General features: G+C 42.8%; 5 protein-coding genes, 2 non-coding genes and 2 pseudogenes across 14 annotated transcripts; 5 read left to right on the forward strand and 4 right to left on the reverse strand.

The window, feature by feature from the left end:
* The first annotated feature begins 8332 nt into the window (after positions 1–8332).
* LOC138419898 (U6 spliceosomal RNA) lies at positions 8333–8439 on the forward strand. Its single transcript, XR_011249147.1, has one exon. It is a non-coding gene; the product is annotated as a U6 spliceosomal RNA (small nuclear RNA).
* Positions 8440–14244: 5805 nt separating this feature from the next.
* LOC138419658 (zinc finger and SCAN domain-containing protein 4-like) lies at positions 14245–16495 on the forward strand. Its single transcript, XM_069552501.1, has 3 exons — positions 14245–14640; positions 15537–15693; positions 15786–16495. Exons 1-3 carry the CDS (start codon positions 14245–14247, stop codon positions 16493–16495), a joined length of 1263 nt encoding a protein of 420 aa, XP_069408602.1.
* A 6518-nt stretch (positions 16496–23013) lies between these two features.
* Positions 23014–27774, forward strand: LOC138418319 (zinc finger protein 416-like; annotated as a pseudogene).
* Positions 27775–35228: 7454 nt separating this feature from the next.
* On the forward strand, positions 35229–46130 carry ZNF134 (zinc finger protein 134). Of its 3 annotated transcripts, none has more exons than XM_069549511.1 (2): positions 35229–36639; positions 44198–46130. In XM_069549511.1, the coding sequence occupies exon 2, from the start codon at positions 44299–44301 to the stop codon at positions 45436–45438; it is 1140 nt and encodes a 379-aa protein (XP_069405612.1). In that variant the 5' UTR covers positions 35229–36639; positions 44198–44298; the 3' UTR covers positions 45439–46130. The 3 variants fall into 3 exon arrangements, with proteins under 3 accessions (XP_069405612.1, XP_069405613.1, XP_069405614.1); XM_069549512.1 differs by having other exon boundaries at positions 36377–36902; XM_069549513.1 differs by lacking the exon at positions 35229–36639 and adding an exon at positions 43227–43550.
* A 16836-nt stretch (positions 46131–62966) lies between these two features.
* On the forward strand, positions 62967–66927 carry VN1R1 (vomeronasal 1 receptor 1). The gene has a single exon (XM_069549510.1). The coding sequence runs from the start codon at positions 64941–64943 to the stop codon at positions 65883–65885; it is 945 nt and encodes a 314-aa protein (XP_069405611.1). The 5' UTR covers positions 62967–64940; the 3' UTR covers positions 65886–66927.
* A 4833-nt stretch (positions 66928–71760) lies between these two features.
* Positions 71761–78658, reverse strand: LOC138418323 (zinc finger protein 211-like; annotated as a pseudogene).
* A 6651-nt stretch (positions 78659–85309) lies between these two features.
* On the reverse strand, positions 85310–117513 carry LOC138418320 (zinc finger protein 211-like). Of its 5 annotated transcripts, XM_069549516.1 has the most exons (5): positions 117252–117507; positions 116003–116129; positions 107120–107163; positions 100879–100997; positions 85310–89339 (listed from the first exon to the last, which is right to left on the reverse strand). In XM_069549516.1, exon 5 carries the CDS (start codon positions 89218–89220, stop codon positions 87607–87609), a length of 1614 nt encoding a protein of 537 aa, XP_069405617.1. In that variant the 5' UTR covers positions 89221–89339; positions 100879–100997; positions 107120–107163; positions 116003–116129; positions 117252–117507; the 3' UTR covers positions 85310–87606. The 5 variants fall into 5 exon arrangements, with proteins under 5 accessions (XP_069405617.1, XP_069405616.1, XP_069405618.1 ...); XM_069549515.1 differs by lacking the exon at positions 100879–100997; XM_069549517.1 differs by lacking the exon at positions 107120–107163 and having other exon boundaries at positions 117252–117471.
* On the reverse strand, positions 108270–108343 carry TRNAC-ACA (transfer RNA cysteine (anticodon ACA)). The gene has a single exon. It is a non-coding gene; the product is annotated as a tRNA-Cys (tRNA).
* Positions 117514–120522: 3009 nt separating the features above from the next.
* On the reverse strand, positions 120523–130027 carry LOC138418322 (zinc finger protein 211-like). 2 transcript variants are annotated; one of them, XM_069549520.1, is made up of 3 exons: positions 129840–130027; positions 128221–128347; positions 120523–124710 (listed from the first exon to the last, which is right to left on the reverse strand). In XM_069549520.1, exons 2-3 carry the CDS (start codon positions 128252–128254, stop codon positions 123242–123244), a joined length of 1503 nt encoding a protein of 500 aa, XP_069405621.1. In that variant the 5' UTR covers positions 128255–128347; positions 129840–130027; the 3' UTR covers positions 120523–123241. The 2 variants fall into 2 exon arrangements, with proteins under 2 accessions (XP_069405621.1, XP_069405620.1); XM_069549519.1 differs by having other exon boundaries at positions 129494–129979.
* Positions 130028–144179: the final 14152 nt, after the last annotated feature.

Raw genomic sequence — 144179 nt, forward strand, 5'->3', positions numbered from 1 at the left:
ATGATTTAAAGTTTGAAGTTTGTAAAGAATGGACTTGGCCTCCATGGTGATCCAGGGGTTAAGAGTCTGAGCTTCCAGCACAGGGAGGACAGGCTCAGACATTGGGAAATGTCTCAGATGCTAGACAGTGCAGCAAAAAATATATTAAAATTTTTTAGTTTAAAAACTGTAAAAATGTTAAACTGTATAATTTGAAAATTGCAAACAAATTTTACTATTTTCTATGCTGTAAATTTCAAAGCTCCATATTCTCCTGCTGCCTGAACATTCCCACAGACAGGGTGTGAACACCCCACCATAGTGCCCAGGGGCACCAGTGTGAAAGCTGGCCACTGCCACCAGTGCCCCTTCTTGCCCTGCCCTCCTGTGACCGCAGAGCATTCAAACCTTCCAGTGAGATCCCGTCTTTCACCCTGTGCTGTGTGCTCTCCCTTGAACTCCAGTAAAAGCACCGGCCCACAGGCCCAACCCCCCCCCCTCCTCCCCACCTATTTGGTTGTGCCCTCTCCCTGGGTGACCTCTCCATTTGTGGCCTCCTCTTGCCACCAGTGACTGTCTCTCTAGGACCTGTGAGTATAATAAGCTCTTTTTCCCTGGACCTCTCCCACGTTCCTTCCTGTATCTTCATCTGATGGAATGTATCAAAGCATACAAAGCAAGAACAAATTTAAATTTAAAAATTCATTTAGCATGCTGAACACATAAAATTCTATACATTTTATCAATATAAAATTCTACATATTTATAAAATTTGTTTTTTCATCTTGTCTCCAAAATGTGCAGTTTAGGATTGAGTGAATTAAATGCTGTGTAAAATACATTTCAGTCATATTTCAGTAACTGAAATAAAGAAAACATTTTGTATTAAAGTGTGAGGACATGCCTCAGTAAACAAACTACAATTCTAGTGATGAAAAAATCTGGCCAGGTGGAGGGATGAGTAGGACATGAACACATCTCATTATTGATGTCCATTCACATCCCTTGGACATGATTAGTATGTTTTATAAGAGATACAGAAGATGAATCACTCTGCCATAAGTCAGCAGATGTGGTTTAAAAGAAATCTTCCCCACTGAATATAAATATTCACTAAGTGAAGCAGGGCTACTTATCTGAGGTAAGAAGGTGGAAGGGAGAAGGGTAGGCGGTGTCAGACTGAATATTCACCTTAAATTTATGCACATCTTGACTTGCGAAAATTTTCATAATAAAATTTGTAGTTTTACAATTAAAATTTTATCATTTAGAAAATATTTAAGACTGAAAGGAGGAAATTTGGCTATAACTAATGGAATAAAAATATGTAATAACATTAGGACAGTGAAGTAAATCATGAGAAAGGCAAAGATTTGAGAATCTTTAGGAAGAGACGTCAAAAAATTGAATATAACATGGGTAGGAAGAACTTACGGCTGATTCATGTTGTTGTATGCCAGAAATCAACACAATATTTGAAGTAATTATCCTCCAGTTAAAAAGAAACACATTTTTAAAAAACAAATAAGAAGATAGAACATGCCAGTTAATAAAAACTTGTTTACATAGAAAAACCAGGATTCCATAAATCTGGAATTGGCTGTGGTTCTTAATCATTCCAGCTATTAAAAACTTCAGCAATACATGCCCGTAAAGGATCATGGTATTTCCTTAATTACAAGGTTTTGAGTAACAAAGGAGGCCCTAAATAAAGTGACTCCCCTTCTCCTGGAGAAGGATTTGAAAACGACCATCAAACAAATTCTCTAGTCAGAATTTTATTTGATTAGTTTATCATTTAAAATCAATAAACATACATTTAGACAGAGCAAAGGTTAATCAGAGAAGGTGAATAGCGAGGCACTTAACACCTGGTTACATTATATACCATGATAATATGATGATCTTCAGGTATTGAAGTCTTTGATTATTCTTTTTTTTCCAAACCCCACAAAAATTAAGCATATTTGGTTTTTTTTAATAAACATTTTATCTTCTTAAAAGGAGAATGACAAGACTTTCAGTTTTCTAAACAGAGATAAATGTTAACACGTTGATGACTGAAATTGTAGAATTATATTATTAAAGACACTGTTTAGCACCACAGGCTAACAAGAAGATACAACAAAACCCAACATGCGTTCCAGCCTCTCACTCAGGCCTAAGGTAACTCATCACTCAGAGCTGCGAGATCAGCATCATTATCTAGCTGCTGGGCACTTGCCTGCAGTGCGAAGTCTTTAGAGTGAATGCTGTGAGGTTCAGCACCTTTACTCAAAGAAACATGAGGAAGATTTCATAGAAGCTGAAAATGAGAGGAAAGAGGAGAGACGGCAGACAGCAGAGGAGTGGGCGGAGGGGGAGGAATGCGTCAAGTGTGTGCAGGAAGCATCAGTCTTCACTGTGTACAAAGGTATATTTGTGTTCCAATCCCAGGAAACACGAGAGAGAGAACTTGATGCATATTGGTGTTTTAAACGGAATTATCTGTAATATAATTATCTTGTGAATCTGACACTTACCTAAAATATAGACCCTTATGAAATACCATTGGCAGTCAGGACTGTGTGTTCCCAGACAGCGTCTGTGCAGGTGTGGAAAGGGGCAACTGAACCTAAGATAAAGGTTTGGAATACCGTGATGTCATCTCCTTATTGGGGAGTGATTATCCTGTCACCTGTCATTTCAGTGGCAATACTTTCAGAGGGAGTTGAGATTATCTTGAAAAAAATATTTGTGCATTGTTCAAATCACTGAAAGCAATTACTACTGATGATAATGTTTTCTATTGAAAATTACAGAAACGGCTTGGGAACAATTTGCTTGTGAAGTATTTAAGAAGTCTCAGGGAACACCAGTGCGGTCAACCAGGCAGGCAAGTGTATAACCTGGAAAGTCTTAAGACCCACCGGAGTGGCTGTGGTTCCAACCACTGGCCATTTTTTAACTTGTGTTGCCACCTGATGCAAAGAGTCCCCTCATTGGAAAAGACCCTGATGCTGGGAAAGATTGAAGGCAGAAGGAAAAAGGGGCAACAGAGGATGAGAAGTTTTGATAACATCACCGGCTCAGTGGACATGAATTTGAACAAACTCCGGGAGACGGTGAAGGACAGGGAAGCCTAGCGTGCTGCAGTCCATGGGGTCACAAAGACATGACTTAGCGACCATACAACAGCAAAACCAGGTCATCAGGTCCACACAGCTGTTTGAAAGAGTCTAAATTTTAAGAATTACAAAAATTATAGCTGAAACCATATGCAGGCAAGCAAATGATGTCCTTGATATAGGTGAAGTATGTGATCTCTCCCTTCCTGCTCTTGGTAATGAATAATCGTGCAGTATACTAAGGCAATAATCTAATGTACAATATATATTTTCTAAAAAAAACTCAGACATAGTAATTTTTTCCTTTCTTCTTTTTTTTTTGGTATGCTATGATTATATCTTCAGTAGCAGTTTAAAATTGTGTAGAAAGCTAATCGCAGTGCTGGAAACCACAACTTAAGCATTAAATGTCTGGCATACTCAATCGAAAAGACAAAATATTACCATGAATATATTTATGGGCATTCATGAATTCAGTTTTAATACTGGTATATAATTCAGTTGTATATATATTCTAGAGTAAATTATTTTCTATTCATATTAATGAGTTTAGACTATACACAAATGCAAGTTTGTTTTTTTTTTTAATGTTTTGGCCATAACATGGATCTTAGTTCCTCAACCTGGGATTAAACCCATGTCCCTTGCAGTGGAAGCATGGAATTTTAACTACTGGATCACTAGGGAAGTCTCAAATGCAAATTTTTTAAACATACAGATTTTCTCTCTAGAGAGAATATTATCTTTGAAAATATGAGGAAAAACACCTCATGAAAATGTGTTCAACCATAAAATTAAGTAAATACGTGGAAACATTGGAAAAACCAAAGAACTTCAAAGCAGATCTAAATAAAGATAAAATATAGTCGTTTGTGGGAAACTTGAATATAATAAAAATTCAATCAGCTAGAATGGTATGATTTGTACAGTGTAAATGCTAACATTTCTAAGCATCTGATAAAAAGAAGACAAATAGGAATTCCCTGGCAGTCCAGCGGTTAGGAGCCAGCACTTTCACTGGAGTGGTCCAGGTTCAGTTGCTGGGTGAACCCCCAGCTTAATATCCCCACAAGCTGCATGACACAGACAAAAAAAACAAGAAGTCAAATAAATAAAATCGTATTTAATGGGAGATACAGTTCTACTATATTTTTTAAAATTTCAAATGCAATGTATTTAGTAGAGAATCATATATTAAAGTCAGTAATATTGAATACGTGAAAGTGAAGTCGCTCAGTCATGTCCAACTCTTTGCAACCCCATGGACTGTAGCCTAACAGGCTTCTGTATTCGAGAGTAAATATCACAAAGTATTTGCGTGTGTAGTGAAGGCAAGAGAGACAGAGAACTGAAGATACTGAGACATAAGTAGGAAATTAGTTAGATGTATCATATGCAAACTATTAGGAATTTAACGGTTGAGTGAAAATGAATTTAAAAAATATGAACGCTATTGGAAAAAGAGAACTAAAACTCTACTTCATGTCATTAGGGTAAATACATATATTTATGTGCTTGTATATAGACACAAAAATTAAAACCTATTAGATTTAATATATAAAAGTACTGGCTTTTAAAACACGGAACATGGCACAGACCTATTAACAATAAAAAAAAGGGAATGATTCAATGTTTTAAGTGGATTTACAGTTTGCAAAGTTGTTTAAGTCATAGGTGGTGCTTTAGAGAACAAAAGAATAAAACCGTAGGAGAAAACAGTCAACATCTGGTAATTACTGAAATATTTTAAATGTTATGGAATCTACCAAACATCTGAAAAATTGAAAAGGATGGAGTAACTGTGTGAATCCATCACAACCATCAACAGAACCCATTCACAGAGAAACTCATTTTATGTATAATCCTACCCTGTCACCCTTGCAAACCTTCCCCTGTGAAAGCTAATCCCAGAAGCTGCACCACTGCATCCCTAAATACTCCAGTGACTATCTCTGGAAGACAAAGACGCTTTAAAAACGTATGTATATTTTTGGTTCCACTGGGTCTTTGTTACTGCGCAGGCTTTCTCTAGCTGTGGCCAGTTGGGGCTATTCTTCGTTGCGGTGAGTAGGAAGTGAGAGAAGCCACCGGAATGAGAAGCCCCACCGGATCCCCGCACTGCGACTAGAGAAAGCACCTGGGCAGCAACGGAAGTCCCAGCACAGCCAAAAATAAATAAATAAATCAGTTCAGTTCAGTCGCTCAGTCGTGTCTGACTCTTTGCGACCCCATGGACTGCGGCACACCAGGCTTCCCTGTCCATCACCAACTCCCCGAGCTTGCTCAAACTCATGTCCATTGAGTCGGTGATGCCATCCACCCATCTCATCCTCTGTTGTCCCCTTCTCCTCCCACCTTCAATCTTTCCCAGCATCAGGGTCTCTTCAAATGAGTCAGCTCTGCATCAGGTGGCCGAAGTATTGGAGTTTCAGCCTCAGCATCAGTCCTTCCAATGAATATTCAGGACTGATTTCCTTTAGGATGGACTGGTTGGATCTTCTTGCAGTCCAAGGGACTCTCAAAAGTCTTCTCCAAAACCACAGTTCAAAAGCGTCCATTCTTCTGTGCCCAGCTTTCTTTATGGTCCAACTCACATCCATGCATGACTACTGGAAATGCCACAGCTTTGACTAGATGGACCTTTGTCGTCAAAGAGATGTCTCTGCTTTTTAATATGCTCTCTAGGTTGGTTATAGCTTTTCTTCCAAGGAGCAAGCGTCTTTTAATTTCATGGTTGCAGTCACCATCTGCAGTGGTTTTGGAGACCAAGAAAATGAAGTCTGTCACTATTTCCATTGTTTTCCCATCTAGATTTACTAGAAGTTGCCGAACCTACCCTGAGTGGGTGTCAGCGATGGCTCTGATTCTCTTTCTCAATGATTATCTGAGATTACTTAGCCTTTAAAGAAGAAAAAAGAAGAAGAAGAAAATGTGTTCAGGCAGATGGGAAGGAGGGGTGGGGTGGGATGGGGGTGGCAGGTCCTTTCCCTCCCAGTTTGGGAAGTTCTGCTAAGTCCAGGTGGAGCCGCACCAGGACAAGAGGACTGAAGAACAGGCTCCCTCTAGTAGCCACTTTAAGAATAGACTGAAGCCTGGCAAAAAGAGGAGAGGCCAGTCGGGAGTTGACTTCAGCAAGCCAAGAGACAGAGGATGGGCTGATGACATAAAATTTATATTTGAAGGTAAGACAAGGCAACTTACGCATAAAATTCTCTGTGTGTTTGTTTGGGCCTTGCCTCTCCCCTTTTTGTGAGCATCTGTGTTATACATTAACCAGATTCCCTCATAGGAGGGAATTCCTGGTGAACCATAAAAATAATTTTTTTTTCTTTCTTCTGACACTAGCTACGTAATCTTTTTTTGCTTTGGCCATGCAGCCTATGGGATCTTAGATCCCTGACCAGAGATCAAACTCATGCCCTCTGCAGTGGAGGCACCGTGTCTTAACCACCAGATGGCCCAGGAAGTTGCACAATGTAACTTCTTTTAAAATATATATATTTTTTTATTTATTTGGTTGTGCTGAGTTTTAGTTGTGGCATGTGGGATCTAGTTCCCTGACCAGGAATTGAACCCAGGCCCCCCTGCGTTTGGAGCATAAAGTCCCAGTCACTGGACCAGCAGGGAAGTCCCCACAGTTCTTTCTTAAACATCCGTCCACAACCTTTCTGGCACCAGGGACAAGTTGTTGTTGTTTTTAATTTTTTTGGCTACGTTGCACAACATATGGGATCTTAATTCTCCAGCCAAGGACTGAACCTGGGCCCCCTGCATAGGGAGCACAGTCTTAGCCACTGTAATACCGGGGAAGTCCACCAGGGACAAGTTTAGTGGAAAAGAATTTTTCCATGGAATGGGGTACAGGGGGTGGTTGCAAGATGATTCAAGTACATTACATTTATTGTGCACTTTATTTCTATTATTATTACATCAGCTCCGCCTCAGATCACCAAGCATTAGATCCTGGAGCCTGGGGACTCCTGTCTTAAAGGGTCAGCGTCGTTTCCCAACTCTGTAGGAGTCTTAGGGACTTGTTGCTTGCCTTGTACACGTGCTGATCTGGACCCTGTAGCAGTGAAGTTTATGGAAAATGTTTGTATGTCACCTTGATGTACGGTCATTTGTCTCAAAAACGTATATGACTGTGCCTTCGACTTCTATCAAGTGCAACAGTTCTCAGAGATGCTGAAAGCCTGTCTTCTGGGTTATCACCTTCAGTTTCACCTGAATAAAAGTTTCCACTTTCTTCTTGATTGTTAATTGAATTTTAGGTGACAGGACTGAGGGTTCTGGCAGTGGAAGGGTGAAAAGTAGTTTGATCCTGGATCCAACTGAAAGAAGAGAACAGATAATGACCAGGCTGCTGCACTGGTCCCTTTCTTGTCAAATACAATCCTTTCGTTTTGTTTTCCATACTCTTACTCTCCCTCATCTTACATGGGGTGGTCACTCACGCCACATGAGTTGGGAAATGGAGGTGGGGCATTCCAAAGAATCTCCTCCTGTTGCCTTTCTTTTCTTTCTTTTTTTAAGGCTATTTATTTGGCTGATCAGGTCTTGGTCATGTCACATGAGATCTCCAGTCTTCACTGAGGTACATGGGCTCTTTAGTTGCAGCACGAGAACTCTTGGTTGAAGCATCTGGGGGAGCCCTTTCTTCCTACTCAGTACACGACCCTGCCAACAGCCAATTTTTAAACCAGGAGCCTTAGAACATTAAAACTCCAACTTCACACTCAGTCCTCACATTTAGTCTCTTAAATGATGTACTTTGTCAATGTAAAATAATCAACACTCTCTCTCTTCCCACTGAAATGATCTTAGTTTCAGCCCCTGCAACTTTGCTGGACTAGGAACCTCTCCTGTTGGGTCCTGGGACAACCTTCTGACCCACAAGCCCCAGACTAGCACAGGAGGAAAGAATATTAACCTTGTTCTCTGGCTTGCTCGTGATCCACAAGCTCTGGAAAATTAGCAAGTGGTACCAAAGGGGTTTCCCTGGTGGTACCGTGGGTAGTGCACCTGCCAATGCTGGAGACACCAGTTTGCTCCCTGGTCCGGGAAGATCCCATGTGCCATGGAGCAACTAAGCCCATGTCCTGCAAGTACTGTGGTCTGTGGAGCACAGGAGAAGCCATCACAATGAGAAGCCAGGGCATCCAATAAAGACCCAGCACAGCCAAAAATAAATAAATGCATTTTTTTTTTAAGTTTCTATTACACTCACTTAAAACAAAACCTGATCAGTACTCACTGAGGCAACACAGGTACTAAAATTGGAATGATACAGAGATGGTTAGCATGGCCCCTGAGTAAGGACTACAGGCATATTTATGAAATATTCTATATTAAAAAAGGAAAACTTGATCAGAACATGAGACTAAGCTTTATGCCTCCAATTAGTCTGCGTGTTGTTACACTTCACTGCAGAAATATAGTTGGTTTAACTACAGAAAGCTGGAGCTGGATGAAAATTGCCCAGATTGCATCAACAGGCACGTTTTATCCAATCATGTCTTTGAATGCATTACTGTCCCAGGCCCTATAAAAGGGAGGAGCTTTGGGAGGGCAGACCAGATGAGCCCAATTCAGAGAGCAAGTCACACCGTGAAGAGCCCTCAGCTGTCAGCCCAGGATCACCCAGCTTGAGGTTCAGTCTTCTGGAGGAGGTGAGTGTCCTGGACAAAGGGAAAACTTTAAACTTGGTACTCGAGCCAAAGCTCAGTGCATTCATATGTGGGGAAAATTCACAGGTACCGGCTTTTCCAGGCTTTCAGGTACAGGCACTCAGTCGTGTACAACTCTTTGTGACCCCATGGACTGTAGCCAGGTTCTCCTGACCGTGGGATTTTCCAGGCAAGAATACTGGAGTGGGTTGCCATTTCCTCCTCCAGGGGATCTTCCTCACCCAGGGATGGGACCTGCATTTCCTGTAGCTCCTGCATTGGCCAGCAGATTCTTTGAGCCACACGGGAAGCCCTTTTTCCAAGCTTAGAGCATTTTTTTTTTTTTTTTTTGACAACTTCTCTGGCCCCAGAGAGTTTGATGTTATGAACTCTGTTCAAAGACCTAGCCTGACTGAAGGCACTTCTTTCTTCCTTGTCTTCCCTTCCCCGCTCAGGCACACTTTGTTGCATGCAGGATCTTACTTCCCGGAGCAGGGATTGATCCTGTGTCCCCTTCATTGCAAGGCAGATTCTTAACTGGACCGCCAGAGAAGTCCCAGATTCCAAGGTCTTAGCCTCAATGCCCCGCAGTGTCCCTGTGGGGTTGAGTGCATGTCTGCAAGTGTGACCAGATGGTCCGTGTGTGCCTGGGGTTGTCGTGAAAGAACTTGTGGGGAGGCCCAGATGGAGAAACCATGGGATCTACATAAAAATAATAAAAGGCCAGTGTACTTGGATATGGAGGGTCATATCCAAGTGGGGGTCAGATGCATGCGGGGCCCTTGGAAGTAAAAGCATGGAGTCCTAACCGCTGAACTTTCAGGGAATTCCCCATTTGAAACTAATATAATGTCATATATCAATTATACATGCTCCAGCTAGGCCCTGTGCTGCTGGGAAGGACTTGAGATTTTTCCCTGGGGGAAAAGAATGCTAAAACGGGGTGTCCTTAGAAGTTTAGCATTATATAGGGCCACCTGCCAGTACGTAATACATGCATTAAGAAAAGGAAAGTAGGTATTAAATTTTCTCCTATGGGGTCCTCCTGGATTTATCTTTGCTTTTTTATTGATAAGATCAAGGCAGTTGATCTGATCAGACTGCTTGATGGGGTTAACACCAAATGTGAAATGTCATCAACTAACTGAAACCACGGCTTCCCAGGTGGCATTAGTGGCAAAAAATCTGCCTGCCAGTGCAGGAGATTAAGAGACGTGATCCCTGGGTGGGGAAGGTGCCCTGGAGGAGAAAATGGCAACCCTTTCCATTATTCTCACCTGGAAAATCCCATGGACAGAGGAGCCTATCGGGCTACAATCTACGGGGTCAAAAAAGGTTGGAGACAAAACGGCTTAGCATGCAGATACGCAACAGAAAACAATTTGTCTTCTGTGTGCCTATCATACTCCCACCAAGCCCTTTTGTTTTATGGTATAAAATTGAAAAAAACATATGTATATATGAATCCTCGAATTACTAACCATATAGAAAATTGAAAAGGACACAAAAATAGGCAAATTATATACAAGACAGACTTAATCATTTTTTAGTGAGGTCTAACTGATATATGACATTATATTAGTTTCAAATGGGGAATTCCCTGGAAGTTCAGTGGTTAGGACTCCATGCTTTTACTTCCAAGGGCCCCGCAGTGAGGAAAAAAAAAAAAAAAAACCAAGCAAAACAGCAAACAAATTTTCAGATGTACAATATAATGATTTGATATTTATAATATTGTGAAATAATCACTAAAATCAGTTCAGTTCAGTTGCTCAGCTGTGTCCTACTCTGCAACCCGTAGACTATAGGACGCCAGACTTCTCTGTCCATCACCAACTCCAAGAGTTTGCTCAAACTCAGGTCCATCAAGTCAGTGATGCCATCCAACCATCTCATCCTCTGTCATCCCCTTCTCCTCCTGCCTTCAACATTTCCCAGCATCAGGGTCTTTTCAATAAGTCAGTTCACATCAAGTGGCCGAAGTATTGAAGCTTCAGCTTCACCATCAGTCCTTCCAATGAATATTCAGAATTGATTTCCTTTAGGATTGGTTGGATCTCCTTGCAGTCCAAGGGACTCTCCAAGAGTCTTCTCCAACACCACAGTTCAAAAGCATCAATTATTTGACGCTCAGCTTTTTTTATGGTCCAACTCTCAAATCCATATGTGGCTACTGGAAAAACCATAGCCTTGACTAGATGGACCTTTATTGGCAAAGTAATGTCTCTGTTTTTTAATATGCTGTCTAGGTTGGTCATAGCTTTTCTTCCAAGGGGCAAGCATCTTTTTTTTTTTTTTTTTTTCCACCAGGCTCCTCTGTCCACGGGATTTTCCAGGCAAGAATACTGGAGTGGGTTGCCATTGCCTTCTCCAGGGCAAGCATCTTTTAATTTCATGACTTTTTAAATAAAAAGCTTATTTTCATGGCTAATTAAAATCACTAAAATAAGTCATTAATATCATCACCATATATAGTTGTGAAAATTTTTCTTATGATGAGAACATTTAAGATTTACTTTCAAAAATTAAAGATATTTACTCTCTTAGCAACTTTCAAATATGTAATTCTGTATTATTAACTATAGTGCCATCTGCACTTCCTTCCACACACCAGTGGGAAAGGGTAGGGATTAGAACCACAGATAAACCATAATAAAGCTGTAACTTTGATAAACACTGTGAAGCAGAGACAAATGTTGTTCACAAGGAAGAGTAACTTTGGAGGGAAAAACAAAACAGGAAATGTGATGAGGGAAATTTTCCTAAGTGATGTATCATTGAGTTGTGTTGCAGTGATGTAGCTGGGGTAGCCAGACAGATGTCTGTGCCTGATGAAGTTTTCAGCACAGAGAAATCAAGTGTATGGATTCCATCCTACTGCTTTTATTTGGTTCACTTTGCTCTATTTTTTCTAATATTTTACTTTCCTACAGTAATTAAAAGAACATACTTTATACAGTTCAGTTCAGTTCAGCCGCTCAGTTGTGTCCGACTCTTTGCGACCCCATGAATCGCAGCACGCCAGGCCTCCCTGTCCATCACCATCTCCCGGAGTTCACTCAGACTCACGTCCGTCGAGTCAGTGATGCCATCCAGCCATCTCATCCTCTGTCGTCCCCTTCTCCTCCTGCCCCCAATCCCTCCCAGCATCAGAGTCTTTTCCAATGAGTCAACTCTTCGCATGAGGTGGCCAAAGTACTGGAGTTTCAGCTTTAGCATCATTCCTTCCAAAGAATCCCAGGGCTGATCCCTTTCAGAATGGACAGGTTGGATCTCCTTGCAGTCCAAGGGACTCTCAAGAGTCTTCTCCAACACCACAGTTCAAAAGCGTCAATTCTTCGGCGCTCAGCTTTCTTCACAGTCCAACTCTCACATCCATACATGACCACTGGAAAAACCATAGCCTTGACTAGACGGACCTTAGTCAGCACAGATCGTTGCCTTTTTTAACTGGTGGCTTCCCTGGTAGCTAGGACAGTAAAGAATCTGCGTACAATGCAGGAGACCAGTTTCAATCCTCCGGGAAGATCCCCTGGACAGGGAAATGGCTACCCACTCTAGTGTTCTTGCCTGGAGAATTCCATGGACAGAGGAGCCTGACTAGTTACAGTCCATGGGGTTGCAAAGTTAGATAGGATTGAGCAACTAACACTTTAATTATATTGAGCTGGTCTTAGGTCTTCCATAAATCAAGTGACTGAATATATGTCACTCTGTATTGGGACACTATTCTGTTATGTTGCTCTATTTTCTATTTTTGTGGCATTATGACACCATCTTAATTATTATAATTTCAATAGCATTTTACTATCCGATTTTGTAAATCCTCCAAGCTTATTTTTTAATATTTATTTTTATTTATTGTTTGTTTGTTTGGCTGCACTGGGTCTTATTTGCAGCATGTGGGATCTAAGTTTCCTGACCAGGGATTGAACCCAGGCCCCCTACATTGGGAGCTCAAGAGTCTTGGCCACTGGACCACCAGGGAAATCTCCCTCCAAATTTATTCTTCAGAAATACCCTATTTTTTTGGCCTTTCACTACATGTCATTTAGAATTGCTCTGTCAATTTGCTCTCTCTCTCAGACACACACATCTTCTGAATTTTCCTTGAAAATGCATTGACTATACAATCCATCCAGAGAGAACTTCCATTTCCAATAATATTGAGCCTTTCAATCAATTCATAAACATGGCTTTTCTCTTCATACATTTATTATCTTGTAGATAACTTGCATATCTTACATTAGATTTGTTCATAGTTATTTAATGTTGGAAATTATGATAAAGTTATTACTTTAATTTTGTTTCTCTTATAAAAATTGCTTTTGGAATATTGACCTTGTAAAAGGCACCTTGTTAAATTCATCTAGTCTAATATTTGTAGATATTTAGGGGTTTTTCTCAAACAAAATCCGGCCATCTATAAATAATAGTTGATACATTTTCTTTTTTACATTTTAAAAATTTTAAACTGTTTTCGGCCCTGCCATGCAGCATACGCAATCTTAGCTCTCCGACCAGGGATGGAGTCCATGTCCCTGCAGTGAAAGCACAGAGTCCTAACCAGTGGACCACCAGGGAAGTCCTTGATACATTTTCTGATCTTACTTAACCGGCTGGGTACCAGTCATATGTTGTATAGAGTTGACAGTGGACTTCCATCTCTCAATCCCAAGAATAAAACTTTTAAGAACAATTTTTGTTGTACTTTTAAGAGTAATTTTTGTTGCAGTTCTTTTGTAATTATTTTACCACAGTGAAAGTTTCCTTTTATTCCTAGCTTAGCAAGAGTCTTTCTTAGGATTGAGTACTGACTTTTATTAAACATATTCAATGTATCTGCTTATATGGTAGTATGTTCTTTCAGTTCTATTAATGTAAGAAATTATGTGGCTTTTGGAAATTTAACTCAAAATGCATGCAGAACATAGAATTCATCTACACATAATATACTTTCTTTACACGTGACTTGGTTTCATTTGCAGATATTTAGTTGAGGATTTGTACATCTATACTCATATGAATTACTAGACAGTAGTTGTCCTTACTTTACTGCATTTGTAAAGTTTCATGATCAGGAAGGTTCATTAATTAAAATAGGAAAGTCTCCTCTTTCCCTATGCTCTGTGAGAATTTGTGTATTATTAGTTATTACTTTCTTAAGTTTCTCAAAATTTACCTATGAAGTTATCTGAGCCTGAAATGTATGCTCTCTCTTTCTTTTTAAATTATACTGGTGATATATATATTTAGATACAAATCCCCTGTTTCTATTGTATGATCGTTAAGCATCCAACACTATCAGCGTATGCAGCATTTAGGCAACATTTGATTGTTACCTAAATAGTGAGATACAAAAATAAGAAATAAGAAAACTTATAAAATATTATTTATAAATGCCCTGATGTTGTTTTAAAGCAGATCTCCAGAAACAAAAGACCTCAAGAACTAAATCCTTGCAGTTGAATCTGTAAGAAACATTGCCAAGAATGGATTTAGGTTTTAGAGCATCATTTCAGCGTGAACCATTCAAGGATGACCCAAAGTCAGCAAATACAGACTTTATCCCAAGTCGAGGACCCACTCTGCAAACAGCAGAGGATATCTCTAAGTTGCAGAACACTCAGCCTGGCTTATTGCAAAATGGCAATAACTCACGTGCGAGGCAGGAACTGCAAAGACTCTATAAGTCATTTCATTTATGGCTGCAGCCAGAAAAACACAGCAAGGATGAAATTGTTTTTCAACTTGCCCTGGAACAATTTATGAGCAATCAGCACTACAGTGAAAAGTCTACTTTGAAAGAGAAATGGGAAGCTAGTGGTGGAGACCTGGAGAAATTCGCAGAAGACCTGCATGATGACTGCATAAAGCTACCTGACTTGGTAAGTAGAGCATTCTGACCTCTGGGATGAGGGGCAGAAAAGAGTAAGGAATAAATAATACATTCAGTTGTTGATGCCTGGAAGAAGAGAAAGAAGGGTTACTGTAGACCAAGTTATTAGTCAGATCACTCTTCCTCACCCAGACAATATTTACTGTCCCAAGTAAGCAAGAATCAACATTTTATGTGTTTATTCAGTGAGGCATATAGGAACGAACATAGTAATTAGTGTAATTGATTTTCATAGGTGAAGTGCTAAGAGGACCCCACTGAGAAAATGTCAATTGCGCAGAAACCTTAGGATTAGAAATGCCTTGACAAGATCTGGTTCTTCCCTCAGAAAGCCTTGTTGCTGTTCACTCAGTTGTGTCCGACTCTTCGTGACCCCATGTGCTGCAGCACGCCAGGCTTCCCTCCCTCCACTATCTCCTGGAGTTTGCTCAAATCCATGTCCACTGAGCCGGTGATGCCATCCAACCATCTCATCCTCTGTCACCCCCTTTTCCTTTTGCCCTAAATCTTCTCCAGCATCAAGGTCTTTCCTAATGAGTTAGTTCTTCGCATCAAGTGGCCAAAGTACTGGAGTTTCAGCTTCAGCTTTAATCCTTCCAATGAATATTCAGGGTTGATTTCCTTTAGGATTGACTAATTTGATCTCCTTTCTCCTTGAAGTCCAAGGGACTCGCAGTATTCGTTTTTTTTCCATCATGGAAGACACACTAAAAAAGAAATTACCATGAAATTTGATACAAGCAGAAATGAGGGCAGGACAAAGAGGTATGGGAGCCCACAGTACAAAGATATTGGGAAAGTCTGACTGAGGTGGGTTTTCCAAAACTGGTTTTATCACACAGTAGATCCATGTGTGAATAATCATGCCTTTTTTTTTTAAAATAGGTCCGTGTCCGCATGCAGGGGCAGGAAGCCCTCTTTTCAGAAAATATGCCCTTAAAAGAAGTCATCTTTCATCTAACCAATCAGTTGTCAACAGGAGGGATGAACATGGGAACTCCGTCCTGGACTGTGCAAGATACGTCCCTGGAAACAGGACAAAGTGAGTGGGCAGAGCCCAGGTCCCAGAGGGGTGGCCCATGTGGGCTCTTTCTTGGGTATAACTTCACTGAGTCACTTTTTCGACTCCTACAGGAAATGAAGATAAAGAAAATGATGGCAACATTTCTGTTAAAACTCATCAAGTAAATGACAGTATTATTAGTCCAAGCAATCAAATACCTTTCCTAATCATTGTCCAAGAAGAGAAACATCCGAGGCTGGAAGAAGGAGGTGTTTCTCTAGAGAATACACGAAGCTCCAGAAGAGGAGCAGGTCCAGGCCCCTCCAGGCCCCAGGACGGATCCCTGAAAGGACCCTCCTCTCAAGATGTCCTCATGGAAGTGGAACCAGACCAGGTCTCCCCTGAGCCTGTTTCCACCCGCCAGAGCTCTGAGGGGACTTCTGCATGTGGGGAACACCAGGAAAGATCCTGTAGAGCCCCAGAAGTATACAGATGTGAGAGATGTCCCAAGACCTTCAGGCATTCCTCTCGGTTCAGAATTCACCAGAAAAGACACAACAATGAGAGAACATATATTTGTGCCGAGTGTGGCAAAGGCTTCTTCCAGGCATCCGACCTCCATGTGCATCAGAGGATTCACACAGGAGAGAAGCCCTTTGTGTGCAGCACATGTGAAATGGCCTTCACCCACAAAACCAACCTTCGGGCTCATGAGAGAACCCACACGGGAGAGAAGCCCTATGAGTGTTCCCTCTGCCAGAGACGCTTCCGCCAGTCCTCCACCTACCACCGCCATCTTAGGTTTCACCAGAAAACGACCCTCAAAAGTGCTGCACACTAAATTAAGCTTCCTTGGCTACAGCCCCAATGTAATGGATATAAATATGTATGTGAATATGTATATTTCCACAGTATTTCTCCATTGAGAATATACTTTATAATTTCCTCATGTTATTCTCATTGTCTCACACCACTCGAATGTAAGTTTAAGGAAGACAAGTAGTTTCTCAGCTTTTTTCACTAACGTATCCCATGTGCTTTGAAATAGCTGACACATTTCAAGCAACCAGTAAATATCTGTTTAGTACATGAATTTATCTTTAATATTAGTGTTATTTTTAAAATTTAGCCCCACATGAGAAGACGATGAGTTCCCATGCCAACACACACTATCACTGAGCTCATAGTGGCCCACTGAGGCTTTTGCTGCCTGCTACCCTGTTCCCTGTCCACACCCTTTATCTTGTGGGCGTCAGCTTTTCAGCAACTGTGAATCTGGGGAGATCTGGGTCCCGCTGAGGACATCATATCTTATTGTCCTCCCAGGCCTCGACCTTCCCCTCAAGCTCAATAAAATGGCTTTGTTACCAACCAGGGTTCTTGGCCTCCTTTCTTAATCAACAAAAATTGATCAGAGGCCAGAAAAGAAATTAAGGCAAGGCTTTTTTGAGGTCCCTGCTGCAGCAGAGGGGAGCGATAACAAACAATAGGTTCACTTGTATTTTTACTCCCCAAGGTGGGGCTCAGCACCCTACTTTTGCTCCTGACCCTCTGCTTTTGCTCCAGTTTCTTCAAAAGTGGCAATTGGGGACTTCTCTGGTGGTTCAGTGGTGGAAAATGAGCCTGCCAATGCAGGAATTACAGGTTGAATTCCTGATGCAGGAAGATCCCACATGCTGCAGGGCAACAAAGTCCCCGTGCCACAAATATTCAGCCTGTACTATAAGCCCTGGAACTGCAACTACTGAACTGGTGTGCTGAAACTACCAAAGCCTGAATGCTCTAGAGGCTATGCTCCACAGCAGGAGAGGCCATCACAATTAGAAATCCATGCACCACAGCTAGAGAGTGGCCCCCACTCACTGCAACTACAGAAAAAGCCCATGAAGCGATGAAGATTCAGCACAGTCAAATTAGCAAAAAAATAAGTAAAAAATCCAAATACAAACGAATGAAACTGGACCCTCAACCTAACACCAGGTACAAAAATTAACTTGAAATGGATCAAAGACCTAAATGTAAGAGCTTAACTCTAAAACTCTTAAAAGAAAATAAATAAATGTTCATGACCTTGGATAGGTCATGGTATTTTAGATAAGACACCAAAAGCAGAAACAACAATAGAAAAAATAACCTGGACTTCATAAAAAAATTTTTTTAAGTGGCAGTTGGGTTTTTTGGAGTGGAGAGAATTCCCGGCCTGTGCAACCTTGAGTGACTTACCCCGGGTGACACGAACTGTGGTCCATAGCTCTGGACGTTCCTCTGCTCCAAACAGCCTCATCCCTTGAGTGGCTGGCACCTGTCAGGGAGAATCCCTCCCAGTTCCCTGGAGCAAAATGAAAACTCCCTGGAGCAATTTCTGGGAATTTGGGAAGGCGCTCTCCCTGGCCAGGATCAATCTGCTGTGGGCATAGAGGTCCTATCTGGGGTGCCATAAATTGTTACCAACATCGCAAGTCCGTGTGCCTGACACAGAGTGAGGCCCATCAATACTAAACATTAGAGTCTGAAACAGAGAAAGGTTTATTACAGATTCATACAGAGATGGGTGGCTCATGCCCTAAGAACCCCAAAGTTACTAAAAGCTCTCAGCAAGTCCCTTTAAAAGCAAGAAGTGAGGGATGGGCATGGTTGGCTGTTGCAGACTTCTCAGGGTCAGATCCTTTGTTCTTGAGGTCCGGTCACGGTCAGGTAATGATGTTCCTGTAAGTCTCTACCAAATGGATGTTATTATCTGTCCTGACAAGAAAGGGCAAAGTCCCAAGGCACAACTTTCACCCTCCAAGGCCCCAGTCCTAGCTAAGAGGAGGCAGATCTCAGTTGGCAGCTCCTTCAGGGCCAGGTTTCCATATCCTGCCCAGCTGTCATCCCTGAGGAAGCCAGGCATCCAACCCAACTGGCCCTCTGTCTCCTCAGGCCGCCCAAAGTGGAAGACCAGGTCTCACAGACCACAACTCACACAGACAGCCACTGCTATTAGGTCACAGAGAAAGGGATGGGGGAGAGGTTCACCGCTGCCTCAAGGCCTGGGCCACGGCTAGTGGAGGGCCTTAGTAAGGGCTCTGATGCTCTCTGGATGTAGACCTCAGTCTGTTCCCTGGGCTCTCCAGCTCACCCACTGGCCCAAGGTGGGTGAGATGGAGGGCCTCCAGAAGAAGGTCTGAATCTGCTTCTTACCTCACTCTCCACTTAATGACCACCGCATCATGGACCTTTGACTGAATCGTTTCCCCCATGGTCCCTCATTGACAATTACCTGTCAGCAGGGCCCATTGAGGTGCTGACCAATAGCTGAGCAGGACAACTACCAGGTTGTTCATTGAGAGTTAGTTGCTTGTGGGCGGGGCCCACTGAGGCACTGGGCAATGGCTGAGCAAGACCTGTTGCCTAGTAACAGGGTGCAGAGTAATGAAGCACAACAGTGGCTACCTGCTAAGGGCTGGGCCCTTCCTGCTCTGTGAGGCTCACCCTACCTGTGCAGGCAAGCATTTATTTTTAGTCCCAAACAGAAGTAGCTGCACTTGATGGAGGCTGAAGTAATTTCTTTCTCAACATTCTGGTGATCTACAGACAAGATTCCCAGAAATCAGCCTTTGGCCTCTTTTAAAAGGAGTGAAGTTCTTCCTCCTAAAGGAGATCAGTCCTGGGTGTTCATTGGAAGGACTGATGCTGAAGCTGAAACTCCAATACTTTGGCCACCTCATGCGAAGAGTTGACTCATTGGAAAAGACCCTGATGCTGGGAGGGATTGAGGGCAGGAAGAGAAGGGGACAACAGAGGATGAGATGGCTGGATGGCATCACTGACGTGATGGACGTGAGTTTGAGTGAACTCCAGGAGTTGGTGATGGACAGGGAGGCCTGGCGTGCTGTGATTCATGGGATCGTAGACAGTCGGACACGACTGAGTGACTGAACTGAACTGAAGTTCTTCCTCTGCTCCCGGAAGTTGGCAGCGCCACTTCCCATTGTCACTGTTGTCATCGCTCAGTGGTATCTGACTCTTTGCATCCCCACGGACTGCAGCACGCCAGGTTTCCGTGTCCTTCACTGTCTCCCGGAATTTCTCAAACTCATGCCCATTGTCCCTAGTGGGGCCGGTTTACACTTGTTCCCTGTGACTGACGCAGCACGCCCCTTGCCAAAGCTCATAGAGCAGAGGGAACTCTGGGTAACGCGGAGTGTCTGGACCACAGGGTTGGGGCAGAACGCCCGGCATCACGCAGATGGCGGTCTTTGTCTGCTCCTGGATCTGTACACTCCAACACAGCTTCAAGAATGTGGTGTCTGGCCCCAGGAAGGTTCGAACACAAATGTCACCCCCACCCCCAACTTCACAGCGATATGTCTGAAGGTCGACGATGGTGAATAACAAATGTGCTTGGATCCTGTACTTCTCCTCCCCTTAGGGATCCCACTCAATGCACACCTGGGATGGCAGTCACCGTGTTGAGCGATCCTCTTCATGTAATTCAGGGTTCTCCATGTCCTCCCCCTACCTCACCCCCATCTGTGTCCTAAGAATAAGAGGCGCCTAATCAGGTCACTTCTTTCTGGCCACAAAGACATTCTTGATCACCGTCTTGAGTCTGCACTGGGAAAAGGCTTTACAAGTCTAGCAGATGTAAGGAAGCTTTTACAGCAAGTGCTCAGGTGTTCAGCTCTGGGCAGTACACACTGGGAAAGACCTTATTTGTAGGGTAGTGAATAGGGTAAATCTGTTAGCCAAACTCCCATCTCAGTGACCACTTGGGGGTTCACACTGGAGAAAGGCTTTATGGCTGTGTGGGATGTGGCAAAACCTTTATGTAAATACCAAACTACAGTAGAGCTTGAAAATCAGTAGATACTCATTGAACATTTAATTTTTTATTAAGCGTTTACTTCTTTATTAAAGAATCGAATGAACATGATCCCAGATTCCTATCCGTCTTAGGTTTTTACTGTTTAAAGGCTATTTAAAGGCTTCCCTGGTGGCTCAGAGGTTAACGCGTCTGTCTGGAATGCAGGAGACCTGGGTTCGATCCCTGGGTGACGAAGATCCCCTGGAGAAGGAAATGGCAATCCACTCCAGTACTTTTGCCTGGAGAATCCCATGGAGGGAGGAGCCTGGTAGGCTGCAGTCCATGGGGTCACAAAGAGTCGGACACGACTGAGCAACTTCACTTCACTTTTCAAAGGTCTTAAAACTGTACTTCAAAGTATTAATGTTTTAAAGAATGAAAAACTAATCAAATTTCTAAGACAAAATTCTGAGTGGCCAAAATTTCCACATAGCCACTACTCAGATAACTGTCTATTCTCAGACTCACGTGTCCTGTTCAGTTTTCTTTGAGATCTTAACATTTGTTTTTAATCCTCTGTAGATATGTTGCCAGAGCTATCCAGCCACTATTTTTGAAAAAACTACATTAACAGCTTTCAGTGACTTGCATTTCACAACGTTTTCTGTAATCATCTCCACTCCCCACGCAGATGCAATCTTTGCAATAACAGTAGGAATGATAATTGTGTTGATCCAAGGACGAAAGAGCAGATAAAACCAAGGAGGGTCTTGGAATGGAGGAATGGAAAAACCAGACCCTTATCATCCCTCCCTCCCCCATGTTGTAACTATTAACGGAACAGTATAACCTGTCTCCCCTCTTACCCCATAAGGAGAAGGTATTTGCCCTACTCTCCCCCCACATATACAAGCCTACCCAATCAGCAAATGACCTGCAAGACCCCTATCCCACTCCTTGTACCCTGGACATAAAAGTGGACTAAGAACCCCTGTTCAACGTCAGTTTTCCCTTGAGCTGGCCAGCTGTTGTAAGAGTCTCCCATTCTAATAAACTTTATTTCCCTCTCATTCTGTCTCATGTTTGGAAATTGTTTTCCAACCCACACCCAGACCATGACAATAATCACTTCTCATCAAAGAGATCAGATTCTGATGACCCCCCCCCTTTTTTTTTTGTCTTTCCACACTTTTATTTATTTAAGTTGAATGGGTTTAAATCCTTGAGGTGTGTAGTATCACACAGATTCTATGTCCACTGGTGTTAGAAAGAAGGTTGCTTAGTGTTGCTGCTGCTAAGTCACTTCAGTCGTGTCCGACTCTGTGCGACCCCATAGATGGCAGCCCACCAGGCTCCCCCATCCCTGGGATTCTCCAGGCAAGAACACTGGAGTGGGTTGCCATCTCCTCCAATGCATGCAAGTGAAGTCGCTTAGTCGTGTCTGACTCCTAGTGACCCCAAGGACTACAGCCTACCAGGCTCCTCCGTCCATGGGATTTTCCAGGCAAGAGTACTGGAGTGGGGTGCCATGTGGAGTCCAAAATGGCAGTGGCTAAAAGACAGGAAGGGAAAAGCCTGAGAAAATAGAACAAAAGAAGGTCCGAGGACCAGAGTGAAGGCTTCAGGTAGAACAAACGGCACTCCTGGCTAAGCCCAATTTGCACAGGGCAGGCCCACGTGGAGGAAAAAACATATAAAAGGAGGAGCCAAAGCGCTTTCTCTCTCTCTTTCTCTCCGGCATGCGTGCGCTCTTCCTCTCTCTCTCTCCTTCCCCCCCACACTCCTCCACTCTCTTCCCTCCAAGTCTTTGGGTTGGCATGCCCTCACACTTCGAGGATGGATTCTCCTGCTATCTTCTAAATAAGACAGAGCTGTAACACTGACTTGCCTAAGAGGTATAACATGGTTTGTCCAAGACCCGAGAGCTGTGACACGCTGAGAGCTTTAATGTCCATCGCTCCAAATCTTTGTTGTGACGAGACAAAGAACTGAGGAACATACACTTGCGTGACACTTAGGAATTTGGAACAAATCATACCACTGTCTCTGTGAACGTGAGATATTTTCCCCCAGATTACTCTGGTTTTGTTCTGTTTTCCATCAGGTGTTGCATTGTTGTTCTTTGCTCTGTACACATGAGCACATCTTTTGCCTAGATATTTAGAATTCATTTCGAGCACACATTTTTAAGAAGAGCTGTGTGTTCCCTCTGGTTCCGGAGGCTGGGTTTATTTATATTCACCAAAAACGGCCTTGGATCACAGGCTTCCAGATATATGTGTCCTTTCAGAAGTCTTTTTCCCAGCAGGACTCCACTGCTTCACGACTGTTTCAAGAGAAAGGCTGATGTCCCAAACCTTTATCTCAGGGTTCCAGAATCTTCTTTGCACTTATGGCCCTCACCCTGAGAGTTTACCTGGAGGTCCTGGTAAACTGCGCTCCTAGCGCAGGCATAGAGCCCGGAGAACTACATTACCCAGAGCATTCTCCCCCGATCGCCTTCGGCGTTAAGCCAATCAGAACTCAGGAGAAGTGCACTTCCTATGTGAGCTCGCGTGGGGGCGGGACTTCCGGCACTCTCCTGGTGGCGGTCGTTTTGTCGGCTCTTGGGTGCTATCGCCCAGTCTCAGGTTCCGGAGCGACGAGTGCAGATCGAGACAGTCCGAAGGCAGACTTCGACCCGAGGGTGGCGGGGCGAGGTGGCGCGGGTCTTCCACCCCAGGCCCAGGAGAGGAACCGCTCTTCTCGCGTCCCTCCGCCTCTCCTGCCGCTCCTGGCCCCGCTCCGCCCACAGAGTCCGATGGCGGCGGCGGCGCTGAGGGACCCGCCTCAGGTAAACGCTGGTACTCAGGGCCCGCGCCGCCCTCATCCCACCAGACACTAAAGCCCCGAGTGTTCACGTGCCGGCAGCCCAGGCGCCGGGGTCCAGAACTGTGAGGTGGCTGTGGGTGGGATCTTGTGACTGACTGGTGGCTCCTGGGAGAAGGTGACAGGTGGAGGGACCCCATCTGTTAGTGGGAAGTTTGGAGTTAAAATACTTTCATTTCTGGAAGCTGAGAAGTCCCTGCATGCCAGGCCCAGAGCTTAGGGATCATCTGCCTGCCCACCCACCTGTTGCTGTGGGTGGACAAAGTAATCAAAGGGACCATGAGAAGAATATGCACATCAGAGCCACCAGGCCTGGTATCTCCTCTGAGATGGGGAAATAGGGAGGTGGGTGAGCAGGGTTTGATTGGTGGGTGGATGAACTTGGGATCCTGTGAAAGAAGCTGATCATGGAACGAATTGTCCCCATCATGGCAGGCCTGTGTGACCTTTGAAGATGTGGCCATTTACTTCTTCCAGGATGAGTTGGAGGCTCCTTAATGAGACACAGAGGTTCCTGTATTGTGATGTGATGCTGGAGAACTTTGCACTTATAACGTCCCTGGGTAAGGCCTTCATATTCCTCCCAGTGTCCTCAACTGACCTCTGTCTTTTCCCATCTTTTCCTCTCTCCAGGAGACAGCTCTGTCCATTCCACAGCTGGACCATGGTCTCTGCTACCTTCCCCCCTTCCTGGCATATGTGCTGTGGGTGCCAGTGCTGAGCTGTGTGCACTGCCCGGAGCACTGTGCTCCTGAAGCAGCCCCAACATCTGCTACCCTGAGGCATGGAGGGAAGTGTCTGGGAGTCAGTCTGGCAGTCAGCCTAATAGAGCTCGCATTTCCTGCCCTCTACTTGGCTAGATGACTGTCCATATCTATGACACCCTGTGACCCAGATTCTTCTCTTTTTCTCTCTCTCTCTCTCTCTTTTTTTTTTTTTTTTTTATAAATTAAGGTATAACTGACATAGGACATACTAGTTTCAGGTATATGACATAAAGATTTGATGTTTGTATATACTGCAGAATGCTCACAACAGCAAGTCTGGTTAACATCCACCACCATACAGATTTGCATCTTTTCTTTTTCCCCCTTGTGGTGAGAACTTTTAATTTTAAGACTTCCTTGTGACTGTCTATATCAGGAATTCTAGACCTTGTCATGGTCACTATCTATATGGAGGTTTTTCTTGAAAGACCCTGTTTTGAGATTTTGTTGTAATACTCTTTCCTCTCCTGTGGTCTCTTGTTTCCTGAGTTGCTCTGGACCAGTGCTGACATTTCCTATCTTTCCCTAAGGACGTGTTTCATTCAGGTCTCATGTAGTTACAGAAATGGGGGGTGTTGGGGGAGCCCTGATTGCTTTACAGTATGAACAGGGCAAGATGATCTCAAAGAAGGCCTGGCCCTAGTGAGTGTCAAAGGAGGTGAGGGCATGAAAATGAGATTGTGTTTAAATCATACTAGGAACCTACAGTGTGTCCACCAGTGTTTTGTTGCAAGTGACACTGGACACAGATCATCTCAACACTTTCTTCTGCATACTTGACACTTTCTTGATTTGTCATTTCAGTTTCTGACTGTCCCTGCCTTTCTGACCTGCGTGCATCACTTTCGTCTCCACTGCACCCTCTCTAGTTCTCCCACAGTGACTTACACTTAATAGACATACTTCAGAGATATTGTGGATTCGTTTCCAGATCACTGCAATGAAGTGAATCACACATTGTTTTTTGTTTCCCTTTGCATATAGAAGTTATACCATCCTTTAGTATATTGTATGCAATAAAATTATGTCTAAAAAACAGTATAGCTACCTTAATTAAAAAGTACTTTTTTGCCAAAAAATCCTAACCGTTGTTTGAGCCTTCAGTGACTCATAGTTGTCACATCAAAGATCATTGATTCACAGAGCACCATAACAACTATAATAATATTGAAATAGTTTGAAAGATTGTGAGAATTACCAGAATGTGACACAGAGACACAAAGTGAGCAAATGCTATAGGGAAATTGGCACCCACAGACTTGCTGAACTTTGCATTGCTACAGACCTCCAATTGGTAGAAAATGTGGTATTTACAAAGGGCAATAGAGCAAAGTGCGGTGATAATGAGGTATGTCTGTAAAATGAGGTGTGTGCATATTCTTAAATAGTCCTTGAACCCAGTTGCTCAGTTCCAGTTGTATTTCCGTGAGCCTGGACACTGCCATCCTTCTGCGTAGAATGGACATGTTCTCAGCTGACAAGATCTTGCTGAAGGTTGTTGGCAGAGGAGTGAGTCATTGATCCTGCCTCTCCTCCTCATATGGCATTCATATTTGTGCCCTTTGTTCTGGAAAGTCTCCCTTCTGTAATCTTTAGAGGCATGTCACTGCAGAGCAGCCCTCCCTTCAAATCAGTACCTCATCCTGAACTTGAATGTATGTGTGTGACATGCCTTTTTGTGGGACTTCAATTTCCCACTAAAGCTCACATGCACATTATTAGTGTTTCTCTGCTTTCAGATTGTTGGTGTGAAATGGACGAGGATGAGGTGATACCTTCTGAGCAGAGCCTTTCTGTAGGAGAGTCACAGGTCAGGACTTCTCAGTCAGGTCCATCCACCCAGAAGATTCATCTCTGTGAGAAATGTGTCCCAGTCTTAAAAGATATTTTGCAGCTGACCGAACTTCAGGCAGCATATCCTGGGCAGACACCATACTTTGGTGGGTGTGCCAGAGGCTTCTGGTTGAACCCAAACCTTCACCAGTACCAAGAGCATGGCAGTGGAGATAAAGTCTTTAAAATGGACATGAACAGGGCCTCGATTGTGATGAGCTGCATATTCTATGTGTCAGGGAAGCCCCTCCCTAGTGAGGAGACTGGAAAGGACTTCCTAGCTACCTTGGGCCTTCCTCAGCACCAGGCCACTCTCAACGGTGAGAAGCCACCCAGCAGCATTGAGTGTGAGGAGGCCTTGAACAATGGAGAAAGTCATCTGAAGTGGATTCTGGCAACACTCATACACTGCACCACCAGAGAGTTTGCACTGGAGAGGGTCTTGATGAGTGTGAGAAATGCAGATACAGATTTGTTCAGCACCAGCAAACTCACATTGGAGAGAGGCCCGATGAGTGTAGTGAGTGTGGAAAGCTCTCCAGCCATAAAACCCACCTCATTTGACACTGGAGAGTTCACACTGGAGCAAAGCCTTATGAGTGCAGTGACTGTGGGAGATCATTTGGCCAGAAATCCGATCTCATTCAACACCAAAGAGTTCATACTGGAGAAAGGCCTTAGGAGTGCAGTGAATGTGGGAAATCTTTTATCCAGAAATCCATCCTCATTAAACACCAGAGAGTTTTCACTAATGAAAGGCCTTATAAATGCAGTGAATGTGGGAAGATGTAGTTCCTGCCTCCTTCAACACAAAAGGGCTCACACTGGAGCAAGGCCTTATGAGTGTGGTGAATGTGGGAAATCATTTATCTGTAAAACCCATCTCATTTGACACTGGAGAGTTCACACTGGTTAGACCTTATGAATGACTTGAATGTGGAAAATCTTTTAGTGAGAAATCTCTCCTTGTTCAACACCAAAGAGTTCACACTGGAGAAAAGCCTTATGAGTGCAGTGGATGTGGGAAATCCTTTAGTCAGAAATCTGTCCTCATTCAACATCAAAGGGTTCACACTGGAGAAAAGCCTTATGAATGCAGTGAATGTGGAAAATCCTTTAGCTGCAAAACCCATCTCATTCGACACTGAACAGTGCACACTGGAGCAAGGCCTTATAAGTGCAATGAATGTAGGAAATCTTTTACTCAGCACTGTAGTCTCCTTCGACACAGGAGAGCTCGTGTGCAGTGAATGTTGGAAATCCTTTAGCTGCAAATCTAATGTCAGTCAACACCAAAGAATTCACACTGGGAAAAGGCCTTGTATACACATTGAATGTATGCTTTTTCCTTAGTATAGTTGTGGTGGAGGTAAGTATCTGTGAGGAAACATCCACCTAAGTTAAATCTTGTATTGGGATGTCCACAGACTGGAGATTGATTCACTGTAAATTTCACAGTTGTGTGGGAAGCACGTGTAACCTGCCAGGTTCACTGCCACTTTCTTTGCCAGAAACCATCTCACCTCTAGCATCTGGCATGTCCTGATGGTTGGCATCACTCACTATCCTGGTGTGTTCAGAGCAACTGGCCTCTGTACACTCCATCGTGTTGGAGGAAATTATGACTATCGTCAGCCCTTAATTAGTCTTCATCCCCTTTTTTTCTGACAAGTTAGGACCTGGACCTGGCCATGTGTTGGCTCAAAGACTCTACCTGAGTCCTTGCAAAGAACTAGCTTTTATAGGGACACAGTTTTCTCAGGTTGTGCTCGTGATGGAGTTTTCCAGCTTTCAAGTCACTGAACCAGAAATTGCCTATTGCATGCTACTCTGATTTGTATAATAATAAAGGCCTTATTGTTTAAACACCTTAGTCTTGGAAATGCTCTTCACTGTGTGGAATAGTTTGAAAGCACAATAGGACTGTCAACCTGAGGGGTAAATTATTTTTGTATTGGAGATCCAAACTTCAGGTGCCTGAGATGGCCGAACATGGCAGTTTGTAACAGTTTGCATTGCTGCCAAGGCCTCCTAGGAAAGACTACTTTGTATTATAATTTTCTGCCTGGATGCCAGAGGTCTATGGATTCTATTACTGGAGACAACATGAATTTGTTTTTCCTTGCTTAAAGGGGATAATGCACAATGTCTAGCTATACTGAGGGGAATCTTAACCACAGTTCTCCTCCAAAGGAGCCATGTACCCTGATACCAAGAATTCTGTAGGCTAGTGTCCGTGGTTGTAAGACTGCAGGGGCAGGGGAGACCACAGTTTGTATGGAAACATTGGTTACTGGAGAGGGGAGGAGACTGCAGCAAGCTGTGTGGAAGAAGGTACCTCTTCTGAAGATACAGCCACAAATGTTCTACTGAGTGACTACAGGATGAGTATGTCCAGAAATCTCAGGACCTCCAGGTATGTTTATGTTGTGAAGTCATTGGCAGACAAAATAAGGGGTTGGGGGGATTCTTCTAGCCTTTCTGAGCTGTCCACCTCAAGACCATTGCTATACAGGCAACAAAAGCAGTGTGGAGAGATACTGTGTCCAGACATGTCGTTTGTGATCCAGTCAGCAGTCCTCTTGACTCAGTGGGAGATGGCCTTCATTGTTTGCCAATATTTCCTGTCACTGGGAAGAGACAGCACCTCAAGTCTTAAGGATTGAGATAGTGGAGTCATTTTCTGAAGAATCGGGCATTTAGATTTTTATTTGGATTTTTATTATGGAACCAGTTTTTAAACCTCTGTGAAGGTATGGAATAACTTGTACATATTCAAAGTGTACAGTTTGAGAAGTTTTTACCTGTATGCACTTGTGAGACCATTATTATGATAATGAGTATACCTGTCACCTGCATATTTTCCTTATGGTTTATAGTCTCCTGACTCGCCCTGGCTGTACAGACAACCATTTATGTACATTCCTTTACAATGGATTGTGTTTTTAGAATTTTATGATTGATCATGAAATGTTCACATCTTTTTCTGATTTCATTGATTCTATTTTGTTACTTTGTGATTCATTAATCGTTCATTAAATGTTCATTTAATGAGTTGTTCATTAAATGTAAATTAATTGTTCATTAATTCATTAAATGTTCCTTACAGGAACATTCTTATTTTTCAGTACTTTTCTCTTCCATGTATAATTGACTGTTCATCCATTCATCTATTTATGGATATTTGAGTTATTTCTAGTGTTTTCTTGTACAGTCACTCAGTCATGTCCAAATCTTTGCGACCCCATGGACTGCAATGCCAGGCTTCCCTGTCCTTCACCATCTCCTGAAGCTTGCTCAAACTTATGTCCATGGAGTCAGTGATGGCATCCAACCATCTCATCCTCTGTCGTCCCTTTCTCCTGCCTTCTATCTTTCCCAGCATCAGTGTCTTTTCCAATGAGTAGGCTTTTCACATCAGGTGTCCAGAGTATTGGTACTTCAGCTTCAGCAACAGCCTTTGCAATGAATAGTCAGGGTTGATTTCCTTTAGGATTGACTGCTTTGATTTTCCAGTCCAAGGGATTCTCAAGAGAATTCTCCAACACCACAATTCAAAAGCATCCATTCTTCAGCTCTCAGCCTTCTTTGTGATCCAACTCACATCCATACGTGACTTGGAAAAACCATAGCTTTGACTATATGGACCTTTGTTGGCAAAATACTGTCTTTGTTTTTTAATATGCTGTCTAGGTTTGTCATAGCTTTTCCTCCAGGGAGCAAGGGTCTTTTAATTTCATGGCTGCAGTTCCTGCCTGCAGTGTTTTTGGAGCCCAAGAAAGTAAAATCTTTCACTGTTTCCATTGTTTCCCCATCTATTTGCCATGAAATAATGGGACTGGATGCCATGATCTTAGTTTTTTTAATGTTGAGCTTTAAGCCAGCTTTTTCACTCTCCTCTTTCACTTTCATCAAGAGGCTCTTCAGTTCCTCTTTAGTCCAAGGAACCTGCTCATGCGCCCACAGCCCAGGAAATGGGGTCCAGGACGGTTAGGTGGTCGTGTGTGGACTAACGGACTGTGAGGCTTGGGATGGACTGATGGACTGTGTCTGACGGACTGTGTGATGGCGAGTGGGAAAGGGACCCACAGGCGCAGAGGCTTGGAGGTTGGACTGTGGTGGGAGATTTCGAAAAAAACTGGGATCTGTCTTGTATCTGCCTAGAGCAGAGAGTGTGAGGTGGAGTCTCGCCTAGACTGTCAAGCTGAGAGTTTTGTGGGCTCAGACAGTAAAGAATCCGCCTGCAATGTGGGAGACCTGGGTTCAATGCCTGGGTGGGAAAGATTCATCAGAGAAGGGAATGGCAACCCACTCTAGTATTCTTGCCTGGAGAATTCCATGGATGGGGGAGTCTGGCAGGCTACAGTCTGTGGGGTCACAAAGAGTCGTACAGGACTGAGCAGTTAACAATTTCACTTTCACTTCTGAGAACCCATTGAGCCATGGAGAGTTGTGAAGAGAAGAAAGACACAGTCTGATTTAGGATTTTCTAAGAGCTACTCAGAGAACAGACTGAAATGGGAGTGATGCGAGCACTGAGGTGCAGGGAGGGTGAGTCCTTGTCCAGCATAGCTGCAAAGAGGCAGCTCTGCTGACTGAAGCACAGAGTTTAGTCTTTTAACCCGAGGTTATCTGGTCTCCAGGGTTGGTGAGAGGTACAGGGGAGGTTTGAACCCCTGGGAATGCACCTCTATTGCTTGCTTCTACTCACAGATCCCCATGGCTAAAGAATCACTTAATGGAACCTACATAGAGAAGTGGAGGGTGTCCCAGGCCCTCGCTGGTTTGGATCTCATTCATAGAACCTGAGATTGTGGTGTCCTAGGGTCTGGGGACCTGGGAGAAATCATCTAGACTCATTCTGAGTTCAGGCCAAAGGATTTTCTGGAGGAATTGCTCTTTCTGCCACCAATGAGAAAAGGTGTAGATTATCTTAGGAACACCTACCAGCATGTGCAAGTCCTTGGTTGGGTGGCCGCACCTGGGAACAGGGCGCACACAGACCTTTCTTTTAGGAACAGAGAGCAGGGGGAGAGGAGTCGGTCTTGTAATGTGGTTGCCTGTGAAGCTGGGCATCTGCTGTGGAAGTAACGCAGATTTGGAACAGAGCAGGGAGATAACCTTACTTCCAGGCTTCATCTGATTACAGAGTGGAAAACAGACTTCGGGGGGAGGAAGGCTGACCAGGGAGGAGGCTACTGCAGAAGTCCTGATGCATGGTCACGGACCGGAGTAGTGGCTGTGGAGGTGGAAGAAGTGGTTGGATTCTGGATTCATTATTTGAGATAGGCTGCCCAGATTTTCTGATTTTGCGGGTGAGGGAGAAAGCTAAGAGTCAGGGTTGATGGTAAAGCTTTGGTCTTGCAACTGAAAGCCTGGAAGCTTCACTAACTTCGAGATGAGATGTTCAGTAGTAAGAGTGATTTTCCTTGGAGATACAGGAGTTTTTGTTTTTGACTGGGTTTCCATTCTGAGATTTTTTTTTCGGAGAACAAATGAGTGGTGGCATCAGGTAGGCAGCTGGCAGAGAAGTCTGGGACTCTGGTGTGCGGTTCAGCATGTGTGTGTGAACTCAATTGCTTCTGACTCTTTGCAACCCCTTGAACTGTAGCTCTCCAGGTTCCTCTGTCCATGGAATTTTCCAGGCAGGTGTACTGGGGCAGTTGCTATTTTCTACTCCAGGGTCTCTTCAACGAGGGATTGAACCAGTGTCTCGTGCTTGGCTGGTGGGTTCTTTACCACTGAGCAACCTGGTAAGCCTGGTAGAGAGTTTAGTTCAGTTCAGTTCAGTCACTCAGTCGTGTCCAACTCTGTGACCCCATGAAACACAGCATGCCAGGCCTCCCTGTCCATCACCAACTCCTGGAGTTCACTCAAACTCATGTCCATCAAGTCGGTGATGCCATCCAGCCATCTCATCCTCTGTCCCCTTTTCCTCCTGCCCTCAATCCCTCTCAGCATCAGAGTCATTTCCAGCGAGTCAACTCTTCCCATGAGGTGGCCAAATTACTGGAGTTTCAGCTTTAGCATCATTCCTTCCAATGATCATCAGTCCTTCAGGACTGATCTCCTTTAGAATGGACTGGTTGGATCTCCTTGCACTCCAAGGGACTCTCAAGAATCTTCTCCAACACCACAGTTCAAAAGCATCAATTCTTCGGCTCTCAGCTTTCTTCACAGTCCAACTCTCACATCCATACATGACCATAGGAAAAACCATAGCCTTGACTAGACGGACCTTAGTCGGCAAAGTAATGTCTCTGCTTTTGAATATACTATCTAGGTAGAGAGTTATAGGTATCTAAAATTCACATATGATTCAGTATGACTAATGTTAAAGCGACAGTTAGGGACAGGTAAGAGATTTTCAAATGGTGTTGGGATCCATGAGAGGTCATGGGTAGAACTGGATACTGTTTTGTTTTGCCCTGTTCTCTGGGGTGAGTCCAAGGAGATGACTGTGGTGTGGGACAAGGAGTTGGCAGAGGCTGCAAAGACGCAGCTGTGGGGTCTGGAGATGTGAGAGAGCTACATGTGGAGGTAGCATGAATTGATGGCTCTTGGGCCCTGGTATAGGATATATAAGGGTAACGGGTGTTGTGAGGCGTGAACTGGAAGATCCCATGGGAATTGCCTGGCAGGAAGGGATGTTTAGTTGCTCAGTCATGTCTGACTCTTTGCAACCCCATGGTCTGTAGCCTGCCAGGCTCCTCTGTCCATGGGATTTTCCAGGCAAGAATATTGGAGAGGGTTACCATTTCCCTCTCTAGGGAATCTTCCCGACCCAGGGATCAAACTGGGGTCTCCTGCATTGTTGGGGGATTCTTTGCCGGCTGAGCCACCAGGGAAGCCCTGGCAGGAACGGATTGTGTCCTGCAATTCTGTCCCTGAGCATCTCTCTGATGACATCTCTTTGCCTCCCTGTGTGTAGTTGTTGAGGGCGGGGCACCATGATGAGTGGAACCATGAGTGGAGAGCAGTACTGGTGGCTTCAGGTTCTGGTATCTCATCTGAAGTCGAGAGTCCAAGAGAAACCTGGGTGTGCGGTAGATGTGTGCAGGATGGATTGTGGATCATCAGAGAGAGGACCGACGGTTTCATCTGTCCCCATCATGACAGGGCAACATGACTGGAGGACATGGCTCTGTATTTTCCTGGGAGGAATGGAGCCTCCTTAATGAGGCTGAGAGGCGCCAGTACCGTGACGTGATGCTGCAGGTCTTTGCACTTATATCCTCCCTGGGTAAGGCCTGCACAATCACCCACTGTGACCTGGGCTAGACTTTGCCTTTCTGCTTTTCCTTAGGGGCTGCTCTGTCCTTCCTGCATTCAAACCATGGGGATTAATTTTTTCCCTAGTTCCTTGGGTGGATACTATTGTTGCCAGGGCTGAGTTGTTTGCTCTACCCTTTTCTGTCCTTGGAGTGTCAATACCTGCTCTTCTGAAGCCTAGTAGGAAGCTGAATGGATCCCATCTTGCTTGTCCTTTCCGTGGTTGGATCACTTTGCAGACCCATGATTGCTTGGTTTGGCTCCCTTCTCACAGTTCTTTCACACTTGCCTGTGCTGAGAATTGCCATCACTGAGGTGGGCACTACTTAGGTGCTCAATGAGCTATTTTCCTGATACCCTCATCTGAGGTTCTTTTGTAACACTTAGTTTTCTTTTCTGTGATCGGTCATGTGATAAGTTTCTCTGGGCTGGTACTGGCCATTTACCTGTCTTGCCTTTCCCTCAGGACTTTAGCTTTCTAGGTTCCATGTAGTTGCTCAGAATGGGTTGCAGGGGAGACCTGGATGTCTCACAGAATGGATATCAGTCCTACCATGGCAAGATGGAATACAGAGGCCTGGGCTAGGTGAGATGAGAACATGACGTCAGAGTTCACATCTTACCAGGAACCTGTTTAGTGTTTTGGAGCCATTGCTGGGTACCACACCTCGTTTACATCTTTTCCCTCATTCTTTATACTTGGCCAACTTGTCATTTTAACTCTGACCTTTAGTTCCTGGCTTCACCCAACTTTTCTGCCTCCACCTGTTCCCCCTTCCTCTCTACTGCTGCCTCTGTAGACAGACAGACATCTGTCTTCTCTGAGGATGCTGTGGTGACTGACACACTATGAGGACCTGTCTGGTGGCAAAGGTGAGATGACTTCTGCCGTAAAACCTGGCAGTGACTTAATTATGGCAAGGGTCCTGAGCAGGTAAAATATGAAACACAGCTCCTGAAGACTTCTCACATATCTGAAACCCATGGCAGATGGCTCCTCATAGAGGCTCTCTAGTGCTATCACACTGAGCAGAGAGCACATTTCTTGAAGGTGAAAGGCCATTACCTCATGTACATTTTGTCATGCAGAAAGCTTGGTTTTTTTCCCACATAAGTAGAATTCTCAAAACTTGAGGTCTTAATTGAGATTTTGGTGTTCAGTCAGAGCAGATCGTTAACTGAAGGCTTTCTCATGTTGGCTGTACTCTTGAGGCCTTCATCTAGTGTGAAATTTACGGTGCTGAATGAGGTTGTACTTTTGGCTAAATGATTTTCCACATTCAACTGCATTGATAAGGTTTTTCTCTAGTGTGAATTCTCCGATGTAGAGTGAGTCTGAATCTTTTTCTAAAGGATTTCCCATATTCCATGCACTCATAAGGCCTTGCTCCTGCATGAACTCTTTGGTGTTGAATGAGGCTGGAGCTTTGGTTAAAAGATTTCTCACATTTGGAGAAGTGGAAGAAAGTCACATAATTTTTTGATCTCCCAGCTAAAATAAAAGTTATGTTTATACTGTAGCCTATTGTGTGCAATAGCACTATAATCCAAAAAAAAGGACTACTTTATTTATTTAAAGTATAGGCGTACTTTTTATTTAAAAGATACTTTATTAAAAAAGAAAAAACCCTAACCATCATCTGAGCCTTCAGTGATAAGTCTCTCTTATCCCTAACACAGCTGAAACTCACAAAAACCTTAAGTCTTCCATCTGTAAGTGTTTTTGAATAAAGGAAATGAGTGGAGTGTGACTGGACTCAGGGTGACATTTGCCTGGATCATCAAAAAAGCAAGAGAGTTCCAGAGAAACATCTATTTCTGCTTTATTGATTATGCCAAAGACTTTGACTGTGTGGATCATAATAAACTGTGGAAAATTCTGAAAGAGATGGGAATACCAGACCACCTGACCTGCCTCTTGAGAAATCTGTATGCAGGTCAGGAAGCAACAGTTAGAACTGGACATGGAACAACAGACTGGTTCCAAATAGGAAAAGGAGTACATCAAGGCTGTATATCGTCACCCTGCTTATTTCACTTCTATGCAGAGTACATCATGATAAGCGCTGGACTGGAAGAAACACAAGCTGGAATCAAGATTGCCAGGAGAAATATCAGTAACCTCAGACACGCAGATGATACCACCCTTACGGCAGAAAGTGAAGAGGAACACAAAAGCCTCTTGATGAAAGTGAAAGTGGAGAGTGAAAAAGTTGGCTTAAAGCTCAACATTCAGAAAACAAAGATCTTGGCATCTGGTCCCATCACTTCATGGTAAATAGATGGGGAAACAGTGTCAGACTTTATTTTTGGGGGCTCCAAAATCACTGCAGATGGTGATTGCAGTGAAATTATAAGACACTTACTCCTTTCCTTGGAAGGAAAGTTATGACCAACCTAGATAACATTAAAAACAACAGTCTGTTGTTCCATCTACTCAAGGCTATGGTTTTTCCAGTGGTCATGTATGGATGTGAGAGTTGGACTGTGAAGAAAGCTGAGAGCCGAAGAATGGATACTTTTGAACTGTGGTGTTGGAGAAGACTCTTGAGAGTCCCTTGGACTGCAAGGAGATCCAACCAGTCCATTCTAAAGGAGATCATTCCTGGGTGTTCATTGGAAGGACTGATGCTAAAGCTGAAACTCCAATAGTTTGGCCATCTCATGCGAAGAGCTGACTCACTGGAAAACACTCTGATGCTGGGAGTGATTGGGGGCAGGAGGAGAAGGGGAAGACAGATGATGAGCTGGTTGGATGGCATCACCAACTGGATGGACATGAGTTTGAGTGAACTCGGGGAGTTGGTGGTGATGGACAGGGAGGCCTGGCGTGCTGTGATTCATGGGGTCGCAAAGAGTCGGACACGACCGAGCGACTGAACTGAACTGAACTTAGGTCTTGGAGCTTTGGGGAATATCTGAGAGGACATTTCTAAGCGTTTCTTCCATCCCTACAGATGGTAGGTATCCCTACATGGTAGCTGTGTGCGGGCTTCTTGAGAGTGAAGCCCCGCCCCATCCTCGGAGCCGCGATGCCCCAGCTCCGCATGTGATAACAATCGGCGTTAACAAGGCCGCAAGGGCGTCTGCGAATCGCCGCCACGGTTGTCTCAGCGGAAACTACATTAACCAGAAGCCTCTGCACCACAGAGCGGCGTCACTGTACGTGCGAGGTCGTCTGGGAGGGACTTCCGGCATCTTTCTCGAGGCGGACATCTTAGCGGTCCTTGGTCGACCTGTCTGAGTAGAACCTCGGGATCTGTGGTCCAGTTCAGAGGTGACAGAAAGCGAGAAGGCGCGGGAGGAGACGCTATTCTCGCTACAAAGAGGCTGGGTGGTGGCAGCTCTCGCGCGGATTCCGCCACAATGCCAATCGACAGCGGTGCGCAGGTCCGACGTGAGATCCCTCCGGACTCTGTGGTCCTGACGGATGGCGGCGGCAGCAGTGGACCCGCCTAGGTGGGTGCTGCGTTCCCCGGATCTTTGCGCGTTGCGACCCCCACCTCAGAGTCGTAGGACCCTGAATGAGTGGTTTTTATCGAGGTCTTTGTGATCTAGGGTCCGGGGCGTTTGTGGATGGAGCCACCATTTCTGACGGCTTTTTTGTTGGGGCGTGGAAGTGTTACCCGCTCAGGGACTAGCAGGAGCAAAGGCTTAGGACTGCGACTGAGCCGGGAGCTTTCGGGAAACGTGTGTGTTCACATCCTCGGGGAGCAGAGGGGGTGAGTAGTAGTCGTTCCTGGAATGGCAGGGTGAGGCGAGTGCAAGTAGAACGTCCTCAACCATGCAGGGATATGATCTGATCAGACATTTTTTAAAGTATGCCAAAACTTGGGGGAAGACAAACTAGGGTGGGGTGGAGGTGATGAGGATGGAGGCGGGCACACCAGTAAGGAGACTATAAACTCCAGGAATGTTGTGGGGGCTGTTCCAGAACAGTGGCAGGAAGGGTTGGGAGTGGATAAGTCATTAAATTCTGGAGAGATTTTAAAGATAGAACTAAGACATTTCTGCTGCGTCAAATACGACTAAGTGAAAAAAGAGTGTGAATGACTACCCAAGTTTTGTTTTGTTTTTCTCCTGAACATCTGAAAGAATCAAAGTGGGTAGATTAGAACAGGGAATACCTTTCTTGGGGGGAGATCAGAACATGGCAGGGGCATGGACATGATAAATCCAGTGTCTCACAGCGGAGGCGTCATAGGGGCATCTGGTTATGCTGGTCCAGAGTTATGCAGAGCAAGCTAGGCTGGAGACCTCTGAGGAATGAGGCCTCAGGTCAAAGCCTGGCGATGAGATTTAGGGGGGAATGTTAAGGATGTTACTTTCTGTGGTCCCTGAGGTGAGAGATTAGAGTGCAGGGAAGAAGAGGGGTGCATCCCTGAGATTTCCTCCAGAAAGGAGAAGTCTTGAAACGGGTTCTGGCTGGTATCAGCAGAAGGAGAGGGCCATAGGGTGTTAGGACCTGACCCGAGTTGGAGAGCAAGGTGTGAGGTGCTGTAAATTTGCCACCCTGTGGACTCAGCATGCCCCTCCGTGGCACAGAGGAGGAGTCAGCCAGGCTAGTGGATCAGCCTCACCCTATTCCAGGGCACTGCTACATCAGTTCCCCAACTCCTCAGGTGAGAAGAGGTGAAGAGCCAACAGCATGCTCACCTACAGAGAGAGAGATACCTGGCAGATTGGTTTGGTGAGAGGACTTAGTGTATACTTGGCAAGTGTACATAAGTAGACAGTTATAAATTAAAGGCTTTAAAAGCTCAGAACCTATTACTTCATTTGCACTGAAAATATGCAAAACTGTTAAGCATATGCAGTAAAAGTGAATTCCAAGGTTGATGTCTACTAAATTGATGTGTACTAACACATCTAATAGAGTTTTGTCAAGAACATGCACTGGTCATAGCAAACACCCTCTTCAAACAACCCAAGAGAAGACCACATATGGACATCACCAGATGGTCAACACCGAAATCAGATTGATTATATTCTTTGTAGCCAAAGATGGAGAAGCTCTATACAGTCAACAAAAACAAGACCGGGAGCTGACTGTGGCTCAGATCATGAACTCCTTATTACCAAATTCAGACTGAAATTGAAGAAAGCAGGGAAAACCACTAGACCATTCAGGTATGACCTAAATCAAATCCCTTATGATTATACAGTGGAAGTGAGAAATAGATTTAAGGGCCTAGATCTGATAGACAGAGTCCCTGATGAACTATGGAATGAGGTTCATGACGTTGTACTGGAGACAAGGATCAAGACCATCCCCATGGAAAAAAAATGGAAAAAAGCAAAATGGCTGTCCAGGGAGGCCTTACAAATAGCTGTGAAAAGAAAATCGAAAAGCAAAGGAGAAGAGGAAAGATATAAGCATCTGAATGCAGAGTTCCAAAGAATAACAAGAAGAGATAAAGCCTTCTTCAGTGATCAATGTAAAGAAATAGAGGAAAAGAACAGAATGGGAAAGAATAGAGATCTCTTCAAGAAAATTAGAGATACCAGGGGAACATTTCATGCAAAGATGGGCTCAATAAAGAACAGAAATGGTATGGACCTAACAGAAGCAGAAGATATTAAGAAGAGGTAGCAAGAATACACAGAAGAACTGTACAAAAAAGATCTTCACAACCCAGATAATCATGATGGTGTGATCACTCATCTAGAGCCAGACATCCTAGAATGTGAAGTCAAGTGGACCTTAGAAAGCACCACTACAAACAAAGCTAGTGGAGGTGATGGCATTCCAGTTGAGCTGTTTCAAATCCTGAAAGATGATGCGGTGAAAGTGCTGCACTCAATATGCCAGCAAATTTGGGAAACTCAGCAGTGGCCACAGGACTGGAAAAGGTCAGTTTTCATTCCAATCCCAAAGAAAGGCAATGGCAAAGAATGCTCAAACTACCGCACAGTTGCACTCATCTCACATGCTAGTAAAGTAATGCTCAAAATTCTCCAAGCCAGGCTTCAGCAATACATGAACCGTGAACTTGCTGATGTTCAAGCTGGTTTTAGAAAAGGCAGAGGAACCACAGATCAAATTGCCAACATCCGCTGGATCATGGAAAAAGCAAGAGAGTTCCAGAAAAACATCTATTTCTGCTTTATTGACTATGCCAAAGCCTTAGACTGTGTGGATCATAATAAACTGGAAAATTCTGAGAGAGATGGGAATACCAGACCACCTGACCTGCCTCTTGAGAAATCTGTGTGCAGGTCAGGAAGCAACAGTTAGAACTGGACATGGAACAACAGACTGGTTCCAAATAGGAAAAGGAGTATGTCAAGGCTGTATATTGTCACCCTGCTTATTTAACTTATATGCAGAGTACATCATGAGAAACACTGGACTGGAAGAAACACAAGTTGGAATGAAGATTGCTGGGAGAAATATCAGTAACCTCAGATATGCAGATGACACCACCCTTATGGCAGAAAGTGAAGAGGAACTGAAAAGCCTCTTGATGAAAGTGAAAGAGGAAAGTGAAAAAGTTGGCTTAAAGCTCAACATTCAGAAAACGAAGCTCATGGCATCTGGTCCCATCACTTCATGGGAAATAGATGGGGAAACAGTGGAAACAGTGTCAGACTTTATTTTTGGGGGCTCCAAAATCACTGCAGATGGTGACTGCAGCCATGGAATTAAAAGACGCTTAGTCCTTGGAAGAAAAGTTGTGACCAACCTAGATAGTATATTCAAAAGTAGAGACATTATTTTGCTGACTAAGGTCCGTCTAGTCAAGGCTATGGTTTTTCCAGTAGTCATGTATGGATGTGAGAGTTGGACTGTGAAGAAGGCTGAGCGCCGAAGAATTGATGCTTTTGAACTGTGGTGTTGGAAAAGACTCTTGAGAGTCCCTTGGACTGCAAGAAGATCCAACCAGTCCATTCTGAAGGAGATCAGTCCTGGGATTTCTTTGGAAGGAATGATGCTAAAGCTGAAGCTCCAGTACTTTGGCCACCTCATGCGAAGAGTTGACTCATTGGAAAAGACTTTGATGCTGGGAGTGATTGGGGGCAGGAGGAGAAGGGGACGACAGAGGATAAGATGGCTGGATGGCATCACGGACTCGATGGATGTGAATCTGAGTGAACTCCAGGAGATGGTGATGGACAGGGAGGCCTGGCGTGCTGTGATTCGTGGGGTTGCAAAGGGTCGAACGCGACTGAGCGACTGAACTGAACTGAAGTGAACACATCTGATACAAACAGCCCTGTTAGGTGGATATCATCATTATCGCTGCTTTATACATGAGAATACAGAGAGCTTGGGTTATGGTCACATAGCTGGTAGGATGCAGCACTAAGGTCTGAGTATCTAAAGTTAGACAACCTGAAATCATTCTCACCAAAGGGCAGAGCAGGGATGAGGTGAACAGTTAAGTTTGTGAGACTCCACTGGGATAACCTAGCATTTCCAGATCCTTCTTCCTACCAGGTTGCTGTAGTGACAGAAGAGATTATTATCCCTGCATAAATGAGTGCAAATGTGCCAGTCCTGTCAGCCTAGCCCCCCCCTCAGCCTAGCCCACCCCTCCATGTTCTTGGTGACCTATATGGCAAATAGTGGGGTCTTGGGAATGTTAACCTGCCTGCCATTGGGCTTGGACACCCTTGTGTCCCCAAAGGTCCTGTGCTCTGAAAACTGGTCTGGAATTATGTGAAAGGGTTTCCATTTCCAGCAAGCAATGGCCTGAAGTGTGGAACGGTGTCCTAGGTATGGGAACCAGCCTATGCAGATACATCACTTAAGACTGAACAGATTATGTTCAGGGAACTTAAGGTCTCCGTTATGTTTGGTGGTCAGAGAGCAGGGGACAGGATTCAGCCCTGGAATGGGAACCTTTGGAGCTGGGCTTCTACTTTGAAAGTGGTGAGAGCTATGAAAAGTTTGGAGCAGAGAAGGGAGTGATCTGGTTTTGTCCTTAATAGGATATCTCTGGCTGTACAGTGAAGAAAAGACTATTGGGGGTATAGGAAAGAGGACTGTTGATGATGGCTGGGCCAGAGTGGTGACTACAGAGATGAGAGACAAGTGCTTGATTCTGGTGGGTTTTGTTTTGTTTCTTAAAGTAGAACCAACCAGATTTTCTGATGTGGAGGGTGTGAGAAAGAAGGGGAAGAGTCACAGATGACTCCACAGTTTTTTTTGCCTGAGAAGATGTAAGGGGGAAAAAAAGGCTCAACTGGATTTGTGAAGTTGCTGGTGAGGGTAACTTTCAAGGGTAGTATCGGGAGTTAGGTTTTCATCATGTTGAATCTGAGATGTTCCAAAGACATCTGAATTGAGGTATCAAGTGGACAGCTGGACCCATGGGTATGGAATTCAGAGGTGGGATTCAAGTTGGAGACATTCACAAGATGACAGCCAGTAACTGACTAGGGTAGAGTCGTGTATCAGGTTTAGAGAGAGAACCTTTATGTCATGGGGGTCTGGAAAGGAGGTGGGGACAGTGGAGTGAAAGTAAGAGTTACCTTCAAGGCAAGAAAAGGGAGATTAGTGTCCATGGTGAGTAAGGAAAATAGGATGTGGCGGTTGATGAAGTCTTCTAGGGAGAAAGTGGACATGAGATGAATGCTGGGGTAAAGCAGTAAAGGAGATGAGGCAAAAGTGAGACCATAGTCAGTGCTTATTCCCCTGTCCCTGTGCTTCTCAGGTTCTTGTGACCTTTGTGGGCACTGGCAAGTTTCAGCCAAGCTGATTGGTTAGTTCAGGGCTAAACTGGGTCAGCTGACAGAGCCTCTGTCCTTGGGGTGGAAGGCCAGCGGGTGTGGGCTCTGAATGAGAACTTAGGGTAAGTGTGAACCCTGTGGCTAATGAGGGTATAGTAGCCCCCACGTGCTGTAGCAAAGTGGGAAAGGGCTGGCTTTATCTGATAATCTGCACATGGTTCTGAACTGCTGAAGGTGAATTTAGGAAGGAAGGATTTAAAAGCTGTGTTTGGATATACCTATGGCAGTGGGGGCCAGAGATGATCCTGGATGCTGTGGACAGGTTTACGTCTGGGAGGTACTTGTGTTGTAAGCCTTCTTAGGTAACATGGAAGTGTGGTCTAAAGAGTGACATGCCCTTTGAGGTGCAATCTGAAGTCGTGGTCTGCGGGCTTTGGTACTGAGGGCTCTAGAAGGAATGCAAAGCTCAAATTTGTGTATGAGGGGCATCATCTCTGGATCCCATGGCAACTAGCTGGCAGTGAAGGGTTGGTCCCTTCTTGCCAGGCCCAGACTATACAGTGCCTGTCTGCTTACTTGCTCCAGGCTGGACAAGGTGGTTGATGGGAAATGAGAGAGGAGGTGTCAGTCACACGAGGCCCTGCTGTCTTGTTTTGAGTTGGGGAGCCTGGGAGGAAAGTGAATGGCAGATAGGCCAGGAACCCTGGGGAGAGAGGCTGGCTTTTTACTCAGTTGTCCACTTCATGCAGGAACACGTGACCTTTGAGGATCTGTGTATTTTTCCTGAGAGCAATGGGGGCTTCTTGATAAGGCTCTGAGACACTCGTATCACAGTGCAGTGCCTTCTGTGCTTTGCTCTTAGGGTTTTCCTGGGTAAGGAACGCCCAGTGTTACATGTTCTCCCCTTCCCCCTTTTCCCCTAGAAGTTGTGATTTCCTTCCTGTAACTGGACCAGGGCCACTCCCTCACATAGATCCTCTGGGTGCCAGGGCTCGACTGTGTATACTGCCTTCTGCATTCCCTGTGCTAACCTGCACCCACTGGCACTGAAACTGTGGACTTCTAACCACTTGACCACCAGGGAATTCCCTATTGCTTCCCAGCTTCTGTTGCCCCAAAATTGCCGGGAAAGTTGAGGGTCTTGTGGTCAACCTAGTGGATACGACCCCACCTGGCCTCTTCCTGGGTGGGTGGCTCTGTTTTCATTTAGAGCACCTCTGTGCTTCCCTGGTGGCTCAGCTAGTGAAGAATCCACCTGCAGTATGGGAGTCCTGGGTTTGGTCTCTGGGTGGGGAAGATCCCCTGGAGAAGGGAACAGCTATCCATTTCACTACTCCAGCTTGGATAATTCCATGGATTGTATAGTCCATGGGGTTGCAGAGAGTTGGACGTGATTGAGTGACTTTCACGTTCACGTGCTCCAGATTATGTTCACTTCCTTTCATTGTCATTCCTTTGGGCATACCTCTGTCATGAAGTACAGTCACAGTCACTGGTCGTGGGGCCCACTGGATTGTTCAGTTTCCTTTTGCTCGCCGAGGGTGGACTCCCCTGGCCAGTGCTTTCCTTCTCACTTGCCCTGTCTTTCCTCTGTGACTTGTGTGTTCTAGATCCTCTATAGCACTGAGAGTTTGTGACTCAACTCTGAGAGGTCGTGACTCGAGTCACAACAGAAGGAGCTTGGACGGGTCCTGGTGAGTGGGAGCCTGGAAAGAATGTAACTTCAAGGATGGGTTCAAATAGCACTAGAAACCTGTCCTGGGCCCACACTGTTTGGCGCCTAGGCTGCAGGCCATGCCTTATTTCTTTTTTCCTCCCCATTCTGGACACTTTGTCATTTCTATTCTGATCTGTGGCCCAGGGCTGCCCACCCCACTCACAAGTGTTCTCTACTGCTTCCTCGGTGGTGCTTTTCTCTTTTGGACAGTGTTCATGTGTCTTAAGACAAAAGCATATCCTTAAAATAGTTTTTGAATACCAATTACTTATTTTAAGTCAGATTTTCTGGGCCTGGACATACATTCCTGGACAGTGGTCCCTTCTCAGTTGTGCCAAGGCTCTTCTGAAAGTCATTTTCTTGTTGTGAGTTGGAGATCTTGCCTGCCTCATCTCCCTGAGCCACACCCCATCCCTATGTCTTTGCTGTTGTGAAGCGTTCCCTATCCTGTGACCCACAGAGTCCAGTACTGCACAGCAGCTTTCTTTAACCTGATCCTAAATCTATTGTCCTGGCAACAGCCCTGTGGACTCAGTCCTGGCTATGCTGGGGACACATTTGTGACGAGGGTGTCCACCCCCACTGAAGTCAGCATGCTGTTCAGTGACATTTTTCTGCTTTCAGGTCGTTGGCGTGGAGTGGGCGAGGAAGAGGCAGCTTCTGAGCAGAGTGTTTCTGTAGCAGTGTCGCGCATTCTTACTTCCAAGGCAGATTCGCTGACTCAGATGGCTCATCCTTGTGACTTCTGTGGCCCAGTCTTGAAAGATGTCTTGCACCTGGACGAACACAAAGAAAGACGCCATGGGCTGAAACCTTACACATGTGGGGCGTGTGGGAGGCAGTTCTGGTTCAGTGCAAACTTTGACCAGCATCAGAAGCTGTACAATGTAGAGAAACTCCTAAGAGGTGACAAAGGCAAGACATCATTTGTTACTAACTATAGAGCTTGTGAAGAACCTCTGCTGTCAGAGAAGCCCTTTGCATGTAAGGAGGAGCAGAAGAACTTCCAGGTCAGTTTGGGCAGTCACCAGCAAAAGGCAACCCACAGCAAGAGGAAGACACAGAGTCCTGAGAGTGGGCTGGCTTTGCACATTGGACAGATGCATTACAAGTGCAATGAATGTGGGAAAGCTTTCAGCCGCAAGGACACGCTTGTCCAGCACCAGAGAATCCACACTGGAGAAAAGCCTTATGAGTGCAGTGAATGTGGGAAAGCTTTCAGCCGCAAAGCCACACTTGTCCAGCACCAGAGAATCCACACAGGAGAAAAGCCTTACGAGTGCAGTGAATGTGGAAAAGCCTTTAGCCGTAAAGACAACCTTACTCAGCACAAAAGAGTTCACACCGGAGAGATGCCTTATAAGTGTGGTGAGTGTGGCAAATACTTTAGCCATCACTCCAACCTAATTGTACACCAGAGAGTTCACAATGGAGCAAGGCCTTACAAGTGCAATGACTGTGGGAAAGTCTTCAGACACAAATCCACACTTGTTCAGCATGAGAGTATCCATACTGGAGAAAACCCTTATGTTTGCAGTGACTGTGGAAAGTCCTTTGGCCACAAATACACCCTCATTAAACACCAGAGAATTCATACTGAGGCAAGGCCTTTCAAGTGCGCTGAATGTGGGAAATTCTTTAGTCGAAGCTCTGACTTTATTGCACACCAGAGAGTTCACACAGGTGAAAGGCCTTTTGTGTGCAGCAAATGTGGGAAAGATTTCATCAGAACCTCCCACCTTGTTCGGCACCAAAAAGTTCACACTGGAGAGAGGCCATATGAATGCAGTGTTTGTGGGAAATCATATAGCTTAAGCTCCCACCTCATTAGGCACCAGAAAGTTCATGTTGCAGGAAGGCTTTAGGAGTGCTTTTAACACAGCAGGACTCATGGGAAGAGCTCTGTGACTTCCTGTAGAGAGAGAGACATCAAATCGTGTGTTGAACCATGTATATCTAGACATTGACAGTTGAGAGAGAGTCTATGAATGCCATGTATAGGGGAAGCTTTCAGAAGCGATGTTGCACTTTCAGACCTGCTTGGGTTCCTTGCCGAATTTTTTAGTATCAATGCCTGTGGCTGAAAACATCTCAACTCTACCCTAATATCCTCATGGGGAGGCAAAACTTTGTAGTCTGTCTCTAGTCCCTGGAGGGAATTATAAGAAACCGGAGTTCCAGAATTCCCTGGTGGTCCAATGGTTAGAACTCTGTGCTCCTTCTGAAGACCCAGGTTCAATCACTTGTTGAGGAAAAAATCCCACAAGCCATGTGGCCATAAATAAGTAAGTGGAAACCTGAGTTAAATGGGGGTCCTCGTTTGCTCCCTTCTGACTGGCAAAGGTGTATGGGCATGACCCATCTTTAGCCAAGAAGAACTGAGCTGTGTTTTGGTAACGGAAAAGGTTTTCTTTCTTCATGGACATTGTTGGTTTCACTCTCATGTGATACTTGTAACATTTTTCCAGCTCCAAGTCACCCAACCTGGATAATTATTTGCCTCATGTTACTCTGGTTTGTGTGATAATAAATACCTTATTATTTAAACCACCTTTAATCATGGAGGTTCTTTTTATTGGAGTGGTTTGGAAACTATTAGGCTCTGCCAAACTGAGGAGATAAACTGTGTTTGTAGGGGCTTTCAACTTTGGGTGCCTCAAGTGGAACAGCAGGTTGGCAGAGAACACTTCTTATTGCTGACAAAAGCTTAATAGTTGAGAATTCAGGGCTTTGTGGGCCTGATTTTATCTGGATTTCAGAGTTATTAGAAGGTCCAGACATTAACTTGAGGAGGGTGCTTTTGTTGGAACAACCTGCAACCTGTATTTTGGAGTAGCATGGCTTGAGTGCTTTGCTTCCACCATCTCCCCTAATGGCTCCACACCCTCTACCTACACCCAACTCTCCTGCAGAATCAAGGGTTCTGACCCCTCTCCCCTGGTTGCCAAGATTACTTCTCACACCCACTACTCTGCCTTGGGCCCCACCTGGCATCTTCCTGCTTCTGCAGGCCCCTATGCCCAAGTCTCAAGTGCCTCAAATCCTGGCCCTGCTGCCAAGTCACTCCATCATCCCGTGTCATAGAGGAAACACTGAAATAAGTGTAGCTATATTAAGTCTAGAGTGAGAGAAGGTAGTCCAGTTGAACCTAGAATTTGTGGACATCCATAGGTGGTGATATGTGGGGGTGTTTGTGAGAGACAGGTGTGTGTGGTACCAATGTATACCTAATTCAGGGTGAATTCTAAGGAAGGCATTTTTTTTCTGGGCATTTTGAATGATTCCCTAGGAACAAGAGGCCCATACTTGGGCAAATGCTGAAGTTTTCTCATCAGAATAAAAGATCTGATGTGACAGTTTGTGACAGTTTCATTCTCTGGCTTTCCTTCTCTCCCCCCCCCCACCCCCCACCCCCACCCCTTGCACTCTGGCAAAGACCCTTGTTTATTTGTTTCCTGTTTTCTGGCCAGTTTTTTTGGTCTTTGTTCCCAACCGTTCAGGGAGTCAGGAAAATCAGAAGTAGCTCCTGGGACACTTGACTTTCCGGAAGGGAAACAGGAGTAGAGCACTGTGATTTTGTCCATTTAGAGACACAGCTCAGGGTACATGAGGCCAATGTGACTAGAATTCAGGTGGCATAGTAAGGAGAGGAGGGAGCTAGAGATGAGGGGTACAGAGAAAGGGGAGGAGCAAAGAACTGAAAAAAGACTATGGTGATTCCTTGGTCGTCAGTGGTTAGGATTCCAGGCTTTCACTGCAGTCCCTGGTGGAACTGACATCCCGCATGCTGCAGGGCACAGCCAGAAAAGAGAAAAATGCTGTGTAATATGAAAAGCAGATGAGATAATACGGAAGGGAAAAAAATCAGTGAATTTAAAGATACAGAAATTATGCAAAATAAATCACATAGCGAAAAAAATAACAGCAGTAGTGACCTGTAGGAAAATACTACATGATCTAACATACATGTGTTTGGAAGGCCAGAAGCAAGAGCATAACAAGAAAGAAAAAAAAGAAGGAAGGGAGAAGAGCTGAGACATTTCCCTATTTGTTTAAAAAGGAGACAGCAACCACCAGAAGATAGGAAGGTCAAGGAATCTTCTCTAGAGCAGAAGAAACATGGCCTTACTAATATCTTGATTTCAGCCCTCTAGCTTCCACAATTGTGAGAGCATAAAATAGTGTTTAAGCCACTCAGTTTGTGGGAACTAATGTAGCTACCACCTTTTGCCTTATTAACATTTAGAGAACTTTAAGGGCCACAAAGAATTTTCACAAAAAGAAAATATTCTAGGCCATAAAAATATCAATAAATATAAAATTAAAATCATTAAGATACATACTCTAAGCACAGGAGAATTAAAGTAGAATTCATGAAAGAACACTGCTAAAAAACCCTAGTTTAACATATTTGGAAGTTAAAACAATTTTTTTCCTTTTTTTTTTTTTTGGGCTATGCCATGTACCATGCAGGATTTTAGTTCCCTGATCAGGGATTGAACCTATGCCCTCTTGCATTGGGAATGCAGGATCTTAACTACTGGACCATCAGGGAAGACCCTGAGAAATTACATAATATTTGGAACCAAGTGGAATGAAACCTAATATATCAAGATTTGTTATTGCTGAGATTAGAAAAAAAAGTATAGATCTAAGTATTTTGAAAGTAAGGGAAGAACTAAAACATTTAATGTCCAAGTTAAGACACTATTAGAAATAAACATAATTAAAACCAAAGTAGGCAAAAGGAAAGAATAAAGAACAGAAATTAATAAAATAATTAAAATATAGAAAATCAGTGAACTCTGAAGCTGTCTTTTAACTGGATCAATATAATTGATGGATCTCTAGGTAGATTGGTCAGGAAAAAAAAAATTACCAATATAAGGAATGAAAGGATAGCACTAGATGCGGTAAAAACATTCAAAGAATTACAGAGATTTCCCACGCTGCTGCTGCTGCCAAGTCGCTTCAGTCGTGTTTGACTCTGTGTGACCCCATAGACGGCAGCCCACCAGGTTCCGCCATCCCTGGGATTCTCTAGGCAAGAACATGAGTGGGTTGCCATTTCCTTCTCCAATGCATGAAAGTGAAAAGTGAAAGTGAAGTCGCTCAGTCGTGTCCGACTCTTAGCGACCCCATGGACTGCAGCCCACCAGGCTTCTCCGCCCATGGGGTTTTCCAGGCAAGAGTACTGGAGTGGGTTGCCATTGCCTTCTTCGCCCATGCTGCATGGTGTGGCCAAAAAAAGAATTAAATGTGATTTTTGGCTGCCCCGTGTGAAATCTTAGTTCCTTGACCAGGGATTGAACCCATGTCCCTTGCACTGGAAGTGCAGAATCTTAACCAATGGACTACCTGCGAAGTCCAGGTTATATGTGATATTTCAGTTTTTATTTAAAATGAAACAAAACCTTGATTTATATAGCAGCTGCGCCACTCCAGTCATCTCACAGCAGTGGGTTTCCTCTCTCTCAGGGTTGGCCCAATAAAAAGTTGGGCAAAACAAACTGTATTTGGGTTGAGAAAGAAATCACAACAAAGATTAGTTAATTTTGGTGTGGGCTTGCCATGCAGCACACAAGACCTTAATTCCCTGACCAGGGATGAACAGTGGCCTACCTTAGGCCAGTGTTGGTAACTCAGAAAAGTGAGTCCACAAGATACAGGAAAGAAGGGTAGAGCCTCTGCTGCCCTTTGACACGTCCCCTCTGGCCCCTTGTGCCCTGAGCCCTGACCTCAAATCTGCTATAGGAGCTGAGTCCTCAGCTGAGTTCTAGCAGGGAAGACAGTTCCCAGGCAGGGCTCCAGGGAGTACACGATATTTTTAGCAACTCTTTCCAACAACTCTACAAAAACTAGAAACTGACCAAAAAATTTATTGAAATACTCCAACAACTCTGGTTCACTGAGGAAGAAATGAGTACTCTGAAGTGGCCTCTATTACAGACACTAACTTGGCAGTTTAAAGTTTTCCCATTATGATTTTGTGCCAAGATGACTTCACTAGTGAATTCTTCTAGACATTTAAGGAAGAAGTAATTCCAATTCTACTCAAATCATTTTTTTTTTAAGGATGGAACTCTTCTCAACTAGTTTTAGGAGATTAACTTGATACCAAAATTAACTTGATACCAAAATCAAGCAGTACTATTAGAACTGAAGACCAACACCCACATGAACATGGACACAGAATATCCTAAACAAAATTTTAGGAAATTTAAAACCCTGTCATTATTTGAAATAGAGATGAAGATCCCCTTTTTTAGGGAGTGTGGGGGATGTCGCGCTATGCGACATTGGATCTTCCCCAACCAGGGATCGAACCGGGGCCCCTGCATTGGGAGCGTGGAGTCTCATTTAACCTTAACCACTGGACCGCCAGAGAAGTCCCCTCAGTATATAATATAATCTTACACGTGAAGATGTGAGATGGGAACGTAGTTAATGTAAGGCCCAGCGACGCAGGGAGAATCCACTCAAGCGGGAAACTTAGTTTCCAGGCAGAAACGGATTCCGGGAGCCGCAGGCCCTACCCCACCCCATCTCAAGCCAGGTTCCGTGGTGGGAGGACCCACATCCTCCGAGAGACCTTGTCATCTCGCCACACAAGCCGTCGCGGAGCGCGTCGTTTCCTGTATCAGCGGCGCGTGCAGACGGTAGTTGTCGTATTGTCCTGTTCTCTTTCTCATTCCTGGGAATTTAACGCTAAGTGCGTTGTAAGTACGTGAACAAGGGCGTTTGCACAAGAAAGTTCACCGGAAAGCCTTTGTATCCGTGAATTCTGGATGTGGTCACGGATATGCGGAGATGGGCTGGGGCCTGACGCTTCCTTTGCATATTTAAGATTTTTACAGGATATGATGTCAGCAGGATCTGACAGGCATTTGCTGCGTCAGGGAAATCTGTCAAGAATTTCTTTCTCCTGCAAACTCCAAGCATATTGGCAATTCCGGGGTGGGAAGGGGAGAGAGCTGTCTTAAGCCCTAGTCTTGCTTGCTGACTCCAATAAACGTTTTCCAAGGTTCGGGAATTAAGGTCGGACAGGTTGCCGCACCGAGTGTTGCAGAAGACGTGGATATTCAGGGGTCTTGCCGTTACTGATGGTGTGATAATTAGTAAAACCCCTCTGGAAGATTCATTCCCACCTCAGATTGTTCTAAAAAGAAGCTCGTGTACAAGATGACATGTACAGCAATGTTCACAGCCACCGGCCCCTCCTCCCCCCCGCCCCCCCACCCCACACACACACCACGAAGGGCGTCTTGGGAAGCCTGAGGGCTGGTTGAGTCCTGGGTGCTTGGCTCCCTCGGTGGTGACAGCGGGGCAGGATCTGGGTACTTTGTCATCAGGGAGCCACCAGCTGTGATCTGCCTCCTCTTAGCCGGACTGGGACCTCGGAGGGTGAAATTGTGCCTTGGAACCTTGCCCTTTCTTGTCAGAACAGAGAATAACGTTCGTTTGGTAGAGATTTACAGGAAAATTGTTTCCTGACCATGACCTAACCTCAGAAACAAAGGAGCTGAGGCCAAGAAGTTTGTACCAACTAACCACGCCCCTCCATCACCCTTCCTAGGAGAGGGCTTTGCTGAGAGCTTTTGGGGTTTTAAGGCATGAGCCACCCATCTCCTTGCATGGCTCTGCAGTAAACCTTCCTCTGTTCCATAGTCCAAAGTTTTGATATTATTTGGCTTCACTGTGTGGCAAGCACACAGACTTGCATTTCAGCAATTTCAGATGCAGTGAGGAAATCAGAGAAGCATCACAATTTATGCTGCAGAATTTCCCCTTTCCAAGATTTGGACCTGTTCTGCATGGCAAACAGTAGGTTATCAATGTGACTGAGCACCAGTTTTCCAGGTGGAAACACACTCACTAATGCATGGTGGGTGATTTACCAACACGCTGGCTTTAGCCTCAGCTGTGCACAGAACTTTTTATCCACACTGTCCTTTCAAACCAGTTCAGGAAATAATCACCCCAGCCCTCACCTTCTTTGGATAAAATTAATGAAACACACTTGGTTTTTCTGTTATCTGTTTGCAAACAAAATTTCATCATGTGGATTTCAGTCACCAAACCTATTCAACTTGTAAAATTTAAAAATATGTGAGTTCTTTTACACTGAGGCATAATTCATGTAATATTATTTTTGTTTCCGGTGTACACGATTCTGTTTTTGTATGTGTTGCACAGTGATCACCGTGTGGCTAGTTAACATCTATCACTGTACATAGTTACAGCTTTTTTCTTGTGATGAAAATTTTAAGATCTACTTAACAACTTTCATATATACAACACAGTATTATGTTATATTCTTTCTTTGGCTTATGTCACTTAGCATAGTGCCCTCAAGGTTCCCGTTGAAAGTGGCCAGATTTTCATCTTTTTATGACTAATATTCCATTTATAGGTATATATGCACTTCCTTTTCTTTAATACTCATCTAGATGGACATTCTGGTTGCTTTCTTGACTGTTGTAAATAATACCACAGTGAGCATGGAGGTGCATATCTTTTTGAGTTAAATGTTTTGTTTCCTTAAGATAAATACCCAGAAGTGGAATTGCTGCATCAAAATTTTGTTTTTGTGGTAGATGTTTAGCTCAAATGGGTCCCCTATCAAATGAGTAGCTGGTGAGTCCATGTGATAATCTATGGATAAAGGGTCTCAGGATTGTATGCACCCAGTCTTGCCTCCAGCCCATGTCGAATGGGGGCAGGATCAAAAACTTATCAGAGACATAATTAAAGAGCCTCATGGACTTGAAGGTGAGACACACCTCCCTTTAAATGTAGGAAAAGACAATGGAAAAATTGCTAAAGTTGCTGAGAGGTGTAAGCCACCCGAAGGGCCTGGAGCAAAGTAGAGACTCTCAGAAGTGTGTTTGGTAGACTAGAATTGTAAAAGGGGTTGCTTGAAGAGACCACTAAGTCGGTAAGTTAAAACAGCTGTTTGTGATCTACAGGAACATGAGAGTTTTATTGATGTCTTTCCCAAGAGCCCGCATTGTGTTATTGTGCGAGGTGAAATGTGTGTACTGGTTACTATCAATGACGTCTGTAACTCCAAAACATATAAGGCGTATTATGGCAAGGCTTAGTATATGTAGAGACATGAGTGGGTTTTTGTTTATGCCACACTGTGCAGCTTGTGGGATCTTAATTCCCTGACCAGGAATCAAACCTGCACCCAGAGCAGAACTGCCAGGGAATTCCTCATGAGTGAGTTTTTGATGTATGTATGCTTGGATGTGTGTGAGTCAGGAGATTCCCAGAGTCCTTTACCTCGAAGGGGAAAATTTTTTGTGATGATGTGAAGATGCGCCAGGGCACCCAGTGCTGAGATGACTGCCTCAAGTGTGGTCGGCTGTACTCACCTTTTTGTTTCATCCTTTATCAGGGGCATCCTGGCTAGGGGATGGAGAACAGTGGCCATCCACTGATGGTCAGCAGTGCCACTGACACAGTCTAGGAATTGTCTATCACTTAGTAAATCCCAAGGGTCTCTCTCTCCAGTAGCCTTGGGTCTAGAGAACGTGGTGACCTCCTCCAGCACCAAAGTTCCGGGAAGAGACTGAGGACAGGGTAAACCACTCCTCCTGCAGGGGTAGTAATAGTTTGCTAGGGGCCCCAGGCTTGTCTTCACCCCGTTTTATGGAGGCCTAGGTAGCCATTCTGAGCAGGCGGGGTGCTATTTCCTTGACTAAAAGCATAATGGGTACTGCGGTATGGAGGGTCACGAACTCAGGGTTTATGAGAGCCTCTATTTTCAAGATCATGATTTCTGTAACCAGTCATTCAGTCAGTTCAGTTCAGTCACTCAGGCATACGTGACTGCAACCCCATGGACTGCAGCACACCAGGCCTCCCTGTCCATCACCAACTACTGGAGCTTGCTCCAACCCATGTCTATTGAGTTGGTGATGCCATCCAACCATCTCATCCTCTGTTGTCCCTTCTCCTCCCACCTTCAATCTTTCCCAGCATCAGGGTCTTTTCCAATGAGTCCGTTCTTTGCATCAGGTGGCCAAAGTATTAGAGTTTCAGCTTCAGCGTCGGTCCTTCCAATGAATATTCAGGACTGATTTCCTTTAGGATGGACTGGTTGGATCTCCTTGCAGTCCAAGGGATTTCCAGAGTCTCCTCCAACACCACAGTTCAAATGGATCAATCATTAGTCATCAACCAGTCATTAGTTGTTTGTCTTTCTTTCTTTCTTTTTTTAATGGTGTGAAGCATGGAAACAAGAGGGGGCAGGTCCTTGCATTAGAAGCCTTTGAGCAACTTGTAGTCATCACGAGTTGTTCAGAAATTTCCAGGATATGTGAGAAGAGGTTGCCAAAACTTTTACAGTGAAGGAATTGCTGAGGGTGCTAACAGTGGGCACCAGCTGATTTTCATTTGAAAGTAAAATTTGCAAATGAGGAGTAAGTTGCCACCAGAACCAGAAGTGTACTAAAAGCAATGTTGTACCTGTGCTCCTGGAGAAAGGTGGATACAGAGAAGGTCATGTCTAAGATTATGTGTGATGGCAGAGCTGTTGAGGTATTCTGTGAGTGTTTTTTTTAATGTTTACTTATTCATTTGGCTTTGTCAAGCCTTCATAGTGGCATGAGAGATCGTCAACCTTTGTTGCAGCATGCGAGATGTTTAGTTCAGATATAAAACATAAGGATTCAGTGTTTGTATATATTACAAGATGATCACCATCAGCTAGTTACCATCTGTCACATACAAGGGTGTTGCAGTATTATTGACTGCATTCCATATTTTGTGTATTACATCCCCGTGACTTACTTATGTTAAAACTGGAAGTATGTTCCTCTTAGTCCCCTTTACCTATTTTGCCCATCCCTGCCATTCTCCTTTTTGGTTAAACTTATTGCTATGTGTTTTATTCTTTTTGAAGCTATTGTAAGTGGAGTTGTTTTTATAATTTCTTTTTCAGATTTCCAGTGTCTGGAAATATAGTATTTGTGCATTGGTCCTATATCCCACAATTCCATTAACTCATTTATTGTTCTAATTATGTGTGTGTATATTCTCTGACCTTGTACGCCTGTAAGATTCTGTCATCTGCAAAGAGGGTTTTGTTTCTCCCTGTACAGTCTGGTTGCCTTTTATTTCTTTTTCTTGCTTAAGGAATTGCTCCAGTTAGACGTTTCAGTACAATGTGGAATAGAAGCGGTGAAAGGTTTAGGCTTCTTCTTGTAGTATTCTTGGTTAAGGGGGAAATCTTTTAGTCTTTCATCACTGAATATGGTTATCTGTGAGGTTTTCATAATGCCCTTTATGAGGTAATCCTAGCATGCTGAGTATTTTTATCATTATGAAAGGATGTTGAATCTATCAAAACTTTTCTGCATCAATTGCTTTTTTTCCCCCCTCCATTCTATCAGCATGTGTTATGTTGATTGATTTCTGTAAGTTAAACCACACTGATGGATTTGGTTTATTAGCATTTTGTATTTTTATTCATAAAGGATATTGTTCTGAAGTATTCTTTTCTTGTGATGTCTTTGTTTTTGGTATAAGGTATTACTGGCCTTGTAGAATGAGTTATGAAGTGTCCTATCCATCTCTTTTCTTTTTATTTGAACAATTTGAGAGAGATTAGTGTTATTTCCTCTTCAAATATTTGTTAGAATTCACCAGAGAAGCCATTTGACCCTGGGATTTTCTTTGTTAGTAGATTTTGTGTTACTATTTTAGTGTCTTTGTTACAGATTTATTCAGATTTTCTACTTCTTGAGTTGGTTTTGATATTTTATGTGTTTCTAGAAATCTGTTCATTTAATCTGTGTTGTCTAATTCGTTGGAGTGTACTTATTCATAGTGTTGCCTTCTGATCCTGATTATTTCTGCCAGATCAGAAATAACAACCTTCTTTCATCTGTGATTTTAATAATTTGAGCCTGCACTCTTTTTTTCCTAATCAGTCTCAATTCAGTAGCTCAGTTGTGTCTGACTCTTTGGGAAACCATGGACTGCAGCATGCCAGGCCTCCCTGTCCATCACCAACTCCCAGAGCTTACTCAAACTCATGTCCACTGAGTCGGTGGTACCATCCAACCATGTCATCCTCTGTCATCCCCTTCTCCTCCTGCCTTCAATCTTTCCCAGCGTCAGGGTCTTTCCAAATGAGTTAGTTCTCCACATCAGGTGGCCAAAGTATTGGAGTTTCAGCTTCAGCATCAGTCCTTGCAATCAATATTCAGGACTAATTTCCTTTAGGATGGACTGGTTGGATCTCCTTGCTGTTCAAGGGACTCTCAAGAGTCTTCTCCACCACTACAGTTCAAAAGCATCAATTCTTTGGCGCTCAGCTTTCTTTATAGTCCAACTCACATCCATACATGACTGCTGGAAAAACCAAAGCTTTTACTAGATGGACCTCTGTTGGCAAAGTAATGTCTCTGCTTTTGAATATGCTATCTAGGTTGGTCATAACTTTCTTTCCAAACAGTAAGCATCTTTTAATTCCATGGCTGCAGTCACCATCTGCAGTGATTTTGGAGCCCAGAAAAATAAAGTCAGCCACTGTTTCCATTGTTTCCCCATCTATTTGCCATGAAGTGATGGGACCAGATGCCATTATCTTTCTAGTCTGAGGCTTATCAATTTTGTTATCTTTTCAAAGAAACAACTGAGATATTTGTCTTTAGTGCTTTTGACTGATGTCCCTCAGAAAGCCAATGCAGCTCTGGGAACTAATGTGAGGTGGACAGAACAGAGACAGGCCCCTTAGCTGATCGCCCGTGCCAGCATCAGACATGCTAAAGCTCAAGACTGTAAGTCTCTGAGAATAAGGTCCATAAGGCCCACTAACACACCAGCAAGCCCATGAGGTGCTAGGGGAGTTGGGGACGGTAGGCATGTAAGTTAACAGGCTACAATATTGTCCAAAATTTGGCAACTTCTTTGTTCATTTAATACTCCCCTGATGATTGTAAGTTTTTAAATTAGATTTCAGATTCCTAAAAAAGCTGATTCTGAGAGTTTTCATAGGCGTAATCTTTGCTTAAGTGGCAGCATAGAGATTTCAAATTCTCGACTCCACCGTTTTCACTAAGGTCACTTTTGTTGGTGAGTTTTTGTTTGCTAAGTATAAAGATTTAAAACCAGCATCATATGAAAGATATGGACTCCTTTCCTCGTGGTAAATCTGGAAAGAATTGAATTGATAAAAATGAAAAAAAACACTGTTGTAATAAAGCATAAGTTAGGGCACAAAAACTCATAGGTATTATGTGAACTTTAATAAAAATTAGATTAATGGTTCACAAAATAATTCCTTGGACTGGTGTCATAGTATCCTCTGTAAATTTTGTTAGAAATGTAAATTCTTCTGTACTCAGTCAGAAACACTAGAGTTGGGGGCCCAGAATATGGGTTTCATAGACATTCACAAACTTTTCTTCCTGATACATGTTCAATTTTGAAGACCACAGTGATTTAATAAAAAATTATGATAGCTCTGTATTAAGGAGAGGACTTAAGCTCACAGTGTTGGTATCAAAGATTATAGGTTGTGTATTTCCAGGAAATAAAATTCAAGACATTATGTAACTAATTTAAAAACACTTATATGAGACATCTGATCTATCATGAAAATGACACAGGCATTTTGTTTTTTACATCAGTTCAGTTCAGTTCATTTCAGTCACTCAGTCGTGTCCGACTCTTTGCGACCCCATGAATCGCAGCACACCAGGCCTCCCTGTCCATCACCAACTCCCGGAGTTCACTCAGACTCACGTCCATCGAGTCCGTGATGCCATCCAGCCATCTCATCCTCTTTCGTCCCCTTCTCCTCCTGCCCCCAACCCCTCCCAGCATCAGAGTCTTTTCCAATGAGTCAACTCTTCGCATGAGGTGGCCAAAGTACTGGAGCTTCAGCTTTAGCATCATTCCTTCCAAAGAAATCCCAGGGCTGATCTCCTTCAGAATGGACTGGTTGGATCTCCTTGCAGTCCAAGGGACTCCCAAGAGTCTTCTCCAACACCACAGTTCAAAAGCATCAATTCTTCGGCACTCAGCCTTCTTCACAGTCCAACTCTCACATCCATACATGACCACAGGAAAAACCATAGCCTTGACTACACGGACGTTAGTTAGCAAAGTAATGTCTCTGCTTTTTAATATGCTGCCTAGGTTGGTCATAACTTTTCTTCCAAGGAGTAAGCATCTTTTAATTTCATGGCAGCAGTCACCATCTGCAGTGATTTTGGAGCCCCCCAAAATAAACTCTGACACTGTTTCCACTGTTTCCCCATCTATTTCCCATGAAGGGATGGGACCGGATGCCATGATCTTCGTTTTCTGAATGTTGAGCTTTAAGCCAACTTTTTCACTCTCCTCTTTCACTTTCCTCAAGAGGCTTTTTAGTTCCTCTTCACTCTCTGCCATAAGGGTGGTGTCATCTGCATATCTGAGGTTATTGATATTTCTCCCGGGAATCTTGATTCCAGCTTGTGTTTCTTCCAGCCCAGCGTTTCTCATGATGTACTCTGCATAGAGGTTAAATAAGCAGGGTGACAATATACAGCCTTGATGTACTCCTTTTCCTATTTGGAACCAGTCTGTTGTTTCATGTCCAATTCGAACTGTTGCATACAGATTTCTCAAGAGGCAGGTCAGGTGGTCTGGTATTCCCATCTCTTTCAGAATTTTCCGGTTTATTGTGATCTACACAGTCAGAAGCTTTGACATAGTCAATAAAGCAGAAGTAGATGTTTTTCTGGAATTCTCATGCTTTTTCAATGATCCAGTGGATGTTGGCAATTTGATCTCTTGTTCCTCTGCCTTTTCTAAAACCACCTTGAACCTCAGGAAGTTCACGGCTCACGTATTGCTGAAGCCTGGCTTGGAGAATTTTGAGCATTACTTTACTGGCATGTGAGATGAGTGCAATTGTGCAGTAGTTTGAGCATTCTTTGGCATTGCTTTTCTTTGGAATTGGAATGAAAACTGACCTTTTCCAGTCCTGTGGCCACTGCTGAGTTTTCCAAATGTGCTGGCATATTGATTGTAGCACTTTCACAGCATCGTCTTTCAGGATTTGAAACAGCTCAACTGGAATTCCATCCCCTCCACTAGCTTTATTCGTATTGATGCTTTCTATGCCCACTTGACTTCATATTCCCAGATGTCTGGCTCTAGATTAGTGATAACACCATCATGAATATCTGGGTCATGAAGATCTTTTTTGTACAGTTCTTCTGTGTATTCTTGCCACCTCTTCTTAATATCTTCTGCTTCTGTTAGGTCCATACCATTTCTGTCCTTTATCGAGCCCAATTTTTCATGAAATGACATATGAAAAGCCTCAGAAAAACTTGCCTTAAATAACAAGCAGATAATAATCAGATAATTGCAAAGAAGATAGTTTTTTACTTTAATACTAGAAAAAAGAGGGAGTTCCTGGCAATCTGGAGGTTAAGACTCTGTGCTTCCACTGCTGGGGGCATGGGTTTGATCCCTAGTCTGGAAAATAAGATCCTGGAAGCCACATGGCCAAAAAAAAAGAAAGAAAAGAGAGGGAGAGAAAGAGAAAGAGAGAATCTAGAAAAAAGAAATGTAATGTGTTATACTAAACATTTTACCATTAATTTGCATTACCTGATCATAAAAAGGTTCTAAGTAACAAAATTTGATCCTACAAAACTTAGTGATTCGCTTTTTCAGAACAGTTAAGACAAAATATCAACGGAAATTAAAGATGGTAAAAATGTAACTCTTATGATAGATATATTAAATTGAATGAAAGTGAAAGTGAAAGTCGCTCAGTCGTGTCCAACTCTGCGACCCATGGACTATGCTATAGACATGGCAGATTTCATGAGATCTCCAAGGGCTACAGCCTTGACGCACTCCTTTTCCTATTTGAAACCAGTCTGTTGTTCCATGTCCAGTTCTAACTGTTGCTTCCTGACCTGCATACAGATTTCTCAAGAGACAGGTCTGGTGGTCTGGTATTCCCATATCATTCAAATGAAAATCTTTCTAAATTTCCCCTGCAGCTTAAATACTTTAAAAAATTAATAAGATTTGAAACTTGCAATGGAAAGAATTTTTCGTTAACAAAGGCAAAGTCTTCCCTGATGGTCCAGCGGTTAAGACTTCACCTTCCAATGCAGAGGGTATGAGTTTGATCCATGGTCAGGAAGCTAAGATCACACACGTGTCTGCTTAGTTGTTTCAGTATGTCTGACTCTTTGCAACCCTATGGACTGTAGCATCTTTAATTAGTTGGGGAAATAAGTATTTCACTTTGTCACACAGTATTAGAAGAACAGTGGTTGAAATTAGAGGTAAATTTTAATCTCACACCTTAGAGAGCTTTCAAAACAGGACCTAAAGAAATAATATTACAGGACCTAAAATGATGAATAACCAATCTCATAGATAAAATGCTGACTATATTTTTATAATCTTTGATAGAGTACATCAATAGTGTATATGCTACAGACAAAAGACTATTTCATAAAAATGTAATAATGAAGGCAGAGGTAACAGGCCATGCCTTAAAATTAGCCTCAGTAAAATATTTATTAAAATATTCATTAAAATAGAATATAGTAGGACATCAAAAAAGTATCAATAATCACCTCAGTGTTGGCACTATACAGTTAAAAAAATGACCGAGAAACGCTGCTAATATGTATGAAGGGGCAGTTCTTAGAAAAAGTAAAACTTTTAACATGGGGCTCACAAATCATCAGTAAAACACAAATGAATTTGAGGTGACATTCTGTTATTTTCAACTATAACATACATTATTTTGGATCAAATTCCTCTGCAAGTTTTACCTTTCACTTGCTATCACAAACCATAATAAATTAAGCATGATTTACAACTAACAGTTCTTTGTGTAAATTGACATAACTGACATGTGGCATCATATTAGTTTCAGGTGTACAGCATCATTCATTCACATGTGTAGGGAAATGATCACCACAGTAAGTCTAGTTAACACCCACCAGCACACATAATCACAATTTTCTTGTGATAAGAACTTTTAGGATCTACTGTTCAGTTCAGTTCAGTCACCCGGTCGTGTCCGACTCTTTGCAACCCCATGAATCGCAGCACGCCAGGCCTCCCTGTCCATCACCAACTCCCGGAGTTCACTCAGACTCACGTCCATCGAGTCGGTGATGCCATCCAGCCATCTCATCCTCTGGCATCCCCTTCTCCTCCTGCCCCCAATCCCTCCCAGCATCAGTCTTTTCCAATGAGTCAACTCTTCGCATGAGGTGGCCAAAGTACGGGAGTTTCAGCTTTAGCATCATTCCTTCCAAAGAAATCCCAGGGTTGATCTCCTTCAGAATGGACTGGTTGGATCTCCTTGCAGTCCAAGGGACTTTCAAGAGTCTTCTCCAACACCACAGTTCAAAAGCATCAATTCTTCAGTGCTCAGCTTTCTTCACAGTCCAACTCTCACATCCATACATGACTACTGGAAAAACCATAGCCTTGGTCAACACTGAAATCAGACTGATTATATTCTTTGCAGCCAAAGATGGAGTAGCTCTATACGGTCAGCAAAAACAAGACCGGGAGCTGACTGTGGCTCAGATCATGAACTCCTTATTGCCAAACTGAGACTTAAATTGAAGAAATAAGGAAAACCACTAGACCATTCAGGTATGACCTAAATCAAATCCCTTATGATTATACAGTGGAAGTGAGAAATAGATTTAAAGGACTAGATCCTTTAAATAGTCCATGAACATAGTCCATGAACTATGGACTGAGGATCTACTGGTAGCAACTTTCAAATACAGTATTATTATTAACTGTTTGAGAAGGAAATGCCAACCCACTCCAGTATTCTTGCTGGGAGAATGCCATGGACAGTGGAGCCTGACAGACTACAGTCCATGGGGCCGCAGAGTTGGACATGACTTAGTGACTGAACAACGATAGTCATCATGCTGTATATTACATCCCCAGGACTTCTTAGTTTTACGACTGATAATTCTTTATGCTAGCCTAAACTCTGAAAGATGTTGAAAACCTGAATACTCTGAGACTTATATATGTATATATGTATGGTCTCCTTACCCACTTTTACCTCTTTTACAAAACCCCTCCAATTTGGGGTGTATTTCATATAAGATTTATAGAAATAAGACTTTATGGTATAACTTTTCCCCCCTCATATTTCAGTTAGTGAAATCTCGCTGAGGGAGAGATGACTTCAGAGCTGGCTCAAATTGGGAGGGGAGAGGTGGATAAGGGTGGTAATATACTTCATTTTCTCAGCAAACAAACTTCCAACATACACGAGTATAAAAATACTTTTGTTTCAAACTCAGAAGACATAAATATTTTAGCCCAAATAAGTAAAGTAAAGTCACTCAGTCGTGTCTGACTCTTTGTGACCCCGTGGACTGCAGCCCACCAGGCTCCTCAATCCATGGGATTCTCCAGGCAAGAATACTGGAGTGGGTTGCCATTTCCTTCTCCAGGGGATATTCCCAACCCAGGGATCAAACCCGGGTCTCCTGCATTGGAGGCAGACGCTTTAACCTCTGAGCCACCAGGGATTGTTAGATTTCCTGAGATATTTTCCTCCTAAGAATATGAAAGTTATCTGAAGAGAAGTCTTCTTACTTGATGGGAATTTTCCGTCAGGACTCTGCATTGCAGGGGTAGCATCTGTGCACAACCCATCAGTATATAATAATGTACAGTGTAATAACTTGAGTGCCTCACTTATGGTCTGTTTCCCTCAACCAGGATAAAAATTTCAAGGTGGCAAAATCATTGTAATGGTTTGTGTACTGACCTGTCCTCTGCACCCCAGGAAAGGGTGTGACCCACATAAGCTATAGAATGAATGTTTCTTGAAGCACTTGGTGTCTCTGTAATATTCCTGTCTGTCTGAACCACTCTCTGTCTTCCCTTCATTTTCAGTGCCCTAGAGACTCAGGCATAAAAACAACAATTGTATTTTGAAGACCAGACTAATAGAGACTAAAAATTCCACACAGCCATGTGTGCAACTTCTCCCCCTTACGGGACCTCAGTGTCCTCCGTTTAACTTCCATTGGGATTATTGTTCAGTTTGAACAAGTGGCTTCACTCCTCTGTCTCTGCCATTTCTGTTAGACGCCTTTCTCACCTTAATAGCTTTGCTCATGTGCACACCTCACAGATGGTTTCCACAGACTCTCACCATTCCCTCTGCAGACCCTGTCACCGCTATTACAGGTGACATGCTAATCACTTCCCAACAAGGAGATGAGGTCATTGAAATGCAAAGCCTTATTTCATGGTTGAGATGCCCCTTTGCACACCTGCACAGCTGCTGCCCAGGCATCTACTGTGCTGATGGGAAATACCAGTCAGGTCAGTAGCAACGTGTTTCAGGTAAGTGTCAGATTTTGAGACAAGCTCCATTAGAAAATTCAGTCGTCCATATGGAAAAAAAATTCTGTTTCAGGGGATTGGAATATAAAACTATACACACATCTGTAATACATACACCTTCAGGACAGATTTTAAAACTTTTTTTTAATTTCATATTGAAGTGTAGTTGATTTACAGTGTGTTAGTTTCAAGTGTACAGCAAAGGGATTCAGTTATACATATACATATACTTTTCAGATTCTTTTCCCATTTAGTTTATTACAGAACACTGAGTTCCCTGTGCTATACAGCAGGCAGGACAGGGTTTTTTCAGGATACCCTCAGCATAGTGCTACCCTCATTCACCTGTGTTGAGACCGCCTGACATCTCTCTTTCTCCTTTGCTCCTGACTCAACACAGGGAACCTCAGTTTTCACTGTCAAGGTTTCATGCTTCTGGCAAATGGCCAAAAATAAGATAGAGATGAGCTCCCAGCAGCTGAGCTGATATCTGGTATCTGTGTTTTGTTTTGGGGTGGGGGGAGAGAGTATGTTGGGTTAAATGCAATCTGTCTTAATATGCCTTTAAAATTGTGTTCTTAGATGAAAATATTTTATTTAGAGAAAAGTAAGGTTCATTTCATCTCCAATGTCAAGAACAGTTATTTAAAGAAACGTGGCTAACTATTGTGTTTGACAAGACGTTATAGGGACAGGTTGGATGTTTTCTGCCCCACACCAGAAGCATTATGTATCTCCAAGATATTTTGCTATTAGCAAGAAATGGCTTTAGATATCATAATCTTGGTATTTTAGATGGTTGTTACCAAAGACTTTAAAAAGTTGAAGTATAGTTGATTTACCATGCTGTGCTAATCACTGCTGTACTGCAAATATATATATATATATATTTATTTTTTCCATTATGATTTATCATAGGATACTGAATATAGTTCTCTTTGCTATACAGTAGGACCTTGTTTATCCATTCAAAAGCTTACATTTGCTAACCATAGACTTGTTCAATGTCCAGACAGACTCAGCAGGGGAGGAGGGGGGAAACATGTCTTAAAATTATGTACTATTAATACATGCCTTATTTCTTCAAAAATGTGTAGGATTTTGAGTTTTCATTTAAAATATTTTGCCTTATGATGAAAGTCTTATTTGCCAATTAATACACTTTGCATATGTTTCTAATAATTAATGCCAAATAACAGGGAAAATGTGAGTATGGACAAATGTTTCATATATCTTATAGATACTTTTATTTTCATATATGCCTCTGTGTAACTTGTGATGGTTTTTACGAGTACACATAGAACATCATGCTGATGGACAACCAGGGAAATTTTTTTATTTGAATCTTGATATCTAATTTTGATTAATATTTTTCAACAATTATGTGACATATTTATATGTGTAAAACTCCTTCATGAAGCCTAGTTTATCCTTCTGTCCTGTGAAATCTTTGCCTCGATTTGTATTCCTCTACTTTCTTAAAAAGAAAAAATTGGAAACATGCATGTGTTTTATATCTTACATTTTTCTTCTCAGAGTGTATTGTGGGGGAAGATCTGTATCAGTGCACAGATAACTCCATCACACATCTCTGCAGCCTCAGAGCTTCCCGTTGTGCGTTTGGCCACTTCCACTCATACAGCAGATGACTTCATGGTCGTCGTCTTCATTTCCATTGCCTTTGCACACATGAGCAAAAATTCTAAGTGCCCACTTCAGTTCGATTCAGTTCAGTTGCTCAGTCGTGTCCGGCTCTTTGCGACCCCATGAATAGCAGCTCGCTAGGCCTCCCTGTCCATCACCACCTCCCGGAGATCACTCAGATTCACGTCCATCGAGTGCCAACTTAACGTGAGATTATATGAGATGCAGGCTTAATATTGAAAATTGAGGGACACGGTGGTTATGATACACTTCTTTTCATCCTTTTCACTCTTCATTCCTCTAACTTCAGTAAAATGAGTGCCCTGTAAGCACTGATGTGATGTTTTCTGCCAGCTTGGAAAAGGGGACTATATTCCTCATTCAGACAGGAATTGGCCTCATGGGAAATATCTCCCTCTTTTGTCTTTATAACTTCACTTTGCTCACTGGACATAATTTGAGGCCCATCGACCCAATCCTCATGCAACTGGTCATCGCCAATGCCACAGTTCTTTTCTCTAAAGGCATACCACAGACGCTGGCAGCTTTCGGATGGAGGTATTTCCTGGATGATACTGGATGTAAACTTGTCTTCTATATCCACAGAGTAGCCACGGGAGTTTCCTTTAGCACCATCTGCCTCTTCAATGGCTTCCAGGTCATTAAGCTCAAGCCCAGTATCTGGAGGTGGATGGAACTCCGAATGAGAGCTCTACGATTCATTGCCTTCTGCTGTTTCCTCTGCTGGATTGTGCATATCTTGATAAGTTCATGTATTCTTATCATAGTAAAGGGTCCACTGAATGAGAAGAACTTCAGTATGAGAAATAATTATGGATACTGTTCTTGGTACATGATACAGGGCTCTGTAGGCTCATTATACACAGTCATGTATTTCTCCCTTGATATTACGAGTTTAGGCTTTATGGTTTGGGCCAGTAGCACTATAGTTCTTTTCCTGTGCAGACACAAGCAGCGAGTCCAACACATTTGGAGCAACCGACTCTCCCCCAGACCTCCTCGTGAGGCCAGAGCCACACGCACTGTCCTGATCCTGGTAAGCTCCTTTGTTACATTCTATACAATCTACATTGCTTTGACAATTTGGATGACTCTAGTTGCAAACCGAGGGCAGTGGATGGTGAACATCTCTGTCCTTTTGGCCACATGTTTTCCAGCATTCAGCCCCTTTGTGCTCATTATCAAGGACACTCGTATCTCTCAGTTCTGCTTTGCCTGTAGGGCAAGGAAAACACTGTTTGCTAATGTGATTGTCGTTCTATGAGTCTGTTCTCAGTGGCATTCAAATATTTATCTCAACTGCTGCTACTGCTGCTAAGTCACTTCAGTCGTGTCCGACTCTGTGTGACCCCATAGACGGCAGCCCACCAGGCTCCCCCATCTCTGGGATTCTCCAGGCAAAAACACTGGAGTGGGTTTCCATTTCCTTCTCCAATGCATGAAAGTGAAAAGTGAAAGGGAAGCCGCTCAGTCGTATCTGACTCAGCGACCCCATGGACTGCAGCCTACCAGGCTCCTTCATTCATAGGATTTTCTAGGCAAGAGTACTGGAGTGGGGTGCCATTGCCGTCTTCATTTATCTCAACACTTGTGACTATTTTGGGGACCTCTTAAGTGTTGGATATTAATTAACCCTAAAAGGAAATATATTATCAGTTTCTAATGGCCAGCATTAAGTATTTAAATAATTAAAACTTATTTTTATCAGCTGTTTTCACTCAAATAATTTCAAAATATTCTGACTTTAAATACTAATAGCTTACTTTTTTAAAAGCTCTGTTTCTCTCCGGATAATGGAGTGTGCTCTATTTTTTAAAGTCTTACTCAATCTTTTGTAATTGGAAATCCCAGCAATTTTAATGAAGTCTATATATAATGTACTGCTGCTGCTGCTAAGTCACTTCAGTCGTGTCCGACTCTGTGTGACCCCATAGACGGCAGCCCACCAGGCTCCCCCGTCCCTGGGATTCTCCAGGCAAAAACACTGGAGTGGGTTTCCATTTCCTTCTCCAATGCATGAAAGTGAAAAGTGAAAGGGAAGTCGCTCAGTCGTGTCCGACTCTTTGCGACCCCATGGGCCACACCCTACCAGGCTCCTCTGTCCATGGGATTTTCCAGGCAAGAGTACTGGAGTGGGGTGCCATCGCCTTCTCCGGATATAATGTACATGCATGTGTAAATATCTATATTCAACGGCCAATAGCACTTATTACATACCAAAATTATGAGTCTTTAATCTTACTTAATTCCAAAATTATCAAATCTGTTTTACTGTTGTTTTATAAAGTTAATATATGCATGTTCAATGATTTCCTTTGCTTATTTTAAAGTTTGTGAGAAAACGATCATTTATTTTATACTACTTTTTTAACATTTAAAAGCAATATGCTGTGGTCAGTCACTTCAGTCATGCCCAACTCTTTGCAACCTATAGACTGTAGCCAGCCAGGCCCCTCTCTCCATGTGATTCTTCAGGCAAGAATACTGGAGTGGATTGCCATGCCCTCCTCTAGGGGATCTTCCCAACCAAGGAATCGAACCCATATCTCTGGCATCTCCTGCATTGTAGGCAGTTTCTTTACCCACTGAGCCACCTGGGAAGCCCATTAGCACACTAAGATCCCCTAGACCTTGTTTCCATTAGCTCATGGTATCAGAATGTGGAGAAGCAAACCTACAGATCTGTCTCCTTTACCTTCATAAGGCATGTAACTGGTCTGTTATCAATTGCACACAGGCCTCCTGAAGGTATGGTTTCTCCACCCCTGCAGAGCCCATTAAATTGATGATCTAAGTGATATATGCAGTAAGCAAGGGCACCAGTATAAAGACAAACACTCACTGAAGTGTCAGAGCAGCATTTCACATACTCTCATCAAGCACAGGATATGAAGTAAGTGAAGAACAGAACCAGGAGAAATCATGTCCTAGAGCAGGCCTGGTAGGCACTGCAAGTGGGCTGTGCAGTAGTGTCGTGTGTGTGTGTGTGTGTGTGTGTGTGTTAGTCACTCAGTTGTGTCCGACTCTTTTGCAACCCCATTGAACTGTAGCCTGTCAGGCTCCTCTGTCCATGGAATTCTCCAGGCAAGAATACTGGAGTGGATTGCCATTCCCTTCTCCAGAGTGTCTTATACAGGAATTACTAATTTGCATATCATAGGTGAAATTTATAAACAATGATGTTTAGTTACTTAGTCGTGTCTGACTCTTTGCAACCCCATGGACTGCAGCATGCCAAGCCTCCCTGTCCTTCGCTATTTCCCAAAGTCTGTTGAAACTCATGTCCGTTGAGTCGGTGATGCCATCCAACCATCATTCTCTGTAGCCCCCTTTCCTTTTCCAGTCAGTTATAAACAATAATCTCTATTAAATGTTAACCTGAAAAAAATGATACTGATTTTTGCTTTTATGTTAATCATTCTCCTCTATTTTTTCATTCTTTTATTTTTAACACAACTTTCTTGAACCTTGTATTGATAACTCAGAAGAGAGTCCACCTCTTGTCAATTGGCTTGCAATAGGAATCTTTACTGTCTTAAATTAGGCTAATATTTTTTTAAAATATAAGCTTTCTCACAAACCCCATTAACATCCACATACTTAATCCTCCTATGTATCAGTTTATGCAGTTTTCAGAAAGTTTGAAGAATTCACACCATTCTTGACACTTGTGCAATTACTAATATTGTGTCCATAACACATTAAGTTTGGCCCATCATTTCTATTCATTTGGTCCTTTCCGTCTCTAATAACATATCCCCATATTTGGTGACCAGGGTAATCAGGAGGGAGAAATAGGGGAAGAATGGGAATTTCTAGAACACAAGCTTTGCAGGAAAGGCAAGGCAGGGCTGGGTATAAAGCTTAAGATTGGCTGGTTTGCGTGATTTCCACAGGTTTTAGGGTAAATAGCCCTTTCCCTAGTCATTTAGTTCCTGGCCCTGCGTTGATTTAGGACGGGAGAAACATTCACATGTGTGTAAGTGGAAGGTGGCAAAGCCCTGAATCTACACTAGAATGGTTTGCTCCAGGGAGGCTAGTTGCAATAGGAACACAACTCTAGCTCTGAGGTTGGCCCTGGGATTAGTCGCTGCCAAACTGACAGATACAGAATCTAAGAAAGAACCCATTAGAGAGGCAGAGAAGGACCCTAAGTCCAGATAAAAGGAGTTTTTTCAGGTCGGCCCATAATTAGGTTTGCTGTTTTTTATGGCATTAGCCAAGAAAACATCTGTAATTTGGGGGATCAGTAATATTATCTTGGTAGAGTTGTGAAGTATATTAAAATTGTGAGATCTACAATTAATCTTGGTTTATGTCTCAGGGGAAGTTTGTAGGCCTAGCAGTGGTGTTGTGGGAGGGTGAAAGATGATGATTTAGTAAAGTTCATGTAAAGATTCGTGATATTTGGGTGTAACTAAGGGCAAGAAGGGAGAAGGCAATGGCGACCCACTCCAGTACTCTTGCTTGGGAACTCCCATGGACAGAGGAGCCTGGTAGGCTGCAGTCCATGGGGTTGTGAACAGTCGGACCCAACTGAGTGACTTCCTTTTCACTTTTCACTTTCATGCATTGGAGAAGGAACTGGAAACCCACTCCAGTGTTCTTGTCTGGAGAATCCCAGGGACGGGGGAGCCTGGTGGGCTACCGTCCATGGGGTCGCACAGAGTCAGACACGACTGAAGTGACTTAGCAGTAGCAGCAGCAAGGGGAAGAAGTGGTCATGATCAGAGATACAGGGCAGGAAATTGTGGTGTAAATGGAGGGGCTGGCAGGAGAAGGCACTGGGGGCTGAGGATTCCTCTGCCCAAGAAGTAAGAGGGGTTGGTTGATCTGAGTCAGGTGCCTCCTGGGGAAATCATTAATCTCCACTAATATTTAGAATAGCACTGGGACTTCCCTGGCCGACTAGTGGTTAGGCCACTGGGCTTCCACTGCAGGGGACCGGGTTCCATTGCTAGACATAGATCCCACATGACACAACTAAGATTCAGAGCAGTTACGTTCTCTCCAAGATTTCCATAGAGGTAGTCATATAGACAAAACATGTAATGCAACAAAACTGAGCACTGTGCCAATGCTCTTTTAACATTTTGACTGTAATCATGCCTCCACTTTTACATTGAGAATCCTGAGTTTAAGGCCTCTTCTTTTACTCCATTAACCGTAAGCTTTGCTCTTATCTTTAATGTATTTCATCCTTGCCTGCGCACAATACCACTTAGCTAACTTCCGGAATCAGGATGGGCCGACCATCCCTGCAGATGCCGCCATGATGGAAACATTTCCCAGAATGACGGGCTCAGTAGGTCGCAGACTGCGTGGGGGTTGAGCTAACCACCAGAAGAGTAGCATCTCTGAGAGTGTGCAACATGTCGGGGTGGGACTTCCGGCATCTTGCACACAGCGGTTATGATGACTGTTTTTGATACCATTCGCTGGATCAGAGGTTCGAGGTCCCCACTGCACAGTGGTGGGTCTGACGTTCACTGTGGGTGCTGCCATAGTGTCTCCACCGTGTCCTGCTCAGGTCTACCTCTTATCTCCCGGGTAGCCCTGGCACTGCTCCGTCCACACCTTCCCATGGCCACGCAGAAGGCCCAGGTGAATGTCGGTTCTCCAGACCCTGAACCTTAACCCTACTTAAAAACGAAGGGTCTGCAGCTCAGGCTATAGCAGTGCATGCTCCTGTTTCCAGAACAGCGGGGCAGTTATAAATATAGGGTCCCCAGTTCTGACAGGGAATGATGAAATGTGGTGGAGTGTTACAGGCAGAAAGTGGAAAGTGAAAAGTGAAGTCGCTCATTCGTGTCTGACTCTTTGCGACCCCGTGGACTGTAGCCTACCAGGCTTCTCTGTCCATGGGATTCTCTAGGCAAGAATACTGGAGTGGGTTACCGTTTCCTTCTCCAGGGGATCTTCCCGACCCAGGGATCAAACCCGGGTCTCCCGCATTGGAGGCAGATGCTTTAACCTCTGAGCCACGGGACACACATATTCAAAGCCTTGGAGGCACACTTGAGTCAAGACCATTCTGGAAATCTGGGTTCCCTCTTGTGTCTGCAGGAAGCAGGGTGAAAGAAGGCACACTTTGGCAGTCCAAGCAGCTGGGTCTTCAGTCGGGGGCCTCTGGAAATCATGGACGTTGGAAGACAACACGGAATCTGAGCCATGGTTTTCAAAGTATTTAAGATGTTGCTCAGGGCGAGCAGACTGGGCAGGACAAGGCATGATGAAAGTGGATGGGAGAAAACCAGTGAGAGGGCACAGGACAGTTCTGGCGGTGGACAGTTCTAGAAGTGGCAATAGCCTGGAGATTAATGCAGGTTCTTGATGTATCTTAATGATTGAAGTAAATAACCACTCAGATTTTTTGCCCAAACATCCAGGAGAATGGAGATGGGGAATTTGTGGGAGAAGCAGGATTCAGGGAAGATTAGGAGTTGGATTTTGGATATGGGGATTCTGAGATGCCCCAAAGTGGAGGTGGCACATAAGCAACTGGATTGCAGGTCTGGAGTTTTGGGGAGGGACCCTGAGGCCTGGACCAGAATCAAGCCTTGTGCTCTGGACCAGAATCAAGCCTTGTGCTCAGATTGGGAGAGCAGGTTTTACTGTCAGATGGATCCTGAAGAGGGACGTGCTGAAGGGCAGAACTAAATTGAGCGTGTAGTGGGGAGGAATACTCTGGTACAAGAAGAATCTGCCAGAGGGGAAAGCAGTAATAAGTAAAGAGCAATGGCTGGAATGGAAATACTGGTGGAAAATGTAGCTGCTCCTTTTTTAAGTCTCAGCAGACTCATATAAACTCCCTGTAAAAGAGGGAAAGGCCAGCCAGGCTCGTGCAGCAGCCTGGACCCAATCATGAACAGAGGGGTCTCAGCTTTCTCAGGAAATTTCAAATTTAGAACTGGATGGACTTAAGGCTATCCAGGCACTTAATAATTGATTGAAATTGGTTCCAAAACCCACAGAAGATAACAGTCTTGCTTTCTGGAACTTTCTGGGATTTTTAAATATTTTTGATCCATGGTTGCTTGACTCTGCAGATGCAAAACTGGTAGATATGCAAAGGACCAAGCATGTTTTTTATTAAATATCACATTTTCTTAAATGCTTAAAAGGCAGGTAAGAAGCAGTGAAATTTTTAAAAACTCATCACTTTATTTACACCAATATCATTTCCTAAAGTGTTAATCCTGTGGGCAGAATTAGCTCACCTTTACTATTTTTTAAAGATATACATAAATTTGCTGCTTTAGCCATCTCTAAGTACATTCTTTAAGTATAAAGTACGTTTATGTTGTTCACAGGATTCACGCATGTTGTGGCAGGTATCAAAATTTCCTTCCTTTTTACATTACATATGGTGTTAGATAAATAGTATAGTAAAGGTACATTTGTTTGGCTATCTTCTTTCCATTCTGTACATCTCCTATTCATGTACAAAAGATCTTACTGAAAGTTTAAAGCCATCATTATTTGTTGCCATAAATATGTACGTGTCAATGCCAAAATGTCTGAATAACTTCTTCAGCCTTTGTTCTAGGAGACTAATATGTGTCTATATACTTGTGTGTGTATGTCTTAAATTATATGAACTGTTAAAGAGATGCCACTATATTGTACTTTGGACATTTGAATTAATGTAAATACATGTGTTCTGCGACTTGAAAAAAAAAAGTTGAATAATATTCCAGTGTATGTATGCAACACCTGTTTATCCATTCAGTGGTTGATGGACATTTGGGTTGTTTTGACCTGTGGCTATGGTGAGTAACGCTGCCATGAACATGGCTGTACAAATGTATCTTCATGCCCTTGCTTTAAAATGTTTTGGGTATATGCTTAAAAGTGAAATTGTTGAGTTATATGTTAAATCTATGTTTATTTTTTTAAGATTTTGTCATACCATTTTCCATAGCAGCTCCACCATTTTACATTTCCACCAGCAATACTGCTAGTGTTCCAAATCCTCCACACCCTAGCCAACTTCTACTTCAGTTCAGTTCAGTTGCTCAGTCGTGTCCGACTCTGTGACCCCATGAATCACAGCACACCAGGCCTCCCTGTCCATCACCAACTCCCGGAGTTCACTCAGACTCACGTCCATCACGTCAGTGATGCCATCCAGCCATCTCATCCTCGGTCGTCCCCTTCTCCTCCTGTCCCCAATCCCTCCCAGCATCAGAGTCTTTTCAATGAGTCAACTCTTTGCATGAGGTGGCAAAAGTACTGGAGTTTCAGCTTCAGCATCATTCCTTCCAAAGAATCCCAGGGCTGATCTCCTTCAGTCCAAGGGGCTCTCAAGAGTCTTCTCCAACACCACAGTTCAAAAGCATCAATTCTTCAGCGCTCAGCCTTCTTCACAGTCCAACTCTCACATCCATACATGACCACTGGAAAAACCATAGCCTTGACTAGACGGACCTTTGTTGGCAAAGTAATGCCTCTGCTTTTCAATATGCTATCTAGGTTGGTCATAACTTTTCTTCCAAGGAGTAGGTGTCTTTTAATTTCATGGCTGCCATCACCATCTACAGTGATTTTGGAGCCCCCCAAAATAAAGTCTGACACTGTTTCCCCAAATCATGATACACAAACACAAACAATGTGTATTAATGGGATAAATGATATAAGATACAGGAAGGGTCCAACACAGTCATTCCATTTGTACATATATTTGAAAATAGTCATTACTAAAATAGAACATACTCTTGCACCAGTGATTACAATGTTGAAGATGAATTTTAAATGGCAGAAGGAAACTGGTTTGAAGGATGTACACAAGTATGTCTAAATGTACATTCTAAACATGTAAAACTTAAATCAAATATACATTAAATAAACTACTTAGAAAACAACTTAGCAAAAACTGTCCATAGTCATTTTACTATGGTTTACTAGCTACATTCCTATTTCTCGGCTACTGGGACTGTAAGGGGGAAAACCATACAGTGGTGAACTACAGGCAGTGCTTCCCAACTCCATTTCAGTGACACCATGTTCACAATTTGACACTGGTAATGGTATGAACATTTACACCAGGGAAATTAGCAAACACTACAGAACAGGGCTTGATTTAATTGCAGTGTAATTAAATGTCTGAACTTAAGAACAGGTAGCATGTTAAGAAAGCAGACTTATCAAACATATGATATACGTGGCAGTTACACTACAGATCATACAAACACTGAGAACAAACTCCCAATATTCCGAACTAGAATTCCATGCAGGAAAAAAGTCACTCATATAATTGGTGAAATTTAACAGATACCTTTGTTGTTTCTTTGCTTTCCTTCTTGTCAAATAAGAGAAAATAGCCAAATCTCAGAAGACAAAGATAGGCAAAAATATGAATTGAAATTTTACCGAACAGAACACACAGGTGAACAACAGACACAGGGAAAACAAAAACTGAACATCGAGTCCTGAGTAGGGAATGTGCCAGTAGTCTAGTGGTGAGGATTCCACACGTCCACATCACAGGGCACAGCTTAGATTTCTGGACAGGTGGATTCCATAGGCACGTGGCAGTCAAGAAAACAATCCTGAGAAAAATGCAATTAAATCATGATTTTTTAATATAGAGGTTTTAGTCTTCATGGGAAGAATCAACCCTGATTTCAGTGTTAGCTTTTATGCTAGGTTGATCAAGTGTGGACCCAGGGAAGGAGGATAAGTTCTTACATATAATCATGAGTCACATTTCTCTGGAGGGGTGGGAGAAGATAGGCGATGGTTAAAGTGGTAAAGGAAAAGAGCCTTGGAGACCATGCCATATGAGGGCCATACTGGACATTCTCAGGCCTTCAGTGTGCCTCACACTGCCCCAAACAGTCAACAGGTCAACCATGAAACAGGGCAACAGGGACATCTTGAGGTGGTATATAAAGAAGATGGACAGGATCTTGGAAACCAATCACTGCATGAGGCTGGGGTATAAGCAGGGCTCATGGGGTGGTGCATGTGTGTGTATGTGTGTGTGGCAGGGTGGCAGAAGGGTCAGGGTGGACAAGATATTCTTCAAGTCCCCAAACCTGGGGTGAACAGTGAGCAGACTCACCGAAAACTACACCAGGCAGCCTGGCATGGAATCCTAGATCCCTATCCATCCTAAGGAGATCACAAACAGGCGATCCAGTATCTCTGTGCCTCAGTTTCCTCTCTAAAAAGGGTCCATTTGCTCCAGAGGTTCTTCCCACTGTTACCACCTCAAACTTCAACATCACTGCCAGAAATATTTGCAATATTCATAAAGCCATTTCTCCAGTGTGACCTCGCTGATATTTAATCATGTAGCACCTTCGGGTGAAAGATAAAACATATTCCTGGCACTCACAAGGCTCTTCTCTAGTATGAACTTTCCAATGGGTGAAGAAGCACTGTTTTGCTTAACAGTTTTCCCACATTCACTGCACTCATAGGCCTTTTCCAGTGTGAATTCTGTGATGATCATAGAGATGTGTTTGAGTAGTAAAAGATCGGCCACATTCAGTGCACTTATAAGGTCTTTCTCCAGGGTGGACTCTATGGTGACAAAGGCTCGAGCTATTAGAAAAATACTTCCCACATTCACTGCACTTTTAAGGCCTTTCTCCAGTGTGAACTCTCTGATGATAACGAAGGGTCGACCTAGCAGTAAAATTTTCCCCACATTCATTGCACTCATAAGGTCTTTCTCCATTGTGAACGCTCTGATGATACTGGAGGCCACCTGAAGCAACAAAAGATTTTCCATATTACCTGCACTCGTAAGGCCTTTCTCTACTGTGAACTCTCCGATCATTACAAAGGTTTTGACCTACTTGTAAACGATTTCCCACATTTATTGCGCTCATAAGGCTTTTCTCCAGTGTGAACATTCATATGGGCACTAAAATGTACCTTTTGGCTAAAAAACTTGCCACATGCACTACACTTAAAAGGTCTTTCTTTACTGTGAATTCTCTGATGCTTAGAAAGGGTTGACTGAGTTGTGAATGATTTTGCATACTCACTGCACTCATAAGGCCTTTCTCCAGTGTGAACTCTCTGATGATAACGAAGTCCGGACCTACTGGTAAAAGATTTCCAACATTTATTGCACTCGTAAGACCTTTCTTCAGTGTGAACTCTCTGATGATGACGAAGACTGGAGATACTAATGAAAGATTTCTCACATTTATTGCACCCAAAAGGCTTTTCTCCAGAGTGAATTTCTTATGGTCTCTGAGATGTTCATTCCAGCTGAACAATTTACCACATTCACTGTACTCACAAGGCTTTCCTCCAGTGTGAACTCTCTGATGATGACAAAGGCTTGACCTAGCAGGAAAAGATTTCCCACATTCACTGCACTTATAAGGCTTTTCTCCACTGTGAAGTCTCAGGTGATGAGAGGTTCGACCTATTAGCAAGAGATTTCCCACATTCAGGGCACTCATAAGGCCTTTCTCCAGTGCGAACTCTCTGATGTGCAAGGCAACTGGATTTACAGGCAAAAAATTTTCCACACTGGCTGCATTTGTAAGGCTTTCTCCAGTGTGAACTTGCACATGCTGAATGAGGTTACTTCTTTGGGTGCCAGCTTTCTCACATTTGTTTACCGCACAAAATGCCTCAGTAATGAGGACTCTCTCATCCTCTACAAGAATGTCTGTGTGACTGGAAACTATCTTACCTTCTCCCAAGCTGTGATGACTTTCTCCACTGTGAAAAACAACCTCACACTCCGTACTGTTGTTCAGTTTCTTCCCAGTATTAGTGGCCTGTGACTGAACTTCCATGTTGGCCATGAGGTCATTCCCAATCTCCATGTAGGTAAAGAAATTCCCCGCTGGGTGAACTGTGCAGGTCTTCAAAAATGAGGGTCTCTCAGTATTACATAGGAAAAGATTCTCTCTAATGTGCTGCTTCTGGTGCTGCTGAATGTTAGCAGTGAAATAGAACTCCTTCCCACAGGCTGCACATGTGTATACTTTCTGCTCCCCACTTGTTCCTTGCTCTTCAGCCAAGTACAGAGTGTTTCTCAAGACTGGGATGCACATCGCACAGGGTTGGGTCTTCTCAGGAGACAAACCTGCCCTGGGAGTGAGAAACTGTAACACCCCTGCAGGTTTGATTTCTTCAGATGGTGTCTCTTTATCCTGGACTCCACGCCAAGAACCTGAAAAAAACAAGTGATGGTGAAGTATCCGGTTGACTTTATTGGAGTGAATGACACCATCACAACTGTACGTTTGGTGCATGAAAGAAGCAGCCCATGGAATCGTGTTCAGGATATGAAGTTGAAGTCTATTGAGGAAGTAGCTGCTCTCACCAAGCATAGGACACGTGACTGGATGTGACCCAAGGTGAAAGGCATGCTGTATAATTCACTCCTCTGCCAATGGCTTTTACCAGGACCACATCCTCTGGTGACCTGTGCAGAAGTATACCGTACATCCTGTATATCTGAAAATCTGAGTGGAACAGGTAGCTGGTGTTCAAGAAATAGTAAAGCAAACACACATGTTGCAAATGGCAAAACGGCCTTCGTTTTTAGGGCTGAATAATATTCCATATATTCCAGATGTTTGTTATCCATTCATCCATCAGTGAACATTCATCTTGTTTCTATCACTTGGATAGTGTTAAAAATGCAACAATAAACATGGGGTACAGATACCTTTTTGATACGATGATTTCACTCCCTGTGGATAAATACACAGAGTTGGAATTGCTGGATCATACTGTAGTTCCTTATCTAATGTTGTAAGGATTCTCCATGATCTACTCCATAGTGATGGCAACAATGTACACATCTCCCAAGAGTGCACAAGGGGTTTCATTTCTTGTCTTTTTCATAACAGACATTAGAACAGGTGTGACATGGTGTCTCATTGTCATTTTGATTGGCATTTTCTGACCACGTGTGATACTGAACTTTTTTTTTACATACAAGGTTTCCATTTGCATGACTCATTCAGAAAAATATCTTTTCAGATCTAACAGATAATACCTTGTTCAAACTGGTCCATGGCAATGAAAGCCTGGAGTCCTGTTCAACTAAGCAACCATGGAACTTCCGTTATTATTATTTTTTTAATTATGAAGGAATTACTTGGTAGGCCAGCAGTTATGACATCACACTTTCACTGCCAGGGGCCCAGGTTTGATCCCTAGTCAAGGAACTAAGACATTACAAGATGGAAATATATCAAACTATCCATAAAGTCATGTAAGTTATATAGAAGTCGTCTTAAATCAATTCTGAAAACATAACACAAGCTTTAGCACAACTAAATAAAACAATGAAGAGAAGCAAATGGTGGCAAGTTAACAAAGGAAAGAAAACAAAATCATGCAAAACGCTCTACTTATACCAAAAAAGAAAGAATGGTAGACTAACACAGGAACAAAGAACAAGGATAATTTTATAAAATGATAAATATATTAGATATTTATCAAACTGTATCAATATACTAAACATCGATCGTCTCAGTGTACCAATTAAGAGAAAGATCATCAGGGTGGATCCAGAAACAGGATTCAGCGATATGTTGTCTCTGAGAAACATACTACAGGACTTTCCTGGTGGCCCAGTGGTTAACTATTCGAAGTGCAACACAGGAGACACTGGTTCAATCCATGGTCAGGGTCCCACATGCCACAGTAACTAAGCCTGTAGGCCACAATTAACGACTCTGCACACTCCAGAGCCTGTGCACCATAATGAAGACCCAGCCTGGACTAAAAACATATTTAAATAAATAAAATTTAAAAACAAAAATCCCACTTAAATAAAAACATGCATGTAATGTTAGAGAGAGATTAACAATTCAAAATAAAAATGTTAGTAACTATATTAATATCTAACCAGAGGCTTCCCAGGTGGCTCAGTGGTAAAGAATCAGCCTGCCAATGTAGGACAAATGGGTTTATTCCCTGGCACAGGAAGATCGCACATGCAGCAGGGCAACTAAGTCCATGTGCCACAACTACTGACACTCTGCTCTAGAGCCCAGGAGCCACAACTACTGAAGACCAAATGCTTGAGAGCCTGTGCTCAAAAAAAAAAAAGCCACCAAACCAGAAGTCTGTGTATCATAACTGGCGAGTAGCCCCCAGTCGCTGCAACTAGAGAAAAGCCTGAACAGCAATGGAGACCCAGCATAGTCAACTGGGTATCTGGACACCTACAGACTACACGTCTACTCCATCTAACAGCAGAGTAGTCTTAAGCTGACATGCTGACATGGAAAATTTATAAAACAGAGCACATCCTGGGCCAGAAAAAAACACCTTACCAAATCTGAAACAACAAAAACCAGACAATGTCTGTTCTCAGATCATGGTGGAATCACACTAGAACCAGTAACAGAAAGATAGCTGAAAAATCACACAACAGTGAAAAATCAAACAACCCAAATAAAACATGGAGCAAACAAGAAATCTCAAGGTAAGTTTTTAAGTATCTTGAAATAAATACAACACTTCTCAAAATACGTGTATGCAGTGAACGCAATGGTTATACCGCAACATATAGTACTGAATGCATACATTAGAAAAAAATAAGATCTAAAGGCAATCACCTTAGGAAACTAGAAAAAAAGAGAAAATTGAATCCAAAGGAGGAAGAAAAGACATCATTTAAGAAATCAACAAAGAAAAATAACAAAGACAAACAAAGTAAGCTGGTTCCTTAAAATGACCAATAAAATAAAAAATATTCTCATTAGGGTAATCACAAAAACAAGACAGGACATAAATTACTAATATCAAAAATAAAAAAAGGACTTCCCCAGTATTCCAATGGTAGTCCCTGTACTTCCACTGCAGGGAACAGTTTGATCCCTGGTTTGGAAACAAACATCTCACATGCCTGGAGGTACACCCAAAAGAAAAAAGAGAGAGACAAAGAGAAAGAATTAAAGAGGAAAAACCACTACACGGAATGGACATTAAATGGTATAATGAAATATACAGGTATCTCAAAGACCATAAATGTGATAACCTAAATGAAATGGACCAGTTTTTTGAAAAATACAGTCTACCAAAACCCACACAACAATACACAATCTAAATAGGTACACATCTGTTAAGGTAACTGAATCAATAAGGAGTAATCTTCCAAAACAGATTGTGCCAGGAGCCAGCACGGGAGATCCCACCCATGACAAGGTTATGTGGAAGACCTCTGATGGGCAAGGCAGATCAGGACTCAAGGGACCCCCTGGACCTGCTCAAGCATCTACCCTCAAAACCAGAATCTGTCTGTCTTACTATTTTATGCCTTTCACCAACTCTTCTGACATTAACAGGGGGCTATCCCTGACCACCTTTCTCTGGAAAAAATAAACTTAGGGCTCTAGTTGATAAATCTCCTGGGCATGAAAGGAGTATTTCAATTCAAACTCCCTGTTAGCATTCTAGCTTACTTGGCAGGTTTATTCAGACTCTTGCAACATTGTTGAGCCAATGCTTGCTGCCAAGTTCCCACATTTCTTATCCATTGTTTTCCTTGGAGTGCATATATTAAGATGTAGAAAAAACAAGTAATAGCCTTAGCATTAGCAACATTAGACTTTGAGTTAATAAGTTCTTTCTTTGCTATAACCCACTGAACCTTTGCTCCATAAAAATGTAACTCTGTACTTTAAGGGTGATGCAGGCTAAGGAATTTAAGAAAAAAACATTTCAAGGGAAAGTTAAGTGTTCTGGCTGACCAACCTTTATCAAAAAGGGGTCATAAAGTGTCAACAGGCCTCTGGGCCAGAAGATAATGTACAAAAAATAAGACCCTTGTTTATGAAACGGTATGCAGGAAGAAACCCGGTATCGATAAAAGTTAATACTGATGGAATGTTGCGCTGAATCTGCATTTTTCACTTTGCTCAATGTACAACTCAGGGTATAAAAGCTCCCTCTGAAAACAAGTGACAGGCCTTGCTCACCGAAGCTTGGTCTCCCTGTGTCATTTTTTCTCTTTTTCTCTTTTTCAGGTTGATCCCCTGGAGCACAGAGGCCCTCTGAGTTCACTTTCCTGCCCAGGCTTCTAAGACCCTCTCGAGAAGGTGCGCTGCGCCTTCACCCCATCCAGAGGGCGCCTGAGGCCTTCGTGACCAGAGCAAGTCCTGTGCAGGGGCTTTATTGGCTTTCTGTGTAAACCAAGGAATATCAACCTCTTCCTCTCCTTTACTTCCTTATACTGCAACATTCTTTCTTTCTCTCTCTCTCTCTTTCCTGACGCCAACACTGTTCATCCTGAGGGTATCCCTGGATCCTGCTGGGGCTGGACCCCGGTAAGAATGCAACTTGCCCAGATTGGTTAACTGGTGAAATATGACAAACATTTTAGGATGATATACAATTCTCTACAATTCCTTTCAGAAGACAGAAACAGAAAGACTGCTTCCTAACTAATTCTGTGAGGCCAACACTACCCTAATACCAAACCAAAACATGCAGAAAAAATATACACCAATATCTCTAATGAACATAAAAGCAAAATCACAAAGCATCAGTAAACTGATTCAAAAATTATGCAAACATGACCATAAAAAATTATACATATCATGACCAAACATTATACATATCATGACCATGTGGGATTCATGAAAGGCACCTAGCGTTTATTTCACACCATATTAAAAGTTATAGGAACCAAAACAGCATGCTAATAGCATAAAGACAGTTATCTACTCCAGTGAAATTGACTTCAGATTATAAAGATGAACCCTCATAATATATGATCCAATAATTACTGACAAGAAGACCATTACTATTCAACAGAGTCGTCAACAAATAGTGTTGTAAAAACTGAATAGCCACACGTACAAGAATGAAGTTAGAGTCCTACCTAATACCATATACAAAAAGGCATTCAAAATATATCAAAGGTCAAAATGTAAGAGCTGAAGTTACACAATTCTTAGGAGGAAAAACAGGGAAAACTTTAAAAATGTTGGATTCAGCCATTAATTCTGACATGTGAAAGAACCACTCCACAGGACTGTGTTCTGGAAATTAGCTGGGGTAAAACTGAGAAGCATCTGATCTCACCAAGCGCAGGACAGGACTGGAGGTGGCTGAAGGTGAAAGGCTTCACTCCTCTGTCAGTGGTTTTTACCAGGAACACACTTCCTGGACCTGTGATACGTGTGAGGAGAACTTTCACGATCTACTCCTTTGGCAATTTCTTTTTTCTCTTCTTTATTTATTTATGGCTGCTCTTGTTCGTCATTGCTGATCTCAGGCTTTCTCTAGTTTCGGCAAGCAGGGGCTCCTCTCTAGTTGAAATTCGTGGGCTTCTTACTGCAGTGTCTTCTCTTGATGCAGAGCACAGGCTCTAAGGCAGGAATGCTTCAGTAGTTGCAACAGGCAGGCTCTGCAGTTGCAGCACATGTACTTGGTTGCTCCACAGCGTATGGGATCTGCTTGCACCAGGGAGCGAACCCCTGTTCCTGCGTTGGCAGGCAGATTCTTAACCAGACCACCAGGAATGCTCTCAGGAAATTTCTAAATATAAAACAGAGTCTTGTTAACGAGAGTCACTAGGCTGTGCACTTCATCCTCAGGATTTACCTTATAAACAAGAAGTGTGTAACTTCTGACATCCTTCACTCATTTCACCTACCCTCCTTACCCTGATCTGGCGATCACTAATCCTTTGTCTGTATCTGATTGGTGGTGGTGGTGTTCATTTAAAGATTCAACATGTAAGCGTAATTCAGTACAGGTAAACCTGGAACACAGGTTCTAAAATACTTGGGTCCACTTATACATGAATACTTTTCAATAAAAAAAAAAAAACACAGGATCATACGTGTATATATATGTATTGTATCTCTGTATTATATAGAAATAGATATTTTTTCAAACTACCCATGAAACCATATAGCATAAGGAAGCACTCTTAAATCATTTATAAATATATAATGCAAATTTTAGCACAATTAAATTAAAAAATGGAAGCAAATAGAGCTGATAAGCTAACAAAGGAGAGAAAATTAAATCATACAACCACCTGATTAACACCACAAAAAAGAGAGTGGTACATTAACAAAGGAACAGAGAATAAGGGCAGGGTTTTTTCCCCTGGTGGCTCAGTGGTAAAGAATCTGCCCATCAATGCAGGAGACATGAGTTCAATCCTTGATCCCAGAAGATCCCACATGCCACAGAGCAACCAAGTCCGTGCACCACAACTATTGAGCCTGTGCTTTAGAGCCCCCAAGCAGCAACTGCTGAAGTCAGTGCACCATAGAACCCAAGCTTCACAACAAGGGAAGCCACAGCAATAAGAAGCCTGCACCACTAGAGTAGTCTGTTCTCTCTGCAAGCAGAAAAAGTCCAGGCAGCAACCAAGATCCAGCACAGCCAAAAAATGAGAATGGGGGGGGGGGGGAGGGGGAAAGAACAAGGGCAATTTTAGAAAATAGTAAGCAACAAATATGTTAGATATTAATCCAAGTATACTATCAGTACAGTATTAATTCAACATTAATCCAAGTATACACCAATATACTAAACATGGATAGTCTCAGTACATCAATTAAAAGAGAGATTTCAGGATGGATCCAGAAGCAGAACTTAACCATATGTTTTCAAGAAACCCACTTTAGGACTTGCCTGATGGCCCAGTGATTAAGAATCTGTCTTACAATTCAGGGGACACTGGTTCAATCCATGATCAGGGAACTAACCCCACATGCTGTGGAGCAAGTTAGTCAAAGCTATGGTTTTTCCAGTAGTCATGTATGGATGTGAGAGTTGGACCATAAAGAAGGTTGAACATCAAAGAACTGATGCTTTTGAGCTGTGGTGTTGGAAAAAACTCTTGAGAGTCCCTTCGACTGCAAGGAAATCCACCAGTCCATCCTAAATATTCATTAGAAGGACTGATGCTGAAGCTCCAATACTTTGGCCACCTGATGTGAAGAATCAACTAATTAGAAAAGACTGATGCTGAGAAAGATTGAAGGCAGAAGGATAAGGGGATGAGAGGATGAGATGGTTGGATGGCATCACCGACTCAGTGGACTTGACTTTAAGCAAGCTCTGGCAGATGGTGAAGGACAGGGAAGCCTGGCGTGCTGCAGTCCATGGGGTTGCAGAGTTGGACACGACTGAGCAACTGAACAACACTGGAAAAATGAAAGGGAAAACCACTGAAGTAGGAGAGCTGAAAAACTACCTGTTGTGACAGAGGTGCTCAATCCTTAGGCAGGCAGAGGATCCAGGGCAGGAGGAAGGGCTTAAGAACATTTGTCTTTAATGACATTGATCACTGAAGTGTTTGCAAATGGTCTCAAACACCTAAAAGTCAACCCAAGTTGACATCCAGTGGAAACTGGAAGCAAATGAATATTATCCTAATGCTTCTGAAAGGCATGCAGCCTGAAGTGTTAAAGCTATTTTGGGGAATTCCCTGGTGGTTCAGTAATTCGGACTCGGTGTTTCCCACCATGTGTCTGGGTTCAAGCACTGGTCCAAAAAAATAACATCCAGGAAGTGCCTTTGCGCAGCCAGGGGAAAAAGTCATTTTGTAACCTTTGGCCAGGGACACTAAAAACATCAGACAGGTCCCCTCAAAAAAACAGCAAGGGAACCTGTTATTCATTTTTCTTCCTAGTCTGAGGGTGGGGGGTGGAGGGAGTCAGCCAGGACCCTGAATATAGAAGAGATATTGAGCAGGCCTGAGCGGGTGGACAAGGGGGAGAGCACTACTTTTGGTACCCCCAGAAAAGGCTTTCTTGCCTGTGGTTTGTGATTGTGCCCAACTTGGTGAAAAATACCAATGTATAATCAGGCCATCCAAATAAGCTGTTCTTTAGCTCTCTGAACATCCCCTGGCCCAACCAGTCTTAATCAACTATATCCTACACACAGGACTGGTCTTCCCTCTTAATCCTAAGGTCTTCTTGTTCTGCAACAGCTGTTCTTCCTAACCACTTCACTCATCACCCCACTGCTCCTCCTTCCCAGCAGAAAAATGTAAATCACCAAATGATTAATTATCAAGATAACCAGAAGGAAAGTGCCAACATCTTCTGGGGACCCATCCTTGACAAACTAGTCCAAATGCTAAGGGCTGAAGAATGACACCTCCCATAATACCTGTAAAACCCAACCCCAAGTTCTTGTGAAACAAAGCTGGTCACAGGTGTGAATCTTCACCTGCATAACACTTGTGACCCAGTCCCTCAACTAAACACCATCAGTGCATCATCAAACTTGTGGTGACGTCAGAACTTGTTCTTTGCAAGCTGTCTGCACTCACCTTATCACACGGGATCCACAAGAACTGTGTGTGTGTGTGTGGCCCATGCACCACAATGTGGGGCGTCTGTATCACATGTCTGGGCCCCAAATCTCCCTGGAGTGTTTGTGAATTCTGTACCCACACCTGCTGTGCGGGGTCAGCACGTCCCACTGTATTTCTCCAACAAGGTCTCACTTGTGTCATACCTCCTTCGTTGTATGCTACGTGAGTTTGTAGATAGAGCCTGGGTCAAAGGGTGTGAGCATTCAAACTCAGTCACACTGTGTCCCAGGCTGTGCTGATATACACTGATATTTAGAATCCTTTCTTGTGTTAGTTACTGGAGTTATGAAAAAGCTTCATTTTAGAAATGCATTCCAAGAAGTTACGTATTGAAAAACATGATACCTGAGATTATAAAACTTAAGAACGACTAGGTAAATCATGACACACACACACACAAAAAGTGATCAAGTGTATAAATATGATAAATGGTATAAGATACAGAAAGAGTCCATCAGTTATTCCATTTATATATATATATATATATATATATTTGAAAATAGTCATTACTAAAGTAGACTATACTCTTGCATCAGTAATGATAATGTTGCAGGCAAATTTAAAATGGCAAGAGGAAACTGGTTTGGAGGGTGTACATAAGTATGTCCAATGTACATCTTAAATACATAAAATTTAAACGAACTCTACACCCAGTACATGATTTTTTAAACAATTTAGCAAAATCTATCAATAATCATTCTAGTATGATTTATTAGCTACATTCCTACAACATTTTCCAGATACTGGACCTGTAAGGGAGGAAAAGCTGTAACATGGTGGGCTACTGGCAATTCTTTTCAACTCCATTTCAGTGACATTATGTTCACAATTTGACACTGGCAAGGATGGGAATATTAACACCAAAGAAACTGGCAAACACTACAAAACAGGACTTGATTTACTGTGCAATTAAATGTCTGGCCTTAAGACTAAGGTAACAAATGTGAATAAAGCAGATTTATTGAAAACATGTATAATGCATGTGGCCATTACATTACCCATAGTAAAAACTTTTAGAACATACACTTTCAGCACTATGAATTACGATTCCATGCAGGAAAAAAGTCACTCACATTACTGCTAAATGAGTGAAATCTAACAGATCTCTTTGATGTTTCTTTGCTTTCCTTCTTGTCAAAAAAAGAGAAAACACAAATCTCAGAAAGCAAAAGTAGACCAAAGAATGAATAGAAATTTTCCCAAATAGAACACACAGGTGAAAAACAGACACTCGAAAAACAAAATTAAGAGTCCAGTGAAAGGGGATTCCCCAGCAGTCTAGTGGCTCAGATTCCACATGTCCATATCATGGGGCACACTTTAGATTCCTGGACAGGGAAACTAAGATCCCACAGCCACACAGCACAGTGAAGGGGAAAAAGTCCTGAGAAAAAAAGGCAATTCAAATCATAATGATTTTTTAATACAGACGTTTTAGTTTTCATGAAGAGGTCAGTCTGCATTCAGGGCTAGTTTTTAAGTTAGGCTGATCAGGGAGGGAGGGCAAGTTCATACTAATAAACAACCATCATTCTTCTGAGCTACATTTTTCTGGAGGGGTGGGAGGAAACGTGAGAATATGGGTAAAGGAAAAAGAATCCTGGAGACCACGCCATGTGAGGGACACACTGGACATTCTCAGGCCTTCAGTGTCTTTCCCACTGCCCAGAACAATGAGTGGTCAACCATATAACAGGGCAACAAGGACATCTTGAGGTGGCTAAACAAAGAAGGTAGATAGGACCTTGGAAACCAATCACTACTTATGGTGGTGGAGCCAGTTCCAAACCTAGGGCAATACCAATGAGCCAGTCCAGAGTCCCTGGCTTAATGCCACTGTCCCTGAGAACCTTCCAAGTGGGAGGCTGTTAGTGAAAGATGTGCATGGGTGGAAATGAAGCTGGAGTCCCTGGGGTTAATCCAGGCTTCAGGTCTGTGTAGCTTATGATCAGGACACAGGAAATGGAGTCCCTGCTCTAAGGGGCAGAAGAGGAGCCTTGCAGTGTAGAGAAACTACTCTCATGAAAGGTGTGGCAGTAGTGAGCCCCTGTGTAAGTCCCTCTAAATCTCTGACCTAGACACCCCTTCTTTCACAAATGGAAATAATGATTATTGAACCAAAGCACTGGTTTAGTTGGGTAGATAATGTGGTCAATCACATGTAAGGCATCAATGCTGGATGGCAGAGAAGACAATCCTGTCCAATCAGCATGAGGCTGGGATATAAGCTGGGCTCCTACGGTGGGGGGTCACAATGAACAAAGTGTTCTTTCAGTCTTCAAACCTGGTATGTCGGGGGTGGAAGAGGGGGGGAGCAGGAGAGAATTGACCAGATTCCCTACATTCTAATCCTGGCAACCTGGCATTGAATCCCAGACGCCTATTCATTCCAAGGAGATCACAAACAGATGATACAGTCTGTGCCTCAGTTTACTCTTCAGAAAGAGTCTATTTGCTGCACAGGTCCTTCATGCTCTGTTACCACCTCAAACTTATTCAACATCACTGTCAGCAATATTTGCAATATTCACAAAGCCCTTTCTCTAGTGTGAATTCTGATGTTCAATCAAGTGGCACCAACAGGTGAAAAATTTAACACATTCCTTGCACTCAAAAGGCTTTTATCCAATGTGGATTTTCCAATGGATGAGGAGGAACTGTCTTTTCTTAAAGGTTTTCCCGACATTCACTGCACTCATAGGCCTTTTCCAATGTGAACTCTGTGATGATCATAGAGGTATGTCTGAGTAGTAAAAGATCGCCCACATTGACTGCACTCATAAGGCCTTTCTTCTGTGTGAACTCTCTGATGACGAAGAAGGCTCGACCTACTAGTAAAATACTTCCCACATTCACTGCACTTATAAGGCCTTTCTCCGGTGTGAACTCTTTGATGATCACGAAGGGTCGACCTAGCAGTAAAATTTTTCCCACATTCACTGCATTCATAAGGTCTTTCTCCATTGTGAACTCTCTGATGATACCGGAGGCCACTTGAAGCAACAAAAGATTTTCCACATTCACCGCACTCGTAAGGCCTTTCTCCAGTGTGAACTCGCTGATGACGAAGGAAGCTTGAGCTACTAGTAAAACATTTCCCACATTCGCTGCACTTAAAAGGCCTTTCTCCAATGTGAACTCTCCAATGATTACAAAGGTTTGACCTACTTGTAAAAGATTTCCCACATTTATTGCACTCATAAGGCTTTTCTCCAGTGTGAACATTCATATGGGCACTGAGATGTTCCTTTCGGCTAAAAAATTTTTCACATTCACTACACTTAAAAGGTCTTTCTCCACTGTGAACTCTCTGATGATTAGATAGAGTTGACAAAGTAGTGAAAGATTTCCCACATTCATTGCACTCATAAGGCCGTTCTCCCGTGTGAACTCTCAGATGATAATAGAAACTAGAGATAGTAGTAAGAGCTTTCCCACATTTGTTGCACTCATAAGGGTTTTCTCCAGTGTGAATTCTCTCATGTGCAAGGAAAATGGATTTGCGGGCAAAAAATTTTCCACACTGTTTGCACTGATAAGGTTTTTCTCTAGTGTGAACTCTCTGGTGTTCAATTAAGTTCCCCTTTCGTCTGAAGGATTTATGACACTCCTTGCATTCATAAGGCTTTTCTCCAGTGTGGATTCTCCTATGGGAAATGAGGTATTTCCTTCGGCTAAAGGATTTCCCACATTCACTGCAGTCATATAGCATTCCTCCACAATTAAAGCTCTGATGTGAAAGGATTTGGGATTTGTGGCTAAAAAATTCTTCACATCGGCTGCATTTGTAAGACTTTTCTCCAGTGTGAACTTGCACATGCTGAATGAGGTTACTTCTTTCGGTGCCAGCTTTCTCACATTTGTTTACCTCACAAGATGCCTCATTCATGAGGACTCTTTCATTCTCTACAAGAATGTCTGTGTGGCTGGAAGCTATCTTACTTTCTCCCAAGCTGTGATGACTTTCTCCACTGTGAAAAACAACCTCACACTCCTTATTGTTGTTCAATTTCTTTCCAGTATTAGTGGCCTGTGGCTGAACTCCCATGCTGGTCATGAAGTCATTTCCAATCTCCATGTAGGTAGAGAAATTCCCTGCTGGGTGAACCATGCATGTCTTTAAAAATGAGGGTCTCTCAGTATTACATAGGAAAAGATTCTCTCTAATGTGCTGCTTCTGGTGCTGCTGAATGTTAGCAGTGAAATAGAACTCCTTCCCACAGGCTGCACATGTGTATACTTTCTGCTCCCCACTTGTTCCTTGCTCTTCAGCCAAGTGCAAAATGTTTCTCAAGACTGGGATGCACATCGCACAGGGTTGGGTCTTCTCAGGAGACAAACCTGCCCTGGGAGTGAGAAACTGTAACACCCCTGCAGGTTTGATTTCTTCAGATGGTGTCTCTTTATCCTGGACTCCACGCCAAGAACCTGAAAACAAACAAGTAATGGTGAAGTTTCGGTTGACTGTATTGGAGGGAATGATATTACGACAACTGTATATCTGCCACATGAAAGAAGCAGTGGGGACCAATGGGGAGCAGAAAGTGTACACAGGTCCATGGAATCACATTCAGGATATGAAGCTGGGGTCAAACTGAGGAAGCAGGTGCTCTCTCCACGTCCAGGACACAAGGACTGGATGTGACCCAAGGTGAAAGGCATGTTCTACAAATCACTCATCTCTCAGTGGGTTTACCAGGACTACATCCTCTGGCACACTGTGACCTGTGACACTGTGGAGAAGTATACTGTTCATCCATGCCACTGAAAATCTGGCTGCAACACGCACCTGGAGTCCAACAAACAGCAAAGCAAACATGCATGTTTGAGGACATAAACAATTCTGCCACCAAGCAACACAGGGAAAACAATGTGAAGACCACATGAGGTTTACACAGGTGGTGGGAGATGAATCCCAGGCTGGAGTAAGACTAAAAATGTAAAGTAGTAGAAATGACAGGTTGGCAGAATGTCAAGAATAGAGAAAGACAAGAGAAGTCATTTGTAGCCACTGGCAATAGCACCACAACACTAGTCAAAGGATGGAAGTCATATGTTCCTGGTATGACGAACGAAGACCTGATAACAAGTTCTTCCCCACTTGACACTCATCTGGGCCAGAGAATCTCCAAGCTCTTTTGCAGAGACCAGAGTGATGCCCATCCCATAAGGCCCAAGGACTCCCCATTCCCAGTTACAGGAGTCAAAATGATGCAAGTGCTAACAGAGTTCGGACAAAAGAACAGTAACAGTGGCTCAGAGGAACTCAGTACACAATACATGACATCAAATACCACAAAGAAAACATTTAAATAATCTTTAAATACTAAAACAGTGTCCTGAAACTAACACAACATCGTAAATCAAGCAAACTATAATATAAAATAAGAAGTTAAAATGAGTAAATGAATAAATAATCTCTATTGGAACCAGAGGAAAGGATATACAGTGGATGGAGTACAAACTTTTTAAGACTTCATCTCCCCACATAAACATAACTGCTCTGGCAGAATCTAACTGATATAACTCTTTTGCAACTATTGAGCCTACTGAAGCTCTGCAGTGTCCCATAAAACAGAGTTTGAAGAGACAAAGCTTCAAAACTACAATCAGATACTACAGATAAACTGGAATGATCATATTGATAATTTTAAACAGTTATGATTAGTAAGCTAATTAATGTCTACTAATGGATAGGGCAGACAGCATTGAAACTAGAAGGACAATGTAAGCAGAGAGACTGGAATTTTAACAAAGGATCAACACGAAATGCACAAGGGGTTCCTTTTCACCACGTCTTTACCAACATTATTTCTTGGGTTTTTCATAACAGACATTATAACGTGTGATGTAGTATCTGTCATTTTGACTTGCATTTTCCCTACCATTTGTAATACTGAGCATTTTTTTATGTACAAGGTTCCCATTAGCATGTCTCCTTTGGCAAAATATCTTTTCATATCTAACAGATAACAGCTGGGGTGAACTGGTCCACAGCAGTGAAAAAATGGAGTCCTATCCACTAGGCAACCATGGAACCTCACCTCAGTTAGGATGTTTTTTAATTATGTAGGAATTCCCCGGTGGCCCAGTGGTTACAATCCCACATCTTTCACTGCCAGAAGCCCAGGTTCTATCCCTGGTAGGGGAACTAGGATCCCACAAGACGCAAATATATATTTATTCAAACTACCCATGAAGTCATATAGGATTATATGGAAGTGATCTTAAATCAATTGTTAATACATAACACAAATTTAGAACCACTAAATTTAAAAATGGAGAGAAGCAAATGTAGCTGGTAAGCTGACAAAGGAGAGAAAATAAAATCATACAAAATGCTCAATTAACACTGAAAAAGGAGGAGTGGTAGACTAATACAAGAATGAAGAACAAGGGCAATTTTAGAAAATGGAAACACACATGTTTTATTACACACAGGTATTTATCAAACTATATCAATATACTGAACATCGATAGTCTCAGTGTACCAATTAAGAGAGATTATCAGGGTGGATTCAGAAACAGGACTCAACCATATGTTGTCTAAGAAACCCCCTTTAGGACTCCCCTTGTGGTCCAGTGGTAAAGAATCAGTGTTGCAATTCAGGGGACACTGTTTCAATCCATGGCCAGGAACCTAAAATCCCACCTGCCACTGAGCACCTAAGCCCACATTCCACAACTACTAACTGCACACTCCAGAGCCTGTGCGCCACAAAGAAGACCAAACAGCCAAAATAAATCTTTAAGTAAATGAAATTTAAAACAACAAAGTGCACTTTAAACAAACGCTGAATATACATTAAAGAAAAACGATAAAGATTAACAGATTCAAAACAATAAAAAGTGCTATTAACTATATTAATATCTAACCAGAGGCTTCCCTGGTGGCTCAGTGGTAAAGAATCCATCTGCCAACGCAGGAGACACAGGTTCAATCCCTGGTCTGAGATCCCACGTGCGACAGTGCAACTAAGTCTGTGTGCCACAACTACACAGCCTGTGTTCTAGAGCTTAGGAGCCACAACTACTGCAGCCTGAATACTTGAGAGCCTGTACTCTGAACAAGAGAAGCCACCACAATGAGAAGTCTGTGCATCACAACTGGAGAGTACCCCCTCCTGCTGCAACTAGAGGAAAGCCTGCACAGCAATGAAGACCCAGCACAGCCAACTGGATATATGGACTTCTACAGACTACTAGTCTACTCCGTCCAACAGCAGGATAATCTTAACCTGACATGGAAAATTTACAAGACAGAGCACACCATGGGCCAAAAAAACACACCTTAACAAGTCTGAAACAACAGAAATCAGACAATCTCTGTTCTCAAAGTATGGCAGAATTACACTAGAACCAGTTACAGAAAGATAGCTGGCAAATCGCACAATGAGAAGAAATTAAACAACCCAAAGAAAACGTGGGTCGAAGAAGAAATCTCAAGGTAAAATTTTAAGTATCTTGAAATAAACACAGCACTTCTCAAAATAATGTGCCTGTGGTGAAAGCAGTGGTCATAGGGCAATTTATAGCACGGAATGCATGTATTAGAAAGAATTCAGACCTAAAAGCAATCAGCTCAGGAAGCTAGAAAAAAAGAAAATAAAGTCCAAAGGAAGAAATAATTTTTAAAAATCAAGATAAAAATCAACAAAGCCAAAGTTGGTTCCTTAAAATGACCAATAAAATAAAAAAGATCCTAGTCAGGTTAATCACAAAAACAAGACAGGGCATAAATTATTAGTATCAAAAACAAAAGAGGACTTCCTCAGTGTTCCAGTGGTAAAGCCTCTGTACTTCCACTGCAGGGGACAGTTTGATCCCTGATTTGGAAATGAAGATTTCACATGCCTCGAAGCACAGCCAAAAAAAAAAAAAAAGGAAGAAAAAGAAAGAATTAAAGAAAGAAAGAGGAAAAACCACTACAGAGACAATGCACATTAACCTCATAATGAAATATATGGGCATTTCCAAGACCATAAATGTGATAATCTAAATGAAATGGATTAATTTTTTGAAATATACAGTCTATCATAACCCACACAACAATTCACAATCTAAATATGTATACATCTGTTAAAGTAACTGAATCAATAAGGAATAACCTTCCAAAACAGAATGTAATAGGCCCAGATTGGTTAACTGGTGAAATATGACAAACATTTCAGGAAGATATACAATTCTCTACAACTCCTTTCAGAAGACAGAAACAGAGAGACTGCTTCCTATCTAATTCTATGAGGCCAACATTGCTCTAATACCAAACCAAAAACGTAAAGAAAAAGCATACACTAATATCTCTGATGAACATAAATGCAAAAACACAAAGCATCAGTAAATAGATTCAAACACTATATAAACATACATCATGACCAAGTGGGATTCATGAAAGGCACCTAAGGCTTATTTCACACCATATTACAAAATTATAGTAATCAAAACAGCATACTAATAGCATAGAGACATATATCCACTTCAGTGAAATATAATGGAGACTTCAGATTGTAAATATCAACCCTCATATATATGATCCAATAATTACTGACAAGAAGACCATTACCATTCAATAAAGAGAGGCTTTTTACCAACTGATGTTGGGAAAACTGGATAGCCATATGTACAAGAATGAAGTTAAGAGTCTTATACTATATACAAAAAGGCATTCTAAATATATCAAAGGCTAAAATTACAAAATTCTTAGGGGAAAAAAAAAGGGAAAGTTTTCAAAATGTTGGATTCAGCCATAAATTCTTGCCTATGACAATAAAGGCAAAATTGACAAAAGAAAAAATAGATAAACTGGACTTGAAAAAAAAGAACATTACCACTTTATACCTTAAATTACATCATATAATGTGTCAATTGAACCTCAAGAAAGTTGGAGGAAAAAAAGAAAAACCTAAAAAAACTTTTGTACATCAATAGACATTATAAAACTGCAGAAAAAACAGGAAGAAAACATTTCAAAGCCAAGACATGGAAATAACCTAAATATCCATTGACAGATGAATGCATGAAGACAATAGGGTACATGTATACGATAGAACATTATTGAGTTCATTAAAAAGTAATTACATAATGCCATTTGCTGCAACATGCATGGACTTAAGACATCATCATCCTAAGTGAAGCAAGTCAGAAATAGAAAGGAAAATGCCATGTATCACTTATATATGGAATCTAAAATACCACATAAATGAATACATCTAAGAAACAGACTCACAGACACAGAGAACCGAGTTACGATTTCCAAGTGGGAGGCAGCCGAGCGAGGGAAGGATTGGGAGTGCAAACTAGTATATACGGGATGAATAAAGCACAAGGTCCTCCTCTACAGCTCAGAGAACTGTATTATGTATCTTGGCACATACCATAAGGGAGAAGAATAAGAAAAAGAATATATACACATGTAACTGAGTCACTTTACTGTACAGCAGACATGAATGTGACACGCACGAACACGAGACACAAAGACTTTCAACCAGTGCCACAATCTCTACAGCAATCAAAATGCCTGCCAAGAAGAGACCAGAAGTCTACTGCCAGATGCTTGGCCTCCAAGCAATGTCCAGATTCTGCATTTTCATTGAACGCTGTCATAACGCATGGTCTCCTGGGAAACGTAGTGTCAAGGCCTCAAGAAATGGCACGCCACACTAGAAGACCAGCAAGAAAAGCTAAACTGCTGAGGGGAGGAGCACTGAGAAACTGCCTGTGTGGGGGAAGGGCTTCATCCTTCTTAGGCGGGTGGAAGATTCTGGACCGGAGGAAGGGCTTAAGACCATTTGTCTTTAATGCTATTGACTACTGAAGTGTCTGCACACGGCCTTACTCCTTAAAGCCAACCCAAGCTGACATCCGCCACTGGTAACTGGAAGGAAACAAACATGATCCTATTGATCTTGAAATCATCCCTGAATATTCATTGGAAGGACTGATGCTGAAGCTGAAGCTCCAATACTTTGGCCACCTGATGCGAAAAGTCAACTCACTGGAAAAGATTCCTGATGCTGAGAAAGATTGAAAGCAGGAGAAGGAGATGACAGAGGATGAGATGGTTGGATGGCATCACTGACTCGATGGACCTGAGTTTGAGCAAGCTCCAGGAGATGATGAAGGACAGGAAAGCCTGGCATGCTGCAGTCCATGGGGTCAAAAACTTTGACACCACTTAGAGACTGAACAATTGCTCTTGAAATGCACAGAGCCTACAGTGTTCGCTATTTGGGGGAATTCCCTGGTGGTTCAGTGATTAGGATTTACTGTGTTCGCTGCTGCCATGTGGCTGGGTTCAATGGGCATTCCAGGAAATAAGATGCAGCAAGCCCCTTGTCCCAGTCAAAAAACAAAGAAAAAAAAAGTTTGAATTCATTTTGCAAGCTTTGCTCAAGGACAATAAAAATGTCAGAAAGGGCCCCTCTGAGACCAAGCAAGGAAACCTGTTACATGTTTTTGCTCTCTGGTGCTGCAGCTTAAGTCCCACCAAAGCCTTGCCTTAAAAAAAAAAAAAAAAGAAACAGCACCCTGACTGGGTATCTGGAAAGGAGATACTAGGCACGCCTAATGCAGGTGGACAAGAGGGAAACCACTGCTTTTGTACATCCAGAAAAGGCTCTCTTGCCTGCAGAATCTGTGCCCAAACTCACTGAGAAACACTGATGTATAATCCGGGCACAGAGAATGGCTGTTCTCTCGCTCACTGAACAGCACCTGCCCAACCAGTTGGATTCAACTATACCTACTCACATGGCTGATTTTTCTTTATCATAAGGCCTAATCAGTCGGACTACCTTCTTGCCCTGGCCTCAGCTAGTGATTGTTCTAATCTTTAGATCATAATTTCTTCACATTTACTGTCTTGTCTCTGTACCCCATGTCCACCCTGTCCAACTGGAGACTCAAAGAACACCATGTACATGTCCCGATACCCTGTCTCCCTCCCCACAACAGTCATACCACAGCCCCATGCTAATGGACACACCTTTCTTTTCAGTGGGAACATTCATAATTTTAATGTGAATGATCCCATTTATCTACGCAAACTTCCCTGGGCTCAGAATCTATATTCTTTAAATTTGTGGAGGGATGGGTCTGCATCTCAGCTGAATAACTTCCACAAGGACACACAGCTGCCAGGCCTTTGATGAGTGCTTACACTACACTAAACAGATGCACTGGCTTCTCTTCTGCACTTCCCAGTATGCACACCATCAACTGTGTCACAACCATGAACTACCTATTCTGGTGTCTACATCTTCACTGGGCCTCCAGCTCCACCTTCCCCAGTTCACATCTCCTTGCAAACACGTTCCCTTTTGTGATGTTGTGCAAAATGGCAGAGGCACCAAACCAGCAAGCCACACATGGTCTTCAGTGTCACCCCAGATGTGACAATGGCCTCCACCACATGCAGTATGCAGTGGTTTCTTTCCAAGGTTCTGCCCATCTTTTTCATGAACCCCCCAAACTGTCCCGGTCACTATCCTGAGCACTGTGAGGGACCTTGAAAGACTAGGAATGTCCAAAGTGGACCTCTCCCTGTCTCCAAGACTCTTCCTCCTAATCCCCTCACCCATCACCCCACTGCTCCTTCTACCCACCAGAAAAATATAAATCACCAGATGATTGCTATTTAGCAAGATAATCAGCAAGAACTTGCCCATATCTTCTGGGGACTGAACCTTGACAAAATGTAGTCCAAATGCTAAGGGCTCAAGGAATGACAACACCTCCCATAAAGCTTCAAAAACCCAACCTGAAGTCCTCTGTTAAACAAAGCTGCTCACAGATGTGAATCTCCAGCTGGTAACACAATTCTGACTCAGTCCCTAATCTGAACACAATCAGTGCATCAAACTTGAAGTGATGTGGGAGATTGTCTTCCTAATCCCGTCTGCACTTACCTGATCATAAGGGATCTATGAGAACTGTGTGACTGTGTCTGGTCCACACACCACAATTTTGGGCATCTGTATCACATGCCTGGCCCCCCCAAAATTCACTGCTTGTGAATTCTGTACCCACACCTGCTGTGCTGGGTCAGCACGTCCCACTGCATTTCCCCAGCAAGGTCTCACTTCTGTCACACATCCTTTGTGCTACGGTACATGAGTTACTAGACCCAGGCTGCATCGAAGGGTGTGAGCATTCGACCTTTTGTTACAATGTCCCCAGGTTGTGCAGATAAACATTATAATGTTGAAGATGAATTTAACGTGGCAGAAGGAAACTGATTTCAAGGATGTACACAAAAATGTTTAAATGTATATACACAAAATTTAAGTCAACTATACAGCCAATAAACGATTTTTCAAACAAATTAGAAACATCTATTCATAATCACTGTACTATGGTTTACTAGGTACATTCCTAAAACATTTTGCAGCTACTGGGCCTGTAAGGGGGAAAAAGCATACAATGGTGGGTTCCAGACAATGCTTCCCAACTCCATTTCAGTGACATTATGTTCACAATTTGACACTAGTAATGGTGTGAATATTTTCACCAGGGAAATTGGCAAGCACTACAAAACAGGGATTGATTTGCTGTGTAAATATATCTGAAGGTAACATATTAATAAAAGAAACTTATCAAAAACATGTATAATTTCTATGGCCATTACATTATGCATTGTATAAAAATGGAGAACACAAACTTTCAGTATTCTGAATTACAATTCCATGCAGGAAAAAAAACCACTCACATTCATGAATGAGTGAAATCTAACACGTCTTTGTTACTTCCTTGCTTTCCTAATGTCAAAATAAGAGAAAATAGCCTAATCTCACAAAACAGATGTTGACAAAAGTACGAATAGAAATCTAATGAAACAAGACACACATGTAAGACACGTGAAAAATAAAAATTTAACATCAAGAACCCTGAGAAAAGAGAATCACCAGTGGTCCAGTGGCTAGGACTCCCCATGTCCACATCACAGGACATGGTTTAGATTGCCAGTTGGGAGAACTAAGATTCTACATGCCACATGGCACAGTTAAGTAAATAACCTAAGAAAAATGTAATTAAAATCATAATGATTTTTTAATACAGAGGTTTTGGTCTTCATGGGAGGGCTCACCTTGCATTCCTATTAGTTTTAAAGCTAGGTTGATCAAGTGTGGGTCTCAGAAAGTGAGGACAAATTCACACTAATAAATAATCATTATTTTGCTAGGTAACATTTTTCTGGAGGGGTAGGAGGAAAAGTGAGATGAGTAAAGGGGTAAAGGAAGAAGAGCTTTAGAGACTACACCATGTGAGGGCCAGAGTGGACATTCTCAGGCCTTCAGTGTCCCTCACATTGCCCAAAACAGTGAGCAGGTCAACCACGTAATGGGAACAGGAACATCTTGAGGTGGGTATGTAAAGAAGATGAACAGGACTTGGGAAACCAATCACTGCAGAGAGCAGTGAGGCCAGTGTCAAATCTGGGGAAATGGCAATGAGTCGGTCTAGAGTTCCTAGCTTAGCGCTGTTGTTCTGTGAAAAACTTCCCAAGTGGGAGGGTGTTAGTGGGAGATGTGCACACATGGAAATGAGGCTGCATCCCCTTGTGGTGATGGAGCTGTCAGGTGTGCACAGCTCATGGTCAGGATATGGGAACTGGAGTCCCTGCTCTGAGAGGCAAAAGAAAAGCCAGTGGACATGTGCAGTGTAAACACTCTCATGAAAGGTGCAGCAGTAGTGAGCTCTTGTGAAAGTCCCTCTGCCTCTCTGAGCTGGACAGCCCTTCTTTCTCAAAAGACAATGATAAAAACTGAATCACAGCATTGGTTTGGATGGGTAGATAAATGGAGTCATCCACAGACAAGTAATCAATACTGATTCCAGAGAAAAGATAATCCTGACCATCAGCATGGGTTGGGATGTAAGCACGGCTCATGGGGTGGGGGCAGAGGGAGCAGAAGTGTCAGGATGGACAAGGTGTTCTTTCAGTCCTCAAACCTGGTAGGCATAGAGCAGGGGAGGAGTGAAGTCACCAGATTCTCCAAATACCTGAACCAGGCAACATGGCATTCAATCACAGATCCTCATCCCTTCAACGGGGACCATAAGCAGATGACACGGCATCTCTGTGCCTGTTTCTGCTCTAGAAGGGGTCCATTTGCTTCACAGGTTCTGCCCACTCTGCCACCACCTCAAACTTCTTTGACATCATTGCCAGCCATAATTGCAATATTTATAAAGCCCTTTCTTCAGTGTGACCTCGCTGATGTTTAATCAAGCGGCAACTTCGGGTGAAAGATTAACCGCATTCCTTGCGCTCATAAGGCTTTTCTCCAGGGTGGATCTTCCAATGTGTGTGGAGGGGCTGTCTTTGCTTAAAGGCTTTCCCACATTCACTGCACACAAAAGGCCTTTCTCCAGTGTGAAGTCTGTGATGATCATAGAGACCGGTTTCACTAGTAAAAGACTGGCCACATTCACAGCACTTATAAGGCTTTTCTCCAGTGTGAACTCTGATGATCAAGAAGGCTCCACCCAGCAGTAAAAGATTTCCCACATTCACTGCACTCATAAGGTTGTTCTCCACTATGAACTCTCTGATGATACCGGAGGGCACTATAGCAACAAAAGATTTCCCACATTCACTGCACTCATAAAGCCTTTCTCCACTGTGAACTCTCTGATGACGAAGAAGGCTCGAGCTACTGGTAAAACATTTTCCACATTCACTGCAATTAAAAGGCCTTTCTCCAGTGTCAACTCTCTGGGGACACTGGTGGTTCAGCCTAGCAGTTAAAGATTTCTCACATTATTACACGCATAAGCCCATTCTCCAGCATGAAACTTCTTATGGGCATTGAGATGTGCCTTTTGGCAAAAGAACTCCCCACATTCACTGCATTCAAAATCCCTTACTTCATTGTGAACTCTCCAATGATTACAAAGGTTCAATCTACTTGTAAAAGATTTCCCACATTTATTGCACTCATAAGGCTTTTCTCCAGTGTGAACATTCATATGTGCACTTAGCTGCCCATTTCGGCTAAAGAATTTCCCACAGGAACTGCACTCAAAAGGTCTTTCTCCAGTGTGAACTCTCAGATGATAATAGAGACCAGAGCTAGTAGTAAGAGCTTTCCCACGTTTGCTGCACTCATAAAGGTTTTCTCCAGTGTGAAGTCTTTCATGTGCAAGGAAATTGGATTTGCGGGCAAAAAATTTTCCACGCTGGTTGCACTGATAAGGCTTTTCTCCAGTGTGAACTCTCTGGTGTTCCAGTAAACTCCACTTTTGGATAAAGGATTTATTACATTCCTTGCACTCATAAGGCTTTTCTCCAGTGTGGATTTTTTTAATGGGCAATGAGGTATTTCCTTTGGCTAAAGGATTTTCCATATTCACTGCAATCATAAAGCATCCCTCCACAGTTAAATCTCTGATGTGCAAGGAAACGGGATTTGTGGCTAAATAATTTTCCACAATGGCTGCATTCATAACACCTTTCTCTAGCATGAACTTTCTGATGCTGAATGAGGGTATTTCTTTGGGTGCTGGCTTTCTCACATGTATTGAACTTACAAAACCCTTCACTAGTGAGGACTCGCTCATCCTGAACAAGTATGTCTGTGTGACTGGAGACTATCTTGCCTTCTCCCCAGCTGTGATGACTTTTTCCACTGTGAAAAATAGCTTCACATTCCTTACTATTGTTCAGTTTCTTCTTGGTATTAGTGGCCTGTGGCTGAGCTCCCATAGTTGCCATGAATTCATTCCCAAGTTCCATGAAGGTAGAGAGATTCCCTGATGCAAGAACTGTGCAATTCTTCAAAAATGAGGGCCTCTCCATGATACAGCATACGGGATTCTCTCCAATGTGCTGCTTCTGGCGCTGCCAAATGTTTGCAATGAAATAGAACTATTTCCCACATGACCCACATGTGTATGCTTTCTGCCCACTATTTGTTCCTTGCTCTTCAGCCAAGTGCAAAATGTCTCTCAAAACTGGGATGCACACCTTACAAAGCTGGACCTTCTCAGGGGACAAACCTGCCCTGGGAGTCCTAATCTGTGACACTCCTTCTACAGATTTGCTCTGTTCAGGGGTCTCCTCATCCTGAACTCCACGCCAGGTACCTGAAAACAAAGAAGTGACAGTGAAGTGCACGCTGACTTTACTGGAGGAAGGGAACGCCATCACAATTCTCTATCTGACACGTGAAAGAAACACTCCACAGGACTGTGTTCAGGAAATGGAGTTGGGATAAAACTGAGAGGCAGCTGCTCTCACCAAGTGCAGGACAGAAGGACTGGATGTGGCCCAAGGAGAAAGGCGTCTTCTACAGTTCACTCCTCTGTCAATGGCTTTTACCAGGAACACATCTCCTCAACCTGTGACACTGAAAGAAGCAGATCTCCAAGCCTCAGAAAATCTGACTGTGATTTTTTTTTTTCTTGTGATAAGCACTTTTAAGATCTACTCTTTTGGAATTTTTTTTCTTTTCATTTATTTAATCATTTATGACTTCACTTGGTGGTTGTTGCTGTTCTCAGGCTTTCTCTAGTTTTGGCAAGCAGGGGGTCGTCTCTAGTTGTGTTGGATGGGCTTCTTATTGCAATAGCTTCTTCTGTGGCAGAGCACAAGCTCTAAGGCAGGAATGCTTCAGTAGCTGCAACAGGCAGACTCAGTAATTGCTGCACATGGGCTCAGTTGCTCCACAGCATGTGTGCAGCAATGCTGTACCAGGGATCAAACCCCTGCCTCCTGCATTTCCAGGTGGACTCTTAACCAGGAGACCACCAGGGATGCCCTCTTTGGGAAATTTCTAAATATTCAACACAGTCATGTTAACTAGAGTCACTATGCTGTGTCTTACATCCCCAGGACTTACTCACCTCACAGTTAGAAGTGTATAACTTCTGACATCCTTCATGCATTTCATCTGCCCACCTTGCTCCAGTCTGGCAGTCACTAATCCTTTGTCTGTATCTGTTTGGTGTTGGTCTTATTGTTTTAAAGATCCAACATGTAAGCATAACCATCCAGTACAGGTAAATGTGGAATACCCTGAGTTCTGAATGCTTGGGTCCACTTTTACAGGAACACTTTTCAATAAATACACAGAATCCTATGCTCTGTGTAGTGGGATGAATCCACAAATGGGAAAACTTCAGAATCAGAGGACTGACTATGAGCCTCTAGACTTCAGTATATTTAGAGGATCCTGGATCCCATCCTCAGTGGACACAGTGGGACAACTGGATTTGTCTTTCCCTGATTTATTTCACTTAGCCTAATGCTCTCCAGGTCAATTTATGCTACTGCAAATGGTAATATAGCCATCTTTTTTATGGTTATATAATACTGAATAATATTCCATATATATTTCATTTTTGCTATCCACTCATCCATCAATGGATACTTAGGTTGTTTCCATCTCTTGAATATAATAAATAAGCTACAATAGATATAAGGCACAGATACCTTTCTGAAATGATGATTTTACTCCCTCTGCATAAATACACAAAGGTGGACTTGAGGGATGATATGGAAGTTCCTTTTTTAGTTCTGTAAGCAGTCTCCACAGTCTTTACTATATCGGCTGCAATAAAGTATATTCCTACCCACAGACAGTAAAGAATCTGTCTGCAATGCAGGAGACCTGGGTTTAACTCCAGGGTTGGGAAGATCCTCTGGAGGAGGGTAAGGCTACCCACTCCAGTATTCGGGCCTAGAGAATTCCATGGGTAGAGGAGCCTGGAGAGCTATAGTCCACGGTGTCGCAGAGTCAGACCTGACTGAGTGACTAACACTTTCGCTTTCACCAACAGTGCACAAGGGGTCCGTTTTCTCTACCAGTTTACCAACATTTTTTTTTTGTCCTTTTTATAACAGACGCTGTAACCTGTACGAGGCGGTATCTCACTGTGTTTCTGATTTGCATTTTCCCAACCATTCACGATACTGAGCATCTTTTCATGTGGCTGCTTCCCATACCTATGTAGTCTAAAGAACAACAGCAACTGTGTAACCCATTACGCATTTTTAAAACACCCATATATGTATGTTCATATACCATTAAAACCAATGAGAACAGTTATAAAATGGAGCAGAGAAAGCAATTAGGAATTTTTTTAAATTATAAAGTATTCAATACCAAGGAAGCCATTCAGGGTCACATGAAAGTGGACTACAATCATCTAAATACATAGCGCAAACTCCAGTGCAATTACATTAAAGAAAAATGAAAGGAAAAAAGTATACATGATATGCTAACAAAGAGAAAATGCAATCACACAAATTTCTCAATTAACAAATGAAAGAGTGGACAACAAACATAGGAAAAAGAATAAAGGCAATGGTAGAAAATGGTAACAAATTCATTAGATATTTATTCAACTATATGACTATATTAAGCACTGATAGTCTCAATACACCAATGAAAAAAGACATTATCAGAGTGAATTCAGAAAGAGGAGTCAAGTACATACTCCCTCCAAAAAACCCACTTTAAATATGAACATGCAGGAATTCCCTAGCAGTCTAGTGCTTAGGACTCAGCACTGTCACTGCTTCAGCTGGGGTTCAATCCCCAGTCAGGGAACTAAAGCACTGCAAGCTGTGGCATGTCCAAACAAAAGCACCCACCAATACATGATCTCATCAACAGATGCAAAAAAAAAAAAAAGGATCTGGCCAAATCCAATACCCATTCATGATCAAAATCTCCCTCTCCTAGCTATCTAAAAATAGAAAAATTCTTTAACTTCACAATCAAAATAAAACCCTAAAGGTATCATCATACTTCCTAGACAAAAACTAGAAACCTTCCCACTAAGATGAAGAATTCAACTTTGTAAGTCATAACTAATGCAATGAGAAAAGAAAGTTATATAAAAGTTATACTGACAAGGAGTGAAAGAATAAAACTGCCTTCCTTCTCAGATGGAATAACCAGCTATATAAAAACAAAATATACACACATACACATTAAAAAAAAATCCTGGAATTCAAAAGCAATTACAGCAAGGTTTCAGGATACAAGAATACTGTACAAAAGTCAATTATTACTTTCCTATACATCAACAATAAACAAGTGAAGTTTGAAATTAAAAACACAATGTGCTAAGCTACTTCAGTCATGTCTTTTTGTTACCCTATGGGCGAGAAACTGCCAGGCTCATCTGTCCATGGGGCAAGAATACTGGAGTGGGTTGCCATTTCCTTCTCCAGGGTATTACCCCAGAATCTCTAACATCTCCTGCACTGGCAGGCAGGTTCTCTACCACTAGCACCACCTGAGAAGTCCCCAAAAAACACAATACCATGTACATTAACACCCCCTGAAAGAATGGAGAGAGAAAGGAAGAAATAGTTATAAATCTACCAAGACATGTACAAGACCTACATGAGGGAAATGACAAAAACTCTGATGAAGAAATCAAAGAACTAAATGAATGGAAAGATATTTCACACTCCTTAAGTGTCAAAGATATTTCACATTCCACTTTTGTCAAGATGTCAGTTATGCCCACCTTCACCTATCAAATTAATGTGAAAGTGAAAGCAAAAGTGAAGTCACTCAGACGTGTCCGACTCTTTGTGACCCCACGGACTGCAGCCTACCAGGCTTCTCTGTCCATGGGATTTTCCAGGCAAGAGTACTGGAGTGGGTTGCCATTTCCTTCTCCAGAACAATTCAACGTAATCCAAATCAAATCCCCAGGAAGTTATTAAAAGGATATAAATAAACTGATTTAGGTTATACTTGAATAGTCTAGTGGTTTTCCCTACTTTCTTCAATTTAAGTCTGAATTTGGCAATAAGGAGTTCATGACCTGAGCCACAGTCAGCTCCCAGTCTTGTTTTTGATGACTGTATACAGCTTCTCCGTCTAGTCAAGGCTATGGTTTTTCCAGTGGTCATGTATGGAAGTGAAAGTTGGACTGTGAAGACAGCTGAGTGCCGAAGAATTGATGCTTTTGAACTGTGGTGTTCGAGAAGACTCTTAAGAGTCCCTTGGACTGCAAGGAGATCCAACCAGTCCATTCTGAAGGAGATCAGCCCTGGGATTTCTTTGGAGGGAATGATGCTAAAGCTGAAACTCCAGTACTTTGGCCACCTCGTGCGAAGAGTTGACTCATTGGAAAAGACTCTGATGCTGGGAGGGATTGAGGGCAGGAGGAGAAGGGGACGACAGAGGATGAGATGGCTGGATGGTATCACTGACTTGATGGACATGAGTCTGAGTGAACTCCGGGAGTTGGTGATGGAGAGAGAGGCCTGGTGTGCTGCAATTCATGGGGTTGCAAAGAGTTGGACACGACTGAACTGAACTGAACTAGAGCTTCTCCATCTTTGGCTGCAGAGAAGATAATCAATCTGATTTCAGTATTGACCATCCGGTGATGTCCATGTGTAGAGTTGTCTCTTGTGTTGTTGGAACAGGGTGTTTGCTATGACTAGAGCATTCTCTTGGCAAAACTCTGTTAGTCTTTGCCCGGCTTCATTTTGTACTCCAAAGACAAATTTGCCTGTTACTCCAGGTATCTCTTGACTTCCTACTTTTGCATTCCAGTCCCTTATATTGAAAAGGACACCTTTTTTGGGTGTTAGTTCTAGAAGATCTTGTAGGTCTTCATGGAACTGTTCAACTTCAGCTTCTTCAGCATTACTGGTTGGGGCATAGACTTTGATTACTGTGATATTGAATGGTTTGCGTGGAAACAAACCACTAGACCATTCAGGTATGACCTAAATCAAATCCCTTATGATTATATAGTAGAAGTGACAAATAGATTCACAGGATTGGATCTGATAGAGAGAGTGCTTGAAGAAGGTTTGTGACATAGTACAGGAGGCAGTGATCAAGACCATCCCCAAGAAAAAGAAATGCACAAAAGCAAAACGGTTGTCTGAGGAGGCCTTACAAATAGCTGAAAAAAGAAGAGATGCTAAAGGCAAAGGAGAAAATGAAAGACAAAACCATCTGAATAGAGAATTCAGAAGAATAGCACAGAGAGATAAGAAAGCCTTCCTCAGTGATCAATGCAAAGAAATAGAGGAAAACAATAGAATGGGAAAGACTAGAGATATCTTCAAGAAAATTAGATACCAAGGGAATATTTCATGCAAAGATGGCCACAATAAAGAATAGAAATGGTATGAACCTAAAAGAAACAGAAGATATTAAAAAGAGGTGGCAAGAAAACACAGGACTGTACAAAAAAGATTTTCATGACCCAGATAACCATGATGGTGTGATCACTCACCTAGCGCCAGACATCCTGGAGTGTGAAGTCAAGTGGGCCTTAGGGAGCATCACTATGAACAAAGCTAGTGGAGGTGACAGAATTCTAGCTGACCTATTTCAAATCCTAAAAGATGATGCTGTGAAAGTGCTGCATTCAATATGCCAACAATTTAGAAAACTCAGCAGTGGCCACAGGACGGGAAAAGGTCAGTTTTCATTCCAATCCCAAAGAAAGGCAATGCCAAAGAATGCTCAAACTACTGCACAAATGCACTCATCTCACACACTAGTAAGCAATGCTCAAAATTATCTAAGCCAGGCTTTAACAGTATGTGAATCGTGAACTTCCAGATGTTCACGCTGGGGGTTCAATGGTTAAGAATCCTCCTTGCAATGCAGGGGACTTGGATTAGATTCCTATCTGGGGGACTAAGATTTCACATGCCCTGGAACAACTAAGCCCCAAAGCCACAACTACTGAACCTGTGATCCCCAAGTAAAGAGCCCATATGCTGCAACAAGGTTCCACATGAGGCAAAAACTCCACATGATGCAACTAAGACCCAATGCAGCCAAAACAAACACACAAACAAATGAACATTTTATTTAAAAAGAACAAAGTTTAAGGACCACAACACACGAATCTGAAATTCTTACAAAGCTAGAGAAAGCAAAACAGTGTGCTGACATCAAAACAGACATATATTCCAATGGAATAAAACAGAGACTAAAGAGTCTAGACATCAACCCTCCAATACATCATCCAGTACTTACTAACAAGAGGACCATGACCATTCAATAAAGACAGTCTTCTCAACAAACAGTGCTAGGAAAACTGGATACACACATGTACAATAATGAAGACAGAACCTTATCTAACACCATATACAAAAATTCACTCAAAATAGCCAAAGATCTAAACTTCAGAGATAAAATTACAAATTCGTAGGAAGAACATACAAGACAAACTGGGCCTCATAAAAAGGAACAATTTCGGTTGCATACCTTTAACTTATGCAGTATCATGTGTCAATAATACCTCAAGAAAGCTGTGGGGAAAAGAGAAAAAAATAAAGTTTTGTACATCAAAGGACACTATAAACACAGTAAAAAAGAAACCATAGGTTGGGAGAAAGCATTTCCAAAACACAAACACAAAAATGGATTAATATCCAACTTCTCTGATAGTACAGTGGATAAGAATCCACCTGCCAATGCAGGGGACACAGGTTCGCTCCTTGGTCTGGGAAGATTCCACATGTAAGTAAATAAGCCTGTGCGCCACAACTACTGAAGCCCACACATCCAAGAGCCCCCACACGGCAACTCCTGCGCCCTGGTGCTGCAACTACTGAGGCCTGTGCACTGGAGCCTGAGAGAGGGAAGCCACCCTAAAGAGGAGCCTGTGCACAGCAACAAAGACCCGGCGCAACCAAATAAATAAATTGTAAAGGACTGATATTCAGAATCGATGGATAAATTCGTAATTCAACAACAACTAAAAAGCCAACCAGATTAATAAATTTAAAAAGGACTTGGGTAGATATTTTTTAAAGATACACAAATGACCGATAAGCACACCATGAGGGATGTAACCAAAATGGGAAAATATACCACTTCATATCCATTAGGACAGCAATGATTAAAAGCAAAGAAAAGAACAAGGACTTCCCTTGTTGCTGAAACTCCAGGCTCCCAATGCAGAGGCCCCGGGTTCTATCCCAGGTCAGGGAACTAGATCCCATATGCCACAACTACGAGTTCACATGCTGTAACTAAAGATGCCACATGCTGCAACAAAGACTCAAGATCAACGACCTGAAGTGCCACAGCTAAGACCCAGGGCAGCCAAATGAATAAATAAATACTATAAACAAAGAACAAAACAAAAAGGAAAAACCTGGCACTCATACCTTCAATTCCCTAATGTTTTTTAAAAAAGACTGCATACTGCCAATACAGGTGGCAGATAGTCAATCCCTGGTCATCACTTCTCAGGGAAATAACATCCTGCATGCCCCCTGTGAAGTGAAGTCACTTAGTTGTGTCCGACTCTTTGTGACCCCATGGACTGCAGCCCACCAGGCTCCTCCGTCCATGGGATTTTCCAGGCAAGAGTACTGGAGTGGGTTGCCATTTCCTTCTTCAGGGGATCTTCCCAACCCAGGGATCGAACCTGGGTCTCCCGCGCTGTAGGCAGACGCTTTTTACCACCTGAGCCACCAGGGAAGTCCCCTGGGGAGACCAAAACAAAAGAACAGAAACTAACAGATACTGGCATGGATATAAAGAAATTGGAACCTTGAAAAAAGATCTTGCAGAAACATCTCATGGTCTGTTTCAGTAGTAACCATGTCAGTGACAACACTGTTGCAGAGTCAGGCACAAAGAAAAAAAAATGTCAGGTATAGGAATGGAGTAAAACTTGGGTACCATTCACTTGGAAAGTCACTTGGCCAAAAAGAGGGCAAACAAGAAGAAATAAATCAGGCTGATGGAAGACCACTGACCTCGACAGTTTCTCAAGGCAAGAGAAATAAAAGCAAAAACAAATAAATGGGACCTACTCAAACACAGTCATGTACAGATGTTCCCACAGTCATGTACGGATGTGAGACTTGGACCATAAGGAAGGCTGAGCACTTAAGACTTGATGCTTTCAAACTCTGGCACTGGAGAAGACTCTTGAGAGTCCCTTAAACAGCAAAAAGATCAAACTAGTCAATCCTAAAAGAAATCAACCCTGAATATTCATTGGAAGGGCTGATGCTGAAGCTGAAGCTCCAATGCTTTCGCCACCTGATGCGAAGAGCCAACTCACTGGAAAAGACCCTGATCCTGGGAAAGACTGAGGGCAGGAGGAGAAGACAGCAACAGAGGATGAGATGGTTGGATGGTACCATTAAGTCACTGACATAAGCACACTCCAGGAGATGGTGAAGGACAGGGAAGCCTAGCATGCAGTTCACGGGGCTGCAAAGAAATGGACACGACTGACAGTGATCAACAACCAAATCAAACAAAAGCTTTTGCACAGCAAAGGAAACCATAAACAAAGCAAAAAGACAAACTACTGCAAATAATGTGACTGACAAGGGCTTAATTTCCAAAATACATAAAGAGGAGTACAACTGATAACCAAAAAACCCAACCCGGAAGACCTTTCTTCCGGGTTGGGTTTTTTAGACATTTCTCCAAAAAAAAAAAAAAAAAAAAATACAGATGGCCAGTAGGCACATGAAAAGGTACTCATCATCACTAATCATCAAAGAAATGCAAAACAAAACTATTACACAATGAGGTACCATGTCACACCAGACAGAATGGCCATCAGTAAAATGTCCACAAATATGGTTTTTCCTTATAGTCCAGTGGTTAAAAATCCACCTTGCAATGCAAGGAATACTGGTTCAATCCATGATCCAGGAAAATCCCATGTGCCGTGGAGCAACTAGGCCTGTGCACCACAAGTACTAGCTCTGTGCTCTAGAGCCCACAAGCCACAACTACTGAAGCCTGCGGGGCTACTGCCCATGCTCCACAGCAAGAGAAGACACCGCAAGAAAAGACACCTCAGTTAGAGAGGAGACCCCTCTCTCTGCAACTAGAGAAAAGATCCAGCAAAGCAACAAAGACCCAATGTGGCCAAGATTAAAATAAGTAAATTAATTAACTAATTTGTAAAAAGTCTACAAATAACAAATTTGGGAGAGAGTGTGGAGAAAAAGGAAACCTCTTACACTGTTGGTGAGAATGTAAATTGGTACAGTCACTATGGAAAACACTACGGAGGTTCCTTAAAACAAGAAAAATAAGTTGCCTTATGATCCACCAATCCCATTCCTGGGCATGTATACAGAGAAAAACATAGTTTGAAAGGATACATGCACCCCAATATTCCTTGCACTAATGTATACAATAGCCAAGAAATGGAAGCAACCCAAATATCTGTCGACAGATGAACAGATGAAGAAGCTGTCGTGCTTATATACCATGAAATAGTACTCAGCCACTAAAACAAAATGAAATAATGCCATTTGCAACAACATGGATGGACCTAGAGATCGTCAATACTGAGAGAAGTCAAGTCAGAAAGAGAAGGAGAAATAGTTATGACATACCTTATATGCAGAATCTAAAAAGAAATGATACAAATGAATTTGCAAAACAAAGAGTCAGAGAATGGCTGCCGGGAGGAAGGACTAGAAGAAGGAATAGTTAGGGAGTTTGGGGTGGACATGTGCACACTCCTGTATTTAAAATGAATAACCAACAAGGGCCTACTATACAGCACATGAAACTCTGCTCAATGTTATGTGGCAGACTGGATGGGAGGGGAGTTTGGGGGATAACAGATACCTGTACATGGATGGCCCAATCCTTTCCCTGTTCACCTGAAACTATCACAACATTGTTAATCGGCTATAACCCGTTACAAAATAAAAACTTGGGAAAACTAGAATAGATTCAAACCAACCAAAACTGAAAGTATTCTGTGGGAAGAAACATCATATTTCTATCTGTTTACTGGAAAAGCGACTCAACCAGTTAATGTGCCAGTTCCCTGGTGGCTCAGAGGTTAAAGCGTCTGCCTGGAATGCAGGAGACCCGGGTTCGATCCTTGGGTCAGGAAGATCCCCTGGAGAAGGAAATGGCAACCCGCTCCAGTACTCTTGCCTGGAGAATCCCATGGAGGGAGGAGCCTGGTAGGCTACAGTCCATGGGGTCGCGAAGAGTCGGACACAACTGAGCGACTTCACACATCATCACATTGAGCACCTACTGAGAGGGTAACAGGCAGGAAGGCCAGAGGGCTCCAAACGAGGAGATAGCCTGCAGGTGTCAGACACTTTTATCTCTCTTAAGCAGCAGGAGGAAACAAACTAGCAATATTTTTTCCTTCTCTATACAAATTTAAAAGGAGGTTTCTCTTAAAATTCTGTGTTGCCATAGTGACACCTGGTTTCACCTGAAGTTAACCATTGTCTTTTTTTAATGGAAATGTTTATCTTAAGCCAGCAGCTTCGATGACGGCCAGCGCACTCAGCGTGGCCGAGAGGAGCTACCCCACATTCGAGGTCAGGGGCAGCGGACGAGAGTGCCAGGCTGCGACGGTGCAGGAACAGCCGAGAGGAGCCAACAAGCGTCCAAGGCCAGGGGCGGCAGCCGGGAGGAGCAACCCCGTGCCTGAGGCCACGGGCAGCGGCCAGGAAAATCAACCCACGTCCAAGGAGTGGTGGCTGTGCGGGCGCAGGAGGGCCTAGAGGAGATATACCACGTTGAAGGTCAGGAAGGGCGGCGGTGAGGAGATATCCTTCATCCAAGGTAAGGAGCACCGGCTGCACTTTGCTGGAGCAGCCGTGAAGAGATACCCCACGCCCAAGGTAAGAGAAACACAAGTAAGATGGTAGGTGTTCCAAGAAGGCATCAGAGGGCAGACACACTGAAACCATACTCAGAGAAAACTGGTTAATCTAATCACACTAGGACCAAAGCCTTGTCTAACTGAATGAAACCAAGCCATACCTGCGGGGCAACCCAAGACGGGCAGGTCATGGTGGAGAGGTCTGACAGAGCGTGGTCCACTGGAGAAGGGAATGGCAAGCCACTTCAGTATTTTTGCCTTGAGAACCAAATGAACAGCATGAAAAGGCAAAATGATAGGATACCAAAAGAGGAACTCCCCAGGTCATTAGGTGCCCAATATGCTACTGGAGATCAGTGGAGAAATAACTCCAGAAAGAATGAAGGGATGGAGCCAAAGCAAAAACAACCCCAGCTGTGGATGTGACTGGTGATAGAAACAAAGTCCAATGCTATAAAGAGCAATATTGCATAGGAACCTGGAATGTCAGGTCCATGAATCAAGGCAAATTGGAAGTGGTCAAACAAGAGATGGCAAGAGTGAACATCGACATTCTAGGAATCAGCGAACTAAAATGAACTGGGATGGGTGAATTTAACTCAGATGACCATTATATCTACTACTGTGGACAGGAATCCCTCAGAAGAAATGGAGTAGCCATCATGGTCAACAAAAGAGTCTGAAATGCAGTACTTGGATGCAATCTCTAGAATGACAGAATGATCTCTGTTTGTTTCCAAGGCAAACCATTCAATATCACGGTAATCCAAGTCTATGCCCCAACCAGTAACGCTGAAGAAGCTGAAGTTGAACGGTTCTATGAAAACCTACAAGACCTTTTAGAACTAACACCCAAAAATGATGTCCTTTTCATAACAGGGAACTGGAATGCAAAAGTAGGAAGTCAAGAAACACCTGGAGTAACAGGCAAATTTGGCCTCGGAATGCGGAATGAAGCAGGGCAAAGACTAATAGAGTTTTGCCAAGAAAATGCACTGGTCATAGCAAACACTCTCTTCCGAAAACACAAGAGAAGACTACACATGGACATCACCAGATGGTCAACACCGAAATCAGACTGATTATATTCTTTGCAGCCAAAGATGGAGAATCTCTATACATAGTCAGCAAAAACAAGATCGGGAGATGACTGTGGCTCAGATCATGAACTCCCTGTTGTCAAATTCGGACTTAAATTGAAAAAAGTAGGGAAACTGCTAGACCATTCAGGTATGACCTAAATCAAATCCTTTATGATTATACAATGGAAGTCAGAAATAGATTTAAGGGCCTAGATCGGATAGAGTGCCTGATGAACTATGGACTGAGGTTCGTGACATTGTACAGGAGACAGGGATCAAGACCAGCCCCATGGAAAAGAAATGCAAAAAAGCAAAATGGCTGTCCGAGGAGGACTTACAAATAGCTGTGAAAAGAAGAGAGGCGAAAAGCAAAGGAGAAAAGGAAAGATATAAGCATCTGAATGCAGAGTTCCAAAGAATAGCAAGAACAGATAAGAAAGCCTTCTTCAGTGATCAATGCAAAGAAATAGAGGCAAACAACAGAATGGGAAAGACTAGAGATCTCTTCAAGAAAATTAGAGATACCAAGGGAATATTTCATGCAAAGATGGGCTCGATAAAGGACAGAAATGGTCTGGACCTAACAGAACCAGAAGATATTAAGAAGAGGTGGCAACAATACACAGAAGAACTGTACAAAAAAAATCTTCACGACCCAGATAATCACGATGGTGTGATCACTCATCTGGAGCCAGACCTCCTGGAATGTGAAGGCAAGTGGGCCTTAGAAAGCACCACTACGAACAAAGCTAGTGGAGGTGATGGCATTCCAGTGGAGCTATTTCAAATCCTGAAAGATGATGCTGTGAAAGTGCTGCACTCAATATGCCAGCAAATTTGGAAAACTCAGCAGTGGCCACAGGACTGGAAAAGGTCAGTTTTCATTCTAATCGCAAAGAAAAGCAATGCCAAAGAATGCTCAAACTACTGCACAATTGCACTCATCTCACATGCTAGTAAGGTAATGCTCAAAATTCTCCAAGCCAGGCTTCAACAATATGTGAACCGTGAACTTCCTGACGTTCAAGCTGGTTTTCGAAAAGGCAGAGGAACCAGAGATCAAATTGCCAACATCCGCTGGATCATCAAAAAAGCAAGAGAGTTCCAGAAAAAACATCTATTTCTGCTTTATTGACTATGCCAAAGCCTTTGACTGTGTGGATCACAAGAAATTGTGAAAAATTCTGAAAGAGATGGAAATACCAGACCACCTGACCTGCCTCTTGAGAAATCTGTACGCAGGTCAGGAAGCAACAGTTAGAACTGGACATGGAACAACAGACTGGTTCCAAATAGGAAAACGAGTGTGTCAAGGCTGTATATTGTCATCCTGCTTATTTAACTTATATGCAGAGTACATCATGAGAAACACTGGACTGGAAGAAACAAACTGGAATCAAGAGTGCCAGGAGAAATATCAATAACCTCAGATATACAGATGACACCACCCTTATGGCAGAAAGTGAAGAGGAACTGAAAAGCCTCTTGATGAAAGTGAAAGAGGAGAGTGAAAAAGTTGGCTTAAAGCTCAACAGTCAGAAAACGAAGATCATGGCATCCGGTCCCATCACTTCATGGCAAATAGATGGGGAAACAGTGGAAACAGTGTCAGACTTTATTTTTCGGGGCTCCAAAATCACTGCAGACGGCGACTGCAGACATGAAATTAAAAGACGCTTACTCCTTGGAATGAAAGTTATGACCAACCTAGATAGAACATTGAAAAGCAGAGACATTACTTTGCCAACTAAGGTCCGTCTAGTCAAGGCTATCGTTTTTCTAGTGGTCATGTATGGATGTGAGAGTTGGACTGTGAAGAAGGCTGAGCGCTGGAAGAATTGATGCTTTTGAACTGTGGTGTTGGAGAAGACTCTTGAGAGTCCTTGGACTGCAAGGAGATCCAACCAGTCCATTCTGAAGGAGATCAGCCCTGGCATTTCTTTGGAAGGAATGATGCTAAAGCTGAAACTCCAGTACTTTGGCCACCTCATGCGAAGAGTTGACTCACTGGAAAAAGACTTTGATGCTGGGAGGGATTGGGGACAGGAGGAGAAGGGGACAACTGAGGATGAGATGGCTGGATGGCATCACGGACTCAATGGACGTGGCTCTGGGTGAACTCCGGGAGTTGGTGATGGAAAGGGAGGCTAGGCGTGCTGTGATTCATGGGGTCGCAGAGAGTCGGACACGACTGAGCGACCGAACTGAACTGAACTGATGCTAATGTAGTATACATTTACCCCAAACTCTGTCTTCAAGTCGGTTCCGCCTTTTGGCTCAGAACCCACTTGACAAACAATATGTTATACTCAGATATTGTGCCTCTAATCTATGTAAATGAAACTATTTGTATGGTGCTCTGCCCTTCTTCATGATTCAAGTTAATCATTTTATGGCCCAAGATGAACCATTTGGTGCCAAGATTATCCCAAAATGCATCTTACGGGTGAGGGGCCTGGTGCCATTCTGAGTTTTAAGACATTCCGTTCTTTCATTAACAGACTGCTAGTAACTATATAACATCCACCTGGAGACTAGCAGGGGGGCACTCCTTCTGCCCTCTTCTGATGCCTGTGTCAAACGCTTTCTCTATCTCCTTTATACTTTAACAAAACTTTATTACACAAAAGCTCTGAGCGATCAAGCCTCGTCTCTGGCCCCGGATTGAATTCTTCTCCTCCGGGGGCCAAGAATCCTGGTGTCGTGATTCAACAACAACCTTTCACTACTATACAGTAGGTACTCTTTTCCAGGCTGTGAACACAGCTGTGAAGCAAGTATAAAAGCACTCTCGGATACTAGCACTCTAAGTGGGGAAGGCAGATCATAAACATGTAAGCAAACAAACCAGGTCACCTCAAAGGTGCTTTTAGGAACAGGAAATCATCCCAGAGAGTGACTAATGTGTGTATGTGTTGGGGAAGGGCTTCTTTAAACCAGGTCATTGAGAAAGGACCTTAGGCAAGAAAGATAAATATAATATCACTTAAATGAAATTTTAAAAAACTGATACATACACACTTATTTAGGAAACAGAACCAGACTCAAGGATTTAGACAATGAACTTGCTGTTGCCAGAGGGGAAAAGAGAAGGGCATGGATAGTTAGAGAGTTTGTGACTGACATGCACTGCTGTATTTAAAATGGATAACCAGCAGAACCTAATGTACAACAGGAATTAAAACAAAATTGTAAATCAACAATAATTCAATAAAATTAAATACAAAACAAAAAGACTACTGACCCTGAATCCTCAGCTGTAATTTGGGGCTACAGGTGTTCCGGCACTAAGGAGTAGGGATGCACTCTCATAGACATACTAACCACAGCACATAACTCAGCACTTTAAGAAAAGCAGTGATGTGAGGAGTAAAGAGCTGTCCTTGGGGGAAAGGAGAAAGAGCCTGGCCCAGAGGACAGAGGTGGTTGTGCAGGCCTTACCCAGCATGCATACAAGTGCAAAGTTCTCCAGCATGACATCCAGGTACAGCTGTATCTGAGCCTCATCAAGAAGACACCATTCCTCACAGGAGAAGTACATGGCCACATCCTCAAAGGTCACACTGCCCTGGTATAACACGAACAAATAAAACCATGAACAGTCTCACTCCTGAAGAGCCACCACCTATTTTCCCACATATCTCCCCACAGCCCAGTAACATGTAACCGCCTAGAAACAACGGGAAGCAAATCTCCCTCCTCTGATCTGATCCTTCCATTGCCTCCAGAATACACAGGCAGTCATTTGAAGCTGAAATCCTGCTCTTCCCTGCTGCTTACTCCCACCAGAAAAAAAAGGAGACCTGCACTTTCCTAAACCAGCTCGGCTTCACCTCAAAGCACTTCCATGGACTGACACGGGTTCCAGGAGTAATGTTCCATACTTCCTCCACAGAACAGGCCTGCACTCAATAACCCAGGCATGGGGTTCCCAAGGTCCCCAAACCAAAAAACTGGTAGGATGACAGGTAAGGAGCCCTGAGACCTTACTCAAATACAGAGAATTAGCGCCTGGGAGTGATAACAAGTGAGGGACTAGAACTACTTCCATTTACTAAAAGTGCTTCTGCAGCCCTGGGAATCTGCGGGAACACGAAGGCCACGGAGGAGAGTGACCAGGGCGGTGCTTCAGGGACTCAGGACACGCCAGGGCCGCTGCCTGCTACCAGGACCAGGGAGCCTCAGCTGACTGGCTAACCTCTCCTCCGTGACTCTATCGTCAGTGCTACCCTTTACCAGATGCTACCGTGAAAAAGCCACAACTTCCCTCTGCTCAAAGTACTCATCAGCCCCTACAGACTTTTCTTCTACTGAACAGTCTTTGGAGAACTTTTACAAGCTCGACTAGATCGTGTCCTTCCTTTGCTCAAAGCTCCACGGCTCCCAAGGCCCTAAGAAGAAAGGTACAATACAACCTCTCATCTAGTACTCGAGCTGCGGCCTGGCCTCAAACTTTGCTCCTCACAGAAACAGAATGTACTATAGATTCCCCAGCCATCCTGCTTCAGCTGCATCCCAGCCTCACCCACACATTACACTTGTCTTCAGAAATAAGGGCACCACCTCCGAAGGCCTGCATGTTCTGAACCAGGGGCCTGAGATAAAGCGACCTGAGCAGGCTTCTAACTCTGGGCATCAGTATTTCAGTGAGGAAATGGGCAGGGGAGAACCTGGAGCACGAAGCGTTTACCTGATGTGGGGCCGACAGCGCAGCCGCCGCCATCGTAGCCTGTGGGCGGAGCGACAACACTCGAACAACCGAGTCGGACTCGGCACGGTTATTCTCGGCCTACGGCGACGTCTGCAACCCTGCGCAGTACGGGCAAAGCGTCCAACTACGCCTTAGCCCCTCACCTCCCTCTCCAACAACACACTCCGGACTTTCTGCTCAGCTCCACTGTCTCAGTAGCGACCAAAATGTCAGCCACCAAAACACCGGAAGTCCCTCTACCGGATGTTCCGCCTCTAGGAAATCACTGCCTTTGGATTTTCATTGGCTGAAGGTGGCCTCAGCGCAAAATCTTCTGGGTAATGTAGTGCCACAGCCTCGAGCAATTGCGCCCCACTCTGGAAGCCCCAAGAAAAAAAGCCCAGCGGCTCCGCGAGGATCGCAGAGAAATCACCTAAGGTGGAGGAGGGTGGTTCCACATTTCTAAAGAGGATGGGGGCCCCATGAGGGAACGAAAATAGGGTGCTTCAGAGCATTTTAATTCTTTAATGCTACTGATCACTGAAGTATTATAGACAATCTCAGACTCCTTGAAGCCAACCCTATTTGACACCCGTTGGTAACTGAAAGTAAACATACATTATCCTATTGCTCTTGAAATGCATGCAGCTTGAAGTGTTGAGTCATTTAAGAAAAAAGTCTACAATACCCTGAATGGGAATGCAGAAAGTTGATATTTAACAGGCTTGATGAAGCCTAACAAGAGATAAAGGTAACTTAGCAAGTATAACTCCCATATTGATATCTAATCAAACACATTTCCTATGTTTACTATCTGATTTCTATGGCAAGAGTCTCAAGTTGGCTTGCAAAGAACAGCCTTTATGGTCTTTCTTTTATTTTTTTAAATTTTTTTATTTTTTGCGTTTATGGTCTTTCATGCCAGTTTTTCCAACCACTGTCCCCTAACATTTCTTCTTGGCTATAAATTCTGAACTGTCTTTACTTTAACATTGAACTCGATCTTTCACCCACACTGTAACAAGCCCAGAACTCTGGGCATCCATCTCACATGCCTGTCCCAACATCTCTCTAGAGTGTTTGTGTGTTTCTCTGGCCCTGGGTCTGCAATTCCCACCGTATTTTCCCAACAAGGTCTCATTTCTCATTTCCCTTTGTGCTGTGGTACATGAGTTTGTAGATCCAGGCCGCAATGAAGGGTGGTCAGCATTCAAACTCTGTCACACTGTGTCCCCTGCTGGGCTAACATTCAGCAATATTTAGAACACGTTCATGTGCAATAAAGTTACTGGAGTTACATAAGGGCTCTCTGAGTTTACAAATGCATTCTAAGAAGTTACGTATGCAATGACATACCTGGGATTATAAATTAAAAAAACACAAAAGTACATGATGCTACAAAAACACACAAAAAATAAGATAGATGATATAACACAGGGGAAGGACCCAATAGTCATTCCACTTATATAAACATTTGAAAATCGTCTCACAAAAGTGGTAGGCTGCACTCAAGGCTCAGTGGTAAAGAACCCACCTGCCAACGCAAGAGGCGCAGGTTCGATTGATCCTTGGTCTAGAAAGATCCCACATACCCCCGGAGCAACTAAGCCCATGCACCACTACTAGCGAGCCTACGCTCTAGAGCCTGGGAACAATGACCAAAGCCCATGACCTAGAGCCGCTAGTGTGCAACAAGAGAAGCCACCACTCTCCACAACTAGAGAAAAGGCTGCACAGGAATAAAGATCTAGCACAGTCAAAAATAAGTAAGTAAATACAATTATACATTTTAAAAACTAGAATATGCTTTTGCATCATGACTTTAATGCTGAGGATGAATTAAAAATGGTAGGTTCAAGGGGTGTGCATAAGTATCAAAATGCACATTTTAAATACGCTAAATTTATTTTAAGTCAACTCTACATCCATGAAATGTTTAAAACTAATATCCAAAACCTATCATTTTATAAATATTCAAGTAATGTGAAATTCTTAAAATTATATGTAGAAACACTGAACTTGTAAAGGGGGTAAGTGCACAATGGTGGGCTACTGGCAAAGGTCCCCAACTCCAGGTTAAGTGACATTATGCTGGCAATCTGACACTGTTTATGGGAGGATTGACACCCACAGAAATTGGCAAACATTATAAAATAGGCCTTAGTTTACTTTCTAACTTAATGTCTACACTTAAGACTGAAGTAGCATATGTTAAAAATTCAGATTTACCTTAAATGTGTATAGTGTATCTGGTCATTACATCATGCACACTAAGGAAATTGAGGAAAACATGAGAACATATTCTTTCAGTATTCCAAATTCTGTGCAGACATCCTTGACATTACTGGCTAATGGATGAACCCTCACAGATGTCTTTCTTGTTTACCTGCTCTCCTATTCATCAAAAAAAGAGAAAATGGGGAAATAAAATAAAAGAAGGCAAAAGATAAGAATAGGAAGATCTTCAAACAAGACACAGAGGTAAAGCGATATTAAGAAACAACACTCAACCTCAAGAATCTTGACAGATGCAATTAAAATCACGATTTCACACTGCTGTTACATGGCCTTCATTGGAGGTATCAGCATGCATCCAGTCTTAGATTTTAACATAGGTTGAATTTCTGGGTCATATGGTAGCTTATTCCTAGTTTTTAAGAAATCTCCATACTATTCTCCATAATGTTTATATCAATTTCCACTCTCACCATATACCTTGAGAAAATGGTAATTCAAAAATATACGTGGTCCAATGTTCACTGCAGCAATATTAAAATAGTTAGGACATGGAAGGAACCAAGACACTCACTGACAGATGAATGGATAAAGAAGTTGCAGTATATATAGAGTACTACTCAGCCATAAAAAGTAATCAATGTGTCCGTTCTAGTGCGGTGGGTGAACTTAAAAGCCCATTATACAAAGTCAAAAAAGGACAACAAATATAGTTTACTTATGCACACATATGGAACCTAGAAACATGTACTGATGAACTTATTTGCAGGGAGAGAACAGAAATTCAGACATAGAGAAGAGATTTATGGACACAGCAGGTGAAGGAGATGGTGAGAGGAATTCAGAGTATCATTGAAATATATAATTACCATGTGTAAAATAGCTAGTGAGAAGTTGCTGTATAACACAGGGAGCTCAACTCAGTGCTGACAACCTAGAGAGGTGGGATGGGGTGGGGGTGGTCAAGAGGAAGGGTACATATGTATACTTATGACTGATTCATGTCATTGTATGAAAGAAACCAACATACTGTAAAGAAAGTTTCCAAACAAAAATATATTTTTAGAAATGTTCATCAAAAAAAAAAAAACCACAAATGTTCATCAACTGTGCTTCCTAATGATGGGGGCGGGGGGGCAAGTTCTTACTGATTAACAATCATTACTGGGCGACTTCCATTTTTCAAAGTGAGTGGGGGTAGGAGGAGCAGTGACAGGACACGCAGAGGTTAAAAGGAAGAACGTTGGAGACCAGGCTATGTGAGGACTACAGAGGATACTTAGTTCTTCAGTGTTCCTCACATTGCCTAGAACATGAGTGGGTCAACTGCATAATGGGACAACAGGCACATCCTGAAGTGAAGCCAGTGTAAAATGTAGTGACCCAACGAGCAAGTCTGGAGTCTCTGGCTTAGTGTTGCTGTCCCTGTGAAGAACTTCCCAAGGGGAGAGTGTTTGCAAGAATTGTGCATAGGTGGAAATGAAGCTGGAGCCGCTGGTGGGGATGCAGGCATCAGGTGTGCATAGTTCATGGTGGAACACAGGCGAGTCCCTGCTCTGAGTAGCAGAAAAGCCGCCAGCGTATATGCGCAGTGAAGAGGAACCACTCTAACGAAAGGTCTGGCAAGAGAGAGCCCTTATGAAAAGCCCTCTACCTCTCTGAGATGGATGCCCCTTCTTTCTCAAATAGCAATAATAAAAACTGAATCACAGCACCGGTTTGGTTGAGTAGCTAAATGGAACGATCTACAAGAAAGTCATCAATGTTGGTTTTCAGAAAAAAGGTAATCAGCGTGAAGCTAGGGTATAAGCAGGGCTCATCAGGCAGGTGATGAGGGGTGCAGAAATGTCAGGACGGACAAGGTGTTCTCTCAGTCTCCAAACTTGCAGGGAGCAGGAGGGGGTAAAATGACCAGACTCCCTAAATCTTGAAACAGGTAACCTGGAATTAAATCCCAGATCCGTATCCATTGAGAAGAGATCACAAACATGATACAGTATCTCTGTGCTTCAGTTTCTTCTAGAAAGTGTCCGTTTGCTGCATAGGTACGTCCCACCTTCTTACTACCTCAAATCTCTCAATGTCACTGCCAGCCATATTGCCATACTCATAAAGCCCTTTCTTCAGTGTGAGCTACTTGATGGCTAATCAAGTGGCACTTTCAGGAAAATGATTGATCACATTCCTTGCACTCGTAAGGGTTTTCTCTAGTGTGGATTGTCCTAAAGGAACTCAGTTGGTGGGTTTGGTTAAAGGATGTCCTATATCCACTGTGCATATAGTGTTTCTCTTCTGTGACTGCCCAGATGATAATGGAAGCCAGACAGAATATATAAGACTCACCACATACATTACACTAATAAGGCCTTTCTAAAGCCTTTGACTGTGTGGATCACAATAGACTGTGGAAAATTCTTCCAGAGATGGGAATACCAGACCACCTGACCTGCCTCTTGAGAAACCTATATGCAGGTCAGGAAGCAACAGTTAGAACTGGACATGGAACAACAGACTGGTTCCAAATAGGAAAAGGAGTATGTCAAGGCTGTATATTGTCACCCTGCTTATTTAACTTACATGCAGAGTACATCATGAGAAACGCTGGACTGGAAGAAGCACAAGCTGAAATCAAGATTGCCGGGAGAAATATCAATAACCTAAATATGCAGATGACACCACCCTTATGGCAGAAAGTGAAGAGGAACTTAAAAGGCTCTTGAGGAAAGTGAAAAAGAAGAGTGAAAAAGTTGGCTTAAAGCTCAACATTCAGAAAACAAAGATCATGGTATCTGGTCCCATCACTTCATGGGAAATAGATGGGGAAACAGTGGAAACAGTGTCAGACTTTATTTTGGGGGGCTCCAAAATCACTGCAGATGGTGACTGCAGCCATGAAATTAAAAGACGCTTAACTCCTTGGAAGAAAAGTTATGACCAACCTAGATAGCATATTCAAAAGCAGAGACATTACTTTGCCACCAAAGGTCCATCTAGTCAAGGCTATGGTTTTTCCAGTGGTCATGTATGGATGTGAGAGTTGGGACTGTGAAGAAAGCTGAGCGCCGAAGAATTGATGTTTTTGAATTGTGGTGTTGGAGAAGACTCTTGAGAGTCCTTTGGACTGCAAGGAAGTCCAACCAGTCCATTCTAAAGGAGATCAGCCCTGGGTGTTCTTTGGAAGGAATGATGCTAAAGCTGAAACTTCAGTACTTTGGCCACCTCATGAGAAGCAGCTGATTCATTGGAAAAGACTCTGATGCTGGGAGGGATTGGGGGCAGGAGAAGGGGATTACAGAGGATGAGATGGCTTGGATGGCATCACAGACTTGATGGACATGAGTCTGAGTGAACTCCGGGAGATGGTGATGGACAGGGAGGCCAGGCGTGCTGTGATTCATGGAGTCACAAAGAGTAGGACACGACTGAGTGACTGAACTGAACTGAAAGTATGAATTCTCTGATGTCCAGTGAAACAGTACTTACAGGTAAAAGACTTATCACATTTCTTGTACTGATAAGGCTTTTCTCCACTATGGATTTTGCTATGGGTACTGAGGTACTTCCTTCAGTTAAAGGATTTCCAATATTCAGTGCAGGCGTAAGGCCTTTCTCCACCATGAACTCTGTGATGTACAATTATGTTCCAGTTTTGGAAAAAAGATTTATTATATTCACTGCACTCGTAAGACTTTTCTTCGGTGTGGATTTTCCTATGGATATGTAGAAGCTGTCTCTGGCTAAAGGATTACCAACATTTAAGCCCTTTCAGAAGTGTGAACTCTCTGATGACGATGAAGGCCTGACTTATCAGTAAAACACTTTCCACATTCTCTGCACTCATAAGGCTTTTCTCCACTGTGAACTCTCTGATGCCGATGAAGACGTGACCTATCAATAAAACATTTTCCACATTCAATGCACTCATAAGGTCTTTCTCCACTGTGAACACTCTGATGATTCTGGAGGCCTCTCTTAACAATAAAAGATTTCCCACATTCACTGCACTGATAGGGCCTTTCTCCGCTGTGAACTCTCTGATGGTACCGGAGACCACTTGAAAAAATAAAACATTTCCCACATTCGCTGCACTCATAGGGCCTTTCTCCACTGTGAACTCTCTGATGATACTGAAGACCTCTCTTATCAATGTAACATTTCCCACATTCACTGCACTCATAAGGCCTTTCTCCAGAATGAACTCGCTGATGATAATGGAGGTCAGATTTAGCGATAAAAGATTTCCCACATTCACTGCACCTGTAGGGCCTCTCGCCACTGTGAACTCTCTGATGATACTGGAGGCCACGCAGAGCAACAAAAGACTTTCCACATTCACTGCACTCATAAGGCCGTTCACCAGTGTGAACTCTCTGATGGTCAATTAACCTCCCCTTTTGGATGAAAGATTTACCACATTCTTTGCATTTATAAGGCTTTTCTCCAGTGTGGATTTTTCTATGGATTCTGAGGTACCTCCTTTGGCTAAATGACTTTCCACATTCAGGACAGCCATATAGCGTTCCTCCAGAGTTAAATCTCTGACCTGCAAGGAAGCCAGATTTGTGGGCAAAAAATTTTCCAGAATGGCTGCATTCATAAGACCTTTCTATGGCATGAACTTCCTCGTGCTGAATAAGGCTATTTCTTTGGGTGCAGGCTTTCCTACATTTGCTGAACTCACAAAATCCTTCACCAGTGATGGCTTCTTCATCCTGAACAAGTATATCTGTGGGGTTAGAGACCATCTTGCCTTCTCCCCAGCTCTGATGACTTTTTCCACTGTGAAAAACAGCATCATACTCCTTACTGTTGTTTCGTGTCATCCTGGTATTAGTGTCTTGTTTCTGAACTCCCATGTTGGCCAGGAAGTCATTTCCAATCTCCATGTTGGTAGACAGGTTCCTTGCTGCATGGATCATACAGCTTTTCAAATACGCAGGTCTTCCCATATGACACTGGCAGAATTTCACTCCAATGTGCTGCTGAACATTGGCAGTAAAATAGAATTGTTTCCCACATGCCCCACACGTGTATTCTTTCTGCTCCCTATTTGTTCCTTGCTCTTCAGCTAAATGTAAAATGTCTCTCAAGACTGGGACACATATCTTACAGGGCTGGGTATTCTCAGGAGACAATTCTGCCCTGGGAGTCCTAATCTGTGATGCTCTCTCTGCAGATACATTCTGTTGAGAACATGTCTCTGCATCCTGGACTCCACAAGAACCTGAAAACAAACAGGTTGACTTTATTGGAGGGAATGACATCATCACAACTGTACATCTGATACATGAAAGAGGCAGTCCACGGAATCGTGTTCAGGACATGAACTGGGATTAAACTGAAGAAGCAGCTGGTCTCACTATGTCCAGGACAAGGATTGGATGTGGCTCTCACAGCCAAGTGGTTAAGACACTGCACTGCCAATGCAGGGAGTGCAAGTTCAATCCCTGACCATGGAACTAAGATCCCACATGTCTCACAGCCAAATAGAAGAGGAAAAGATTAAAAAAAAAAAAGCAATAGTTACTATAGTAATATCAAAGCTGACTTAACATAAACAAAGTCATCAGGGATAAAGAGAATAACACAATGATAAAGGGGTCAATTTTTCAGATTTCAAAATAATCCTTAACATTTATGTACCTAACAATAGAATATTTAAATGTGAAGCAAAACAGACCTACAAGTAGAAACAGATATAATAGTTGGAGACTATAATAGTTGGAGACTTCATTCAACACTGCTCTACCAGAAATGAGCAGATTCAGCAAACAGAAAATCTGTAAAGATGCTGTTGAACTGAAAAGTACCATCATCAATCAACTGGATGTAAGGACACCTAAAGACTACTAGTATACTCCATCCAAAATCAGAACAATAGTCTATTCATGCTGACAAAAAACATTCACAAGATAGACCACATCCTAGGTCAGAAAACATACCTTAACAAATTTGAAACAACTGAAATCATACAATGTCTTTTCTCAGAGCACAGCGGAATTATAACAAAAATCAGTAACACAGTTGGGAAGATCCCCTGGAAAAGAGAAAGGCTACCCACTCCAGTACTCTGGCCTGGAGAATTCCATGGACTGTATAGTCCATGGGGTCACAAAGAGTTGGACATGACTGACCGATTTTCAAAAAAAAAAAAAAGTAATGCAAAGATAGCTTAAAAAAATCCCCAAATTTTGAGAATTAAACTATAGACTTTCAAATAAAACATAGGTCAAAGAAGAAGTCCCAAAAAAGAAATCTTAAGAAAACTTTTAATTAGAACTGGACATGGAACAAGAGACTGGTTCCAAACAGGAAAAGGAGTACGTCAAGGCTGTATATTGTCACCCTGCTTATTTAACTTTTATGCAGAGTACATCATGAGAAACACTGGGCTGGAAGAAGCACAAGCTAGAATCAAGATTGCCGGAAGAAATATCAATAACCTCAGATATGCAGAGGACACCACTCATTGCAGAAAGCGAAGAAGAACTAAAGAGCCTCTTGATGAAAGTGAAAGAGGAGAGTGAAAAGGTTGGCTTAAAGCTCAACATTCAGAAAACTATGATCACTGCACCTGGTCTTATCACTTCATGGCAAACAGATAGGGAAACAGTGGCAACAGTGGCTGACTTTATTTTTCCAAAATCACTGCAGATGGTGACTGCAGCCATGAAATTAAAAGACGCTTACTCCTTGGAAGGGAAGTTATGATCAACCTAGACAGCATATTAAAAAGCAGAGACATTACTTTGTCAACAAAGGTCCATCTAGTCAAGGCTATGGTTTTTCCAGTAGTCATGTATGGATGAGAGAGTTGAACTATAAAGAAAGCTGAGCACTGAAGAATTAATGCTTTTGAACTGTAGTGTTGGAGGAGACTCTTCAGAGTCCCTTGGACTGCAAGGAGATCCAACCAGTCCATCCTAAAGGAGATCAGTCCTGGGTGTTCATTGGAAGGACTGATATTGAAGCTGGAAACTCCAATACTTTGGCCACCTGATGTGAAGAGCTGACTCATTTGAAAAGACCCTGATGCTGGGAAAGATTGATGGCAGGAGAAGGGGACGACAGAAGATGAGATGGTTGGATGGCATCACCGCCTCAATGGACATGAGTTTGGGTAAACTCCGGGAGTTGATGATGGACAGGGAGGCCTGGCGTGCTATGATTCATGGGTCACAAAGAGTTGGACATGACTGAGCAACTGAACTGAACTGAAGAAAACTTTTTAAGTATTTTCAAATAAACACAACATTTATCAAAATAAGTGAAAGTAGTGTTTATAAGGCAATTTATAGCACTGAATGAACATATTGCAAAAGGAGACCTAAAATCAATTATCTGTGCTTTTACCTTATGAAACTACTATATAGAGAAATCAACAAAGCTCCAAAAAACCTTGTTATTTAAAATGGCCAATAATATAAAAAGGATTCTAGTCAGTGTGAAAATGAGGCAGTAGACAAATTAATAATATCAAAAATGAAAGAAAAGGGGGGAAAAAATGAAAGAGGAGGGACATTCTTGGTGGTCCATTGGCTAAGACTCCTAACTCTCAAAGCAAGGGGCCCAGATTCCATCCCTGGTCAGGGAACTAGATATCACATGCTGCATCTAAGAGTTCACATGCCTCAAGTAAAAGATCTACATGCTATGACATATCAGTAAATTGAATCAAAAACTAAAAAATATATATATATATACACACCATGATCAACTGGGATTACTGCAAGGTACACAAGGATAATGTAACATTCAAAAACCAATAAACAGAATCCATGTCAAGAATTCCCTGGCAGTCCAGTGGTTACGAATCCATAAGATCCCTGGTCCAGGAAGATTCCACACGCCACAGGGCAACTAAACCCTCAGGCCACAAGTACTGAAACCAAGCTGTAAACCTTGCTCACCAAACTAGAGAAAATCCTCCCAGCAACAAAGACCCAATGCATCCAAAAAATTAAAAAAAAAATTCTAAAAACAAAACAAAAGCAACAAAAAAAGACAACCTAAAAACTGGGAGAAAATATTTTCAAATGATGTAAGTCAGAAAGAGACAAATACCATTTGATTTCACTTCTTTATGGAATCTGAAATATAACACTATATATCTACATATAAACATACAGGAAACAGAAACAGACTCAGGAATAGAGAACAAACTTATGCCTGCCAAGTGAGAGGGAAGTAAGTGAGGGAAGGATTGGGAGCATAGTGTTAGCAGATGCAAACCAGTAAACATAGCATGGATAAACAAGGTCTTGATGTCATATTACAGGAAACTATATTCAGTACCTGTGATAAACTGTAAGGGAAACGAATAAGGAATATATATATATATATATATATATATACACACATATATATACATACATATATATATGTATGTATGTGTGTCTGTGTGTATGTGTGTGTATTAAAAAAAACTTAGTAGCTATGCTGTGCAGCAAAAATTAACATAAAGTTGAAAACTGAACAGAATATTTTAATAAAATTATAAAAACAAAAAAACAAAAAGACTACTGACCCTGAATCCTCAGCTGCAAATTTGAGGATACAGGTGTTCTGGCACTGAGGTTGCTCTCTTCCTAGCTATACTAACCACAGGACATAACTCAGCTTTTTGAAGAAGTAGTCCCCATGGTTCATTTGTGAGAAGAACATACTTGCCCCAGGGGAAAAGGAGAAAGGCAGAGCCTAGCTCTGAGGAGTGAGATGGGTGTGTAGGCCTTACCCAGCATGCACACAAGTGCAAAGTTCTCCAGCATGACATCAAGGTACAGGCGTATTTGAACCTCATCAAGAAGACACCATTCATTCCAGGAGAAGTACACAGCCACATCCTCAAAGGTCACACTGTCCTGGTACAATAGGGACAAATAAAACAATGAACAAACTCACTCCCAAAAAACCACCATCCAACTTCTTCGCACATCTCCCCCACTGCCAGGTCAGATGGGGCCTCCTGAAACCTGGAGTTAAAAAAACACCTCCCTCCTTTGATCTGACCCTCCCATTGGCTCCAGAAAACACAGGTAGTCCTTTCAAGCCAAAATCCTGCTCTTCCCTATGTTTATTCCCACCAGGAGAAAAAAAACAAAAACAAAAACCTGCACTTACCTAAACCAGTTCAGCCTCACAAAAGTGACCAGTTTCACACTTCCTTCCATCGATGATGGAAAATAGGAACCTCCTCAACAAACCCCGGCCTGCATTCAGGACCCTGAACATGGGGTTCTCCTTCCCAAACCAAGGGTCTGGGTGAATGGCAAGTGAAGAGCCTCAAGACCCTTCTCAAATACAAAGAATGCGTGCAGGGGCTTGAGAATAATTGAGGGACAGGGACAACCTCCATTCACCAAAAGTGCTTCTGCAGTCCTGGGAATCTATGGGAATGGGCAGACCATGGAGGAAGGTGACCTGGGTGATGTTCCAGGGGCTCAAACTTTCCCAGGATTTCTGCCTAGGACCAGAGCCCTGGTAATGGAACGGCGGCTGGCTAAGGTCTCCTTCGTGACTCCATCCTCAGTACTACCTCTTTATGACTTGTGAGCAAGGAAAAGCCACAAATTCCCTCTACCTCAAATTAAGAATCACAAACCAACAGACTTTCCTTTCACTAAACAGTTTTGAAGCCTAATTTTGAAAACCTTAAAACCACAGATGACGTCCCTCCTGTGCTCAAAAGTCTTCACCGCTTCCAGCATGTCTAAGCGGGAAATTACCACCTCTCATCTGGCGCTCCAGGTGAAGCCTGCCCGCAAACGTTGTTCCTCACAGAAGCTGGAAGGACCTCAGGTTCCCCAACATTCCTGCTTCAGCTGCATCTCAAAGCCTCACTCACACATTACACAGGTCCTCGGAAATAAGGACACCACCTGTGAAGGCCTGCAAGAGGCCTTCAGGCCTGTCGCGGAAGAGGGCCCTGAGATAAAGCGACCTGGGCAGGCGTTCTCGCGCGGGGCATTCATATTTTGACGGGAAAGGGGGCAGGGCGAAACGTTTACCTGAGGTGGCGCCGGCAGCGAAGCCGCCGCCATCCGAGCCTGTGGGCGAGCGGAGCTTCCAAAGCGGAGCGACCAGGTCGGTTTCGGTACAACTCCCCGCAGAAGGTGACCTCCCCGACCCTAAGAACAGACGCTGTGCAGTGTGCACGAAGACTCCGCTTCCGCCTTAGACCCCTCACTGCCCAGCAAACAGCTCACTCGTGAGCTTACCGCCGGCCCCACGGTCTCAACAACAAACAAAACGTCGAAATAAACGCGCCGGAAGTCACACTGCCGGATGTTCGGCCTCCAGGAAATGCGCATCTTCTGAATTTTTCAAGGGCTCAACCCACTCCAGTGTTCTTACCTGGAGAATCCCAGGGACGGGGGAGCCTGGTGGGCTGCCGTCTATGGGGTCGCACAGAGTCGGACACGACTGAAGTGACTTAGCAGCTGCCTCACCTTCGCGCAAGTTCTTCTGGGTAATGTAGTGCCAAGGCCTCAAGGAACGGCGCCACCCTGGAAACGCAAGGAGGAAAGCCAAGCAGCACCGCGAGGAGCGCTGGGAAATCACGTGTCGGGGGCCTCCGTCCTCATTAAAGAGATGGGGAGTCGATGACGAAATAGGGAGAGGGTGCTTCAGAGAATTTAAGCCTTTAATGATACTGATCACTGAAGTGTAGGGATAATCTAGCTGACATCCATTGGTAACTGGAAATAAGAAAATATTCTCTTATTGCTCTTGAAATGCATGCAGCCTGAAGTGCTCAAGTCATCTGTAAATTATGGTCAGGGAAAAGGAAAAAAGACTACAGGATTCTGACTGGGAATGTGGAAAGTTGATACTGGGCAGGCCTGCTACAGCTGAACACACTTATTTTGAACACACTAACCTCAGATATGCAGATGACACCACCCTTATGGCAGATAGTGAAGAGAAGCTAAAAAGCCTCTTGATGAAAGTGAAAGAGGAGAGCGAAAAAGTTGGCTTAAAGCTCAACATTCAGAAAACGAAGATCATGGCATCCGGTCCCATCACTTCATGTGAAATAGATGGGGAAACAGTGGAAACAATGTCAGACTTTATTTTGGGGGGCTCCAAAATCACTGCAGATGGTGACTGCAGCCATGAAATTAAAAGATGCTTACTCCTTGGAAGAAAAGTTATGACCAACCTAGATAGTATATTCAAAAGCAGAGATGTTACTTTGCCGACTAAGGTCCGTCTAGTCAAGGCTATGGTTTTTCCTGTGGTCATGTATGGATGTGAGAGTTGGACTGTGAAGAAGGCTGAGTGCCGAAGAATTGATGCTTTTAAACTGTGGTGTTGGAGAAGACTTGAGAGTCCCTTGGACTGCAAGGAGATCCAACCAGTCCATTCTGAAGGAGATCAGTGCTGGGATTTCTTTGGAAGGAATGATGCTAAAGCTGAAGCTCCAGTACTTTGGCCACCTCATGCGAAGAGTTGACTCACTGGAAAAGACTCTGATGCTGGGAGGGATTGTGGTCAGGAGGAGAAGGGGACGACCGAGGATGAGATGGCTGGATGGCATCATGGACTCAATGGACGTGAGTCTGAGTGAACTCTGGGAGATGGTGATGGACAGGGAGGCCTGGCGTGCTGCGATTCATGGGGTCGCAAAGAGTCAGACATGACTGAGTGACTGAACTGAACTGAACACACTGAAAACACTTATTTTGGTCCCCCAGAAAAGGCTGTCTTGCCTCCATAGTCAGTGATGGTGTGCAACTAAGTGAGCAACAGTGATGGATAATCAGGACACCCAAAATGGCTGTATTCTTCCTTTGTACATCCCCTGCCCCACCAGTCTGATTCACCTATACCCTACTCACCTGCCTGAACTTTCATTTAATAATAAAGCCTCATCTGTCAATACCTACCTTCTTGCTCTAGCCCCAGATAGTCCTTGTTTTTGTCATTAGATAGTAACTACTTCGCATTGAATTTCTCAGAGACTGTGAGTGGCCTGCTTTTTTCCTGGTTTCCCTGTCAACTGATGAGCCAACCTCACCTCAATTCCCTCTAAAGCAAGTAACCGCCCTATCCTCCCCAGTAAAAAAAAAAAAAAAAGCCTATGGCCACATCCTGCCTGCTGTGTCTGACCACGGTGACGTGTCTCTCCTGGGCCTTCCTTGTGATGTCTTTGTCCTTGTCTTTGGACTCCTTCTTTGCTATTCAGGCTGAGCGATTATTAATGTTATCCTGACTCTAAGACTAGACCCCTTTGTCTCTCACAGCTGATCAGTGTCTCCAGTTTCTGCCACTCTTGCCCTGCCTGGCACAGTTCCACAGGGAGGAGGCAGGGCCAGGGTGGTTTCTCTGTAGGTATGCTGGGGTGGATAAACTGCGGCTAAGCAGCTGTCAGAAATGTGGGCTGTAACTGCCAACAATGGCCACCGCAGCCCAACCTGGGTTCTGCCCTGGGACTTGCCTTTGCACCCCAAAATCAAGTCCTTACCCTGGTCTTGACTGCACCAGATCCAGCAACATGTTGGGGCAGAGCATGTCTTGTCCTTGGCTGGGGTGTATGTGAACCTGCTCACTGGAAACCAGCAGCTGATAAAGCAGACCTCACTCTGCCAGGCTCAAGGGCCAGGAGCAAGCAAGCAAACTCCTACTAAACAGGGTTCAGTCTCCTGCAACTTTTCTATCTGTCCCACTGTGCCTCCAACCAGTCCACCACATAGAACCTAGGACTGGGACATTCTGTTTCTTGAACTGCTCACACTCCAGATGCCATGATGTTACAAACACACACACACAAAATACATGATATGATAAATGATCTCACAAAGGGGTAGGGCCCAATAGTCATTCCATTTATGTAAACATTTGAAAATAGTCATCACAAAAGTAGTGGGCTTCCCTCATGGCTCAGTGGTAAAGACAGCACCTGCCAATGCAGGAGACAAGGGTTCAATCCTTGGTCCAGGAAATACCACAGGTCACAACTATTGAGCCTATGGTCTAGAGCCTGGGAACCAAAACTACTAAGAGCATATACAAAAACTATTGGAGCCCGAGTGCCCTAGAGCCCTGCTCTAGCACACTGCAATGAGACACCCGTGCACCACAACTAGAGAGCACCCCTCACTCGCCACAACTAGGAAAAAGCCTGTGCAACAATGAAGACCCAGCACCATCAAAAATACATAAAATTATATATTTTAAAAAGTGGAATATGCTCTTACATCAGTAATTTTAACGTTGAGTATGAATTAAAATGCCAGGTAGAAACTGGTTTGAGGGGTACACACAAAGTATCAGAATATTGACATTTACATTTTAAATACCTAAAATTTAAGCCTACTACACAGCCATAAAATGATTTTTAAGATATGCAAAACCTGTCACTATATGACCATTCAACTATGGTAGCATACTTGGAAGTTATTTTGGCTACTGAACCTGTAAGAGGGGAAAGTATACAGCCGTGTGCTACTGGCGATGATTCCCAACTCCATGTTCACAATCTGACATTGGCTATGGAAGTATTTACACTCACGGAAACTGGCAAACACTATAATATAAAAAAGGATTTACTTTGTAACTGAATGTCTGCACTTAAGATTGAGGTAGCTTATGTTAATAGTATACATTTATCTTAAATGTGTATAATATATTTGATCCTTGCATTATGCATAGTAAAGAAATTGAGGAAAACATGAGAACATGCTCTCTCAGTATTCCAAATTCAAATTCCATGCAGGAGACACTCACATTATTGAAGAATAAGTGAAATATCACAGATATCTTTGTTGTTTCCCTGCTCTCCTATTTGTCACAAAAAGGGAAAATGGGGAAATCCCACAAAATAAAAGTAGGCAGAAAGATAGGAACAGAAAGATACCCAAACAAGACACAGAGGAAAAGAGTCATTAAAAACCAACAACACTCAACATCAAAAATCCTGAGAAATGCAATTAAAAACATAATGATTTCATACTGCTATCTTACAGTCTTCATTGGAGGTGTCAGCATGCATTCAGTCTTAGAGTTTAAAATAGGCTGGATTTCCGGGTCATATGGTAGTTTTTAGCTTTTTAAGAAATCTCCATTCTGTTCTGCATAATGGTGGTATCAATGTACATTCCCACCACAGACAATGAGAAAACCATAATTCAAACAGAAACATCGACCCCAGTGTTCATTGCATACTATTTACGATAGCTAGGACATGGATGCAAACTATGTGTCCACTGACAGAGGCATGAACAAAGAAGTGGTGGTACATGTGTACAATGGAATGTTACTCAGCCATAATAAAGAATCAATTTGAGTCAGTTCTAATGAGGCGGATGAGCCCAGTACACAGAGTGAAGTCGGGAGGAAAAAATGTCATATATTAGTGCATATAATGTATACATGCATATACATTAATGTCATATATTAATGCATATACAGGAATAGATACACAGACAGAAATTTATAGAAACACTGGAGGAAGGAGAGGGTATGAAAAATGGAGCGAATAGGACTGAAACACCCTCTACCATACATAAAACAGATAGCTATTGGGAAGGTGCTGTATAGAACTGGGGGCTCAACCCAGTGCTTTGTGACAACTTAGAGGGGTGGAACTGGGTGTGGGGATGGGATGCAGATTCAAGAGGTAGGGCACATATTTATACTTGTGGATGATCATGTTGTTGTATGGCAGAACGAGCAAAACATTGTAAAGTGATTATCCTCCAATTAAAAGTAAATATTAAAAATAAAGAAAAAAGATAGCTTGGTCTAGTGTGGGTCCCAAAAATGGGTAGGCAAGTACTTGTTGCTTAACAATCATTCGGTGACTTAATTCTTACATTTATGGAAGGGTATGGGGATGGAAGGAGCAATGAGAAGGTCAGTAAAGAGGACAGGAGGAAGAACCTGGGAACGGGTCCATGTGAGAACCACAGCAGATGCTCTTATGCCTTCAGTGTCCCTCACATTAACTAGAACCATCAGTGGGTCAACTAAATAATGGAGTAATAGGGACATGCTAATCAAACCAGTCAATCTGAAAAGAATCAGTCCTGAAGGACTGATGCTGAACCTTAAGTTCTAATACTCTGGCCACCTGATGTGAAGATCCAAATCATTAGAAAAGACCCTGATGCTGGGAAAGATTGAAAGCAGGAGGAGAAGGGGATAACAGGACAAGATGATTGGATGGCATCACCGACTCAATGGACATGAGTTTGAACAAGCTCAAGGAGATGGTGGAGGACAGGGAAGCCTGGTGTGCTGCAGTCCATGGAGTCACAAAGAGTTGGACATGATTGAGTGACTAATCAGCAACAACTAGGAATATGCTGAAGTCTGTATATGAAGATGGAAAGGACTTCGGAAAGCAAACATTGCATATGGTGGTGAAGAAGTCTGGGGTGATACCAATGACCCAGTCTGGAACGCCTGGCTCAGTGCTGCTGTCCCTGTGAGGAACTTCCCAAGCAGGAGGGTGACATGCCTGGGTGGAAATGAAGCTGGAGTCCCGGTGGTAAGGCAGGAAGATGTGTGTAGTTCATGGTCAGGGCACAGGAGACAGAGCCCTTGCACTGAGGGGTAGAAGTCGTGTATACATGCAGTGTAGAGGAACCACTCTCATGAAAGGCCTGGCAGTAGCGAGCATTTGTGTAAATGCCTCACAGCATTGGTTTGGCTATGGTATAGGCAGGGCTTATGGGGCGGGGGTGGGAGTGCTGAAGTGTTAGGATGGAGGTGTTCTTTTAGTCCCCAAACTTAGCGGTGGGGAGAGGCAGCAGAGGAGTGGAATGACAAGGCTCCCCAAATCCTGAATCACGCAACAGTGAATCCCAGATACATGTCCATTGTGCCAAGATCGCCGAGATCACAAACAGATGATACTGTGTCTCTATGCTTCCTCTCTAAAGAGGGTCCATTTGATGCAGAGATTCTTTGCACCTTCTAACAACCAGTCCATCCTAAAGGAGATCAGTCCTGGGTGTTCATTGGAAGGACTGATGTTGAAGCTGAAACTCCAATACTTTGGCCACCTGATGCGAAGAGCTGACTCATTGGAAAAGACCCTGATGCTGGGAAAGATTGAGGGCAGGAGGAAAAGGGGACGACAGAGGATGAGATGGTTGGATGGCATCACCGACTCAATGGAAATGGGTTTGGGTGGACTCCAGGAGTTGGTGATGGACAGGGAGGTCTGACATGCTGCGATTCATGGGGTCACAAAGAGTAGGACACGACTGAGCGACTGAACTGAACTGAACAACCTTAAACTCCTTCAAAGTCACAGCCATCCATATTTGGGAAATTCATAAGGCTTTTCTCCAGTGTGAACTCTCTGATGACAATGAAGATTTGAACTACCAATAAAACATTTCCCACATTCACTGCAGTCGTAAATTTCTCCAAGATGGATTTTCCTATGGGAACTGAGGTAGTGGATTTGGTAAAGGATGTCCTACATTCTCCAGGCTTATATAGCCTTTCTCCCCTGTAAATGCCCTGAGGATACTGAAAGCCAGGCAGAAAAGTGTATGATTTCCCACATACTTTACACTCATAAGGCCTTTCTCCAGAATGAGTTGTCTGATGTTCAATGAAAGAGTACTTACGGGTGAAAGATTTATCATATTCCTTTCACTGATGTGGCTTTTCTGCAGTGTGGATTTTCCCATGGTTACTGAGCTACCAGCTTTGGTAAAACGTGCTGCAAGTAAAAGATACTAAGTGTCGCAACTAAGACCCAGCTCAGCCAAATGAATAAATAAATATTTTTAATGTGGGTCTGCCCATATCATATTTGCAGGATTTCTCCCCAACATGCTGCTTCTGGTGCTGCTGAATGTTGGCAGTGAAATAGAATTATTTCCCACATGACCCACATATACATACAGCAGTTTCTGCCTGCTGTTTGTTCTTTGTTCTTCAGCCAAATGCAAAATGTCTCTCAAGACTAGAACGCATATCTTACAGAGCTGGACCTTCTCAGGAGACAAGCCTGTGCTGCATGTCCTCATCTGTGAGACTCCTTCAATTTGCTCTGTTCAAAAGGTGTCTCCTTATCCTGAATTCCATGCCAAGAACCTGAAAACAAAGAAGTGGTAAAGAAGTCCTTGTTGGCTTTTTTGGAGGGAGGGATGATATCACAAATCCATGTCAGACAAGTGAAAAAACCACTGCCCAGGAGTATGTTCAGAAATAGGCTTGGAGTCAAATTGAGGAAGCAGCTGCAAGAGCCGTAGGCTGCAGTGAAACTGGGAAAATTGGGAAGTAGTAGAAATGACAAGTTGACAAAAGGTCAAGAATAGACAAAGGTGAGAGAAGTGATTTGTAGCCACTGACAATGGCACCATGACACTTGTCCGAAGGAAGAAAGTCATTCTTTCTGTTATGACTTGAACACAGACCTGATATCAAGCCCTCACCCAGCTGCCGTTCATTTCCCCAGGGTACCTCTGAGCACTTTATGTTGAGACCAGAGTGATGTCCATACCATGAAGCCCCAAGAACTCTCCATTGCAAGATTACATGGGACACAAGCTATACGACTTCTAACTGAGTCAAGATGGGTGAATGGTAACACTGGCCCAGAGGAACTCAGCACACAATATATGACATTTAAATATTACATTTTAAAAACCCAGTGGCTCCAGGGAAAGGGATGGACAGTGGATAGAATTTAGGAACTTTAGGAATCTATCTCCACCAAAACGTATTAATAATCGTACTAGCAGAGTCTAATTTATCCAACACTTTTGCAGCTATGCGGCCTGCTGAATATCTGCAGTGTCCCACGAAACAGAGTTTGAAGAGATAAAGATTCACAACCAGAATCAGATATCACATGGATGTTAAGACGATCACATTGGGAAAGAAAATAATTATGAATAAGCTAATCAACCTCTGCTAAAGAATAAGAAAACAGCATACAATACCCGAAGGACGATGTAAGATGAGAAATGAGAATTCTAACTGAGGACCACAAACAAAGCTGCAGTCAAGTACACGGTAACTGAAATGAAGAATGACTGTGATGCACATGTTATTCATAGGCTGAACACACCTGAGAAAAGGATGTTTAAGCTTGATGTTCTCTTAGTTCCAAAACTAAAATGCAAACCAAAAAAAATGACAGAAAATAAAATTAAAAACACCAGAACATTCAAGACCTGTGGGAAAACTGCAAAAGGTTTAATATACACATATGGAAACATGGCAAAGAGAAAAAGAAAAAAGAACAGAAGAAATTCTTGAGGCAATAATGATGAAGAAATTTCAATCAAATTAATGTTAGATACCAACCCATAGATCCACAAAGCTCACAAACCACCAGACAGATTGAATTAAAAAAAAAAAAGATAGGTAAGTATATCACATTCAAATGCAGGAAATAAAAAAAGAATCCTCAAAGAAGCCACAGAAATAAATGCCTTTTAGAGAAGCAACAAAAACAATGACATTTGAATTCTCCTCAGAAATCAGGCAAAGGAGAATGGAGTGGAGTTAAAATATTTAAAGTGCAGTGATTGTGATGGGGTTTGGGAAGGGTGGATATCCCCAATCTAGAGTTTAATATCCATAACATTAATCTTTAAGAGTGAAGGTGAAATACTTTCTTAGACACAGAAAAATTATGGGAATATAGTAAAGGAAATCTTTAGACAGATGAAAAATGACATTAATTAAAAATCTGGGTTTCAGACTTCCCTGGTGGTCCAATGGCTAAGACTCCATGTTCCTGATGCAGGGGGCCTGGGGTCAATCCCTGCCTGGTCAGGGAACTAGATCCCACATATTTCAACTAAGACCCTGTGCAGCCAAAATAAATAAAAATAAACACTTAAAAAAAATCTGGGTTTCATAGGGAAAGTAAGAGCATCAGAGAATTAAAAAATTTCACTGACATATAACTGCAATGGAACACTGTATATCTTTAAACTGTATAACATGATTTGGTCTTGGCTTCTCTGGTGGCTCAGATGGTAAAGAATCTGCCTGCAATGCAAAAGACCTGGGTTCAATCCCTAAGTCAGAAAGATCTACTGAAGAAGGGAATGGCTACCCACTCCAGTACTCTTGCCTGGAGAATTCCATGGACAGCAGAGCCTGGCAGGCTACTGTCCTTTGGGTCACAAAGAGTTGGACACAACTGAGCAACTAAGCACTGCATATACACTGCACTAACAAATTAAGTTTAGTTAACAGAGTTACAACCTTTTTCCCATGATGAGAAATTTTAAGAACCACTCTCTTAGAAACTTCTGAATATACAGTCTAGTTTTTGGACTTTCCTGGAGGAAAGGTCCAGTGGTTAGGACTCTACACTTACACTACAGAGGATGAGGATTCAATCCTTTGTCAGGGAACTAGATCCCACAAGCAACTCATCTAAATAAATAATTAATTAATTAATTATAAGATACAGTTTTGTTAATGAGTCATCATGCTGTGCATTACATTAAAAAATTCATTCATCTCATAAGCAGAAATCTATAACTTCTGACACCCTTCACTTATTTTATCAATGGACCTTCCCCCTCTTGGCAAGCATCAATTGTTAGTCTGTATCTAAGTTTGGTGGTGTTGATATTATTTTAAATATTCAACATGTCAGAATAATCATACAGTACAGTTAATCCTGGATCTAAATGGGTTAGAACTGCTTGGGTCCACTCATATATGGATTTTTTTTAACATGGATATTTTTCAATAAATAGGGATGACTATAGGATCTATACTTGGAAGAATCATAAATGCAAAAACTTCAGAATCAGAGAGCTGACGATGGGACTTTAGCATCCAATGATTTTAGTATAGGCAGGGGCTCCTGGAACCAATCCTCTGTGGAAGCAGAGGGACAATTGAGAAAAATACTAAAAAGGAAGAGAGAAAGCAATTAGGAGTTTTAAAAATTATAAGGTATTCAAATCACCCAGGAAGCCACACAGTGTTATATGAAACTGGACTTCAGTTCATTTGCTCAGTTGTGTTTGATATAACTGGATATATGGACACCTATAGACTACTAGTTTACTCCATCCAAAAACAACACATAGCCTTCTCATGCTGACATATATAACATTCACAAGACAGACCACATCCTAACCCAGAAAACGTACATTTAACAACTTTGAAACAACAGAAATCATAGAATGTCTTTTCTCAGAGCACAGAGGAATTAACGCTAGAAATCAGTAACACAAAGATAGCTGGAAAAAAATCCCAAAATACTGAGAATTAAACAATATACTTTCAAATAAAGCATCAGTCAAAGAGGAATTCAACAAAGAAGAAATTTTGAGATTAAATTTTTAAGTATTTCAACACTTCAAAATATGTGAATACAGTGAAAGCAGTGTTGATAAGGCAATTTATCTATTTTTTTCTTCTTTTTTCTTAATATATATAATTTAACCACTGTACCAGCATGGAATTTCCAAAAACATTGTAAGTACAGTTGACTTACAATGTTTCAAGCATGCAGCAAGATGATTCAGGTATACATATATATATATATATATACATTATTTTTGCAATTATTTTGCATTATAAGTTATTACAAGCTATTGACTATAGTTCCCTGTGCTATACAGTAAACCTTAGTTACTTGTTGCATATCTATTTTTAAAATTAGAAATCTAGCATTCTAGCAATTTATAGCACTGAATGCAGATATCAGAAAAGACCTAAAATCAATTAGCTGTGCTTCTACCTTATGACATCACAATAGGAAAAAACTAAATCCAAAGGGAGAAGAAAAAAAAAATACTTAAAAATCAACTCAGAAAAATCAACAAAGCCCCCCAACAGTTGGTTCTTTAATATGACTGACAAAATAAAAAACATTCTATTCCCTGTAAACATGAACACAACACAGGATGCAAACTACTAATGAAGAAGGAATTCACAGGGCCTGGACTCCATCTTTGGCCTGTTCATGCTGATCAGGCTCGGCCACCTTTCCAATGGACTCTGAACTCTGTGTTTAGTGCCTATGAAAACAACAACAGAAGGATAAGACCCCCTCCAGACAGGGGAACCTTGAAGATCGTATCTAGGTTATTCTTGGCCTAAGAGAAAACATACACTAATCCCCCCTTCCTCCAGACAGGCCATAAAATTTTCTGTATCTATCAGAGTGTAACCTTGGGTTTATTGATTATTGGCTAATTGTTTGACTGTTTGAGCACATGAGCACATAGCACGTGAATGATGGGTTATTAGGATTGTATTTTCCTTGGTTTATGTAAGTCTCAAGGAATTTGGAGTGGTGGGTTCAGACACGTACACATGGGGTATAAAAGATTTTCACAAATGCTGGTCGGGGTCCTTGGCTAAGAGGAGACTCTGCCTCGGGCCCGCCAGTATAATAAACTGCACTCCACTATCTGCATTGTCCTTCTGAGTGAGTTTGTTTCCCGGAACGTGTGGCTACAACACTGGGACACCCTCCACCTATCAAAGGTGTTTCTCCACCCCTGGGAATCTGTGGGAACAGGCAAGCCATAGAAGAAAGTGACCAGGGTCATACTCCAGGGACTAGGACTTGCCAGGACCACTGCCTGACACAAGAGCCAGGTTACCTTGATGCTGAGAAGGGCCCTGTGGGAATCCTGGGCACAGAGGCCTTTTTGTTCTCCATTTTTTATAGTCAAGACTCCAGTCTCCATGACCTTCTCTCATTTCCATATAACAGAACAGTTAGCAAAGAAACCACCTGAAGCAAGATTAAAGAACCAGAGAATCTCATCAAGATTAGGAGACTGGATCACCTAAGATCCTGCACACATTCTAATCCTGTAAGCAACCCTACTACCCTTTTTGTTGTGAGGAACTCCGCCCATGGCAAAGGTCATGAGGAAGGAGGCTTGGCATACGCAAAGGCGTGATCAAGCCTCAGGAAACCCCCTGTTCCCGAGCATCTACCCCCAAATCAGAGTACTTTACGGGGAGCTCTCCCCCATAACCATTTCTCCCGGAGAAGGAGTTAACTTGCCGCTCCAGTTAATAAAAATTCCTGGGCGTGACAAGAGTGTTTCAACTTATGAACTCTGAAGATTCTCTGGCCTGCCTGATCAGGCTCATCTGGCCGCATGTGATTGTTTACAGCCTCCCAACTGTGAGAGGCACGGGATGTTTTAAAACTTTCTAAATACAGACTCTTTTGAGAAGTTAGAAGATCATTAGTATAGTTTAGTGGGTCGATTAGGAACTATATTGGTGAAGGGTTTTTTCTTCATTTGTCGTGCCAATAATTACTGCTAATTCCCTGCCCTGGGTGTGACAAGGATGTCTCAGGTCAAACCTCTCTGCTGACAGACTAGCGTGTATGACAACCTCTCAACCATAAACAGCTCAGAGAGTTTGGAGTATTAGCATAGGGCTTTTTTCATTGATGAGTCAATGATTGCCATCAGGCCTCCATATCCTTAGGCACCTGGGAATATATTAATCAATGTATTTGGAATATAGGAAAGGAAATACAGTAGTTTTTTGATGTTAGCAATACTAGACTTTTTGAGTTAATGAATTTTCTCTTTTTTTATAGATCACTGTACTTTGTTATAAGTCACTATAAATCACTGTGTCCTTGCTATGCAAAAATGTAACTTTATCACTATCTTAAGACTAAATAGATCTTAAGGGAAACATTGGTGAAGGGTTTACATTTGTTGAGCCAATATTTGCTGCTAAATCTCCATATTCCTGCCCTTATAATGAATATAACTAGCATATAGGAGAAATAAGTATTAGCCTTTAAGATTAATCATGTTAAACCTTAGGTTAAGTAAATTCTTTTCTTGATTGTAACTCACTACACCCTCACCCAATAGGAATGCAACTTTATTTGGAGGGTGGAGCCTGATTTAAGAAAAAATCATCCCTGGAAAAATAAGTTTTCTGGTTAACTGACCGATATCAGAAAGGGCCATAAAATGTCAGCAGACCTCATGGCCAGAAGATGATGAAACTCATAAGACCTTTGTATACTTTTATATGAAGCACCCGATTGTGACAAGGGTCAAGTCTGCTGACCCCCGCGTGACTCTGTATTCAGCTCTATGTATAACAAAAAGGTATGTAAACAAACCTGAAAAATAAAGAAATCGGATCAGTTTCTGGAAAGACTGATTCCCCCGTGTCGTTTCTTTCTCGCTCCCCGCTTTCCTGGCTGAATTTCCATCTGAAATGTGGGTACTCACCAAGCCTGCTAATTCTGCCTGGGTTTCTGAGATCGGACTGGGGAGGCCTCAGTGCCTCCTCTCCTTCAGGAGAATGGAAAGACGCCTGTGGCCTACGTAGGTGGTGATTAGTATTCCATGTAAACCAGTTATTCAGCCTCTTTTCTCCATTAATTCTCCTACTACACTATCTGTTTCTAATCTCCCTCTGTATCTGTAATTAAATAAGTTTTTTTCCAGGACGCCGACTCCGTCCCCACCTTCGAATTACCCTGGATCCACCGGGGCCGGACCCCGGCAAGTTTGAAACTTTGTGAAAGAAAGAACACAAGACTGTTACCGCCTTGATCCTTACGACATATACCCGCCTGACTACATGCATGCATGCTCAATCACATCCGACTCTTTGTGACCTCATGGACTGTAGCATGTTAGGCCCCTCTGTCCATGGGATTTTCCAGTCAAGAATACTGGAATGGGTTGCTATTTCCTTCTCCAGGGGATCTTCCTGTTAGGTAGGTAGAATAGGGAAAAGGAGTCCAAAATGGTGGTGGCTAAAAGACGAGGAAGGGAAAAGCCCGTGAAAATAGAACAAAAGAAGGTCCAAGGACCAGAGTGAAGACTTCAGGTAGAACAAACAGCACTCCTGGCTAAGCCCAATTTGCATAGGGCAGGCCCAGGTGGAGGGAAAAACACATATAAAAGGAGGAGCCAAAGCGCTTTCTCTCTCTCTCTGCCACATGCATGCGCTCTTTCTCTCTCTCTCCCTCTCTCTCTCCCCCTCCCCCAAGCACTCCTCCACTCTCTTCCCTCCAAGTCTTTGGGTTGGCATGCCCTTACGCTTTGAGGATGGATTCTCCTGCTATCTTCTAAATAAAATAGAGCTGTAACACTGATTTGCCTAAGAGCTATAACACGGTTTGTCCAAGACCCGAGAGCTGTGATGCACTGAGGGCTTTAATGTCCGTCGCTCCAAATCTTTGTTGTGACGAGACAAAGAACCGAGGAACATACACTCGCGTGATATTCCCAACCCAGGGATTGAACCTGTGTCTCTTGCATCCCCTGCATTGGCAGGTGGATTCTTTACCACTGCGCCTCCTCGAAAGCCCATCTGACTACATAACCTTTCCCTACTCACCAGGGAGCAGGGGCACACAGTTCTTGAAGTGCTATGTACTGTGTTCCCTTTTTGCCTGGCAAAGTTATAAAGCCGCTCTTTCTCCTCCATGAACTAAAAAGATGCACAATGTTGACAGTCACACGTTAAACTTTACTTGGGGCAAAATGAGGACTGCAGCCTCAGAAACAGCACTTCTAATAGCCCTGAGTAATGCTCCAAAGAGGCAGTGGCAGAAGGTCAATATATAAGATTTTGGTGAAGGGTGAGTTCCATACAATCTGGCACGTAAGAACGGGTTTCTGCTAGTCATGAGGAACAGATGTCACCATGAAGGGATTTAGTGTTTTTCTAGATATGAAGAGATGCTAGGATTGGGATCATGAAATCAGTTCCAGAAACTATCTAGCTATCTAA

The sequence above is a fragment of the Ovis canadensis genome, chromosome 14, assembly GCF_042477335.2.
Source record: "Ovis canadensis isolate MfBH-ARS-UI-01 breed Bighorn chromosome 14, ARS-UI_OviCan_v2, whole genome shotgun sequence".
In the NCBI taxonomy this organism is placed as follows: domain Eukaryota; kingdom Metazoa; phylum Chordata; class Mammalia; order Artiodactyla; family Bovidae; genus Ovis; species Ovis canadensis.

Bases quoted from the DNA above. Each gene is read 5' to 3' on its own strand.
- LOC138419658 (XM_069552501.1), top strand. From the start codon at position 14,245: ATGGATTTAGGTTTTAGAGCATCATTTCAGCGTGAACCATTCAAGGAT. The intron at 14,641-15,536 runs GTAAGTAGAGCA...TTTTTAAAATAG, and splicing joins GCATAAAGCTACCTGACTTG to GTCCGTGTCCGCATGCAGGG. The intron at 15,694-15,785 runs GTGAGTGGGCAG...CGACTCCTACAG, and splicing joins GTCCCTGGAAACAGGACAAA to GAAATGAAGATAAAGAAAAT.
- ZNF134 (XM_069549511.1), top strand. From the start codon at position 44,299: ATGGCTCATCCTTGTGACTTCTGTGGCCCAGTCTTGAAAGATGTCTTG.
- VN1R1 (XM_069549510.1), top strand. From the start codon at position 64,941: ATGTTTTCTGCCAGCTTGGAAAAGGGGACTATATTCCTCATTCAGACA.
- LOC138418320 (XM_069549514.1), bottom strand. From the start codon at position 117,284: ATGGCGGCGGCTGCGCTGTCGGCCCCACATCAG. The intron at 116,130-117,251 runs GTAAACGCTTCG...GTGTTATACCAG, and splicing joins CGCTGTCGGCCCCACATCAG to GGCAGTGTGACCTTTGAGGA. The intron at 89,340-116,002 runs GTAAGGCCTGCA...GTTTGTTTTCAG, and splicing joins TGCACTTGTATGCATGCTGG to GTTCTTGGCGTGGAGTCCAG.
- LOC138418322 (XM_069549519.1), bottom strand. From the start codon at position 129,526: ATGGCGGCGGCTTCGCTGCCGGCGCCACCTCAG. The intron at 128,348-129,493 runs GTAAACGTTTCG...CTATTGTACCAG, and splicing joins CGCTGCCGGCGCCACCTCAG to GACAGTGTGACCTTTGAGGA. The intron at 124,711-128,220 runs GTAAGGCCTACA...GTTTGTTTTCAG, and splicing joins TGCACTTGTGTGCATGCTGG to GTTCTTGTGGAGTCCAGGAT.